At 52.1% G+C, this 137,386-nt stretch overlaps 7 protein-coding genes, 1 long non-coding RNA gene and 1 pseudogene across 25 annotated transcripts; 6 read left to right on the forward strand and 3 right to left on the reverse strand.

Annotated features, from left to right (window-relative positions):
- The first annotated feature begins 7,378 nt into the window (after positions 1-7,378).
- ATP4A (ATPase H+/K+ transporting subunit alpha) lies at positions 7,379-21,284 on the forward strand. The gene is made up of 22 exons (XM_043600788.1): positions 7,379-7,824; positions 8,342-8,482; positions 8,568-8,627; positions 9,047-9,250; positions 10,407-10,520; positions 10,749-11,001; positions 11,247-11,515; positions 12,151-12,349; positions 12,736-12,845; positions 12,926-13,060; positions 13,538-13,730; positions 14,502-14,677; positions 15,852-15,988; positions 16,076-16,226; positions 16,320-16,488; positions 16,580-16,734; positions 17,866-17,989; positions 18,419-18,564; positions 19,866-19,999; positions 20,361-20,462; positions 20,554-20,645; positions 20,881-21,284. The coding sequence occupies exons 2-22, from the start codon at positions 8,354-8,356 to the stop codon at positions 20,907-20,909; spliced, it is 3,081 nt and encodes a 1,026-aa protein (XP_043456723.1). The 5' UTR covers positions 7,379-7,824; positions 8,342-8,353; the 3' UTR covers positions 20,910-21,284.
- A 2,753-nt stretch (positions 21,285-24,037) lies between these two features.
- TMEM147 (transmembrane protein 147) lies at positions 24,038-25,799 on the reverse strand. The gene is made up of 7 exons (XM_043600746.1): positions 25,607-25,799; positions 25,469-25,538; positions 24,965-25,024; positions 24,743-24,879; positions 24,529-24,613; positions 24,321-24,442; positions 24,038-24,237 (listed from the first exon to the last, which is right to left on the reverse strand). Exons 1-7 carry the CDS (start codon positions 25,681-25,683, stop codon positions 24,114-24,116), a joined length of 675 nt encoding a protein of 224 aa, XP_043456681.1. The 5' UTR covers positions 25,684-25,799; the 3' UTR covers positions 24,038-24,113.
- Positions 25,800-25,993: 194 nt separating this feature from the next.
- GAPDHS (glyceraldehyde-3-phosphate dehydrogenase, spermatogenic) lies at positions 25,994-35,930 on the reverse strand. Its single transcript, XM_043600700.1, has 11 exons — positions 35,817-35,930; positions 32,913-33,081; positions 32,096-32,192; positions 31,807-31,913; positions 28,883-28,973; positions 28,673-28,791; positions 28,223-28,304; positions 27,763-27,914; positions 27,437-27,599; positions 26,274-26,371; positions 25,994-26,184 (listed from the first exon to the last, which is right to left on the reverse strand). The coding sequence occupies exons 1-11, from the start codon at positions 35,881-35,883 to the stop codon at positions 26,112-26,114; spliced, it is 1,218 nt and encodes a 405-aa protein (XP_043456635.1). The 5' UTR covers positions 35,884-35,930; the 3' UTR covers positions 25,994-26,111.
- Positions 35,931-40,583: 4,653 nt separating this feature from the next.
- Positions 40,584-45,196, forward strand: SBSN (suprabasin). Of its 4 annotated transcripts, none has more exons than XM_043600573.1 (5): positions 40,584-41,655; positions 41,710-42,711; positions 43,963-44,028; positions 44,127-44,171; positions 45,018-45,196. In XM_043600573.1, the coding sequence occupies exons 1-5, from the start codon at positions 40,633-40,635 to the stop codon at positions 45,039-45,041; spliced, it is 2,160 nt and encodes a 719-aa protein (XP_043456508.1). In that variant the 5' UTR covers positions 40,584-40,632; the 3' UTR covers positions 45,042-45,196. The 4 variants fall into 4 exon arrangements, with proteins under 4 accessions (XP_043456508.1, XP_043456511.1, XP_043456510.1 ...); XM_043600576.1 differs by having other exon boundaries at positions 40,584-41,601; XM_043600575.1 differs by having other exon boundaries at positions 40,584-41,061; positions 41,170-42,711.
- Positions 45,197-52,698: 7,502 nt separating this feature from the next.
- DMKN (dermokine) lies at positions 52,699-67,572 on the forward strand. 14 transcript variants are annotated; one of them, XM_043600663.1, is made up of 22 exons: positions 52,707-53,335; positions 53,593-53,808; positions 53,933-53,992; positions 54,286-54,337; positions 54,579-54,718; positions 55,402-55,458; positions 55,825-55,890; positions 56,159-56,209; positions 57,738-57,785; positions 58,418-58,471; positions 59,440-59,484; positions 59,631-59,678; positions 59,882-59,929; positions 62,349-62,405; positions 62,700-62,747; positions 64,614-64,661; positions 64,778-64,819; positions 65,159-65,227; positions 66,631-66,654; positions 66,763-66,810; positions 67,113-67,149; positions 67,257-67,572. In XM_043600663.1, exons 1-20 carry the CDS (start codon positions 52,958-52,960, stop codon positions 66,808-66,810), a joined length of 1,599 nt encoding a protein of 532 aa, XP_043456598.1. In that variant the 5' UTR covers positions 52,707-52,957; the 3' UTR covers positions 67,113-67,149; positions 67,257-67,572. The 14 variants fall into 14 exon arrangements, 13 of the variants coding, with proteins under 13 accessions (XP_043456607.1, XP_043456608.1, XP_043456604.1 ...); XM_043600666.1 differs by adding an exon at positions 54,518-54,539 and having other exon boundaries at positions 52,710-53,335; positions 54,286-54,336; positions 54,624-54,718; positions 67,113-67,572; XM_043600669.1 differs by lacking the exon at positions 66,631-66,654 and having other exon boundaries at positions 52,703-53,335.
- Positions 67,573-77,802: 10,230 nt separating this feature from the next.
- LOC122495059 (keratinocyte differentiation associated protein) lies at positions 77,803-80,898 on the forward strand. Of its 2 annotated transcripts, XM_043600776.1 has the most exons (6): positions 77,803-77,937; positions 79,327-79,365; positions 79,466-79,507; positions 79,673-79,717; positions 80,406-80,453; positions 80,734-80,898. In XM_043600776.1, the coding sequence occupies exons 1-6, from the start codon at positions 77,851-77,853 to the stop codon at positions 80,770-80,772; spliced, it is 300 nt and encodes a 99-aa protein (XP_043456711.1). In that variant the 5' UTR covers positions 77,803-77,850; the 3' UTR covers positions 80,773-80,898. The 2 variants fall into 2 exon arrangements, with proteins under 2 accessions (XP_043456711.1, XP_043456712.1); XM_043600777.1 differs by lacking the exon at positions 79,466-79,507.
- A 432-nt stretch (positions 80,899-81,330) lies between these two features.
- LOC122495086 lies at positions 81,331-84,164 on the forward strand. Its single transcript, XR_006300337.1, has 2 exons — positions 81,331-81,842; positions 83,855-84,164. It is a non-coding gene; the product is annotated as an uncharacterized LOC122495086 (long non-coding RNA).
- Positions 84,165-108,601: 24,437 nt separating this feature from the next.
- Positions 108,602-111,643, reverse strand: FFAR2 (free fatty acid receptor 2). The gene is made up of 2 exons (XM_043600733.1): positions 111,332-111,643; positions 108,602-110,341 (listed from the first exon to the last, which is right to left on the reverse strand). The coding sequence occupies exon 2, from the start codon at positions 110,332-110,334 to the stop codon at positions 109,345-109,347; it is 990 nt and encodes a 329-aa protein (XP_043456668.1). The 5' UTR covers positions 110,335-110,341; positions 111,332-111,643; the 3' UTR covers positions 108,602-109,344.
- Positions 111,644-117,751: 6,108 nt separating this feature from the next.
- Positions 117,752-120,520, forward strand: LOC122495068 (annotated as a pseudogene).
- Positions 120,521-137,386: the final 16,866 nt, after the last annotated feature.

A 137,386-nucleotide genomic window follows, 5' to 3' on the forward strand; every position in this document is an offset into this window, starting at 1 on the left:
ACTCTGGCTCCTGATTGGCTGGAAGGCCAAGGAGCTCAGCCAAGGAACTTGCTTTGGGCTGATGCCACTGGTTCAGCCCCATCATTTTTTTTCCCTCTTTTCGTGATTGGCTGACAGTGAACAGGGGGTGTGTCCTGGTTAGTTACACCGTCCTGATTATGCTGGCTCCGCCCCATTCCTCTGCTCTTTATGGACTGGCTGACGGTGGTGGACAGAGACGTTCTTACTGTCTTGATTAGGGTGGTCTAGCCTCACTTCTTGATTCCACCTTTGTAGTTGGCTGGAAGTTGGAAGAAACTTTAACCAAAGAAATCCCATTCCCCCACCACCTACGAATTTTGGCTCCGGGATTGGACGATTGGATCAAGAGGCTTGTACCCCTTGTTAACCTTAAGTATAAAACATTACTTTACCAATGCAAATGGTTTTATTCAGGAAAACACAGAGCATTACAATTTGGGACATGCAAACTATGACAAAACCATAGGCAAATCTAGCAAACAAAGGAGAGGACCGTTATTTTATGGAGAAGGAGGAGAAAGTTGGGAGGGGTTGTTTTGAACCAGTCCATTGGAGAAAAGGTGTTTCTCATTGGCTGAGTTGCAGGGGTGGTTGATTTCTTGTAGGAGATGCACTGTGCATCTTTCCCCCCTGGGGCCTGTAGTTGTGATTCTTTCCTGTCGCTGTGGAGGAGTCTCCTGTTGGGGTCTGTAATTGACACTTCCTGTAATTGACCTGGAGTGGTACAGTGAGAGAGCTCCCCCTTCTGGCCTAACATTTTAAACGAAGTTTGCCTTCATTAATTTCCACACCTTCATCCCTGGCTTTTGAGCCCCGTTATGAGCTTTTGTACACTTCTCCACCCAAGAATACCTTTTCTAACTCCACTTTTCTCAAGCGGCCCATCCAGGGGTGGGGAGTGCGGTGCTGGCCTATCCTAGTCACAAAATGCAGCCCTTAAGAACTCAGGGTTTGTATCTATGTGAGCTTTGTCTTCAACTAGCCCATCCATGCATGCCTTCATTCAGCAGAAAGTGAACCATCTGCTGTGTACTGGGCTCTGTGCTGGGCTCTGGGCACACTCAAGAAGGCAAAACACTGCTGAACCCATCCCCCTTCTAGAAGCTCCCTTTTCGGTTGCTTCCTGACCCCCCACTGCCCACCCTTTCCTGGTTCTCCTCATACCTCTCAGACTGTGCTTTTATCTTCTTTAATAGCGTGGCTCCCAGAACAAGTCCAGGCCCTGCCCTCTCCTCCTTGCTCTCCTCCCCACCCTTGCCAGAGGCTCTCACCTCCCTTATCTCCCTTTACCCTTTCTGCCCCACAAGGCCCTCATCACCCTTCCCCATTGCAGCCTCTCCCGGAAGCTCCAAGACCCCTTATTCCTACACAGGCTTTAGCACTTCCCTAAACCTACCTCTTCTTCCGGGTGCCTCACCACCCCCAGGCCAGGTACTTCTGGGCCCAGCCCATGTCTCCATAGGAGGTCTCCTTGAGCCTCCCTCCCCCAGCTGCCCCCTCCTCTCCCCAAGGCCCTTCCCCAGCCTCCTGCCCCGGATTCTCATCCCAGTCTCCCCCCTGAGCGTCCTCCATATGGCAACTGGGGGCATCTCCTTGAAACTCAATCCTCACGTGCTCCTCTTCTGATCAGACCTCAAATGCCTTCAGCTGCTCCTAGACAAAAAATCCCAACTCCTCCTCCTGGTCCACAAGGCCCCACGAGAACCACCCCCTGCCCTCACGTTCTGCTACCCTCCCCTCACTAACCTTATCCAGCCTCTCTGCCTCCCCTCCTTGCTGACCCTCAGTATTACCTTGTTCCCAGATCAAGGCCTTTGTTCTCCTGTTCCTTCTCCTAGATTACTCCTGGCGTCTCCTCATCCTTAGGACCTTAAGGACCTCAGAGACCCCTCTGTGATACCCAGTCTAATTCAGCATCGTCCCCTCTGCCTCTCTCCTTAGTACCCTGTTATTTTGCTTCATATTCTTCTCCCAGTTTGCCAGTAAATACTCATTTGCCTGATTACTTAGTAATGCTGCCCCTCCTGCTGGGGTGTGAGCAGGACCTTGACTGTTTATTTCACTGCAAATCCCAGTGCTTGGCACCTAGTAGGTGCTCAATAAATATCCCATAAATCATCAAGCAGAGTATAGTTTTAACGTGAGGCCTCTCTGTGAAATGGTGTCTGCTGTGATCCTGTGTGTTCACACAGGAAGACTTTCTAGCCAGGCTGCTTGGGTTCGAATCCTGCCTCTGCCACTTCCTAGCTGTGTGACCTTGGGCAAGTCATAGAACCTCTCTGGGCCTCAGTTTCTTCACAGGAAAATAGAGATAAGCACAGTACCTTCCTCATAAGGTTGTTCTGGGGATGAAATGAGCTCACACAAGCGCTTACAGCAGGGCTAGGGCAGTGAGCTCTCAACGAGTGTCACTGTTGCCCTGGGCTTCCTGTCATTGTGTCTGTTTGAGTCTGCCCCTCTGCTTTTTGTTGGGGTAGCGTGTCTTTGGCGGACAAAGAACAGCATCCCAAGGCAGGACCGTGTGTCCACGTTAGTATTTGTGGCTAGGATTGCTGCCACATACATGTCTCTGGGACCCTGAGATTTATTTTATTTCTTTCAACAAAAGTTTATTGAGTGCCTATTTGCTGTTTCCCATCAGTCAAAACAAAACACGGGTGCCTGGGTAGCTCATTGGGTTAAGCAGCTGACTCTTGATTTTGGCTCAGGTTGTGATCTCAGAATTGTGAGATCGAGCCCCGCCCCAGGCTCCACTGGAGCCTGGTTAAGATTCTATCCCTCTCCCTGTACCCACTCCCGCTTGTAGCTCTCTCTCTAAAACAAACAAACAAACAAACAAACAAACAAACAAACGGACAAAAATCCCTGCCCTCATGGAGTTCACATTCTATCAGGGGGATTCAGAAAACACACAAGAAACCCAATAGATAAGAGCAATTACATAGTATGTGAGGAGGTAACTGAGACAGAGGTGCAGGGGGACCACAGGTCATAGTTTTAATTCAGCTAGTCAAGAAGCTCACACTGGGAAGGTAACATTTGTGTTTTTTTGTTTTGTTTTTTTTTTTTAAGTATCTTTTTTTTTTTTAACCTTTATTTTTGAGGCAGAGAGAGACAGAGCATGAACAGGGGAGGGTCAGAGAAAGAGGGAGACACAGAATCTGAAACAGGCTCCAGGCTCTGAGCGGTCAGCACAGAGCCCGACGCGGGGCTCGAACCCACAGACTGTGAGATCATGACCTGAGCCGAAGTCGGACGCTTAACCAACTGAGCCACCCAGGCGCCCCTGGGAAGGTAACATTTGTGCAAAGACCTGATGGAGGGAGAGAGGGAGCCATGTAGGTGTTGGAGGAAGAGCATTCCCAGAGGAGGAAAAGGGCCCATGCTAAGGCAGGAGGCAGGAGGCTGTCTGCTGGGTCTGAGGCACAGCAGGGAGTCAGTGTGGCTGGAGTGGGGGAAGCAGAGGTCTGGGAGGCCACAGGCCAGATCGTTGGCCTTGGGCACCATTGTGTGGACTTTGCTTTCAAGAGTCAGGTGGAGCTACTGAAGGGTTCAGCCAGAAGAGCCCAGACCTCAGGGGTTCATGGGCTCCCTCTGGCTGTGGATGGGGAGCAGACGATGGGAGCAGGGAGACTGGGAGGGAGGCTGCTGTGATGTCCAGGCAGGAAGGAATGGAGATGGAACCAGCATGGGAGCGGAGTAGGGAGACATGGTTGGATTCTGGATGTGATTTTAAGATCCCAGATAAGGACAGCTTGGCAGTTTCCTGAGGATGGTCAACCTTCCCACATCTGGACGAAAGTGGGAGAGGAGTAGAACACGGGAGATGTGGCTGCCAGCTTAGCCAGGCTGGGGCCAGACCATGTCTCTGCCAAACCCATTGTGGCTCCTATACCAGCTTGAAAGGGAGCAAAAAGCAAGGTTCTCTGCCTGCTCTGCCCCTCTCTTCAGTCTTCCAAGGCCTGGAGATGGTGGGGGTGGGGGGGAAGGGTGACCTGCCCATGAGGCGAAGGACATTGCTGAATCCACTATCTTATCTGAGAGACCAAACACAGACCAAACGTCACGGTCACAGTGAGTTCTTTCACTCAGTAAACACTCCCTGGGCTGGGTGATACAGGGCACAAGGCAGTGACTGAGACTTCGTGGATCCTGTTCTCATGAGGCAGGGGGAAATGAGACCGGCCGAGAGTTGCCAGGCTTGTGATGGAGGAATTATGGGCCAGAGGGGTCAGGGCTGGGATGGGGAAGCCCAGAGGCCTGTGGGAGCCCAGGGGAGGTACTTGATCCAGCTGGCAGGTGGTCCAAGGAGGTTCCCTAGAGGAAAGGACATCTGTGCCGGAGCACAAAAGACAAGTAGCTGAATGCGGGGAGGGTGTAGGGGGAGTGTTTCCGGTGGAAGAAGCTTCAGGTGCCAAGATGTTGAAATGACAATTTTGGTAAACAGAGGGGCTGAGTGGGCTGCATCCCAAAGCTTGACAGGGGAAGGCATGTGGGAAGGAGGCGCGGCCAGGGGTCTGAGCCCATCAGGACTTGTAGGGTGCTGAGTCCCTAAGAGTGTGTGTGGTCACGATTCCAGGAGACCCCCTAAAACCCACTCCACATTCACCATCCATTTAAAAGTCTATCCTCTGCCCTCTCTTTCTCAGGGGAAAAAAAAAAAATCACTTCTGACCATTAATTGTTCTTGAAGAAGTCTCCAGTGATCTGTGTGTCTCCGTCTCCAAGAAATCTTGCACCTACTGTGTTCAGTAGATGGTGTCACACTTACAACCTTCTTATGAGACGTCTTTGCCCCCAAGTTGTGCCGGGAGGTGCCCATCAGCCTGAGATAGACTCCACTCCGGGTCCCAACAGCACACCTCCTGCTTTACCCAGATCCTGCCTGTGGGCCGCAGCCTGTGTCCCCCAGAAACAGGGTCAGAGTCGTTTGGATGCACAATGAAAGAATAAATGCACGAGGAAAGACTCCCACAAGACACAGACCTGGAGTGACGCCAGGGGCGGGGGGGCAGTGAAAGTATTTAACTGTGGACATGGCCAGACACTGAACAGTTGGAACGGACAAGGCCATGGGGCTGGGCCAGCAGCCTCTTTAAGTGGCCGGCTGCGGATGTGGTGGGGGCTCAGGCGGTGACTGTGTTTTCATTACCGAGTGCCAGCTGTGCCTGTGACAGCGTTTTGCGTGGAAAATAAAGAGATCATAGAATAGCCCTCTGGTCATTCCCTAAGCCTCTGGATATCCTCCAAATGTCTACCCCGGTCCAGATCACTTAAAGGCTCATAAATGAGGCCCATCCTGCCACGACGCTCTGAGATGGGCGTGTATCACTGCTGTGTTCCTGCTAAAAGCACATGATCTGAATCTAATCATGGGGAACCGTCGGCCAAGCCAAACTGAGGGAAATTCTACAAAATAACGGACTGATACTTTTCTGAAATGGCAAGGTCTGGAAAGACAAGGAAAGAGTAAAGAAATGCCACAGATTGGAGGAGACTGAGGAGACACGGCAACTAAAAATGTCAAGTGTGATCCCGGACCACGAAAAGGACATGAGAGGGAAAATAGGAAATTTACATACGTTCCCTAGATTAGCTCATAATGTCATGTCAGTGTGAACGTCCTGCATCTGACCATTGGACCACGGTCATGTAAGAGAGTGTCCATATTCGTGGGAGACACGTGCCTACATGTCCACGGATAAATGAGCATCCTGTCTCCAAGTTACTCTCAAGTGGTTCAGCTCAAGCTTAAAAAAAAAAATCTATTCTCTCTCACTCTCACTGTCTCTGTGTGTCATCTATCATTCCTCTAGAAACCACCAACTGATAAGATCATTCCATTTAGCTGAAAGGTAGGCAGGTATTCATTTTCTCCCTGTAACGTGTGGGTCTGAAATATTTAAAAATAAAACATTGAAAAGGAACATAGTAAAACTAAGAAATGAAAATAAAGGGACAAATGGAACAGAGACTAGAGGAAGACAGTCCCTGATTATGACAGAGGTCTGCACGTGTCGGGGGTCAGCCATCTGCTGCCAGTGATTGTGCCTTGGGCTCTCCACCTGTGACTTAGGTTGTGGTGGTCCTGAACCATATTTGCCCCAGGCTCTGGATGCTTTCGGAGGTAGGGGGCTGGTGGGCAGGGTGGAAGGGCTAGAGAGAGCAAGGGGAACCAAGGAATTCCCAGTGACTGAGACTTCCTGAGGGCCTGCCCAATACTCCATTTTTGCTAATGAATATTCCACATCCAACAGTGTCTTCGGACCATCTACTGTGTGTCTGAGGACACTGTTCTGGGTGCTGTGTGTATAGCAGCAAACACAACCAAGTCACAGTCTTCCTTCTCGCGTGACAAGATCGACAGCAAATAAATGAGAATAAAATACAGTGTCAGGTTGGGACAAGGGGTGTGAGTAAAGCAGTGTCAAGGGCATGGAGCCTGATCAGGGTGAAATATTGGAAGGACTATCTGAAGAGATGACATTTGAACTGAGACCTGACGGTGAGAAAGAATCATGCAGATTTCTAAAGAAGAGAGCATCAGGCAGAAGGATCTGCAAGTGCAAAGGCCCTGGGGCAGGAATGACCTTGGCCTGTACAAAGTGCAGCAAGAAGGCCAGTGCCTGTTGAGCCGCAGGAGAAACTGAGCCAGGTGAGGTGAGCCAGGGCAAGATCTGTCAGGAATGACTTGAGAGTTTATTATGAGCGAGAAGGGAAACCCCTGGAGAGTTGTAAGCAGAGGAGCGACGTGACACAAAGTGCTTCACATGTGTGGTTCAGAGAGCTGAAGCCCCCAGTGCAAGCAGACTCATTGTAAGGGCACTCAGTGTGGCTTCACCCCACCAGTCTCCTCTCTGGGGGTCCCCTGTAGCAGGAGATGGGATGACCAGCTGGGTGGGTATGGGGAGGAGGTTGGGCTGCTCAACAGCTTAAACTTTCCCAGGTGACCTGCCTCAGGAGAAAAGGACGTCGCCAGAGCAATTATCTTATCAGATATACCCGTGCCTGGCCTGAGATACACGTCCGTGCTGTGAGGCCAAGCATGAGATATCAAGAACCTGCCATTCCAGCAGTCCAGATCCTCACTGCTGCCCATAGGGGTGCCCGCCCGGGGGACCTCAAACCTGGCACCAAAACTAAGATCGAGCCGGGATCCTTGGAGACGTCTTTTCCCCACTCTGTTCCTTGGTTTCCCCACGCGGGCAGGTTGGAGTGGAGATGGGAGCACCTGTAATGGCTACGGCTGGATGTGCGGGGCACCTCCGGGACCCCCTTGAACCTCTCCAGGCCTTGGTTTCCCCTGTGCACAACGGGAATGTTAATGCCGCCCGCACAGGGGTTTGTTGCAGGGACCCCCAAGGTCACATGTGTGCAGGGCCTGGCTCACACTTGCCACCAACTGCTGATGTGAACTGTGGGCTTCTTCACTGGTGGTACCATACGAGAGCCAGGCTCCGGGGTCAGACCTGGGCTGGAATCCTGCCCCTGGTACTTAGTCATCACAGCCTTAGACCAAGTCCTTAACCTCTCTGTGCCTTGGGTTCTTCATCTGTACAATGGCGGCCAGTAAGAGAACATAACTTTATAGGGTGAGGAGCTAATGAAACATTCACACAAAGCACACTGGGCAGAGCCAGAACCAGGAAGTCCTCCCTAAACGACAGCTATTACAGCAACCATTGTGAGCGCGCTCCCCCTCCAGGAGTCAGGCATGGGCAGTGTGGCCTGGAAGAGGACCCTGCAGCCAGCCCACCTGGTTCTGAGTCCTGACCCTTCCACGTCCGAGCTTGCGGACAACAGGCAAGTGACTTAACCATCCCGTGCCTCAGTTTCCCCATCTCTGTGGTAGGGAGAGGAAAGAATAGTACTCGTCTCAAAGGGATGTTGTGAGGTTACATTAGTTAATACAGGAAAGCCCTGAGCCTGGTGCTTGGCACATGATGAACACCGTATGTTTGCTGTTCTTGTTGTTACGATGGACATCCTCAGTGGTCCCCTGATCTCAGTGGCAGGTTGAGATGGGTCTGGGCAGGTTGGGGCAGCTCAGTAGGTAATACCTGAGCTGCTTAGGCCTGGAGGTCACCCCAAGGAGCCCCACAATCAGCTGTAATTGGGGCAGTCTTGCTCCACCTCCTCCCTCCCTGGGTATATCAGGGCCAGTCCAGACCCTAGGCTCTGTCTCGGCAAAGGAGGGTGGCTGCACCAGGCACTATGGGGAAGGCAGTGAGTGGGGCCCGGAGTCAGGGGTCGGGAGGCTGGAGGCTGGAGGCAGGAGTTTCAGTGGGATCTGATGCCTCCCTGCTCCTCTCATCCCCAGGAGAATTACGAGATGTACTCAGTAGAGCTGGGTCCTGGCCCTGGTGGGGACATGGCAGCCAAGATGAGCAAGAAGAAGGCAGGCAGTAAAGGAGGCAAGAGGAAGGAGAAGCTGGAGAACATGAAGAAGGAGATGGAGATTGTGAGCAGGGGCGAGGGGGCTGGGTGGGGGGCAGGAGTGCGGCCGGTGAGAGCTGGACAGTGACTGTCCTGCCCCCACCACGCAGAACGACCACCAGCTGTCAGTCGCGGAGCTGGAACAGAAATACCAGACCAGTGCGACCAAGGTGAGCTGGGCGCAGAGGGAGGGGTGCGCGCAGAGAAGGGGAGAGAGGGAGAGAGAGAGAGAGGAAGAAAAGGGAGAAATGCATTAGAGAGAAAGGGCCAAATAGAGAGAGGGATGGAGTAGGAGAAGCAGATAAAAAGAGGCAGAGAGGCAGAGACAGAGAGAGACAAAGAGGCAGATGAGAGAGAGAAGCAGAGCAGAGACAGCAGGAAGAGAGAACCAGGCAGGAAAATTGAGAGAGACTCGGCGGAGGGCAGGGGGAAGGGGCAGGACAGAGGCAAGGATGACACAGAAACGAAGAGGCACAAGACAGAGGGGAGAAGAGGGGAAAGAGACAGACAGAAGAGCTACCCCCACCAAGGAGCGTGTGGTGAGACGAAAGCCCTTGGAAGCCACTGCAACCACCTGCCCTGTCCCCAGGGCCTGACTGCCAGCCTGGCCGCGGATCTGCTGCTGCGGGATGGGCCCAATGCCCTGCGGCCGCCGCGTGGTACCCCTGAGTATGTCAAGTTCGCCCGGCAGCTGGCCGGTGGTCTGCAGTGCCTCATGTGGGTGGCTGCTGCCATCTGTCTCATTGCCTTTGCCATCCAGGCCAGTGAGGGGGACCTCACCACCGACGACAATGTGAGTAGCAGCTGCTGTGGGGAGACGCGGGACACAGGGAACTGGAGGATAGAGAACATTGAGCATGGACTCAGGACGCGAGGGATACAGGATGGGGACACAGACACGTGGAAATGCAGTTCCAAGACATAGGTCACGGGGGGCAAGAGGAGGGGGAGATGAACGATACTGGGATATGGGGCAGACCCGATGACACAGGTCACAGGGGACACAGAGAATGTATCTCAGATATGGAGGACACGGGTGGGGATACAAAGACGTAGAAATATAATACTTAAGATATGCGACTTGGGAAACAGAAGACACAGGACAGACCAAGGGCACAAGGGACATGGGACTCAGACATGGGACACAGGGCATAGGGACATAGGGGACAGAAGACTCAGGATACAGTGCCTAGAGAGACATGAAGCAGACAAGGAAGCACAGAGACAGAGAATATTGAAATGTGGGACAAGAGGACATTGGATATATGACAGGGGTCAGAACAAGAGACGTGGGAACTTAGGGACGTGTGGCATTGACAGGGATTTGAAAGTCATAGGACATGTGCCACCAGATGGGTACTTAGAGGTACACAGACATGAGGAGATGTTGGACATAGGGACTTGGAATTTGGAACATGATCGTGGAGTTCACAGAATATGAAGCATAAGATCGACAGCATACTAACATGGAAATGGGGACAGGAGGGTGCACTTTGGGGCACAGGGCACATAGAGGTGGCACACAGATTATGAAAACACAGAACACGAAACTTGTAACACAGGGACTATAGGGCATGAGAACATGAGGGGACAGAGGACAGCAGACATGTGGAATGCAGGACTCAAAAGGACGCAGGAAAGGATGCATGGTGACACAGGGCACAAGTCATAGGATATGGGGACATGGGGGATGTAGGGTTCAGGACCCAGAGAATATGGGATATACGTACACGACACTGGGAATACAGGGAAGCTGAATCTGGGACGTGGAGAACACAGGGACAGGGAACACAGGCCACGGGGAACAGTGCATGTGGTGGCTAGTAAAGCAGGGAAAACCACAGGGGTGACCCCAAGAACACCAGGGGACAGGGAGCAGGCGGGCGCCCCCGCGCAGGGATCTTCCGGCCCCTTCTCATCAGCCTGGCCCCCTTCCTGCCTCTACCCAGCTGTACCTGGCACTGGCCCTCATCGCCGTGGTCGTGGTCACCGGCTGCTTTGGCTACTACCAGGAGTTTAAGAGCACCAACATCATTGCCAGCTTCAAGAACCTCGTGCCCCAGGTGGGTCCCCATTCAGTTCCCTGTGTGCACTCGGGCGGGCGCAGGGAGGCTCCTGGCGTCTGTCTGTGTGGGCCTTCCCACCAGGCCCAACCTGCTCCCAGCCTGTAGCCTCCCGCTCCGCCCATAGGTCCTCCACAGCTCCCTCTTTGCATCTCCCCACCTTCCCCTGCACTCAGTGGCCTCCACCCCCACCCCTGCCCACCTCAATCCTGTGCCCCTGCCCCACAGCAAGCAACTGTGATCCGAGATGGGGACAAGTTCCAGATCAATGCAGACCAGCTTGTGGTGGGCGACCTGGTGGAGATGAAAGGCGGGGACCGAGTGCCAGCGGACATCAGGATCCTCCAGGCCCAGGGCTGCAAGGTGGACAACTCCTCGCTGACTGGAGAGTCTGAGCCGCAGACCCGCTCGCCCGAATGTACACACGAGAGCCCCCTGGAGACCCGCAACATCGCCTTCTTCTCCACGATGTGCCTTGAAGGTCTGTGAGGCCCCTGCCCGCCCCCCCGGCTGACCACGCTGCCTCCACACTCCCCACGGCTGCCTCCACTCCCCTTCTTCTGCCATGTATGAAGCCACACTGCCTGCCCACCTCACGTGACCACCCCCTCTTCGGGGCATCCTGCCCCTCTATCTCCCATGACTTCCCCTTCTGCAGTTCACACTGTGTGCACACCCCCATTGCTGCCCACCTGTCCCTGAGGCGCCCTCTTGGCCCCACTGCAGGCACGGCACAGGGCCTGGTGGTGAACACAGGTGACCGCACCATCATTGGGCGCATTGCATCGCTGGCATCGGGAGTAGAAAATGAGAAGACCCCCATCGCGATTGAAATCGAACATTTTGTGGACATCATCGCAGGCCTGGCCATCCTCTTCGGCGCCACATTTTTTGTGGTGGCCATGTGCATTGGCTACACCTTCCTGCGGGCCATGGTCTTCTTCATGGCCATTGTGGTAGCCTACGTGCCCGAGGGGCTGCTGGCCACTGTCACGGTGAGTTGGGGAGACAGAAAAGAGGTGCAGAGAGCTGAGAGGCTCGTCCATCTGTGTGTTCATTCATCCAGGGTTGCCTCCATCGTCTCCCTATTTGTCCTACCACCCCCTCACTTCCCACCCACACACCTTCCCATCAACCATCCTCCCCACCCCCTGTCTCTCCATCTATCCATCCATTCAGCAAACACTCACCAACGCTAGTCTGGGCCATACCCTATACCAAACACTGAGGACTCACAGATGAACAGGACGCATCCTTGACAGGAGGAGGCTGAGGTCCAGTGTGGGCAGCCCTCAACAGTTAGCACCCAGTCCAAGACCAGCCCCAGAGGAGGTTCAGAGGATGTCCGTTTTCTCAGTTTGGTTGTGTTGATAAGAGAACCTACAGAACCTCAGCCTGGGCAGCTTAGAGAGGGGCCTAGTTATGTCTGTCTGGGCAGATTGGGGAGGTGTCCCAAGTGGAAGAAAGCACAGGCCGGAAAAAACAGAGGCAAGAAAAGCATGGGTTTTGCCGAGGAATGCTGTGTACACAGTACTGTGGCTGGGAGGCAGGCTCCCCGTGCTGTGAGAGAAGGGAAGGACTAGAAGCAAGGATGGGGCCCCCTACCTGCGCTTCTCACCCCTTCTCCCAGGTCTGCCTGTCCCTGACAGCCAAGCGACTGGCCAGCAAGAACTGTGTCGTCAAGAACCTGGAAGCAGTGGAGACACTGGGTTCCACATCAGTGATCTGCTCTGACAAGACAGGGACCCTCACTCAGAACCGCATGACTGTGTCCCATCTCTGGTTTGACAACCACATCCACTCGGCTGACACTACGGAAGACCAGTCAGGTGTGGGGGTCGAACGAGACGGGGTTGGGGCAGGATCTGGTAGACGCTAGAGACCTGGAAGGGAGCTCTGAGGTTACCGAAGGGAGTCTGGGGAGGGATCTGCATTAATGGAGTGGGGCTCCATCCCGATCGGGGCAAGGGTCTGTGAAGCTTTAGGTCTGCAAAGGGGCTTGGTATTGGGTCTCCTAGGAAACTCAGTATTGGGTCTGGAGAGAAGGCTCTGTCCTGGGGTATGAGGAGGGGTTTGGGTCCCACCCAGGTCTGGGAGGTGACCCTGTCCTGAATCTAGAGAGAGGGACTCGGTTCTGGTATGGGAGAGCGCTGCTCCGGGTCTGGGGCCCGCGAGGAGTCCCCTCGCGGCCCCAGCCTGGACGCCTGGCCTGCAGGGCAGACGTTTGACCAGTCCTCGGAGACGTGGCGGGCGCTATGCCGCGTGCTAACGCTGTGCAACCGCGCTGCCTTCAAGTCGGGCCAGGACGCGGTGCCGGTGCCCAAGGTGAGAGCATAGGGTACTCCGGGGGATCCCGGGAGCCTGGTGCAGCCAGGCTCGCCCCTGACACCCGCCGCCGCTTCCAGCGCATCGTGATCGGGGACGCGTCCGAGACTGCGCTGCTCAAGTTCTCGGAGCTGACCCTAGGCAACGCCATGGGCTACCGTGAGCGCTTCCCCAAAGTCTGCGAGATCCCCTTCAACTCCACCAACAAGTTCCAGGTGTGCGCCGGGTCCCGCCCAGACCCCCTCCCACAGGGTGGACCCTGCCCATCTCAGGCCCCACCCACACTCGGGGCTGGCCTACCGCAGGGTTTCTCTCTTAGTTCCCTCCCCCTTCCTAGCCAAGCCCCGCCCACAACCACTACACACCCCCCCCCGCCCCCCCCCCCCCAGCCCCTTAGCTGGGGGCTCACCGTCAGCTCTCAGGCCTTCCGTGGGGGTAGCTCGCAGTCCAAATTCCGTCCCAGACCAACTCCGACCCTAATTCTTTCCATTCTCTGCGCTCAGGCTCCTTACTGCGTCCCTAACCCTCAGCCTCTACGAAAGACCTGTCCGGCACTCTAGCCCCTCACCCCCAGCCAAGCTGCACCCTCCAAAGGTTCCTCCGGCTGCGCCCCAGCGCGGTCAACCCCGCCGTTCTCCCAAGTCCCGCCCCCTTGTCCTGGTCCTTAACACCGTCCCCTTCCTTGCCCGAAGCTGTCCATCCACACACTGGAGGACCCGCGGGACCCCCGGCACGTGCTGGTGATGAAGGGCGCCCCTGAGCGCGTGTTGGAACGCTGTAGCTCCATCCTCATCAAGGGCCAGGAGCTGCCGCTGGACGAGCAGTGGCGGGAGGCTTTCCAGACTGCCTACCTTAGCCTGGGAGGCCTGGGTGAACGCGTGCTTGGTGAGACCCCCAGGGCTCGTGAGACCCCCACAGTAGATGGTAAACCAATCTGTGAGGAGGAGCTAGCACAGACCCTGCCCAATCTTCCCTGCCCAACCTTCCCCACCCAGCCCTGACCATGACCTTTCCCATCCCTGGCTCACAGCTGACCTGCCCAAGTACACACATTCATCTTTGACTTTCCCTGTCTCAGTCCTGACCCTTGTCCATCCTCAGTTTCTATCTTGACCCAGCTCCTTCCCACCTGTCTTCCCTGGGAACTTCCCATTCCTGACCTGACATCCCTTGATTTTTCCCACCTCTTGCCCCAACCTTGACCTGCTTTCACATCCACCTGTCAGTGTCCTCCTCCTGACCCTTTGACCTCCAATCCTTGCCTCAACTCAAGACTCCCCAATCCTTGTCCTGACCTCTGATCTCCCTCAACATTTTGTCCCGGTTCCTAAATTTCCCTAACCCCTGCCTCAACCCTGGAAGACACAAACCTGTGGTTCAATCCTGGATCATTTATCCTACTTGTGTGGGACCGCTGGCAAGAAATGCCCCTCTCTAGGCCTCAGTTTCCTTATCTGCAACATAAGCATGCTAACAGTCTCACAGGTGGGTTGTAATAATAGACTCACATCATGTGAATGAAGTATTCAGCCATCTGATGATGGTCAGGCATCTGTAGGTACTTGGTACAAGGGGCCTTGTTATTTTACTCATCACCTGGCTTTGCTGGAGAAGGGCTTCCTGGACCCCTCTCTGACTCCCCTGTTTTCTGGTCAGGATTCTGCCAGCTCTACCTGAGTGAGAAGGACTACCCTCCCGGCTACGCCTTCGATGTGGAGGCCATGAACTTTCCAACCAGTGGCCTGTGCTTTGCGGGACTTGTATCCATGATAGATCCGCCCCGGGCCACCGTCCCTGATGCTGTGCTCAAGTGCCGCACAGCAGGCATCCGGGTATGCAACCAGGAAGGGGAGCAGGCAGGGGTGAGAACAGAAGTTAGCAGTATTTGGGGGTGACAAACAGAGACAGAGAACTACCTGTGACAGAGAACTACCTGAAAGTGGTTTGAACCAAAAAAAGTATATATTGATTCATGAAACTGAAAAGTTCTGGGGAATGAAGCTTCAGGTACAGCTGGATCTAGGGATTCAGTGTCATTAGGAATTTGCCTTTCTCCATGTCTTGGTTCTACTTCTCCCTCTGATGGCTTTATTCTCAAGCAGTCCCTCCATTTTGGTCGACAAAGATGACCACCCCCCAGCAGCTCCAACTGACATCCCACCTGTTTAGCCACCCTACAGAAAAAGAGTGCCTCTTTTGCTGTTGTCCCGGATTGAGTCACATTTTCCTCCCTGAACCAGTCACTGTGGCTAGGGGTGGGATGCCTCGGTTGGCTAGGTCTGGGCTTACTTGCCCATTCTTGGCTAGAGACCTCACTTCAACTCTGGGGGTGGGGGATGGTTCCTGAAAGACAAATCAAGAGTTGGGGAGCCAAGACTGAGCAAGCAACAGCCATGTCCTTCTCATGGTCTCTAAGACCCAGTCCCTAGAAGAGCTTGGCCCTGTTACCTTTCTAAGCTTATTGCTTAGGCACCCCCCTGCCTCACTTCTTTGTTTACCGCTTTCCAGTCGTGCTGGTCTTCCCTCGACTCCTCCAACAGTTCAGGCATGTTCGCACCCCAGGGTCTTTGCATTGCCTGTTCCTGCTGTCACGAACACTCTTCCCTCAGTTCTACATGTGGCCAATTCTCTCACCTCTTTCAGACCTCTGCTCAGATGTCACTTTCTCAATGAGGCTTTCCCTGGACACACTTCAAATTGACACCACTTTTTCCACCCAACATTTGCCATCCCCTTTACCCAGGTTATTTTTTCCCCTCTCCTAATATGCTGTATCATTCATTCCTTTACTTTGTTTGTTTTCTGTCTCCCACACTAGAGTGCCAACTCCACAAGAACAGAGATTTTTGTCTGTCTGCTTTGTCCCTGACATTTTCCAGGCACACAGCAGGTGGTCACGACTGGTTGAATAAGTGAATGAGTGTATCAGTAGATGTCCACCAGGGAGGATGAGGAGAGTGGGCTGATCTGAAGGCAACAAGGGTCTGACGGTCCCCTCCCCAACAGGTGATCATGGTGACAGGTGACCACCCCATCACAGCCAAGGCCATTGCAGCCAGTGTGGGTATCATTTCAGAAGGCAGCGAGACAGTGGAGGACATCGCTGCCCGCCTCCGCGTGCCTCTGGACCAAGTTAATAAGAAGTAAGCCCCTTCTGCCCACCCCCCATGGTTCTCTCCACACCCCAGGCAGACTGAGGCCCTGGTGATGCCCTCCTACCTCCTTCCCAGGGATGCCCGTGCCTGCGTCATCAATGGCATGCAGCTGAAGGACATGGACCCGTCTGAGCTGGTGGAGGCACTGCGTACTCACCCCGAGATGGTGTTTGCTCGCACCAGTCCCCAGCAGAAGCTGGTGATTGTGGAGAGCTGCCAGCGACTGGTACGACTCTGCCGAGGAAGGCGGCCCGTGGGCTGGGCTGGCCCTGGGTTGGCCTCTCACTGACCACCCCTTACCCGCACCCACTCCCTGCAGGGTGCAATCGTGGCTGTGACAGGGGATGGCGTGAACGACTCCCCAGCCCTGAAGAAGGCAGACATCGGCGTGGCCATGGGCATTGCTGGCTCGGATGCTGCCAAAAATGCGGCTGACATGATCCTGCTGGATGATAACTTTGCCTCCATTGTGACGGGCGTGGAGCAGGGTCCGAGCTGGGCTGGAGACTGGGGGAGGCAGTGTGGGCACAGGAGGAACTGGGCAGCGAGGAGTCTGAGATGTCTTCTGTAACCCCACAGGCCGGCTGATCTTTGATAACCTGAAAAAGTCCATCGCCTACACATTGACCAAGAACATTCCAGAGCTGACGCCGTACCTCATTTACATTACTGTCAGTGTGCCCCTGCCCCTCGGCTGCATCACCATCCTCTTCATAGAACTCTGCACTGACATCGTGAGTCTACAGCCCCAACGCTCCCACCCGTGCAGTGCCCACGGACAGACACTCTTGGACACAATGATACAGACGTGTGTACAAAGACAGGCAGATGCGGATATGCAGGCAGGCAGATAGGTAGTCCCAGACAGAACTACAGATGTGGACACACAGGTGGGCACTCAGGCATAGACACGTGGACTCAGACATTAACACACATATCTGGTGAAAGTTGGATCACAGACAGACACCCTTCAACAGCCTTGACAGCTAAACACTGTCAGGCCCCAAGGCAGACAGACAGAAAAAGAACCACAGATACAGGGATGCATGCAGCCAGATGCATGGCCACGTTGACTTATTTATTCAACAGCACTTGCCTAAGTGCCTTCTTTGGGCCAGACACGTGTTAATTAATTTTGTCCTCACAAACGCTCAGTGGGATGGGCTTTATTTATCACCCCCATTTTACTGATGAGCTAACTGAGGCATAGACAGGTCGAGCGGTTTGTCCCAGGTCACACAGCTAGTAAGTGGCACACTGGGATTCGAGCCCAGGTAGTCAGGTGCCCCAGGGACTCTGCTCTTGATCAGTATACTCTGCTGTCATTCTGCAGTGATGGACAGATGGCGTGGGGGATAGGGAGGAGGACACAGGGACACAGAGACAGAAGAGATGCAGAGATAGTGACAAGGAAAGATAGGAACACAGGGATACAAAAGCAGAGACAGTCACAGAGAAAGAGAACAGAGACAGGGACAAAGAAACAGTAAGGGGGAGAGAGAGAGGGGGAGAGAAGGTGGGGGAGGGAGAGAGAGAGAGAGAGAGAGAGAGAGAGAACAAGAACATGCAATAGTGGAGGTAAATCCAGATGTTCTGATGGAGGTGGATATCAGGTCAGATGTGGACAGGGATGTGGACCGGACAAGACAACACACCTTTGTTGGAGGGATGGACCAAACATTGCTTTGTTGGATGGACTGGCTGATCCGTGCTGTCTAGGCAGGTCTGCCTGTGTGGTCACCTGCCTCGTAACCTCAGTCCTATCTCTGTCCGCTGGCAGGAGGTGGGGGGGAGGGGGACCCCAACAGGTAGTGGACAGGGGCTCAGGCAAACCCTTAACCCCAGTTCCCTCTGCTCCTGGCCAGTTCCCATCTGTGTCCCTGGCATATGAGAAGGCAGAGAGTGACATCATGCATCTGCGTCCCCGGAACCCAAAGCGCGACCGATTGGTCAACGAGCCCCTGGCTGCCTACTCCTACTTCCAGATCGGTGAGCGCCCGTGGGGCCAGGGAGCCCGGGGCTCCCTGCGGGGCTGCTCACCTGCCTTGGAGTCTCTAACTGGGGCTCTGGCTTGTTCTAGATCCTGGGGTCTGGATTCGATCCTGGGTCTCTGTTGTTCTCTGAGTCTGTGTCTGCCATGATCCCTCCCTGTGTCCCTTCTCTGTCTCTGGCCCTGCTCTACATGACCCTGTCTCTGGGTGTGTGTCTCTGTCTCTCTCTGTGCCTTGTCTCTTACGTCCCTATTGATCTCTCTTGGGATCCTTGTCTTTGTGTCTCTCCATGTCTGTCACTGTCTGTGTCCCTGTGTTTGTGTCTCTGTTCCTCTCTGTGTCCCTACCTTTCAATGTCCTTGTCTCTCTCCATGTCTCTGTCTGTGTCTCATCCCTTTCTCCCTGTGTCTCTTTGCATCTCCCCCAGGTGCCATCCAATCATTTGCCGGCTTCACTGACTACTTTACGGCCATGGCCCAGGAGGGCTGGTTCCCATTGCTGTGTGTGGGGCTGCGGCCATACTGGGAGAATCACCACCTACAGGATCTGCAGGACAGCTATGGCCAGGAGTGGGTGAGCCCTCGCCCCACCCCATCCCGTGTCGCCCTCATTTCCAGTGCCACCTACCTTGTGGGTGGGCCCACACCCCATCCTCCACGTGTGATTGAGCTCAGGCAGAGCATCCCAGACTCTCTGCCAGTTCTGGGCCCTTTCCCACCACTGTCTTGAGCTCCAAACTCCTGCCGCTGATGGTCACAGCTGCAGATGTCCCCTCCCTGCCCTCCAGTAGCACATCATCTCTGGTGTGGAGCCGGGCCCCTATTCTGTTATTGTCACTGCAGTATCACGTACACAGAGTGTTTGCACGTGTGGCGGGCTTTCATGAAGGTTTGGAGCCCGGAGAGGCTCGATTCGGTTAGCAGGTGTGTTTAGTGTGCCCTGCGGTGTTAGAGGTCAGGATATTCTCCTTAAACATCTGCCATCACGGTTAAGAATGCAGACCTTGGAACCAGACTGCCTGGATTCATGGTTTGCCACAATTCCTCACATGCTGTGTGACACGGGGCAAGTTGTTTTGCCTCTCTGTGCCTCAGTCTTCCCATCTGTAAGTGGAGATAATACTAATATCTACTTCAGGGACTTCACAGCGTGGTCCTCCGGCCGACAGCATCCCCTGGGAGCTTGTCTGAAATGCAAATTCTCAGTCCACACCCCAGGCCTCTGGGGGTGGGGCCTGGGAGTCTGTCATAACCAGCCTTTCTGAGGATTCAGAAATGCTGAAGTGTGAGCACCACCAGTCTCCCTCCTACGCTTACCGGGGGGCATTAAGTGAGATATACATGTGAGACGCGTGGTACCTGAAGCAGAGTTAGCGTTCCTGGCACAACTAGCTGGTATTATAAATAGTTACACTGAAGAAATGGTCTGAAGAGTGGTTGCCCCTTTTAAACGGGGCACGTGCTCTCTTCCCCATAGGCTCTTCTGGCCTACTTCACTCATTTTTGCCATCTGCCTGGGCACTGGAGTCACCGGACTTTGCAAATTCTGCCCTAGGAGCCCGATTCCCTTTTCCCAGGTGCCTTCTTGTGGGTGTCCGGAAGGTTCTACATCCCTCCTTTCATCATGAAAGCAATTGCCTGACCTACCACGTGCCCAGGTGTTGACATCCGGGCTTGCGAGACCAAGATGTCTAGGCCCCACATTCTTTGGTCCTGCAAACCTGGCAGATTCGTATCCGTCCTCTCCCCCACTCCAGCCTCTGACGTAAGGGAAAGAGCAGTCAGGGGTTCACGGTCCCAGGCCCTGACTGCCTGGCTGACTGCAGAGCCTCTCCCTCTGGGCTCAGGATGCTTTTGCTCCCCTCTGGCCCACAGACGTTCGGGCAGCGCCTGTACCAGCAGTACACCTGCTACACCGTGTTCTTCATCAGCATCGAGATGTGCCAGATCGCTGATGTCCTCATCCGCAAGACACGCCGCCTCTCTGCCTTCCAGCAGGGCTTCTTCAGGTGTCCCCAGCCAGCCCCGCCCCTGCCCCGCCCTACCCTCCAAGCCCTGGCTCCAGCTCCCACCAGATCCTGACTAGGGCTCACTGCAGCCAGCAAACGCCAGCACCAATTTGCGCATGTGCGGGTGCCAGGCGCTACCATTCCTTATCTATAGCTGGCTCCCGCCACCTGCCTCTCACCCGGCCCCTCTGCTTTCCTCAGCCAAAGGGGAGATGGGACGGGGCCAGCGTCCACTGTTGGAACATCTCCAGCTGACATCCTTTGACCCTGCAGTGCCCTGCTTTCCGTCTGGTCCCCAGCTCCCCATGGCCTTTGTTCTGAACCCGCCATTCTGAGCCCGTCCCCTCTTGCCCACCCGCAGGAACAGGATCCTGGTGATTGCCATCGTGTTCCAGGTCTGCATCGGCTGCTTCCTGTGCTACTGCCCCGGAATGCCCAACATCTTCAACTTCATGCCCATTCGGTGAGGGGCTGTGAGCTGTGAGTGGAGGGATGGGCACAGGGACACAGACTTGAGGGTAGCCCTCACCTCGCCATCCCGCCTGTGCCTTCAGGTACCAGTGGTGGCTGGTCCCCATGCCCTTTGGCCTCCTCATCTTCGTCTATGACGAGATCCGGAAACTTGGAGTTCGCTGTTGCCCAGGGAGTGAGTGTGGAGACTGGAGGCCAGGGGGTTGGGGGGGCTGGAACATTCTCACAACAGCTGCTCTGGTCTTTGACCTCCAAACCCTTGACCCTCCGTATCAATCAGCAATAATCACGCCTTGGATAAACCTTATTGGCTACGATACCGCCACTGTGCAAAGCTTGACCCTCCGTATCAAACCTCCACTGATCCATACCTCTGAGCACCTCCCTGTTTTCCTTTCTCTCTCTCCCAGGCTGGTGGGATCAGGAGCTCTACTATTAGAGGGACCGCGGCCTTCAAGCCATCCTTGCATCCCCCACAGCAGAGGTGGGGGGCACGGGACCCTTTGGGCAGCCACCGGAACATCAAGCAATCAAGAGCCCTAGCACCACCTGTGTCTGCTCCTGCAGCCCATGGCACCCCAACTTTGCGGGACATCCCCACTCCCCTTCCCCATCCGCGGAGAGCTTGCCCCCGTGGCAGAGCAGTCCTTGGGCCCAGTCCTCTGAGGGGGTGGGGGCTTCAGGAGGGGGTGGGAGCTTGCGGCTCCTGTGAAGGGGGGCCGTCCTTAGCACGCCAGGCTGGCAAGAGGGCTGCCTGGGGCTCTTCTTCCAACACACTTGTGCTGCGTGATAGTAATAAACCAGCTCACATTGACTATGCTTTTATTTTGTGCCGGGCACTGTCCTAAGTGTTTTTCGTGATCCCCTTTGACCTCCCACAAGCGTACAACTCAGCAGCTATTTATTTGTTCAGGTCTGTATCTCCAGTTCTTAGGACACAGCCTAGTGTGTAGTAGGTACTCACTAAACATTCCTGGGGGAAATGAATTCCCATCCCTTTGTCTAGAGTGACAGCATTTACAGGCGAGCTGGACATGACCACAGACAGGCACCCTCAGGAGTGATGCCTTTGCCCCTCCGCTAGCCTAGCCACCACCTCTGGTCTTTCTCCTCAGCCTGCATTCTCATTCTCCCCTCGGCACCTTGACAGAATGTGTCAACATCTTTTCCACCTCAAGCAGCACCGTTCCACACCCGCCTCTCCCTTCACAGGGGTCTCCACTCCGGTTCCACTTGCTCACTCCTCTGCCGCTGCAGTGGGACCGACTCTGGAGGCTAAAGTCACAGGTCTCGTCCTCACATCCCTCTCCCCTGAAAAGTTAACTCTCCAACTGCTCGACACTGCCTTGACATCCGCCCCTCCACCCCGTCCCCTTCCTCACCTCTCTTCCTGGTTCTTTAGTAGGAGTCTCTCTGGCAGGACCCCAGGCTTCTCCTCCTCACCACAGCCCCCACTCCGCTGCCCCCATGGCCTGTTCTATCTGCAGTGGCTTCCACATCTGTCTCTGGTTCTCCCACTCCACATGGCCCAGCGATCCTCCAAACATGTCCCATCAGTGAGCCCTGGACTCCCTGCCCTTCCCTGGCCTAGAATTCTCCATGGTTCCTCCCTGCCCCTGCTGGCTTCCAGCCTCACAAGCCGCCTCGATCTTATTCCAATCAATTCTCATTTCACTGGAAAGCCAGGCCTGCTCTCTGACCTCAAGGCCTTTGCACAGGCTTTGCCACCTCCTTTCTTCCCCTTGCCCCATCCGCTCATCCTTCAGTTCTCAGCTCACATCTCTCTGCCAGGGAACCCATCCTGTCCCCCAGGTTGGGCCCCCCAGCACCGCCCTGATCTAGCCTGTGCTCCCTCCATCTCAGCCCAACCGTTCTGGTCTCCCCGAGCCCCATAAAAGCTGGGATTATCCACAGATAGTTGGCCACCGACAGTGGCCCTGGATCAGAGTCTCTGCTCAGCAAATAGTTGTTGAATAGTCATTTCTGCAACTTTCACTCGTACCCATACATGTCAAAGGCTAGGTGGGGCTTGGGATGGAGGTGTGGGAGAGAGATGCTATCAAAGATCTACCCAGCTGGGCTAGGAGTGCCCATATACTCTGTGACCAATCAGTCACTCCCCACCCCCTCCAAGACACCTGTGGACCGTCTAGACTAGGGACAGTGAAGAGGTGGCAGGGCTAGGTGGTGGTTTCCCCACCTGAGGGTAAATGCTCCCTCTGAACACATCAAGACTCCTAGCACAGCTGTGCTTAGTGCTTTCCTAAGCCCGGGGTTAAGCAACATTATGGCAGGACCTTGACAGCCTGGAGGGAAGAGACTGCCTAGGGGGCACTTACCCTATCCTAGGCCTTGGGAGATCCCTGTGGGAATACCAGCACTGAAGAGCACCTTCCTGGGCGGGCAGGATTTGCATCAAAGTGGAACATAAACATGACATTAAAGCCTTGCTTCTGACACATCCCCTCTGGGATGGGGAGGGAACGGGGCAGGCGGCTGGCCCCTAGAACAGGGAAAGCCTGGGGTGGTGCTGGAGGAAATGGAGAGCACGTGAACTTGACCGGTTGACCTGTGAGCTGGGAGTCTTCTCACCCCCCCACAGTCCTTGAAATGTGCATTCTCCTCCACCACCCCATCCCACATGCTACCCAAGGATATAGCCTTGACACTGATGTGGTATTAGATAGTATGTGACTGAATCCAGTTAAAACCTCTATATATAAACTTTTGGGATTTGGCAGGTGGGTGCAGAGATCCAGTCATCCTGCAGCCACAAGATAAGCCTTGTATGTTTAAGTTCCGTTATTAAACTTGCCACCGACCAACTGGAGTGGCTGCCTCTTTCTTCTCTGCCCTCTGAATAATGAGGCTGGTCTCCGACTACACCTGAGAAGTTCCCAAAGAATTTGTGAAACAAGAGGTAGGGAGGGCAGCATCCAGGACGATGCCCAAGTTGGGCTCAGCTGCTGTGCTAGTTGGCTGCAGTGGTCTCTGTACTCCATACTAAGAAGACTCCAGCCAGGATTTGATCTGAGGGCTACAGAACTGAACCAAAGCACCTCAGAGCTCATAAAAGTCTGCCACCCAAGGGCCAAACCCAGAATTCAGGTGGTTGGACTGTTCAGTATGCAATGGGGAATCCCAGAAGGTTGTAAGCAAGGAGGATGCACTAATAAAACTGGGATTTCAGATACATCCCCTTGGCCTCCATATGAAGGGTGGATTGGAAGGGGAGATTAGGGCTGAGAGTCTAGGAGGTAAGCAGCCAGGGAAGGGCCCAGGCTGTGAGGAAAAGCCTCTGAGAAATATATTCTTCGATTCTAGCTCCCTTCTATCACCTGTTCCCTGCCACTGCTCAAAGATTATCTATTCCAAGCCCCCAGTCTATCCTGGAAAAAGGAAGAGCCGGGGAACTGCTGCAGAACACAGGACAAACCAGTGTTGGCCAGTTTCCTAGCCTACCTGGCTTCAAAGCCAGAACAAGGGCCTCTAGAACCCAGTGAATATGGTATTGGTAGATAGTTCCAAAGAGAGACAGCGAGAGAGAGAGAAAGATGGAGGCAGAAACAACTTTCCAAATACTGTTTACTTCACAGAAACCTGGAGGCAGGGAAAGGGTATGTGAATGTCTGAGACATCAAGCCTAGGAGTGCACGTTGACAACAGCGACATAGAGGGCGAGGGTGCTGAGGGCCAGCAGCCCTGTCACCACTGCTCGGGCCAGCAGTGCTGTCCAGCTGCCCAGGGAACAAAGGTGGACGAAGGTCCTGTAAGGAAACATCACAATGAGGAAAGGAGAATAGATAATCCACCCCCATTTGGACCCAACATCAAACCCCACCCAGCTCACTCCATGACAAAGGCCTTGTAGACGCTAAGGAACATCAGTAGGAGGACTGCTGGCCGAAAAGTGTGGTATAGGTCGTAGCGTGTTATCATCCAGACCTGGGCAGATGCAACGATGTAATGAACCTGCAGGGAGGTGGGAAGTCAGGACCAGGTTTTGGGAAGAGTACAGCCACCAGCAAAAAGGTGTGTGGGAGAACAAGACTTTGTACCAGACTGATGTTGGAGTCGATGCTCATCTGGATGTACTTCCAGTCAAACTCAATGCCCCGGGCTCCAACCCAGAGGGGGATGCAGCTGAGGAAGGCAAAGGGAGGGATTCTCCAGCACCCTCAGCACCCAGAGTCTGAGCCCCCACCCTCCAGCACCTCCTTAGAACCCAGGTATCCTTTCTTAGGAATCTGGGCTCCAGGCTGCTGCACACACCGGGACATAATGAGCTCGGCGGTGGCCCAGCCCAGGGCAGCAACCATGATCTTGTACTCCCCCTTGCCTGCATTCCGGGACATGACAAGGTTTAGGCCTATCAGGTCTGCCACATCCACGCTGGCCTTCATGAACTCCTGTGGGTCAGGTTGAGGCTTGAGTGAGCACAGGTGCCAGGGGGCCCCACTCCTACACTCCTGCCCCCTCCCTTGTCCCACTCACCCCAATGAAGTCATAGATGCCGCCTTCCCAGGTGGGAAAAAAAGTGGCCAGGAACAGCATCTGAGAAAACAGAAAGATCACTGCAAGGTAAGGGGAATAACCCAGGTGGGATATGCAGGAAATTAGCGTGGGTGTGGAGGGTAGAGCTCTGGGGGTTCAGGGACCCTTGTGGAAAGGGAGCAAGAGGCGGGCAAGATGACAGGATCAGGGGAGACAAGGGGGTAGGGCTCTGAAGTTTGGGTTCCGTGGTGGTCACAGGGGATCGGGTTAGGCAAGGAGGTGCCCGAGCTAGCTATAGCTACCCCGGCAGTGTCAGCAGCACAGTGTGGACCTTGGGGTTAGTTCGCGGCTCCTGCAAATACAAAACACTCCACCACACAACTGAGTTTTCTCAATTTTACTAAAGTGCTATACAAAAGTTGTTTGGAGACCTCGCCCCAAGTTCCGCCCCTTCCAGAGCCCATTTTTTCCAGGGTATTCTCAGGGGGGCCCGGGGGCCCTCACCTTGCACAGCTGCACGAATAGGTAGGTGACCCCAGCCTGCACGCACTTCCAGAAGGCGTTGTACTCGGACCTGCAGGAGCGGGCGGTCAGGCTTGGCCCGGTCCCCCGCCCTCCCGCCCGCGGCTGCCCCGCACTCACAGGCCGCTGCACTTGTACGTGATGAAGTAGGGGAAGTAGGCCAGGGCGAAGCAGTTCCCAAAGTGGAACAGGGTCATGGCGCCGGCCGCCGGGGCCCGCGGGGCGCGGGTCTCTTCCTCGGCCGGCCTGGTGCCCGAGCGCGGGGCTGGCGCCCACCTGCCTCCGCCGCGACCCGCGCGGCCTTCTGGGAGCGAGGCCGGGCCGGCGCCGGCGCGCTGACGTCACGGCCCGCGCCCGGCGTCGGGAGCCTGCGCGGCCCCAGTGCGCCGGCGAGGAGCCAGGTGGGGCGGCGAGGTGTGGTCCCCCCGCGGGCACCGGCGGAGCGCGTTTGAGTGCGGGGCGCGCCGTGACCCCGCAGTGACCGGCGCAGAGACACGGGCGCGACAGTGAGCACTCTGCGTTTTTATTTCACAACTGGGCGCCTTCCTTCTTCGGGGGAGGCGGCAACGGGAGGTACGGGTTCCGGCCCCGGAGCCCAGGGGAACAGAAGAGGGGTCGTCTTGCTTCACCCGTCTCGGCTGAACATGTAGAGGAGCAGGTCCACCACCCGGTGACTGTAGCCGTATTCGTTGTCGTACCTGGGGAGGGAGGAGGCGGGTCAGGGGATTCCTCTCGACCACTCCCGCTCTCCCCCCGCCCCCAATCTCTCGGACTCCTTCCCCCTCACCAGGAAATGAGCTTCACGAAGTTGTCGTTGAGCGCGATGCCGGCGTTGGCATCGAAGATGGACGAGTGGGTATTGCTCACAAAGTCCGTGGAGACAACCTGGGCGTTCGAATTTCAAGATAAAGTGTGGGTCGCCGAGCAAGGACCTCCAGGAGCCCAGGCTCCGACTCTTAGGCACATTGGCCATCCCTTCATTTGCAATATCTGGTGGAGCCCTGCTGTGTCCGGGTTCTGGGGACGGTGTGAGGAAGGCATACTGGGGCTTTGCCTGCCGGGGGTGCCCAAAGGACTAAGAAGGCGAACACCCTCATGCTGCACCAGTAAACGTGACTTCCTGGTAACGATGCGGGCATTCAGAGCGGACCGGCACGCAGGCCCTCTCTGAGGGGAGGTGGTCAGGCTGGGTCTGGATGTCTAGGAGCATCTGGTCAACTCAGGCCCTCAGCAGTGCCTGAGGTGGAAGGAGCTACAACACAGAGGCCCCGAGGCCTTGGGCCTTGTGTGGTGTTAAGGCCACAGAGGAAGGTGTTCAGCAGTGGGGGGGATGTGATCTGATTTGCTGAAAACGAGATCCCGGTGGCTGTGTGAGAGTGGACCTATAGGAACTAAAGCACAGAGGCAGCACCAAAGGTGGGTGTACAGAGATGGCATGATGGGAGCAAAGGGATGGTGACATGCTTTCTTCACAGGGAGGCCACCGGGCCATGGCCTGTCCCAAGTAAGCGTTGAAAAATGGGAGCCATTGTCTTGTTCACTAAGCATGTATCGAGCACCTGCTATGTGCCAGGCCCCGGGAAGATGGCTGGGGCCACGGAGGTGAAAAGACAGTCCCAAAGTCCCTGCTTTCTTGTGCATGTGCTAGCAGTGCCAATAGTGACTATGAAATGAAATTTCAGGTAAGGGAAAGGGCCAGAAAGAGATTATCTTATTGAGGACAGAAATTGACGTAGAGACTCGGAGGTGAGGGCAGACTATGTGGCCACCTGGAAGAAGAGCTATCTAGACCACAGGAATAGCAAGTGCAAAGACCCTGAGGCCGGGACAGCAGACCTTCCCAGCCCTGCAGTCCCTGTCTTGATACATTGTGAGCAGCTCCTTGGCAAGTGGACAATCACATTTCCTCCTCATAGGGCTCCTCCCAGGGTCCCCCTCCTCAGCCCCTACCTCATCCTCGGTGTAGGCAAGGATGCCAGCCATGGGCCCCTTGGCTGCTGCTTTTATGGCATCTTTGATGGCCTTGTATGAGGTAGGCTGGGCCAGGCGGCAGGTCAGGTCCACAACAGATACATCTGGGGTTGGCACCCGGAACGCCATTCCTGTCAGCTTCCTGGAGAATCCCACATTAGGGGTGGGAGTCAGAACCCAGGGACTTTTCTGTCCACCCCTCGTTGTCTCTGCTTTCCCCTCAGTGGACACCTCAAAGATTGGGGGCCAGTCCAGTCCTCCTGGGTGCACCCCCTGACTCTGGTTGTAACTTTCTGCCCTCATACCCGCTGAGGGATGGGATGACTTTGCCCACGGCCTTGGCAGCCCCTGTGGAGGCTGGGATGATGTTCTGGTGGGCACCCCGTCCATCTCTCCAGGCCTTCTTTGATGGCCCGTCCACTGTCTTCTGGGTGGCAGTGTAGGAATGAACTGTGGTCTTGGGAGAGGAAGAGGGCTGAGTTGTTGAGGCCTTCTCCTAAACTCCCATGCCTCTTTTTCCCAGGCCTGAGGTTCTAACCCAGGTGTGGAGACTGGTGTGGCCACCACCAGAGACCACAAGAGGGCCATGTGCAGGCCAGGGTCCAGCCTTGTCTGCAAGTTGCACAGTGTTTAAGAGATTTTACCACCTGGCTCCTCCTCCCGAAACCAGTCTCTCCCTTTTACCACCACACACTAAGCAAGTCCCGGGAGGAAGGTGTGGAGTTTCCCTGCCATCCCTCCTGCTCCAGCCCCTCTCCAACTCACCATCAGCCCTTCCACGATCCCAAATCGCTCATGGATGACCTTGGCAAGGGGGGCCAGGCAGTTGGTGGTGCAGGATGCATTGCTGAAACGCCCAGGTGTGCAAGGGCACCGTGAGGTGAGGCCCAGAGCCAGCACTACCCCCCTCACCTCTCAGTTTATGCACACAGGCCTGGTTTTGTGCAAGTCAGGATGGGGATGAGAGAGATCACTGGGGGTGCCTTCAGGCTGAAGGAGGCACCACAAGTGTGGCCGGAGAAGCTCCCCAAGCATGTTCCCCAGGAGCCGTGCAGTTCTAACACTCTCAGGGTAATGTTAATGTGATGGTTGTTAAGGCTTTGGGAAGGGAGATGTGAAAGCACCAGGGGGCTATTGGGAGTAGGGGTGAAGAGGGTGAGGCTGCCACATCCTCTGGGTGCCACCCACACGCTTCAGAATGTTGCTGCCCGTTACCTGACAATTTTCATGGAGCCAGGGTTATAGTTCGTCTCGTTTACCCCCATGACAAACATGGGTGCGTCCGGTGACGGTGCACAGATTATCACACGCGTGGCACCTGCCTCAATGTGGTTCTAGAGAAGGAGCACAGATGTCAGGAGGTGCTTCAAATGTCACCCCCCCCACACCCACCCAACCAGCCCCAGGCACCTGTCCCCCACTTACCGAAGTTTCCTCTAACGACAGGTACACACCCGTGGACTCCACCACAAAGGGGCTCCCAACAGACTTCCAGGGGATATCTCTGGGCTGCTTGCTGTGGAGGGTGGCAGCGCTGGAGTCAGTCTTTTGCTGCGTGGCCTTGCCTTCACAGTCATGGCCTGCACTGTTCAAAAGGCTGACCAGACTCCTTCCTGCCTGGCCTGCAACTGTCTTTTCCCCCCACCCCATACCTAGCTGTCCCAGTGGATTTGATCCTGCTGGTGTTGCCTTTCATCACTAACCCCGCCTTGCGGGCCTCTTTTCTTGACTCTACCCCGCCTGCTATGCCTGGGTCCAAGCTGCCACCTTCCTGACTTAAGCCTCAACGCCCCCAGGGGGGCCATCCCTGACTGCTCCCAGCCAGGTCAGGCCCATTCTACATATGCTGCCCAAAATGTGGGCCCCGGCAGGGTGAGGACTGCCCCGCCGCTTCTGGTCCCCAGCCCTGACAACCTCCCCACAGCCCTCCTAGTCCCTTGTCCTCCACCGAGAGCCCGGTGCGAGAGGCTGGGCAAGTCTCTAAAGACACTCTGCATCCCTGAGAACGGATCCCAGGGGAGAACTGAAGCCTGAGGTGGCCCTGGGGCCTGCAGTGACTAGTGGTTTACATTAGAAAGTAAAGGAGATTCTGTTTGCTGTTTGAGAAGCTCACATTTCCACTTGATAGCCAATGTTTGTATTTGAAACATCAGACACCTAGTGTTTGCTGTCTTCTACTTGGCTTTAGCCAAGCAGCGATAAGTGAATAAACCGTATACTGGTTTTTTCTCTTCACGGGGTTTATCACAACAGTGATATTTTCTTCTGCGGTTATTTGTCAGCATCTGTTTTGTCTTCTAGACCACTCTGTGCCACTGAGCCTGCACCCTGTAGAGGGTTTCAGTGTTGGTGGGGGTTTTTTTGTTAACCATTATACACGCCTGCCACATACCCGTGTTCTGAGTGCTCTACCTTGTTGAACTCCTTTAACCCTGGCGACCTGAGGAGTAGGCACTGTTACTGGCATTTTTCAGAGGAGCCGGCACCTGGGCAGAGGGGAGGAGAGTAGCAGGCAGAGCCGGCTGAGAGGGCAGGCGGGCTGGCCCTGGATGCACTGTGAGAATGGAACAAGCGAACGAACAAGCTGCTTCCCATCTCCCTGGACCGCCACACATGGTTCTCTCCGGTCATCTGTTCTGTCAGGGTGTACTTTTCATCATCTGGCCCAACTAGCTCTTCTCTGCTGCCCCCTTTTTCCTGCCTTCCAAGTTGCGGTGGAGAGGGGAGCACTTCATATTCCTCTGCCGTTGCTGAATTGGCATCTCAGGAGACCCCAGCTCCTTTTCTAGGCTGTCACGGGCCCTGCCCTCCTGCCCAGAGGGCTGTTTTGAGGATTCCATTCATTCTTCAAGGAAGTAGAGTCTATCCAGGGCTAGGGCCTGCGTCTGCGGTGCCAAAGCCGTAATGGCGACACAAAGCAAGAGGGCCCTCCCTGTGAGACGACTGTGGCTTTGTGGGAAAACACCCTTCCCAATGTCCCCCCACACCTGTTAACTTCGGTCGTACTCCCCACTACTGCTGTGGTGGGTATGATCATCATCCCCAGCAGATACCGTAGGAAACAGGCTAGGACATTTCAGTCTCTTGCCCAAGGTCACCCAACTAGGAAGGGGTGAAGCGAGGGTAAAACACACAAACCACATGGCTGGTGCCGAGTGCCCGAAGAACATCCACAGTGCAGTGACAAAAGCGGGCGGACAGGGAAGAGCTGCTGGAGTCACCAAGGAAGGCAGCACCTGAGTGCTGGGCGCACACCGAGGGGACAGACGGGATGGGGAAGGCAGGGAGAGTGCCCCGGGTGGCAGGAGCGCCAGGCTGAGCAAGGAAAGGACACGGGATGTCTGAGCAGTGACTGCTGTGCCGGAATTGTGTTAGGGGTTAAGATTCCAAACTTGGCTCAGGCAGCTTATACTCAGGGGCTCTCCAGTCCCGCCTCCACCCACCGTCCTGCGCATCCTGCTCGCACCCAGCCCTCAGTGCCTCATCACCAGCCCTCCTGCCCCGCGCGCATAGACACCGAGGTGCCGGGAGTGGCTGCGGCTGTCTCAAGCGGCAGCAGGGCCAGTTGTGGCTGCTAATTTACATTAGAAAGATGAAGTATGGTTGCGGTTTCCCCTTTTATAAATTTTTAAATGTTTTGTTATCTTGAAAGTGTTTATATTTGGAAGCATATTAAATATCTAACATTACTGCTTTTGGTTTACAGATTCTAAACATATCTTTCAGTGGCAGGAAGGGTGAACCACGTGAAAGGGGTACTAAGGAGTCAGCATTGCCCAGGTGTAAGAGATACTCGTTTAGGGTCCCAAGAGGTGGATGGCCGGCTTGGCTGGGATGACATGGAAAGGCAGGGGGGAGCTAATAGTCCTGGGGGCCCCACCAGGAGCTGGGATTTTATTCATGGGGGAATGGGAAGCCATTGGAAGATTTAAGTAGGGGAGTCACCGCGTCCAGGTGATGTTTTTAAAAGGCCTCTGTGGCTGCTCTGTAGGAACCAAGTGGAAGCGGTTGGCTAGGTGATGATGCCATTTCCTGGGAAGGGAGATGAGTAGGTTTGGGGGTTGAAGGAGAATCAGAAGTTGAGTGTTAAACATTGAGTTGCTCTGCCTGTGAGAAAACATGTAAATATGTGCTAAATAAAAAGAGTGGGTCACCTTTCTAGATTAGTGTTTTTACACCATTTTAGGGGCCAGGGACTTCTCAGACCCCTCGAGCCCAGTACCCAGAGGCACGTGCACACACAATTTGGGGGGTTCTGGGCCCCACACAAGGGGCTGGAATCTCATCTGGTCATCTCTACAGCTCCTGCGTTAATCTGCTGCAGGCATGCATCACACAGCTTCCCTTACCACTGGAAGACGTTGATCTCCTGGTTGTCTACGACCAGCTGTCCGTTCCTGAATTCCACGTTCCCCTTGTACTGGCCATGGGTGGAGTCATATTTAAACATGTACACCTGTGGGAGACAGGATGGCTCCCAGTCTTGAGTGTCACAGGTGGAGGAGCTGGCATCCCAAGGGTGTCCCCACCCTGGTGAAGGAGCCACACGGCATCTGGGAGCCTTCCATGGAGCTCTCCCGAGCCCCCTCCCCACTCCAGTCCCACCTTTCCCAGGTCTACCGTCGGCCTGCTGCTCACCATATATTCTGGGTCAATGAATGGATCATTCACTGCCACCACCTTAACACCCTTCTCCATGCAGGCGCGTAGCACCAGGCGGCCGATGCGTCCAAATCTGTCCAGGGACAAGGGTTGTGGGGGTTGTCCTCAGAATCCTCGCCAGCAGGCAGAGGAGGGGACGGGAGAAAAGGGGATAACAGGAGGTGCACTCTAGGGTACTGGGTGGGACTCAGTCTGGGGAGAGAAGGCAAAGTGCGGCCACTGTCATCTCTTGCCCAGATGTCCTCTTCAGCCTCTTCACTGCTTCTGCTACCCATTCAGCCCATCCCCCTATCCCTAATCTTGTAGCTGGATGGATCTTGTAGAGCTTAGGTCAAATTATGTCTCATGGCTGGAAAACCTCCATGGCTCTTAGTCAGTAAAACCAAATCTGGACTGCTTACCATGGCCTGCCAGGCCCCTACCAGCTTTCCCCTGCTCCCTGCCTCCTTTTCTCCCTTGCTTCTCCCCACCCAGTGCCAGTGTGCTTCACGCACTGACTTCCTGCCTGTTAGCTCACTGAGCTGCCCCAACCTCAGAACTGGCTACCACTACTCTCTCCAGCCTTACCGTACCCAACTTCCATGCTGTTCATGTCATGCGTCACTGAACTGTCGTGTTCCTGATTCCCACCAGAATGTGAGCCCTCTCAGGGTGCACCCCTGTACTTTCTCCCTGTATTTCTCCAGCCAGGATGGGCAGAATGAGAGCACTATGGGGAGATGCCTCAGGCAGCAACCAGAGGAAAGGCTGGGCCCTAAGCCTTCAGGAGCGGCTAGGGCCAGGCCTGACTCACCCATTGATGCCCACGGTCAGCTTCCGAACCACAGGGACCTTCTTAGGGGCAGGAGGCGGGGCTTCCTCCTTGACTGGCTCAGGTTTAGGCTCTGGCTCAGGCTGGGGCTTGGGCTGTGGCTCTGGCTCTGCCTCAACCTTGGGCTCAGGCGGGGGTGGTGCTCTGGTCACTGTTGAGGAGGGTGGGGACAATGAGTTGCACCACCATAGTGGGAGAGAATGAACCCTTTTTGCCACCCAGAACCTGTTGCTGGTTCCAGGCCCCTAGTGGCCAACCACCTAGCCCACTGTTTCCCCAACCCACCTGATCCACAGAATGATCAGGGGGTAGGCTTGCTTAAAATACCAATGCCTGGGGACGCCTGGGTGGCTCAGTTGGTTGTCAGACGCCTTGGTTTTCAGCTCAGGTCATGATCTCATGGTTTGTAGTTTGAGCTCTGTGTTGCTGTCAGCGCAGAGCCTGCTTGGAATTCTCTCCCTCTCTCTTTCTGCCTCTCCCTCGCTTGTTCACATGCTCTCTCTCTCTCTCTCTCTGAAGATAAACTTAAAAAAAAAAAAAAGATACGCATGCCAGGGCCTCTCCCCTAGAGATTGTAACTCATTATGCATGTATTTTTAACAATCACTTGGAGTGATACTGTCTATGCCTCAGTTTCCTCCTCTGTAAAATGAAAATAATAGTACACTCTTAGAGAGTCACTGTGATTAAATGAGATGATATATGTGATGCTTATGATGGAGTCTAGGAGACAGTCCACATACATTAATATTTCAAAGATTATTTCCCAAACTTGTCTGATAATTGTGCCAACCCCGTGGTCCCCAAGCTGTTCTGATGATAAGAATCCCACGGTCGGCCTCTTCCTAGGGAAATCTGATTGAATAGGTCTACACTGAAGCCAAGGACTCCTGATTCTAAAAGCACTCCAGGTGATTCTTATGCTCAGAGTAGTAGGAAATACAGGTGTATCAAAACACGAAACGAATGGAAACCCACTCCAGCTTCCACCTCTCCAAACGTACATGCTCCCACTCCCATACGGCACTTGAAAACCCCTGTGTTTGGAGGTGTGCTAGCTGCGCTACAGATAAGGGCTTGAGGAGAGGAGGGGAGACGTAGAGGCCGCAGTCAGGGGGCCTGGCCGGCAGAGGGTTTCTAGCTGGGAATCAGGCCTGAATGTCAGCCCCTGCTCAGCCACCTGCGTGGTCTTGAGCAAGTGAATGAGCTCTCTGGCCTGTTTCCTGGTGTTGCATCTGCACCTTCTACCTGGGGGCTGCTGTGAAGACTCAGATCTCCAGGCCCAGTAGGTGCTGACCTCAGCGGAGGGAAGAGGTTGCTACCAAGAGGACTTGTGAGGAAAGGAAGAGAGAAGAGGTTGGAGAGGCCCTGGAGGAGGAAGGTGGGTGTTGCTCTTGGCGCCAGAATCAAAGGCACCTGGGAGGTGGTGGGGCTAGGAGCCGTGGGCCAGCTGGCCTGTGGGTCTCCCTGACCTCTACGGGCCGCCGCAGTCCATGTGGTCTGAGTCTGGACTGTGGGTCTCCAGGGGCAATACCAGTTCATGAAGGTATTAAGAGTTTATTGGTGGCAGTGACCCTGTGGCTTTGGTGACCTAGGATGTTTGCATTCCTGGGGGTTCTGCTTCCGCTATCACGAAAGAGGGAGATTCGTTCATCTGGGCTAAGAGTGGGAATCTGAGACCACTCGGCGGCCTTTCGGGAGAAAACTCGGGTGGCTCTCCTCTCCCACCTGCCCCCAGGCTTTCTCTCTCCTCCCCTCCACTCCAGGGGTGGGGTGCGTGGGCTGGAGGGAAGCTCCTGCACTAGGAAGGAAGAGCCTGAAGGAGCTTCAGTGATGAAGCATCACCTGGTAGGTGAAACAAAGGCAACAGGCGCGTGCTCTCCTAATTAAGATGACGCTCCCATTTCCTGGGTGCTGCCATGGGCTAGGTGCCGTGCTGAGCTCTCGCGGCCACCTGCTCGCTGAATGCTGTGAGGCAGGAGCGATAAATCCGCCTCACAGAGGGGAAACCGAGGCCCGAGGTCACGGGGCGAGCGCTGAGCAGGCGGGAGGTCCGCAGCGGGCAGCAGCGGATCTGCCCCGCGCAGCTCCTCGGGGGTCCCTCCCACCGCCTCCGGCCCTGGCACCCCGGCCGCGGTCAGTACGGAGGCAGCGGAAGCAGCCGGGGGAATGCCGGTTGCCCTGTGGCAAGACCTGGGTTCATCCGGCTGGAGTGTGGGTGCACCTATGGCTGGGTGCGGTAGGGCTGGCTGCCCAGTGGCTCGGAGCTGGGGACTGCGAGTCCCAGCGCTACTATTCTGGTGCTGAGAGACCGAGGGAGGCGGCTCGCGCTCTTCCCTGCCGCTCTGAGTGGGGTCAATAAACAGCCTGGTCTCACCGGGTGTTTGTGAGGTTCCAATGAGCGCACGCCTGTAACGTGCTCGGCGCGGCTCTCGCTGTGCACAGGCCGAGGAGGACAAAGCCCACCAACCCCCAAGCGGCCTTTCCGCGCTGGGCGATAAGAGCGTCCTTCCTACGTGAAACCCAGCTGGCTAAGGTTCTTCAGCAACCTGCGGCGGTTCTCAGAAATGCGCCCTCGTAGACGCGGCTCCGCCCCTGTCCCGGCCCCACCGCGCGCTGGCGGCGCCGCGGCCGATGGGGGCCGCTATCTGGCCCGCCGCCATCGCTGTAGAAACCACTCGGCCAGCTGCGCAGGGGGTAGGGACGGAGGGAAGCGGCTCCGCGGTGGCAGAGTCGCGGGCCAGCGGCGCCGCACCCCGCCTCCTGCCCCCTCCCTCGTGGACACTGGGCGGCGGGCACGCGCGCCGCAGGGGGCTCGGGGCTGCGGGGGCTCCGGCCCGCCCTTTCTTCTCCCGTTCCCCGGGGTCGCCCCGCTGCCTCCCTCACCCGGGCACGGCTGTCGCAGTAGCTGGACAACGGTGACGTTGGTGAGGACGATGTCGCGTTTCGACATGGCCTAAGGTTTCATTGCCTGGTCGCTCCGGGAGCTGCCGGGACGTTACTGCGGTGCGGGGCGCCCAAGCTAGTGGGGTCGGAGCGTCTCGCCGTGACGTCACAGTGCCCTGTGACGTCACAGAGGAGGCGGTGCGAAGCGTGTGACGTCCGCGCGCGTGCACCGCAGCCCCCAGGCCGCCCGCCACTGACGTCTAGAATAGAATCCAACTTTTTACACTGGTCCCCAAAGCCCTGGTCTCTCTCTCTCTCTCTCTCTCTCTCCCTGGGCACACTGGCTGTGTGCTGCTCCTTGACCCTCCTCTGGTTAGTTAGCTGCCTAGCTGCGGTTTGTTTGTTTGTTTTTGCCTGGAAAGCCGTGTCCTTGCTCGGCTGCCTCCTGGTTTCCCTCCGGCGCCACCCTTTAAGAGAGGCCCTCCTGACTCCCATCTGAAGTTCTGTCCTGCCTCAATCACTACCGACCATCGCCCTCACCCCCTCAACCCGCCTATCTCCCAGGAAGCTTTGTCCGACTTCGCTCCCTGAGTTAGATGTTCCAGTGTGCAAAACTCCATCGTTATACTCCCTACATTTTTATTTTTCTCACAGCAAATGTCTCTCCCTAAAAATCATCTTGTTTATTAGTTTTCTTGCCGGGTGTCTCTGCCCCGTAGACTCTTGGAGGGCAGAATGCTTGTCTACCTTTACTTTTCTATCCCACTGACTAGAGGAAGGTTTGGCACCTACAGTGCTCACTCAATAAATACCAGAGTGAATACAGAAATATTGCATCCTCACATTTCTTCTGACTCCCAATCTTGAATTTAAGTGACCTCCAAGTCAGATCCTCTCACAGCATCCCATTCTTCTTGTGGCTTTTCACATAGTTTGTCATGATCTAGTTATTAATTTACTTGCTCAATGTATCCCCTGTCGTTCACCATGGGGCCTCCACCACCTAAAACTGTGCCAGGGCAAAGCAACTTCTGGGACAGATGGACAGATGGCTCCTTTCCTCTAAAGCACTGGGGGTGGGGGCTTGCTTGCACATCTGTGACTCACAGGCAAGGGCCTTCACCTACAGGGCTAGCTGACACACAGCTGTGACCAAGATTTAGGGAGTGTGGGGGTTTGGGTCAAGAGGGAGTCACCATCTCAGAGAGAGGTGTGGAAGCCAGAAGAGGCAGAATGACACCATAACCTCTTCCTTCCCCAAGCCTTCGTGGGAACTCCGTTTGCCAAGCACCTGCCATGGGACAGGGTGAAGGTGAGCTCTCCTGTTTGGATGCTTCAGGGAAGGGGAACTGAAAATAAATTGGGTGTACAGATAGGGAAATTTCAATGACTCAAGACCAAAATACAGGTATTAATTAAAAGGCGGACAAAGTTAACATGTAGATGGGGGCTGTGGAAGATCACCCAAATGAAACCAGGACTGAAGAGGGGCCAGTTTTGTACAACTTTACAATGACAGATGTGGAAAGCTAGATGCAATTAAAAATTTTCTTAGAAAATATAAAGGGGTGGGGCACCTAGGTGGCTCAGTCTGTTGAGTGACCGACCTCAGGTCATGATCTCATGGTTCACAAGTTCGAGCCCTGCGTGGGGCTCTGTGCTGACAGCTCAGAGCCTGGAGCCTGCTTCGGATTCTGTGTCTTCTTCTCTCTCTGCCTCTTCCCTGGTGCACTCGCTCTCTCTCTCTCTCTCTCTCTCTCTCTCTCAAATATAAACATTAAGAAAATATAAAGGATCAACAGTGGTGTAAAAAGAAATGACAAATCTGAGCCGGCCAATAACAAAAGAAGAAACAGAGTTAAGATTTATCCTCCCAAAGGCTGACCCAGATCCAGATGACTTTATGGGCAAGATCTGCTAAAGCAGAGGTGCCTGGGTGGCTCAGTCGGTTAGGTGTCAGACTTCGGCTCAGGTCATGATCTCGTGGTTTGTGAGTTCGAGCCCTATTTCGGGCTCTGTGCTGACAGCTCAGAGCCTGGAGCCTGCTTCAGATTCTGTGTCTCCCTCTCTCTCTCTCTCTGCCCCTCCCCCCACTCACACTGTTTCTCTCTCTTTCTCTCTCTCTCTCAAAAATAAACATTAAAAAAAATAAGAATAATTAAAAAAAGATCTGCCAAAGCCTCAGGAACAAGTGTTCGCCAGCCCATAGGAATGGTTGCAGATCCTAACCAGAGCGGGGAGGCCCTGGGCAGGGCATGTGCTCTCTGAGGCCATGTGTGTGCTCCCACCGCTCCCTCCCGGGGACCTTTTGCTGTGACGCTGGGCCACAGAAACCTCTTTGACTTGCTTTAGAGAAGCAACAGGGCCACATGACCAAAGCCAACAGAGGACAGCAAAGGAAGGACGACTCCAGGCCAGTCTCTTATGGCGCCAGATGCCAAAGTCCTGAATCAAGTAGTGGCAAATGGGAACGGGCCTGAGAAGCACTGGGGCTGCCGGGAGATGGTGGGATGGGCAGAGAGAGGGGTGGAAGGATACGATGGAGTGCATTTCAAAAGGAGAAACCCCACCTCTCAATCTCAGGGCGGATTAGGATTCTGAAGTTCACCACCCGCCCCTCCCCACCCTGCAATCTCCTGGCATGGGAAACTCCCTCATTTAGGCACCGGACAAGGGCAGGAGAGCCACACCTGAGGTTGCCCAGGGATTTGGCTTTGTCCCTGGAGCGTGAAACTGGGAGACAGATTTAATGAGTTCAAGCTTGGAGACGTGGCACGGTTTGTCGCCCTCTACAGGAGTGCCTAGAAATGGCAGAAGCCCCTGGGTCTCTGGGCCTGGGCGTCAGGACCCCGGGTGGCACCATGGGTCCTCCAAGGGGGTTGGGCCTTTGAACAGAGCTGACAACACGTGCAGATTCTCACCACACCTGGGCACCCACGCACATAACTCTGCCACCCCCGCTCACTCACACCCTGTACATTCCTTCCCGTGAGCCTTCCCACCGGGAATCCCACCTCCACCCCCTCTCTGTCTCTCCCTTTGGCATCAAAACCCAAATCTCTTTCACCCCTGCACCTAACTTACCCACACACTGGCTCTCATTTTTCTGGTCTCCGCCTGCCTCTAAACTAGCCCCAGATAACGATGCTGCCACAGACCGACCAGCCACCACCTGCCCTTCCTTCTGGTGACCTTTGTCATGCCCAGGCTAGACTCCCGGCTGTTCCCCTCCAACCCCTGCCACCATGTGAACGCTTGGGGCTTTAGGCTGGGACCGAGGAGGCCCCAGGGGGGAGGAGGGAAGGAAGGATGAGCCCCTGGCCTCCAGCCCAGGTTCTGGCTGACACTCTCTTGCTGCCCCCGGTCTTCGGCCCCTCCCCGTGGCTGCCTCAACCGGCTTTTCAGGAGACACTGCGTCCTGTCCCAACGCATGGCAATCAGTCCTCTGCCCTTGCCCAAGGCCTAGGAAGCAGGAGCCAAGGTTCTGTTATGAGAATGTGTCCTGGCTCCAAAATCTGTAACCCTCCCCAAGGGGCCCTGTGCTGCTCTGGGGACCCAGGCACCCCTCTCTCCAGCGCCCTCTGAGACTCAGGCTCCCTTAGCAAGCATACTATGTGTACTTACATCACATACTTTTGGGGAGTGCTTCTTTTAATCCATCCACTTGTTTAGCCTGGAAATATTAACTGAACCCCAGGCAGTGTTCTAAAAATTGAGGCTGTAGCAGTGACCAACACAAAAGCCCTGTCCTCTGGAAGTTTACAATCTGATAGGTGATGCAGACAATATAAAAGATAATTTTGGGTCATGGTAAATACTTATAAAAATAAAAACAAAAGGATGATATCATCCAATGTAACTGAGAGACAGCCAGAACCTGGGCTGGAGGCCAGGGGCTCATCCTTCCTTCCCTCCTCCCCCTGGGGCCTCCTCGGTCCCAGCCTAAAGCCCCAAGCGTTCACATGGTGGCAGGGGTTGGAGGGGAACAGCCGGGAGTCTAGCCTGGGCATGACAAAGGTCACCAGAAGGAAGGGCAGGTGGTGGCTGGTCAGTCTGTGGGAAGGTTCTTGTTTTGTTTTGTTTCGTTTTTTGTTTTTAGAAGGCTACATTTGAGTCAAGAGCAGAATAAGGAAGAACCCACCATGTGAAGATCTGAGTTGTGCGTTGCAGACAGGGAAGATGGCAAGTGCAAAGGCCATGGAGGCAGGAATAAACCTGGTGTGTCTGAGGACCAGGGAGAAGACCCATGGGGCTGGGACGCGGTAAGTGTAGGGCAGGGGGCATCTACTGGAACAGTAAGAGCAAGGTCTGATGACTCCTTCAACTTCCTAAGAGTGCTCTCCTTCCCTTGACTGCACCTCCCATCGCCCCAGACTCTCACTACTGGGGAAACTGGATCCTTCTGTCCCCCAAGAGGAGTGAAGAGCCAGGCCTGGGTCGTGAGGATGGGGGTGCTGGAAGGTGGGGTTGGGAGAGAGGAGACCTGGATGGTGGGGGAGGAATGAAAAGAGGGGGTGGTTGGAAGGGAGGCCATCTGGGCTTTGGGGTGGAGGGCCTGAAATGGGCAAGAGGCGAAGATGCCACGTGAGTGTTCTCCATTCATGACTCACCCTCTCTGCCTCCTCCTCTTCATTGCTCAACTCAAAGCTCTCTGGGAAATACCTCCCTGACTGGGGACCTCCCTGACTGGGGACCAAGTCAGTGCCTCACAGGGTAATTGAGTCATGAGGGGTGGAGAAGAGGGAGGGAGGTAGAGGATAAATAGCAGCTTTGCTTCTCTGGCTCCTCTCTGCATCCTCCCCACCCTGCCAACAACATGCACCTTGCCAGTTTGTTCAGCTCCTGCTCCCTCCTACTGCTCTGGGGGGCCCTTCCTGGATGGGCGGCCAATGATGATCCCATTGAGAAGGTCATTGAAGGAATCAACCGAGGGCTGAGCAATGCAGAGAGAGAGGTGGGCAAGGCCCTGGAAGGCATCAATAATGGAATCACTCATGCTGGAAGGGAAGTGGAGAAAGTTTTTAATGGACTTAGCCACATGGGGAGCCAAGCTGGCAAGGAGCTGGACAAGGGCGTCCAGGGGCTCAACAACGGCTTGGACAAAGTAGCCCATGGGATCAACAATGGCATCGGACAAGCAGGAAAGGAAGCAGAGAAGTTTGTCCATGGGGTCAACAACGCTGCTGGACAGGTTGGGAAGGAGGCAGACAAAGTGATTCAGGGGGTCCATCATGGGGTCAACCAGGCGGGAAGCGAGGCAGGGAGGTTTGGCCAGGGGGCCCACCATACTGCTGGGCAGGCTGGGAATGAGGCGGGGAGGTTTGGCCAGGGGGTCCATCATGGGGTTAACCAGGCTGGGAAGGAGGCAGAGAAGTTTGGTCAGGGGATCCATCATGGGGTTAACCAGGCTGGGAAGGAGGCAGAGACGTTTGGTCAGGGCATCCATCATGGGGTCAACCAGGCTGGGAAGGAGGCAGAGAAGTTTGGTCAGGGCATCCATCATGGGGTCAACCAGGCTGGGAAGGAGGCAGAGAAGTTTGGTCAGGGCATCCATCATGGGGTCAACCAGGCTGGGAAGGAGGCAGAGAAGTTTGGTCAGGGGATCCATCATGGGGTCAACCAGGCTGGGAAGGAGGCAGAGAAGTTTGGTCAGGGCATCCATCATGGGGTCAACCAGGCTGGGAAAGAGGCAGAGAAGTTTGGTCAGGGCATCCATCATGGGGTTAACCAGGCTGGGAAGGAGGCAGAGAAGTTTGGTCAGGGGATCCATCATGGGGTTAACCAGGCTGGGAAAGAGGCAGAGAAGTTTGGTCAGGGGATCCATCATGGGGTTAGCCAGGCTGGGAAGGAGGCAGAGAAGTTTGGTCAGGGGGTACACCATGGGGTTAGCCAGGCTGGGAAGGAGGCAGAGAAGTTTGGTCAGGGGATCCATCATGGGGTTAACCAGGCTGGGAAGGAGGCAGAGAAGTTTGGTCAGGGGATCCATCATGGGGTTAACCAGGCTGGGAAGGAGGCAGAGAAGTTTGGTCAGGGGATCCATCATGGGGTTAACCAGGCTGGGAAAGAGGCAGAGAAGTTTGGTCAGGGCATCCATCATGGGATTAACCAGGCTGGGAAGGAGGCAGAGAAGTTTGGTCAGGGGATCCATCATGGGGTCAGCCAGGCTGGGAAGGAGGCAGAGAAGTTTGGTCAGGGGATCCATCATGGGGTCAGCCAGGCTGGGAAGGAGGCAGAGAAGTTTGGTCAGGGGATCCATCATGGGGTTAACCAGGCTGGGAAAGAGGCAGAGAAGTTTGGTCAGGGGATCCATCATGGGGTTAACCAGGCTGGGAAGGAGGCAGAGAAGTTTGGTCACGATGTCCATTATGCTGCAGGGCAGGCTGGGGGAGAGGGAGACAAAATAGTCCAAGGGGTCCATCCTGGAGTCAACCAGGCTGGGAAGGAGGTGGAGCAGTTTGGCCAGGGAGTCCACCGTGGGGCTAATGAGGCCTGGAAGGAGGCAGAGAGGTTTGGCCAGGAGGCCAGCTATGCTGCAGGACAGGGTGGGAAAGAGGGAGAGAAAGTGGTCCCAGGGGTCCACCAGGGAGTCAACCAGGCTGGGAAGGAGGTGGAGCACTTTGGCCAGGGCGTTCACCATGCCGTTGAACAGGCCGGAAAGGAGGCAGACAAAGTGGTCCAAGGGGTCCACGATGGGGTCAACCAGGCCGGGAAGGAGGCAGAGAAATTTGGTCAAGGGGTCAACCACGCTGCCGGCCAGGCTGGAAAGGAAGCGGAGAAACTTGGCCAAGGTGTCCACCATGCTGCTGGCCAGGCCGGGAAGGAGGTGGACAGGTTGCAGCAGAATGTTCATAATGGGGTCAACCAAGCCGGCAAGGAGGCCAACAAACTGCTGAATGTAGGTGAACAGGGGTGGGGAACTGGGGAGAAGGGGCTGGGGGGAGGGAAAGTTAAACCCTTGGGACATTTGGGTAGTCCATGTAGCCTGGGTTCGGTGAAAGAAGCTTGGGCAGCTCCATGGCCACGCTCCCTCTCTGGGCTCAGCTGGTCAGATGGATCAAACCACCTCATGGCAAAGCCCTGTATCAGACAGCGTGAAAGGGGCCCAGCCCCACCTTCAGGGAGCTGCCCTCCCAGTTGAGGAGGTGTAAAGAGAGGCACACGAAGCCTCTCCTGGGGAACAGTGGTTACTGAGCCAAGATCTGTGGCAGTGCAAACAGAGTGAGTGTTGAGAAAACCCAGAGCATCAGAGGAAGCATGGGGAATGGCTTCTGGAGACAAGCCCTTTTCTGCTTCATTTTCATAACAAGCCTCTGAGGTAGGCAGGGTGAGGGTGCTGACTCCCTGATTCTCAGATAAGGAAATGGAAGCTCACTGAGGTTTTCAGGGGACTTGCCAAGGTCCTGTGGCTAGCACTCAACAGAACGGGCACCAAGGAGGGGGCATGGGGACCAGAAGGCTGACCCCTGCCTGCCTCAATTCCCCACGCTCCAATCTCCACGAAGAATCTTTAGGACACCATCTTGAGGACTGGCCCAGACCTCGACCTTGAAGCCGACAGCCACATCGGCTGCCAGGCAGGGACCCAGGGGTGGGTGGTGAGGAAGGGACTCTGCAGAAAGTATACGGGGTGGAGGGGTGGGCTCTGGGTCAGACAGCAGTCTTCGTTGGGAGGAGGTCAGGAGGGGGAGGTTTGTTGTGGGATTCAAGGCTGACCACAGCAGCAGAGGCACTGCTGAGTATCTGGGGATAAAATTAGGACAGGGATCAACCCAAGTTAGGGATCAGGTCAGACGGGGTAGAGCCGAGGTTGGGCTGAGGTCACACTAGGATCCGTGTGGGTTCTCTGGGTTCCCTTTCCAGTCAGGGCCTTCTCAGCAACAGGGCATGCGTTCAGTGAAATAAGAGGGAATTGGGGAAGACTAGTCAGGAGGGGGCAGACATCCTTCCAGGCTTTTCTTCTCATCTCACAGAATTCCCACAGCAACATGGGCTCTGGGTTTTCCTTCTGGACAGTGAGGGGGCAGGGGGTTAGCCTATGCCTCCCACCCCGGCCCCTGCTACAGGGCAGCAGGTCAGTGGTGGAAGATGAACTTGGAACCCCTCAAGGGCTGACGGGTTATAATGACAGTCTGGGCTTCATCCACAGGGCACTCATCCAGGCGTTTCCACCGGCCAGCACGGAGGGGGCGCAACCACAACATTAACATCTGGAGTAAGTCTCCCAAGCAGCACGAGGGAGGGGAGGCCCTGCTGGGGGGGGTGGCGGTGGGGCACGTGCTGGTGACCAACCCTCTTGTCCTTGAATTCCAGGCCTCGGTCAACAAGGCCTTCCTCAACTTTCCAGCTCTGTGGCAGGTGAGTGCCCACGTGGCTTCTACATTGTGCTCTTGGCCTCTGGAGACAGTCACATCCCTTCCCACTGCCCGTTCACGGACAATGTCACGGTGGACAGACTCTCAGCCTTGCAGAGGCCATCCATTCAACCTGTTTCCCAGCTCTGGCCTTCCCTTCCTTTGCCTGCTCTGTGTCCCTCGCCCCCTCTTCTGGCTGCTTTCCATTCCCGTGGAGGTGGACATAAGCTGGCAAAACAGACTCACGGGGGGCCAGCGGGGGAGGCACTGCCGAAACCCTCCCCTCTCTGTGCCCAACACTTCTCACCAGCTTTCCTCCCTCAATGCACTGTGAGTCCCTCTGCTGCCCAGCCTCTGCTGCCTTACAGCCATATGCCGGTGGGAGGTGGGGGGAGCCTGCCGCTCTGTCCATCGCCTGGCTGATAGGCACCCCCTCGCCCCCCAGTATAAAGGCTCCCGTGGGACCCTGCTCCCTACTCTGGGCCCAAAGCAAAGTCCTAGCTCTTCTCTTTGCAATTAGTACCTGAGCCGCAAGAGACTGGGGCATAGGATGAGGGTGGGAACAGCCCCAAGGCACACCCTTGTTTATTCCTGGGCCGTGGGGGTGGCAGGGGATCCTCTGAGGCAAAACAGATGAGGCCCCTGGGCTCCCACAGAGGCCCCTGGCACCTCTGCCTGGGAGGGCTGGCTCCCTATTCTTCCTGAATCTAGGAGTCTAGGACATAAGCAAGTCCGAGGTCAGAGAAGCTAGTGTCAATGTCCCTCTCATTTTCTAGGGGGCTGAGGACAGAGGCCTTGGTCCCCTCAGGGCCGCGTTCCCTGCATTCACTCCCTCTCTCCTCTCTTCCAGAGCGTCATCGCCATCATTCCCTAAACTGATGCACTGGCCTTACTCAGCAGACTGACTTTCCTGTTGTCATACTAGCTGACAGGACCTGGAGGAGCTGGGGGTGGGGGGACAGATTTCCTGAGTCTCGCAAGGGGTCTGTACTGGGATTTGTGAATAAATACGACGCGCTTTTACTCTCATCATGGTCCGCCGTGCTCCCCGAGGAGGGGTTGGGGGAGGGGAGGGGGGAGGATTCTCTTTTCTCTTCTTGCTACTTTGCTGAAGGAGCTGGGGGGGGGGGTGGTGGTGACACACAGGGGGGCTGAGCTGGAGAGGTCGTCGTCGGGCTGGTCAGATGCAGGAGGGCATTCAGAGGGAGGAGCCATGCCTCGCTGGCTGGCGTGCAGCATCGCGCATGCTCAGCACTGAGAGCAGGATCCGGGCCGAAAAAGCGGGCAGTGGGGGAGGAAGCACGAGGAAGAGAGTGGCGGGAACCCAGTGCAGCCCCAGGGAGTGGCGTCCTCATTGCGGGGTGTGGCCCGGAAGGAATAACAAGGACAACTTGTATTTATTGTGCATTGCTGGGCTCCCTGCTGGGCGCGTGACTTCACTAGGTAAGAGGTTCTGTTATGGCCCCTTTTACTAGAGAAGCACATGGAGGCTCCCGCAGGTTAAGAAACATGGCCAAGGTCACATAGGAAGTGGAGGAGAAACAAGAGCTACAAAGCATGTTCTGAAAACAGTCTTTTCCTGTTTGGCACCCGTGTGTGTCAGGGGGTGGGGTGGGGGGCATCCGTGCAAAAGAGAGAGGGAGGAGTTGCGTGTGGGAGATGCTTGCACGGGGAGGAGGACCAAAGGCTCAGGTGGCAGGCACACCGATGACAGGAGGGCGGGCCTCTTTACAAGACATGAACGGTGACACGGAAGGCCTGGCTTTCGGATGTGCGGTAGCAGCTACTGCTTACTAAGCACTTACTAGGTTCCAGTACTGTGTGAAGAGCTAGAACCATTTAAGCCTCTCACAACCCAAAGGCAGAAGTCCTCTTGTGATGCCCATTGTGTGGATGAGGAAACGGAGGCTCAGCGGGGCCAGGGCCTTGGCTGTCTATTGATAGAACCTGACCTTTCCAAATTGCCTGGAAAGTCTCCAGAATGCACTGGCCTGGGTGCTGGGACACCTGCACTCCACTTAGGATCAGATGCCTGCAGGCAGCTTCCTTTCCTTCCAGGGGCCAGAATTTCCTTCTATATGAAGGGGGCGGGGCATCTGCAGGGGAGGACTGCAAACATGGCTTCCAGCTCCAAAATTCCATCACTTGTGGGGCCAAAAATTAGAGACAAAAATTGCCCTTGGGGAATTTACAGGCTTCCTGGGGATACAAGGCATATAAACAGAATATGAAAACAAATACAAAGCAATGCCTCGGTGAGAACTAAACGCCACACCAGGAGGGGCGGGGCCTGCATGGTGACCTTCCTGACCCTTCTGGTTAACTGCATTTTTCCGGATTTGCAGAATACCATCATTTTTATCACATAGGGTCCTTCCCTTCCCCGGCGATATTTTGATTTGAAAATATTTCAAATGTAAAGTTGTTTTTTTTTTTTTTTTTTTTGAGTGAGAGAGTGTGAGCTGGGGAGAGCGGCAGAGGGAGAGAGAAAGAGAATGTTAAAAAAAATTTTTTTTTTAATGTTTATTATTTATTTTAGAGAGAGAGACAGAATGTGAGCCAGGAGGGGCAGAGAGAGAGGGAGACACAGAATCCGAAGCAGGTTCCAGGCTCTGAGCTGCCAGCACAGAGCCTGATGCAGGGCTGGAACTCACAAACTGTGAGATCATGACCTGAGCCAAAGTCGGATGCCCAACTGACTGAACCACCCAGGCGCGCGCGCGCGCACACACACGCACAGAGGATCTTAAACAGTCTTCATGCTCAGCTGGGGCCTGATGTGGGGCTTGTTGCCATGACCCTGGGATCATGGCCTGAGGCAAAATCAAGTCTGATGCTCAACCAACTGAGCCACCCAGGTGCCCCCAAGATGAAAGAATTTTATAGTGAATACCTGTGTACGTGCCCGGCCAGCTCCGTTGGTGGAGCATGTGACTCTTGATTTCGGGGTTGTGAGTTCAGGCCCCCCACACCGGGTGTGGAGCCTACTTAGAATAGTTTTAAAAAAGCATAAATTCATTTTACTCTGATTGCTTTCTGACACATCCATCTGTCACATATCTATCCATCTAGCCACACATCAATACGATTTTTTTAAATGTTTATTTTTGAGAGAGCGCAAGTGAGCAGAGGAGGGTCAGAGAGAGAGGGGGACAGAGGACCTGAAGTGGGGTCCGTGCTGACAGCAGAGAGTCCGATGTGAGACTCAAACTCACGAACAGAGAAGCGTGCGTTCATATGACACATCTACTGAGGGTCTACTCCGTGCTGGAGCTCGTTTCATACACACTGGAGGAGTCCCTTCTGGAAAGGGCATATTCAAGGGCATCATTCTTTCCTAATGGCAAAGCTTTCAGTGCTCTTATTTGCATGGGTCCTGAAGGTGCCAGGGATATGGGATAATCATGTGCGTGGGGAGTGTCAATCCCGAGAGGCTTCTGGGAAACAAGGGCTTCTCAGGTTTCGAAGAGGCATGGCTCACCTCGGCCTCGGCCTCGGGGCCTGGCGTGCCGTTCCCTCTGCTGGGAATATTCTCTGTGGCCCTCCCGTCCCCTGCGTTGGCTCCTCCTTACCCTTCAGGTCTCAGCTACCTCGGCCACACAAGCCACCTTTGTTAACGCTCTCTCGTGGCTCACCGATCTCCTCTTCATAGTGCTTGTGTAACCACAGTGTGTAATTACATGTCTACTCGTCTGACGTCCGTTCCCCCCAGACTGACATGTTCGAGAGGAGAGGTGGAGCCCAGGCACCAGTGGCCGGCATCTGGTAGGGGGGAGGCTACTGCCTCGAGCAGACTTGGTTTCCCTCTCGGCCATGGAATAAGTGGGGCCGGAACGAGGCGTCTGAGACGGGCAGGTGGAGGCAGGCTAGGGGGTGAGGAGAGGAGGGGCCGGTTTCTGCAGACGGGGAAGAACAGGGAGGGGAGCTTGGGCGGGACCCTCACAGCCCTCTTTTACTGGGTGCTGACTCCGGCTGTGCCGAGCGCTCACCCACATGATTCATCCCGCGCTCGCAAGCGGCCACGTGAGGCAGGTACCGTGATGGTCCCCCTCCCGGACCGAGGCCACCCAGCTGGTAAGTGGCAGTGGCCCGGCTCCTAGTCAAGAGCGGCTCCTTGCTGGTGGTCGCGGCTCGCCAGGTGGCCTGCTTCCCGGGGACCCTTGGGGAGGAGGAGGGGACTACTTCAAAATAAGTCCTTTTAAAAATTAAGTTTCTTTCTTTTTTTAAATTTCTTTTTCTTTTCTCTTTTTTTTTTTTTAAAGTTTATTTATTTTGAGGGGAAGAGCGTGCAAGCATGGGAGGGGCAGGGAGAGAGAGAGAGAGAGAGAGAGAGAGGGAGAGAGAGAATCCCAAGCAGGCTCCACACTGTCAGCTCAGAGCCCTACCTGGGGCTCAATCCTTGAACCGTGAGATCATGACCTGAGCTGAAATCAAGAGCTAGACGCTTTTTTTTTTTTTGAGAGGGCACAAGTGACTGAGGGGCAGGGGGACTGGAGAGAGAGAGACTCCCACGAGGGCAGAGAGAGAGAGAGGGAGAGAGAGAAGTGGGGCTCACCCAAAGTGGGGCTCGAGCTCACCTGATGTGGGACTTGCACTCACCAACCGTGAGATCGTGATCTGAGCTGAAGTCAGATACTTAACGACCGAGCCACCCAGACACCCCTCTTTTTTTTAGAGAGAGAAAGGGAGAGAGCGTGTGAGCAGAGGAGAGGGGTCGAGGGAGAGAGAGAATGAGAATCTTAAGCAGGCTTCACGCTCAGTGCGGGCCCCAACGTGGGGCTCGATCCCACGACCCTGGGACCATGGCCTGAGAAATTAAGACCCGTGAAATTCATGACATTCATGACCCATGAAATTAAGAGTTGGACACTCAGCCGACTGAGCCACCCGGATGCGCCTAAAATTAAGTGTCTGCTTTGGGCCGTTTCAGGAGGTGCGTGTGTGCCTGTGTATGTGTCTCAAAGTTAAACTGCCAAGAGAATATTCCGACATCAACATGCCCCACGCTAGCAAGAACACATATTGCATTCACCTCACCCTCACGTTCCCGCCTCTTCCAGACACGGAAACCGCTGCACAGGTGGGTGAAGATCACAGCTAATAAGGGGCGGGCTTAGGATTTGCAGCTAGTCTCCAGGATAGGGGCTGTGCACAGGCGAGCCAGTCAGATGCCAGTCTGAGGCCCAGGACACCACAGACACGCCACCCAGACCCAGGGCTTCATCTCCTCTTTCTACTGGAGTCCAGCTTCCGTCCTCCCCCCCCCCCGCAGCCTCCTTCCTGGTCTCTGTCCCCACATCCTGCCCCCTGTCCCCCAGAGGGACCCCGTTAACACCGAGTCAGACCCCAGCCTTCCTCAGTCAAAACCCTCCGCTGTTTCTACCTCATTCAGAGTCAAAGTCCTCACAATGGTCCACGAATCCTCACTATCCGGGCTGGTTCCTCTTTGACTTCAACTCTTCCCACTTCCCCCTTGCTCTAGCCACGATGGTCCTCAAATGGAGCAAGCCGGCTCCTGCCTCAGGGCCTTTGCACTGCTGTCTCTCTGCTTGGGATACTCTAGTCCCAGACATCCTCATGGCTCGCTCTCTCACTTCCTTTGGGTGTCAGCTCATAGGTCCCATCTCTCAGAGCCTTTCCTGAAATGCTCCCTCTGCCTTCTCTAGTCCCTCACCCCACCGTATTCTCCTCCACTGGTGCTCACCACCCGATGTGTTTATTGTCCCACCTCCTCACAACGAATGGGAGCTCCCTGAGGAGACAGATTTAGATGACCTCCTTCCACCCTGAATCCCCCGCGCCTAGAACAGCTGTAACACACAGTAGGTACTCAATAAGGACTTAGTGAATGAATAAAGTAGGGACTTAGAGAGGACCCGCAATCAGAAGGTCCTGGACAAGAGGTCGGGCGTGTCGGATTTGCGGATGTGACGAGGTACCAGAGCAAAGGAGGCTTGGTGACATAGGAGAAAAAGCTGTTTGGAGTCAGACAGACCTGGGTCGAATCCGGACAGCCCCATTTTGCCATGATCCTTTCTCAAATACGCTATTAGGGGTGTGTTTACCAGGCCTGGGCCTCAGTTACCTCACCTGCAAAATGGGAATATTGCCCATCCCCCACGGTGGTGATAAGACGTAAGTGAGATTGTGCACGTGGAGGCACTTGGGTCTCTATTTGCTTCACAACAGGTTCTTTCATCAATATGCCTTCAGACGGTGTCAGGCGGCTTCTCTGGCCCAGCGATGTCTGAAGGTAGTTTTCCCCAGCAGGTAGAACATGGGACTGCATGGGAGAAATTTAGGTGGTTCACGAACATGGCTTTGAATGAGTCTGAACCGCACAGTGAGAGACGTACCCTTTTCTCACTTTTCTCCGAAGCTTCCTGATTATGTTAAAGAGGAAGGCTCAATTTCTGTGCTGGCGTTCCTTGACCTCCCTCATACTTGCTAATCTCCTCTTTTATTTATATATATATTTTTGATGTTTATTTATTTATTTTGAGAGAGAGAGAGAAAGCAGGGGAGGGGCAGAGAGAGAGAGAGAGAGAGAGAGGGGCATCCCAAACAGGCTCCATGCTGTTAGCGCAGAGCCTGATGCAGGGCTGAACCGTGAGATCATGACCCGAGTGGAGACTGAGTTGGGCGCTTAACCGACTGAGCCGCCCTGGTGCCCCGCTAATCTCCTTTCTTAACAAAGGACGATCCGGAGCTGCAGCCAGCTACAATGTAACACCACTGTTCGCTTCTCACCCTGTTTTCTGGTACTGTCTGTCTATGGGTAAGCGATCCTGTCTTTCCTCCTACAGAAGCGACATATAATACACTTAAGAAAGTAAGCTGGCTTAAGGAAAAATATCAGTAATAGAGCTAGGATGGAGGGCGGATACATGCCACTGTGAGGGTGGCGTCCCGGGAGGGAAGCGTGGGAGGGAGTCTCTGAGTCAGGGAGTGTGCCGACTCCAGCCCCACGGTCCTGCCCTTGGAAATGGAAGCAGCAGGCTCAGGGGCCGAGGTGTCCATCAGCGATCCGGAGGCCTCAGATTTACTCCAGCTCCCTGCCCCCCCCCCCCCCCAATGAGGCCCCCGGGGCAAAATCACAGCCAATTCTATCCAGATGAGAATGAAGGTTTTGACAGGCAAGGGGGGAGGTCTGAGACAGATGATGACAGAAAGTGCTGGCAGCAGGGCAGGCCTGGGCTTGGCTCTGGCCCTACCCCACACCCACCCCACACACCCACCGCTCCCCTCTGAGCCCCAGATTCTCGGTCTCTACATGGGGTTACAGTGAGACCAGCTCCCAGGGCTGTGTGAGCCTTGAAGTGCTTAATCCAGCACCGGGCACATAGAAGGCCCTTGACAAACTGAAGTTGCCGTGATGATTATATTGTTATTCCCACTGCCACCATTATGATTATCATTAAACGGAGGTAATGACAACAGGTAGGGCTGCCCGGGACAGACCGGGACCGTGTTTACACGGTGAGAGGATGTTACAAGGTGGGGTGCGGGTGCTGGGGTGGAGAGAGACTGACTGAGAGGCATTGAGAAAGGCGGATGGAAACCGGCCCCTCCTAACTCGGTGATGAGTCCCAGTGATACAAGGCCAGGGACAAGTGGGAGGACCCCGGGCCCTGGGAGCAGAGAGGCGGCCCCGGGTGCTACTAAACCGGGATGAGAGGGCAAGACGCCCAAACTCTGTGTCCTGAGCCCAGATGTGGGGGGGTGGGGGGCCCTCACGCCGACCCCTCCTCCCTCGCAGCCCAGGCCCGGCGGAGACAGGGGTGGGTGGGGCGAGCAGCAGTCCAGGCCTCCCAGGAGGCTGTGAGCTCACACACGTGCCCCCAGTGGGCCAGGTAAACAGGATGGGTGCCTGGGTCACTGCTTCCTCCCACTCATTCCCTGGGGGTGGCTGGCCCGCCCAGCTCCCCTGCTCCGCACCCAGCTTTCTCAGCCAAGAGCAGCCCGAGTGCTGAGACGCCCTGGTGACCGCTCTGGGGCTGGCCACTTCCTTCCCCGGCACCCGGGGTCCCCACTGAGGGTAGTCTCACAGCTCCCAGGCCCTCTGCGGGCTGGAAGGTACGGGAGAAGGTGAGGACAGTCACCTTTAGGTGACAGTATGGGCGGGAAGACAGATGGGAGAGACAAAGGCCACCAAAACCGAGGCAGCAAGGCCAAGGAAGGGCACCTGCCTCTCAACCTGGTGCCCCTGACCCAGGCTGGCTTCCACCTAGTGGGTCCTGCCCCACTGGGTTCCTACGCTGGCCTCCCTGGTTGGGTCCTGCCTGTGGTTCCTCTCTCCTAAGTCCCCTCCATCCCACCACCTCTAGGAGACGCCAACCACCTGTCTCCTCGGATGCCCCCATCCCCACCCTGCGCCCCAAATTCCTAAGGTTGGGAAATCGGAACACTTTTGCACCTGCCTCATCCCATGTCTCCCTCCCTCCCTGATTCTTGGGCTCCCTCTCTGTTTCAACACAGATTCTCGGACTCACAATTACAGCTCATTACCCTATCGGTGGCTGGCCCTGAGTCACGAGGGAGGGACACAGGGCTGCCCAGCCCTGCCACCTTCTCCCAAGCTGCAGTATAAGGAGTAGAGGCAGGGAGGAGGACTCTGGGAAGGCAGGGGAGTCTGGGAAAGGAGAGAGAAGGCTGCACACCTAGAGGGAGGGAGAAGTCCGAAGGAAGAAGAGAACAGAGGAGGCCACGCAGCAGGGAGGAGGAGACAGGGCAGAGAGAAATAAACTCGGGTGGGAAGAAGGCAGGAGGGAGAGAAGGAGCGAGGCGGAGATGAGGTTGCAGGGCTCCCTAGCCTGCCTCCTGCTGGCCCTGTGCCTGGGCAGTGGGGGGGCCGGCCCGTTGCCGAAAGAAGGGGAGGGTGCGGGAGCAGGTGTCGAGGAGGCCGTGGGACACGGGATGGGAGACGCCATTGGAAAGGGGGTGGGAGATGCCATCAGCCAAGGAGTCGAAGAGGCTGCTGGCGAAGGGACCGGAGGGACCGCCGGCTCTGCAAGCAGGGGGGCCACGAACCGTGGCATGGAGGAGGCAGCCCGCGTCCTTGGGAACCCTGGGGGTGAGGCAGGCAGGCAGGCTGAGAACATCATTCGCCGCGGAGGAGATGCGGTTCACAGCTCCTGGCAGGGCGTGTCTGGCGGCAACGGTGCTTGGGTGAGTAGCGGGAAGCTGGGTGTGGAAATGGGAGGCCGTGGGCCCCCGGGTTGAGAGTCTTGGAGTGGGTTGGAAGGGTGACCCATGGGAAGGAAGGTCCCTTACTTGTGGCTGTCTGCGGTGGTTTCCCTCCACGTGATGCGGCCTTCCTCTGCCGCCTTGGGGTCTCCGTCCCCCTGCCTCGGCCTTCGTCCCGCCCTCCCCTGTCACCAGGCGGATGGTCACGCACACTAAGTGTGGGCGCATTGCTCTTGCAGGGAACCGATGGCCAACCTCCATCTGGAGGCCATGGCATCTTTGGCTCCCAGGGTGGCTTTGGAGGCCACAGCCAGGGCAACCCTGGAGGCCCGGGGACTCCTTGGGGCCAGGGATACCCCGGAGGTTCAGATGGCAGCTTCGGAACCCACTCTCAGGGAGGCGCCTGGGGCCAAGGAGCCAATGGAGGATCTTTGAACTTGGGGCCCAACGCTCAGGTACGGTAACCACCCCAGCCCTGATGCGCGCCACCTCCCGCCCTTCGAGCCCACGGTCCCCACGCCTCCCTCATCTGCCGGTCAGTCCCCATCAGTCCCCCGCTCAGCCTGCCCCTCTCCGCAGGGGACCGTGGTCCAGCCCGGGTACGGCTCAGTGAGAGGCAGCAGCAGCTCACACACAGAGGTGAGGGGACAGGTGTGGGCAAAGCAGAGGGTGTTCGGGTGCGTGGGACAGAAAGGAGGCGAATTGAAGAGGAAAGAAAGAAGGATTGGGGCGGGGTGGGGGGAGCGGACTGAGGGACAAGGCAGCTTGGACAGGGAAGAGATGGGCCGGGCCAGGTGACCAGGAGGAGGGGAGAGGAGTGGGACGGGGTGTCGGGAGAAACACGTGGGGAAAGGGGCCAAGCCACAGGAAGCGGGAGAGCCCGGCCGCGAGGGCAGGGGCTCTGACTGAGGTCTGGAAACTCTCCCCTGCAGTGCACCAACCCCCCGCCATCTGGCTCAGGCGGAAGCTCTGGCAACTCCGGGGTAAGGGGACAGGCGACTGGGTGGCTGGGGGCATTTTTCACAGCGGACGATGGAGTCTCTGCTCCCCTGAGACCGTGCAGGGAATGTGCCCGAGCAAGAGGGGGAGGGCGAGGGGGAGGGGAGCAAATGATCCTGATGTTCTCGACTCTGGTTCTCACTCTGGTCTCTTCCTGCCCCTCAGGGAAGCGGTGGCAGCGGCGGTGGCAGCAGCGGTGGCAGCAGCAGTGGCAGCGGCGGTGGCAGCAGCGGTGGCAGCAGCGGTGGCAGCAGTGGCAGTGGCGGTGGCAGCAGCGGTGGCAGTGGCAGCGGCGGTGGCAGCAGCGGTGGCAGCGGTGGTGGCAGCAGCGGTGGCAATGGTGGCAGCAATTATGGGCCCAGCTGGGTGAGTCCTGCTCCCCCTTGAAGGCAGAGGTGCAGCCCGGACCCCGGCGGTCCCTGCGGAGGAGACAGCCTTCAAGGTCTTCCCGAACGCTGGTGTCGCTGTGGCCCCGTCCTGGGCCCCTCGGCCCCTGCACCCCACCTTCCCAGCCCCAGCAGGCAGGGTTCCTTACACACACCCCCTGGGTCCCCACAAGGGGTGCCCTGCCTGCTGCCAGCTCACGGGGCTCCCGTGTCTTCCGCTCCACGCGGGTGGGGTGCTCTCCCTCCCGTCTCACCCACTGCTGTGCCAGTGTCCACTGGGCAGATCTGACAAGAGACGGGGGGGGGGCAGACGGAAAGAGAGGGGTGGACACGGGAAAACAGGACACCTGCTTGGGAAGCTCCCCGGGGAACAGGGGCAAGCCTGTCGCACACATGGAGAGAGGACATTTGTGGAGCTGTGGTGTAGATGACACTGATACATACGGGACACGTGGGGCCCCTACAAAAGGGGTGAGGGGCCAGGAGGGGACCACGGGCTCAGCGTGGGCTCTCCCACGGAGGGGTCTGCCGTGGGGAGCACCATCGGCTTCCTTAGATATCTGGGAAAGGTGTCAGGCCACAAGAGGGAGGTGACTAGGACGAGCCAGGCCACGTAAACTGCTGTAATTTACTGCTCCTTGTACTACCTGCTTCCCCATCTAGGACCGTCCCTTAGAAAATTCTAGGAATTTTGATCAAAGCAGCTACTCAGGCTCCCAGGTAATTACGGATCTAGGGGTCCCTTCCCCTTTCCAGGTTCCAGGAGAGGGGGGGAGGAGGAGAGTCAGGAGGACAGACGGAGCCCCTGGGTGCCAGGGTCAAGGCTCTTCACTTCTGGCCTGTGGGGTGGGGGAGGGAAGAGGAGACAAGAGCTCGGAATCCCCCAACTGGCCCACATTTCCAAATACACTTGGCCACACGGACCTTTGTGCTCCGAATAACTTCCCTCGGTGACTGGCTAGCTGAAGACCGGAAGAGATGGAGGTTGGGGACAGGGGAGTAAGGAGAATCATAACACCCTGGAAACGATCTGGTTCTGGCTGAGTGCTTCGGAGACCCCGCATGGACTCTTGCTTTCCCTCGTAGGGACACAGTTCTGGCTCTTCCTCGGGTAGCAGTGGCGGTGGAAGCGGTGGTGGAAATAAACCCGAGGTGAGTGTCCGCTGCGCGCACACCTGCACAGATCTCCCTCCTTTCCCCGGATGGGAGGGAAAACAGGGGGTGCCGAGGCCCCTCGCATGACGGGAGAGTTGGGAGAGCGACGGCCAGAGCTGAGAGGGGGTGCGCTGCTGGGGGCGGGTGTGGGCTAGCCTTGGGGGTAACAGGCTGCAGTTTGGGGGCTGGGATTGGTTTCCAGGTGGCAACAGAGAGAAAGCCTTCTCTCTCTCTCTCTCTCTCTCTCTCCCTCTCTCTCTCTCAGTGTGACAACCCAGGGAATGAAGTCCGCGTGTCTGGAGGATCTGGGGGTCAGGTAAGAGCCAAACTTGGGACTGTGCCCACCCCTGCTCAGCCCCAACTCCGTCTGTGGGGAAGAAACCGAATCTCCAAAATAATAATGAATGGCAAATCCCCACGTGGTGTGCCTCACTTTATACCATGGATGGGGCGGTGAAAAATCACACAGACACCAGTCCTTTTAGAAACGTCATCATTTCAAATGACCTACACCCACCTGGCCAACAAACGGAGTCCCGTGACCTCTTTGACAGCGTTGGAAACCGTGTGTCGAAAGCGTGCGCTTCCCTCCTGGTTATTCTGGAAATCTGGGCTTTCTGTCAGCACCTGCAGCACTGACAAGAGGAAGTGTTACGCTAAGGTCCCCACCAATCACCTACGGTTCTGAGTCAGCAGGCCTGGGGTGGGGCTGAGATTCTGGTTTCTATCAGGTTCTGGGCAAAGCAGATGGGGCTCGACTGTGGCTGGTGTGAGCGCGGCCGACCATCGGGGAGAAGGCTCCCTGAATAACAGGCTCTTCGGATATTAGAGATACTGACCTCGATGGGTAGACAGGCGTCAGAAAAGCTCCCAGCCTGTAATTCTGTCTCTAGTTTTTTATGTAGCAAAGTCTTAAATATGTAGTCAAACATATCAGTCTTTTCTTCTATGGTTTCTGCTCTTGAGAACACAAAGGCTTTTCTTTTCTTCTAGAACTACTTCTATAATTTCATTGTTTCTATTTAACTCTTTAATCCATCTGGACTTGACTTTGCTGTATACAATCTAGTCCAGTTCCTCAGATCAGCTGGACTTAACCCACACTTTGGATCAGAGCTGTGTGCTCTCTTATGAGGGGAAAATCAGATAAAAACAGAAGGGAGGGAACCAGTGAGATGTAACTGTTCCCCTTACACCCCCCGAATACCAAACTGGTGTTCCCAGCTGTGTGCACTGAATTATTTCTGCCACCGATGTAAAAATGCTGCTTGTAAATACCTTCATATTTTGGGAGAGCTTCTGCGGGGGTTGTACTTTTTTTTTTTTTAAGTCGATTTATTTATTTTGAGGGAGAAAGTGTGAGTGGGGGAGGGGAGAGAGACGCAGAGCATAGGTGGGGGAAGGGCAGAGAGAGAGGGAGACAACAGAATCTGAAGCGGGCTCCGGGCTCTGAGCTGTCAGCACAGGGCCCGATGAGGGGCTCGAACCCGTGAACCATGAGATCATGGCCTGAACTGAAGTCGGATGCTTAACCGACTGAGCCACCCAGGCGCCTAGGGAGCTCTACTTGGTTAAACGGGCTCATCTGTGCTGGGCACTGCTTTCTTTATGGCACATGAATATCTACCAGTACAGGTCCTCCCTTGCTGCCTGTCTTTTCCAGTGTTTTCTCACCTATTCTTAGACACTTACTCTCCCAGATGAATTCCAAGAATATTTTGACATGTTCCAAAAGAGAATCCCATGAGCGTTTATAGAAGAATTGTATTAAATCGGCACCAACATTTGCAGGGATGGACCCAAGATCTAAAACAATGACCTGTGTTTCGTGTCTCATCCTTCAGGGCTTCCAAGGAGGACAGGGAGGGCCCGGCAGCTCTGGTGACATCAGGGTAAGGAGATGACAGGCCTTGAGAGTAGAGACTGGTGGCAGGAGAATGGGATGGTGGTCACCTCTGCAGTAGTGATACCAACAGGGCAGATAGTCTCACGTCGCAGCCCCGTCTTGGCCTTGGCCCTGGGAATTCATCTCAGTCCCGAGGAGTGGGGGTCTGGAGGCACCTACCTCTCAGGAGGAGACAAGCCAGGCTACTTCCGGGCCTCCTCGGCTAGTGTCACCCTTCTGACCAAAGCAAAACATCAGCCCAGACTGGGCCCTGCAGTTTGAATCACTTTAGTCCAACGGTCTGGCTGGCTTCCACCTCAAAACCAGAGGATAATTCAGATACTTTGATGGCAAGGACCCTTCCTGGTGGATTTTGGGCAGTTTGCAGACATGAACAGAAAGAGGTGGTTATGTCACCTGTAAGTATCGTAAGTGTGCAATAGCCCGGTCGACAAGAAGTTGAGGCAAGATTTTCCAGGGAAGACGGAGCTGCCCGGGGAGAAGAGCCTCTCTGGGGGTCCCGGGAAATCTCCAGTCCCCTGATTCAGGAGACCCTTGCCCACATTCTGGTCTCCTGCCCTCTCGTCCCGCATCTTCCCTGCTTCCCCACCGACTCTTCTCCATTTTCTGTCTCCCCAGGAAATAAGCAAAGAAGGCAGTCACCTCGTTGGGGGCTCCCAAGGCAATTATCAGGTGAGCAGGGACAGCTTTCCGAGAAGGGATGGTGGGGGGTGGGGACAGAGTGCTAAGGGACCGAGAAAAGAAATAGAAGCATCTGTGTCTTCTCGCTGCTACTCTGAGTCTGTGGCCGGTAACTGTCAGGAGACCAGACGGGGGTCTGCGATCCCTGTCTCCTCCATTCATTCATTCTCTCCTTCCTTTGAATGGCCGTCAGAGCCACGTTATCACTGTGAGGGGAAGCATAGCCGGAAGTAACAGAGGGGTCAAGGGGCTGTATTTGGGAACCATACTTAAGAAGGCAGTGTTGACAAGTGGAAAGGCAGTGAATTTTGAGGTAGTAGTTGGGGGTTCAAATGACAGCTGTATCACCTGTCATCTGTGCATCTTCAGACCGGTCAGTTGACCTCTCTGAGCCTGGGCCTCCTCTTGGGTCAAATGGGGCCAGCAAAGAGAGCAACCTTGCTCACCCCCGCCCCCCCCCCCCCCCCACCGCCTGAGTTATTGCAGAACTTTCTGCAACCCCTAAGGTGGTTCAGAATCTGGACCCTGGAGGCCAACAAGGAGACAGATCCTGAGGCAAGCTGCCGACGGCTCTGACTTTAGTTTCCTTATCTGTACAGTGGAGACATCTCCAGGCAGGAACGCGGCAGGTTAAGGCACCGTGCTAGGCGCCTGGTGGATCACACGTCACATACCAGCAGTGTTTTGGGGGCAGGCTCTGCGGGGGTGTGTGGGGGGGTGGCGGGCAGAGTCAGAGTATGAATATGATTCAAGGGACTGGGCAGGGTTATTCTAGGAAGTGGCAAATAGTCCAGGAAGGGGGGCTTCCTAGCTGCTGTGTGAAAAAGAAGAGAAGGTGGCTTTACAGAGAGTACACAGAGCTTGAGCCAAGGCAGAGGTGGTGAGCCAGGAGCAGGTGGCCAGGTGGCACGCGTGACCGGAGGCACAGGCTTTGAAAATCAGTCCCCCTTCCTACCCAGTGGCAAGGGTCCGGTGGTGAAGCTGTCAGTGGGATCAATACCTTGGTGAGTGGAGGCGTCACCCCACCTTGGGTCCGGACCGTGGTGTCAGGCAACCCACGGGTCCCCTCCTGAGCCCCAGAGCGCCTGCCCCTGCCTCTGACTCACAAGCCGGCTTCCCACTCTCATCCCATTTCTCCCCGATGCCTTAGAACTCTCAGACATCTCCTGGGCTCTTCAACTTCGACACTTTCTGGAAGGTGAGTTCGGCCAGGTGGCTCTGCTCACTCTGTTGGCAAGGCAAACCCCTGTCCCTCTGCCCCGCAGGCTGAAATCCTCTTTCCATAACCAAACGCCCTGTCAGTGGTGGACCTTGACCTCTCCTGCCCCGAGGCCCTGAGCCAATTGCATTATGACCCAATTTGCCATTTTCCTTTTTTTTTTTTTTTTTCCCCCTCTGCAGAATTTTAAATCCAAGCTCGGTTTCATTAACTGGGATGCCATAAACAAGGTAAGGGCTGGAAGGCTATGCCATTCCGATCCCCAGGGGAGAGGGGACTGGAGAAGAGGTGTGGGGACCTGGGGAGATGATGGTGGCCACTAAGGGAGCGTTTTGTCCAGTGCTTAAAAAGAGGGACAGGAATGACGAGGAAGGACAGGGGGTGGGCTGGGAGTCGGGGATGAGGGAGTGCCTCTTTTGGGTCTCAAGCAGAGGGAAGCTTGAGCTTCTCTGAAGCTCAGTTTCCCCTTCGAGACCTGGAAGGTTAAGGGGAGCGAGAAGAGGCCTAGTCCTCGGGAAACCGGAGAGGCCGCAGAGGCCGGGTAGGCGGCGAACTGCACCTTAGTCGGGAGGACAGGGAGGGAGGACCGCCGGCTGAGAGAGGAGGGAGTGTGTACCAGGTGCCTGCTAGGGGCCAGGCGTGCTGGGCTCCGGGCCCGCGTGATCTTAGGAGGCGCTTGGGGCCCTGAACCCCCTTCTGCTTCCTCCCTGCCCACGCCTTCCACGTTCAGGGGACCCCCTGGCAGGTTGATTTGACACCCGAATAGTAGAGGCAGATAAACAACCCACACAAATACCAAAGGCAGAATTTGCAAATGACGGTCGAGCCGGCGTGCTTTGATCCACTTTTTTTTTTTTAATTAAATGTTTATTGAGAGAGAGAGAGAGAGAGAGAGAGCGAGCTCTCGCGTGCGCACCCGTGAGAGCGTGAGCGGGGCAAGAGCAGAGAGAGAGGGAGAGGGAGAATCCCAAGCAGGCTCCACACTCAGCATGGAGCCCAACGTGGGGCTGGATCTCACCAACCATGAGATCATGACCTGAGCCAAAATCAAGAGTCGGACGCTTAGCCGACTGAGCCACCCAGGTGCCCGGTGATCTATTCTTTTTTTTTTTTTTAAAGCATTATGAACTAGTTGCCAAAGTTTAAAAACTGAGAGATTTTACAAAATGACTTGGAATTCCGGCTTCTCTTGAAAAATGTGGCAACGCGGGGCCCCTCTTTCCTCGAGCTCTCAGAGACAAGAGCTGAGTGGCCACTGCTTCTTGTGGGGGGGGGGGGGTGGGAGAGGCTTGTTCTCCAGGAGCCACAGGCCCCCTGCCTGTCACAGTCTCCGAGTTCCTGACCTGTAACACAACAGAAACAAGGCGAGGGCCCCTAACCTCTAAAACTGGCAGGGAAACCGAGGTGGCGGTGGGTGGCGGTAGGCAGGGAGGCGAGGACAGAGCCCCGCCCTCAGCAAGGCCAAGTCTGCCCCCTGGGGAATAAGGTGGGACAGTGAAAGATACAAGGAGGCAGAAGGTCCCAGCGGCAGCGCGGTTCTGGTTTGGATGAACCGCAGGAGCAAACGGACTGTTTCTGTTTTATAGAGAAACAGCCCCCCCACCCCCAACCCCCAAGCCCTCTCACGGGGAACTTAGGCCCAGAGGCACATGCTCATACTTCCCCGGGTCCTGGAAGGCAGTCGACATTCTTGCACATCTAGGGGGCCAGTAAAAGGAGAGCGCTCACAGTTAGGCAGGATCCATCTGGGGCGGCTTCCCCAGGAGCAGGTCTAGGAAGAAGGGCAGGACAGAGATGGGCAGAGAAGAGAACAGAGAGCCCATCTCCTTCACAAGGAGGGCCAGACTGACCAGTGACGACAAGGAGAATATACGTAACAGTTCTTGGCACGTAGGAGGTTTTCAAGCCCAACTGGAATATCCAGATTTGACTGGATGACAGCCGTGGGCAAAAAGATCCCTGCGGATTTCAGCAGCGGAGGCCCGATCCACCCCTGACTTGGCCCACTACGGCCTGATTCCTATTCCCTGAGCTCCCTCTTAGAACTTATTTCTCTGCCCAGGACCAGAGGAGCTTTCGCACCCCGTGACCTCCAGACAAGGAGCTACCAGATGGATGGGAGCCCCCCTCCCATCCCTTCTTAAAACATCGCTATCCCACCGTTAATCTCAACCCTTACCCTCAAAATAAACCTTAGCTGCCCCACACTCCTGGTCTCTGCTCCTTTCTTACGTCTCCACTGTTGTTCCCCAGGGTGCGGGAGGGGGGTGTCTGGAAGGATCAAAGTGCAGCTCTCAGCTTTGGGAAATGGGCTGGAGGCGGAAGGGAAGGTAAAAAGGCGGGAAGTTCTGGGGACAGGTCCTGGTCCTGAGGTCCTGAGTTCTGGCAGAGGCTGGGGGAACAGGGATGGTCAAGAGCATGCCGTATGCGCCTGGGGAGGGGAGCTGATTAGTGGCGCCCGAGAGCTAGCCTTTCTCTCCCTCTGCTTCCAAAAGCCATTTTCTGGTGTCCCTGAAGACACCCGGCTTCCCTCAAACCTTAGTCACGATGAAATTCTGAAGACCGAGCAGCGGTGGTAGCGGGAACAGGGGCCTAGGTGAGCAGGGGGCCGGGCTCCGTGCTAACCTGCACCCCGCCTTTCCTCTACAGGGCCAAGTCCCGTCCCCCAGCACGCGGGCCCTCCTCTACTTCAGCCGGCTCTGGGAGGTAGGAGACCTCTCACTTTTCAAAGAACTGGGGATCCTGGTCATCTGTCCCCGTCGCCACCTCCCTCCAGCTCCAGCCCACTGTCACAAAATTCACCCTCTTTTCACTTTTGAGATAGTAATCTCACCCGAATACCAGAAGCGCCAACACCCTCAGACTCCCCTGTGCTTATTTTCATCTAACCCCCGAACCACACCCAGGCTCCGAAACCCATTCCTGCACGTCAGCCCCCAACTTCCCACCAAGCTGCAGCACTCCCGGCTGAGGCCCACTCACCTCTTCTCCTCCCTCCAGGATTTCAAACACAACACCCCTTTCCTGAACTGGAAAGCAATTATCGAGGTAAGGGTGGCAGAACCTTTGGGGTCGGGTGCTCAGCTCTGGGGACGCGGGATCTAGGCCCTGGGCAGTGACGTGTAGACTCGGCCCCTGTTGTTCACCCTCCCTGCTGACGGAGGGTGCCTCCCTCCCTTCCCACTCTCCTCCCTTTCTGCAACGCTGAGTGGGGGTGGGTTGGGAGGGAGAAGCTGTGAGTCACGGAGAAGGAGTAGGGTGGGCGGTCCTCCCGCCGATAAAAGCTGAGGCCCAGGGCTGGGGCCTCCACAGGCCCAGGAACATGAAGCCAGCCACTGTCTCTGCTCTGCTGCTTTTCCTGCTGGGTGTGGCCTGGCTCAGGGGGAGCCACAGCTGGGTGGGTACTGCAGGGTGAGCAGGTGGCGGGGACACGAGGTGGGGAAGAGGCAGGGGCCTGGAGCTGGGGTCAACTCTCTTCACTGGAAAGGGGGCTTTAGGGAGGAAAGCTGAAAGAAAACAGGGGGCACAGGGGGAGAAGGTCAGGTCATGGTCAAGTGCAAGCAGGTGCAGTGGGTCTGAATATCTGGGTTCTGGGAAGGATGGGCAGGACCTCTGGGTCCTGCAGGAGGCCATACCTTGATTCTGTATGGCCGAGAGCCTTTGGGCACTGAGGCAAAGGTGCACTCACTCATGCATGTGGGCCAGGCAAGTGAGGCTGGGCAGACGGGGCCATGAGAGGGGGGAGGTCAAAGCCCTTCGGCTGTGTACAGCCATGCGCTCAGGGATGGCCAGTGTGCCATGCCATTTGATGGAAATCTGAATTTTATTTTAATTTATTTCTTTTTTTTTTTTTTTATTTTAGAGAGAGAGAGTGAGAGCAGGGCAGAGGAAGAGAGAGAGCATGAGCAGGGCAGAGGAGCAGAGAGAGAGAGAGAGAGAGATCCTTAGGCTCCATGCTCAACACAGAGCCCAACGAGGGGCTCAATCCCACGACCCTGGGATCATGACCTGAGCCACAATCAGGGGTCTGACACTCAACTGACTGAGCCACCCAGGCGTCCCGGAAATCTGATTGCTAGTTGTTCGCAATTAATCTAGTTTAAAAATGCAGACCAAGCAAAAACTTTCTGGAGGCCTGTGGTTAAGCGGTTTGTGACCTCAATGTTGGGGCTAAGAGTGGGGCGAAAAATCAAGGGGAGTCAGGTGAGAGGAGGAACATCCTAACCCTGTGTGGGGGCAGGTGAGAGTGAGGGCTCCAGGTGGAGAAGGGATGGTCGCAGAAACCGATCTCCTCTCCTCCCGCTGAGAATTGTCCTCTCGCCTTGACTGTGGAGGGGAGACGGCCGCGCACCTGTGTCTCACCTGGCTTCACGGGCTTCCTTGTGTTTCTCCCCTTTCTCTCTGGCCCAGAGCTAATCTAATCACCCCGCTTTGCCTCTATGTGCTGAGGGTAAGAGCCCGTCCTTCCAGGAGCCCTGTGGGAACAGCGTTTGTGAACAGGGATTGCGGGCCCAAGGAAGGAGCAGGGCTTGGTGTTGGCAGAACGTGGGCTGGGCTGAGGCGCGCGCCTGCCCCAAGGAAGCCTGTGGGGGCACCGCTCGTTTGCCATCAGCCCTGCTCAGTCCCGGGCCAGTCTGCCTCAGCCCCAGCTGCACGGTGGGGGTGGTGCTGCCTCGCTCCCCCACACTCAGTGTGGAAACCTGTCCTGTATCTATCGGGGCCATCAGTTTCCTCCGGGCTCCCTGCCTTCTCTGTAGGTAGCGCTGATCACGGACCACGGACAGGGGTGCGGTGGGGTGGGCGGGGGTGGGTGCTCTGGCACGAGGGCCGAGCCTGGGCAGCAGGCTCGACTCTGGCAGGGCCGGAAAGACCGTGGACGAGGACACCCTGACTGTGGCTCCCTCTCCCTTCCAGGGCGCCGATGCGTCATCGCTCCAGAAGAGGTCGGGCGGCGCCGGTCCGGTGAGTCGGCCCTTTTACCTGCCTTCGACGGCCCTTGGTCCCTCTCGGTCTTGTTCTCAGCACTGGCCAATCTGAAACCCTCTCTCCTTCACACCCCCATTCTGTCATTTTCTCAGTCTGGCACGGGATGGCAAGAGGTGGCGGCCGTAACTTCTAAGGTAAGACATCCGTCACTGGACCGCCGGGTTCAGGCCTCACTTATTTCCTTGGTGTCCTGCCCTCCTCTCCTAAGCGGCACTTGAGGAGCTGGGAGAGGTACCGGGAAGGAGGAGGCAGGGCCATTCGGGAGACGACCGCAAAGTGAGGTGAGGCTGCGGGCTCTGGCTGGCCCGAGGAGATTCTATAGAAAAGAACGCATGACACAAGGAGGCAGGGGCTCGGGGACGGCTCTGGCCCAGGCAGGGAGGTGGGGTGTTTATTCCACAGCAAAATGCCCTCCCCCCTCTCTCGCCCCCCGCCCCCGCCCTCCTCCCCACTCTCTGGTTTTCTTTCCACAGCACAACTATTACCAGCAGGCACACCCTACTCCTTCTGGTGGGCAGTACTCAGCCAAGACCCCCTCTAAGGTAAGGCTTCTCACTGGGGTGGCTGCCAGGTTTAGCTGAGGCCGATTCCTGTTTGTTTGGAAAGTCTTGTCTGCGAGGAGACTCGGGCTCCCTGAGAGCACTTTGGAAGCCATGGGTGGGAAGAACACGGAATCTTCCACGGAACATTCGGTGTTCTTCACACGCACCCCCTCGGAAAAGGTTACAAGGTAGCAGTGGCTGCATTGCAGGCGGAGCAGAAAACTGGGAATGAATATCCTCTCAAAGAGGGATATAAAAGTCACATGACACACAGGAAAAGGAGCAGCCTTTGCTTTTTTTTTTTAACGTTTGTTTATTTTTGAGAGAGAGATAGAGTGTGAGCGGGGGAGGGGCAGAGAGGGAGGGAGACACAGAATCCAAAGCAGGCTCCGGGCTCCGAGCTGTCAGCACAGAGCCCGACGCGGGGCTCGAACCCACAGACCGTGAGATCATGACCTGAGCCGAAGTCGGATGCTTAGTTGACTGAGCCTCCCAGGCGCCCCAGCAGCCTTTGCTTTTAGTGTCTGTTTCCTCCACCTCTTTAACTGCTGATTTCGTGGAAGGTCGGGGGAGAGGGAGGCACACCAGCACTTGGGCGGGTTGGGGGCGGGGGGCTTGCCCAGAAACCTTTGGCTGGTGGGAAAATTAATGCTTCATTCCACAAAACAAGTAATAGGAAACAAACAAACACACAAACAAACCCTGAGAAGGGGCCCCTGGGTGGCTCAGTCTGTTAAGCGTCTGACTTCGTTTCAGCTCAGGTCATGATCTCAGTTTGTGAGTTCGAGCCCCACCTCGGGCTCTGTGCTGACAGTGTGGAGCCTACTTGGGATTCTCTGGCGCACTCTCTCTCTCAAAATAGATAAATAAACTTAAAAAAATAACGAAAAACAACCCTGAGAATTTTGTTTCATTCAGTTACAAGGAAAGCCATCTTACAGACTCAGTAAATGAATGTGCTAAGTACTAATTAGGCTGGTGAGAAAAAACAGGCCCTATTCCCCTCCATCTCTCAGAACGAGGAAGCCCCTGCCCTCAGGGCCAGGACTTCTACTGAGAGATCAGAAGTCACCTACTGACTGGAAGCAGGTGACAGAGCAGCCAGCGCTGCCCGTGGGTGCCCACTCGCCAATTTCTACCCGCCCAGCGGCAGGGGGCACCCACCTTTCAGTCTGCCTGGCCAGCGTGTGCTCATCTTGGGTCAGATGTGCTCAGGCTGATGAGTCCGCTTTGAAAAAAAAGTCCGTGGGCTGAACGTCCACAGTCAGACCCAAGGACCTTTGCCAAGATCTTGGTCTGAGCCCTCCCCTGCCCTGGGGTCCCTCCTGAGCCCTGAGGACGAGGCCGAGGACACGGAGGGCCCTGTGGCGCCCCCATCATCTCCTCTGATCTTCTCTTTACAGGGGGTAGTCACGCCTTCTTCCTCGGTGAGTACCAGGGCGGGGAAAACGTGGCTCTTGAGACAAAGGGTCTGAGGCCAGAGGGTGTGCAGGAGACAGGGTGACGTCCACTCAGACGTTCTCCTTGTCCCGCAGGCTTCCCGGGTGCAGCCCGGCCTGCTGCGGTGGGTGAAGTTCTGGTAGGTGAGTATCCGAGCGAGCCGCACAAGCCACGGTCACCCCGGGGGTGCACTGAGGTCCCGGCATCTGCTTTGTTTTGCGTGGAAGCTCCACGGGCACTGAGGAGGAGCCCCTCGTGTGGCCTGTGGAGGAAGACTCATAAGGAAACGACAGAGGACACTCGGGAGCACCCTCTGAGTGCCGAGTGCGGGCCTGACAGGAGGAGAGGTTGAGGAAGGGTCTGGGGTGACGGGTGCGGAGGAAGTGAGTCGCCAGGGCGGAGGTGGTACGAGACGACCTGGGCAGAACCACAAAATCTGTTTCAGGGAGGAGCAAGAGCGAGGGGACCCGCAGGCGAGACAGGTGGGACGCCGCGAGATTTCGGGAGCACCGAGACTGGATGAAGGGACACCTGGTTTCAGCAGATTCCGGAGTAGCCACGGGCTACCGTTTGCTCTTTTCTTTTTTAGAAGATTATTTCCAGTCATGACCGAGGCCCCGAAAAAACGTCAGTCTTCGAGGAGCCCGACCGGGCCGCGTCCCTAGCTCTCCCCTCCCTGTGTCAGGCTTGGTCTAGGTGCTGACACCTGTTTTTTCCAGGTTGGGGACCAAGTCTGTCTGTCCCTTGTATCTTGCAACCGCACTGTGGGGTCTCCGTGACCGGCAACTTCGTCAGATAAACCCGCCACTTTTGTGACCTGAAGTCGGTGTGACAGTTCTTCAGAAGAGGCTTCTTCTCCTCCTGAGTTTCTTTATGGAAATAAAACCTGAATCTTGTTTCCCTAAGATTTCTCACACTGTGTTCTTTAATGTTGTGCTGGTGGCCGGGACCAGGGAGGATGGAAGTGATTTAGGGGTAGATAACGTGGCTTCCCGCCGACAGTGGCATACCAAATGGGGGGGTGGGGTGGGGCTACTGACAAGCAGTAGCTAGCCGATACCACTGTGCCTCAGTTTCTCCGTCTGTAAAAAATCATCTTTGCCCAGTCTGCGTCCGAATGCTGTGCCCCTGAAGGTGAGGAACTCACAGGTGTTTTGCTAGCCTGAAAAGGCAACACAGAAGCGAGTCACATCAGGAGGTCGGGGTAAAGAGCTTTTCAGGAGAGGAGGCCAGTCCCAGAGGGTCAGGAAGGGGGCGAGAATAGGGGCCAAGGGCCTAGCAGAGCATATGCCTCGTAAACACAAGGCCTTGTCTGCCTTGTAAGCACACTGAGGTGTGGATGAGGTCGTGTGCTTAGGAAGTTGTGGGCAGGAGGCTCATACCCAGTGCTTTAGCTCTGTGTCTCTGGGAGGCAGAGGGGGTGGTGGAAACTTCTACTGCGTTAACGTACCAAGGAAACAGGCAGAGGTCCTTGGTGCAGGCGGAGGCCAGGCTGATCACAAGCCTACGAGCTCTGCAGACACGGCCGGAGAGTCTGTACTCAGAGTCTCTGAGCCAAAGTCTCATCCAGGCTGTAGAATGTGCCCCAATTAGGGAGTCCCCACCAATCATCTCCCACATTCCTGGCACAGGCGAGGCCTCGAATAGTTGATGAATAAATAAAAGAAACCTGGCCCCAAATGGACCTGGGGAACCTGTCTTGATCAAAGCCATCAGGCTGAGAGAAAGACGAGGACTATTCCTATTTTCACGTTTGTCCTGATTTGGGGGCTACTGCTTTATACAGACATACCTCATCTGATCGCGCTTGGGGGCTATTACATTTTTTACCACTTGAAGGTTCGTGGCAACCCCACCTCAAGCGAGTCTATTGGCGCCATTTTTTTCCGATAGCATTTGCTCACTTTGTGTCTCTGCATTACATTTTGGTAATGCTCGAAATATTTCAAACTTCTTCATTATTCTTATTATATTTGTTTCGGTGGTCTGTGATCGCTATGTTTGACGTTACTGCTGTAATATTGTGGGGCAGGTACCATTGGCGTCACCCCATAAGACGGCAAACTTAAGCCGTAAATGTCGTGCGTGTACCCCACTGACGGCCGTTCCCCTGTCTCTCTCCCCTCCTTGGGCCTCTCTCTTCCCTGAGACACAACAATATTGGAATTAGGCCAATTAATAACCCCACACGGGCCCCTGAGTGTCCGAGTGAAAGGAAGAGTCTCTCTCACTTGAAATCGAAAGCTGGAAATGATTCAGCCTAGCGAGGAAGGTAAAAGCCAAGACAGGCTCTTACGCCAGGTGGCCATTTGTGAACGCGAGACAAACGTTCTTGAAGGAAACAAAAAGTGCTACTTTAGTGACGATGTGAACCAGAAAGCAGACAGCCTTGTTGCTGATGTGGAGAAAGCCGGAGTGGTCTGGGCGGAAGATCAAACCAGCCACGGCATTCCCTTAAGCCAAAGCCTCATTCAGAGCCTTCTCTTCAATTCTCTTCAATTCTGTGAAGGCTGAGAGAGGAGGGGAAGATGCGGAATAGTTTGGAGCTGGCAGGGGTTGGCGCACGAGCTTTAAGGAAAGAAACCTTGACACACAAGTGCAAGGTGAAGCAGCACGTGCTGATGTAGAAGCTGCAGCACATTCTCCAGAAGGTCTAGCTAAGATCATTCATGAACCTGGGTACACTTAACACATTTTCAGTGTAGGTGAAACAGCCTTCTCTCGGAAGGAGATGCCGTCTAGGGCTTCCTGAGCTGGAGAGAGGTCAATGCCTGGCTTGAAAGCTTCAAAGGACAGGCTGACTCTCTTACTGGGGGCGAACGCAGCTGGCGACTTGAAGTCGAAGCCACTGCGCATTGACCATTCTGAAAATCCTGGGGCCCTTGAGAATTCTCCTCCATCTACTCTGCCTGTGCTCCGTAGAGGGAACAAGGCAGGATGGCAGCATGTCTGTTTACGACATGGTTTACTGAATACTTTAGGCCCAGTGCTGAGACCTACCGCTCAGAAAAAAAAAAAAAAAAAGATTCCTTTCAAAGTATTACTGCTCACTGACAATTCACCTGGTCACCCAGGAGCTCTGATGGGATGTGTAATGAGATTCATGAGGTTTTCATGTCTGCCAACACAATATCCCTTCTGCAGCCCATGGATCAAGGAGTAATTCTGACTTTCGAGTAATATTATTTAAGAAATACATTTTGTAAGACTATAGTTGCCATAGGTCGTGGATCCTCTGATGGATCTGGGCAAAATACATTGAGAACCTTTTGGAAGAGATTCACCATTCCAGATGCCATTAAGAACATTCGTGATTTGGGGTGCCTGGGTGGCTCAGTTGGTTAAGTGTCCGACTTCAACTCAGGTCATGATCTCACAGTCCGTGGGTTTGAGCCCCGATCGGGCTCTGTGCTGACAGCTCAGAACCTGGAGCCTGCTTCTGATTCTGTGTCTCCCTCCCTCTCTCTCTCTGCCCCTCCCCCACTCGCATGCGCGCACGCGCGCGCGCACGCGCGCTCTCTCTCTCTCTCTCTCTCTCTCAAAAATAAATAAACATTAAAAGAAAGACTTTTTTAAAATGCTAGTTCCTCGAGGGGTGCCTGGGTGGCTCCATCGGTTGAGCGTCCGACTTCAGCTCAGGCCATGATCTCACAGTCTGTGAGTTCGAGCCCCATGTCAGGCTCTGTGCTGACAGCTCAGAGACTGGAGCCTGCTTCAGTTTCTGTGTCTCCCTCTCTCTCTGACCCTCCCCTGTTCATGCTCTGTCTCTCTCTGTCTCAAAAATAAATAAACATAAAAAAAATTTTTTTTAAGAACATTGGTGATTCAAGGGAAGAGGTCAAAATAGCAACATGAACAGGATTTTCGACTTCCAACCATCGTGGATGACTTTGAGGGGCTCAAGATTCCAGTGGAGGAGGTAATAGTGGATGTGGTGGAAACAGCAAGGAGTGGAGGCTGGAGACAGGACCCCGTTGCTGCAATGCCATGACCACACCGAAGGGATGAGGAGGTGCTTCTTAGGAATAAGCAAAGACAGCAGATTCTTGGGGCACCTGGGTGGCTCGGTCAGTTAAGCGTCCGACTCTTGATCTCGCGGTTTGTGGGATTGAGCCCCCGGTCGGGCTCTGTTCTTATAGTTCAGAGCCTGCTTGGGATTCTCTCTCCCCCTCTGCACGCTCTCTCTCAAAATAAATAAATAAACTCATAAAAAAAAAGAAAGAAAGAAAGCAGTTTCTTGAGATGAAGTCTACTCTTGGTGAAGATGCTGTGAAGATGGTTGAAATGACAACAAAGGATTTAGAATATTCCATACTTAGCTGATAAAGCAGCGGCAGGGTTTGAGAAGACGGCCTCCAATTCTGAAAGAAGTCCTACTGTGGGTAAAATGCTAGCAAACAGCATCACGTGCTACAGAGAAATCGTTCATGAAAGGAAGGATCAATGAATGCAGAAAACTTCAGTGTTGTCTTAAGAAATTGCCACAAAAGGGGCGCCTGGGTGGCTCAGTCAGTTAGGCATCCGACTTCGGCTCAGGTCATGATCTCGCGGTCCGTGAGTTCGAGCCCCGCATCGGGCTCTGTGCTGACAGCTCAGAGCCTGGAGCCTGTTTTGGATTCTGTGTCTCCCTCTCTCTCTGCCCCTCCCCCATTCATGCGGTCTCTCCCTGTCTCAAAAATAAATAAACGTTAAAAAAAAAAAAGAAATTGCCACAATCATCCCAACCTTCAGCAACCACCCCCGTGGACATGGAGGCGACACCCTCCACCAGCAAAAAGATTATACCTTGTCGAAAGCTCAGATGATGGTTAGCATTTTTTAACAATAAAGTATTTTTAAAAGGTTTTTAAAAACATTTTTAATTTATTTTTGAGAGAGAGATAGAGAGCGAGTGGGGGAGGGGGAGAGAGAGAGAGGAAGAGAGAATCTGAAGCAGATTTAGGCTCTGAGCTGTTTTTAGCCCAGAGCCCGAGGCGGGGCTTGAACTCACAAACTGTGAGATCATAACCTGAGCTGAGGTCGGATGCTTAACTGACTGGGCCACCCAGGAGCCCCAGCATAAAGTTTGTTTTTTTTTTTTTAATTAAGACATGTACATTGTTTTTTAAAGGCATAATGCTATTGCACACCTAATAGACTATAGTATAGTGTAAACATAATGTTTACGTGCACCGGGAAACCAAACAATTCCTCGGACTCACTTTATCGCACTGTTTGCTTTAGTGCCTGATCTGGAACCCAACCTGCAATGTCTCCAAGGTGTGGATTTCAGCTCCGTAGGGAGGGACTTGCAGTACCTCGTGGAAGCCACAGGGAGGCGAACCCAGCTCTCCCAGCGCAGTCGCTCAATTCGGCTGACCGACAGGTGGCTTCCTGGAGTGAGGGTGATGGATGGAAAGAGCTGGAACTCCGGTCTCCTGGAGCCAGCCCCTGAGGGATTGAGGGAGAAGCCGAGGTGGTCAACATGGTTCTAGACTCTCGGGGTGTTCCCGGTCCAAGGCTTGCTGAGAACAGCCCTTTAAAGGGTCAGGGCGCCTGGGTGGCTCAGTCAGTTAAGCGTCCAACTCTTGATTTTAGCTCAGGTCATGATCTCACGGTTCGTGGGATTGAGCCAAACGCCGGGCTCTGTGTGGACAGTGTGGAACCTGCTTGGGATTCTCTGTGTCCCTCTTTCTCTCCCCCTCCCCTGCGCTCTCTCTCAAAATAAATAAACTTAAAAAAAAAAAGCATTCAAAGTGCCACTGGAAGGAGGCAAAGGCCCTCTAACGTAAAGGACTCTCTAAGGGGTGCGTGGGTGGCTCAGTCGGTTAAACGTATCTAATAAAAGGAGAGACCTTTCTCCTTCCTGGGTCTTTGCAGTAGCTCCGTTTTAAAATTAAAAAAAAAAAATGTTTATTAAAAAAATTTTTTTAATGTTTTATTAAAAAAAATTTTTTTTAAACGTTTATTTATTTTTGAGACGGAGAGAGACACAGCATGAACGGGGAAGGGGCAGAGAGAGAGGGACACACAGAATCGGAAGCAGGCTCCAGGCTCTGAGCCATCAGCCCAGAGCCCGACGCGGGGCTCGAACTCGCAGACCGCGAGATCGTGACCTGAGCCGAAGTCGGACGCTCAACCGACTGAGCCACCCAGGCGCCCCAATGTTTTATTTATTTTTGAGAAAGATACACACAGTGAGAGCAGGGGAGGGGCAGAGAGAGAGGGAGACACAGAATCCGAAGCAGGCTCCAGGCTCTGTGCTGTCAGCATAGAGCTGGACGCGGGGCTTAAACTCACGAACCGAACCGAGAGATCATGACCTGAGCCAAAGTCAGATGCTTAACCAACTGAGCCACCCAGGCTCCCCAAATGTTTATTTATTTTTGAGAGAGAGAGACAGAGACAGAGACAGAGCACATGCGGGGGAGGAACGGAGAGAGAGGAGACACAGAATCTGAAGCAGGCTCCAGGCTCCAAGGCATCAGCACAGAGCCTGACGAGGGGCTCGAACTCACGAACCGTGACATCATGGCCTGAGCCAAAGTCAGACGCTTAACTGACTGAGCCACCCAGGCGCCCCTGAAAGTAACTTCTTGACATAGCCCTTGACTTTCATTTTTTTCCCCTAAAACCCATTCTCCCATGACAACCAGGAAGGATCCAGGCTCAGAATCCTCTACAAGTTTTTTTCAGTAGCCTTAGAATGAAATCCCAACTCCTCACCATGGCTCGGGGTGATCTGGCTCTGGCCTCCCTCTCCCCTGTCAACCCGGACCGGCTGCGAGAAGCTGGCGGGGAATACCTGTCCCTGGAGCTCAAGATCCTCGGAAGACTGGAGCCTTAACTGCTTTTGGTCTACATTCAAATGCCCTCCCGTAGCCAGCTGAACCAAGGACACCTACCCCAAGCGTTATCACATCACCCCTGTTGTATTTTCCTCCAGGAACTTGTCACTCTCTGAAGTTATCTTGTTTCCTAATTTTTTTTTTTTTTTAGATTATGATCTGTCCACAGATCATGATGCGTTCCACAGGACAGGTATCTATCTATCTTATCCATCTTGAATTCCCAGCGCTGAGGCCCAAAGTGGCTGCTCAGTAAGTATTCGCCAACTACAGAATGGAAGGAGGGATCAGAATTAAGTGGGATCAATCCAGGAAGTCTTCCTGGGAGAAGCTTAATAAGCAAAGGGTACATAGGGACAAAAGGTGGGCGGCAAAGGAAGAAACCAGACCTGCTGGGCAACGTGGCTGCTTCGTTGGGTGTGATAGTAACATTGGTAGAGGCACAGGAGAGGAAGGGACAGGGATGTCCTGAATTCTGCCTCCCATTACCCCACACCCCGACCCCCTTTCTCTTCAAAGATTCTAGGCTTTTCACCTGGGTGTTCACCAAGGTCCCAAGGGCCCAGTGTGCATCCCTTCAAATCCCGTATTCCCTCTCGGAACCCAGGAGGCTGGCTCCCAGCCCCTAGGTGTGTCTGTAATGTAGCAATCAGGGCTGGGTCTCGCCTCCTACCCACACTCAAGTTCTGGCAGATTCGGGGTGGGGTGGGGGAAGGCCTGTGGGAAAACAGGGGTTTACTGGTATTCTCAGAGAAGGAGCTAGAAGCTCAGCTAGACTTGGAGATGGGTTGACACACAGCCCATGTGACTGACTCTGCCTGACGCCATTAACCCTACGTGATGCATCCAAAGCGACGCTGAAATCCGGCGACTCTCCTGCCGCCCGTTACCCAAACCGCCAGGACGGTGAGGATCCCCTGTCCCTCCCTTCTCCCACTTGCCCAACCGTCGGACACTGGGCACTCGCGGGGAACACAAACCCACTGAGGCAGTATAGGGACACTAGATTCTAAAGCTAGCGCTTACAGCATAAATCACGTTAAGGTCAACATTGTCCTTGAAGATCCAGCAGGAAGGTACCAGATGGAAGCAAAGCAGCCCAGCCAGCCAGGATTGTTTTGGCTGTGCACACTGTGCTCGGAGGCATGACACAAAAGTACCTGACTGTAAACACGGAACTGTAAAGCCACAACTAGAACTAACGGATGGTCTGTAAATACACGCTTGGGGTCGCCTGGGGGGCTCAGTCGGTTGAGCGTCTGACTTTGGCTCGGGTCATGATCTCGTGGTTCGTGAGTGTGAGCCCCACCTCAGGCTCTGTGCTGACGGCCTGTCAGTGCAGAGCCCACTTAGGATCCTCTGTCCCCCTCTCTCCACCCCTCCCCCCACTTGTACTCTCCCCAGTATTAGTCAATATTAGAAAAAAAAAAAGGCACACTTGGTAAGGCAAAGTCTCCTACTACAAGAGGCACCTGGAGTCTGAGGGCAGTCGTAGGTTCATTTTGGGGCATATGCTTGTTGAGGGTCATTAATCTCTTTTTTAAATTTTTTATATATATATTTTAATGTTTATTTGTTTATGAGAGAGAGAGAGAGAGCGCATTAACAGGGGAGGGGCAGAGAGAGGGAGACGAAGAATCCGAAGCAGGCTCCAGGCTCTGAGCTGTCAGCACAGAGCCCGAGCAGGGTTTGAACTCACGGACCACGAGATCATGACCTGAGCCGAAGTCAGACGCTTAACTGACTGAGCCACCGAGGCTCCCCAAGGGCCATTCATCTCTTAATTTTCTGTCTCCATTTTGTCAACGGTGTTGACAGGTTAACTCACTGAAATTAATGCACGTATGCTTGGAGCTGCTCTCTATGGCTGTGCCGGCTGCATGCCGCGAAAGGACACCTGGGGCACTGACGGGGGTTACGTGCAACCTGCCCCCCAACTTTCTAAACGGGTCTAATACATGCCAGGTGCCACGTGGGCTGGCCGGGGCCCCCTGTAGGACACTACTCCACAGTCCAGCAAAGGGGCAGTACGGGGCAGGCCCTGGAATCCCGGGGTTCTCATGCTGGCCTCGCCAGGCACCGGCCGTGTGACCGGGGCTAAGTTACTTATCCTCTACGTGCTGCGGTGCCCCTGCCTGTAGAATGTGGATAATTATAGTACCTGCCTCACAGAATCACCGTGCTGTTTCAACGAGCTCATTCATTTGGAGCACTTAGCACCACCGGGCCTGCCTTCCCACAAGACATCCGCACGTTGGCTAACATTATTAGCAGCATTAGCATGAGGTGGGGAGGAGAACATCGGCAAGCCAACTTGTTACAAAAGAAGTCTAGAGCCAAACGGGTGATGTGTTTGGATCCTCTGCTGCTTTGGATCTGCGGGGCCGAAGCGTTCCTCCATTAGCTGGGCCTAACCGGGGGTGGGTTACACGGTATCAGTTCCCCTTTGTGCGCCCTTCATTCCCTCCGCCCCTGGAGTTCGTTCACCCTATGCTGACCCGTTGGTGGCTAATAAGCTCCTTCAGTCACTGTTAATTAATTAGTAAGAATTCATTACACATAAAAACCTGTGTCCTCCAGAAAACCTTTTGGGAGGTGCTCCACCCACCCCAGTCACTTTCTCACTTGTCCCCTCCAGCAGCCACTGCCACTTGGTCACCCGTGCTCAGTGAGCGTTCCTCAAGCTCTGTCTCTTCAGGTGGCTCTGCAAAGGGGGATGTGCTATTATAAAAACAGAGGAGGGGCATGTGGGTGGCTCAGTCCGTTGGGCATCCTGACTTTGGCTCAGGTTACGATCTCACGGTCTGTGAGTTCGAGCCCCGCGTCAGGCTCCGTGCTGATAGCTGGGAGCCTGGAGCCTGCTTCGGATTCTGTGTCTCCCTCTCTCGCTGCCCCCTCCCCCTCTCACACTCTGTCTCCCTCTCCCTCTCAAAAATAATCAAACATTAAAAGAAACAACAAACAGAGGAGGCTTTTTGAGGCTACAGAGGGGCCAAGATTGGGGTGTGGGGGGGCAGCATGGGAACTGAACCGAAGCGCCAGCTTCTGGGGTTCCTAAAGATCGTTTGTGAGTACCATCTAGCCCCTCTACCCCAGGTCTGCCATCCATGCGCACACTGCACCAGGTTAGGGTGAAGAGGCTTGCTCTTAAATAAGGTCTTGCTACGGTCAGGCTATGTCCCGACACCTCCCCATTACACCAGGAACTGGCTGGGCCACCTGAACCTCACAGTAGAGAAGATGGCTTGATTAGGATATTTTGTCACTTAGAGGCGATGCAGCTGCCGAGCTGGGGAGCGGGGCAGGGGGGTGGGGTGAGCCCACTGAAATGGAGAAGGCACTCAAAGTTCAGGATCTAGCTCTTATCTCCGAGTGGGTATCTTTAAGACCTGCTTTGTGTTTTTGTGTTTTCTTTCCCCCTGTGTTCTCTATTCCTTGTTTTCTTAGCTCAAGACAGTCATGTCTCTGAAGACCCGAGAATTCGAGATGGGCAGCTGGATGACGGATAAAGGAGGAAAGCGTACTTGCTGGAAGGATGCCTGATCCCTAACATAGCCAATCTAACAGGTGCTGGCTCCGCCCGCACTCTGTGGAAGGCACGGCGGAGGGCCGTCTAAGGGTGATTGAGATAGAGTTCTCGGAACTCACGACCTGAGAGAGAAACAGATGAATTGCCGTGGCAATCCCAAGAAGGGAAGGGTATGGGGAGGGTTGGGGAGGGCAGTGAGGGATGATGGGAAAAATCGGGGAAGCTTCACCCAAGATGGAGGTCAGGTTCTGAGAAGTAGAGACGACAGAAGGGCATTTTAGGATAAGCAAGAGCTTGGCAAGATGGTTGGAGGACAAAGAAGGGCAGATGTGGCAGGGGGTCCAGTCTGGCCAGAACGTGGGGTCATAGGCAAAGTTGGAGAGGCAGGTTGAGGCCAGAGCGCGAAAGGCCTTCGGTGCCATCTGAGGGGTTTCTACAGAATTGGGTAGGGTGGGAAAAAGCCTGAATTATAAGAGCAGAATGAAGGATGTGAGGGAAAGAGACAAAGGCAAAAGGAGAGGCTGCTTGGGTGACACTGCCAATCCCTTGGAGGGACAGGTTCAACCTGTCTCCATCCCAGCTCCCTTTGCATGAAGCACCCCATTGCCATCTCACCTTCCTAGTGCCTGGGGCAGAGTGTCAATTGAGAAATCCAAGATAAGTGGGGAACAGTCTACACCTCCCGCTCCCAGAGCCCCGGGGGCGGGCGACGGGATCTGGGGGTGAGTCAGTGGGGTGGGGACCCCATTTCTGCTCATATCCACCTTCCCGGGAATATAAAGGGCAAGCGGTGAGGCCCCGCCTCAGAGCACCCCAAACCTGACACCATGAAGGTCCCAGTCCTTCCTGCTGTGGTTCTTCTCTCGCTTGTGGCGCTCCACTCTGCTCAGGGTGCCTCCCTGGGTACTTCCGAGGTGAGCGCAGTGCCCGGATTCTCTTGTTCTTACCTATTACCTCCCTCAGTCCTCGATTTCTTTACCTGTACGCTCTACTGGACGCGTGGCTCTCATGTTGGACGCGATCTTTGCTTTGAATGCAAAGCAGGGGCTCTGAGGAAGGGAAGACAGGAGGAAGGGAGACAAAGTATCCCCAGGAAGACATGTAGATGGATGTGCTTTATTTCTGGAAGGGGTGGGGAGAGGATGGGCGGAGGCTGGACAACTGAATCCTGGGAGGAGACAGGGGCTGATGTTGGTCGTCTGGGCTCAGCCTCACCTGCGTTCTGTTGGTCTCCCAGGGAATGTCTTCCGGGAAACTGGAAGCTTCCTCCTGTCTCTGGAGCCCAGGCCATAGCAAGGATCCCTAGGCTGCAGTCTCCAGCCAGGAGGAACTGGAGGCCCCTCTCTCCCCATCTTCTCCCAAGGTTGGGGGAGAGTGTGCTGAATTTAAAAGTCTAAGATGGGGTCACGGGCACAACTGCTTGGGACCCAAGCAAGTGAAGTCGGTGAGCAGACAGGCTGGCGGGGCCCCAGGGGAGGTGGAGGGAACCCACCCAGTGGAAAAAGGGACAGTCCATCTGGCTGTGGCTAAGCAGGAAACTGCACCTGGTGTGGCCAGAGCTTTAAAATTTTCAGGGGGAAACCGGGAATTTGATTTGGGTATTCTTACTAATTAAAAATGTTTTATCCAAATTAAAAAACAAAAACAAAACAGGCCAACCTCCTGTAAGAGCTAAACATTTGGGTCTAGCCTGTAGGGTACCCATTTGTGGCCTCTGTCACGGGAAGGAAGAAGTAAGGGACAATGAAGCCGGACAACTAAAGCAGGGCCAGTGGCAAGATGGGATGCTCTGAGGTCTGGGGGAGTGTCTGCATGGGGAAGGGAAATGGTGACTCCGACTTTGGTGGCAATAAAGTCACCAAGCAAACCAACCTCCATCAGTTAGAGGCAGGCAGGGCACCTGGGCGGCCTGGCTCCTACCTGTGTGCTAACCTCCCCCACCTGGCTCTACGGGCCGAGCAGAGGTGTCTCAAGACCAGCCCAAGTCAACTGCACGGCAACACTAGCTCGGTCTTCCTGGGAGGAGTCCTCTCTTCTCCACCCTTTGCACCTGCTGCCTGCCACGGGTGTAGGCCTGGGCTTTAGCTCCTCGCCCACGCCACTCTCCAATCCCTTCTCGCCGCCTTGCTCATCTGTCCACCATCTGTCTTACTGGAACAGAACAGGTTATCCGAGCCCCACGGAGGAGAGCGGGCTGTCGGCTCGGGGACCCGCCTGTGGAGGAGGGCAGGGCTGGCAGAGAGGGTTTGGGGACGAGGACTTGCCCTTACGTGATCAGTAGGCTTTTCCCCTTCACTTTCCAGGAAGAAACCACCATCGGTGATTATGCGGCAGGCCCTGAGGTAAACATCCTGCTTCCCCCCTCCCCGCCCCCAGCGTGAGTCTGTGCCCTCCTCCTCACGCTCCTTAGCCACCCTCACAATGCCCCGTCTCTCTGCCTAGAACTTTAACGCTCAGTTCTTGAACATCGACAAGTTGCGTGCTGTAAGTACCATTCTCCAGTGCTGCCCCCCAATACCCACAGCATAAAGATCAATGCCTTGGTAGAGGGCTTGTAAAGCCACCGTGGACCCCTCACCTTTCTTAGGGGGCCAGGGGCTGAGCTCTGTCCTCCCCTGAAACTGATCCTCTTCTGGTCTGTCTCCACAGGCTTTTAAGCCCGATGAATTCCTGAACTGGCATGCCCTCTTTGAGGTAAGAGCGTGGGCACCCCTTCCTCTCCGTGACCGTTCACAGGCTTTCTAGGGTGGGGTCGACACGTTCTAGTACCAGCCCTTTTGGGTCTTTCCTGAGTTCCAGGAGGGAGCAATTGCCCTGCTTGAATGTTGCCCGTCGGGAGAAAGTTTCTTCGGGAGGCTGACATGGGCACGCTTCTTTTCCGCACGAGGCGGGGGGGGAGCAGGGCCATAAAGACATTTCCAGAGAGGGCAGAACTTAATCAGCCAAGAGTTTCTTTGAACCCACATACCATCCACGAGGAAACTGAGGTCCTAAGTTGGGGGGCCTTGCCCACACTTAGAAGGCAAAGTCCGCGACAGGGTGGGCTTTAGAGGTTGTGTCATGAGACTCTGCTCACACTTGCTATGTGCCCCCCCCCCCCCCCCCCGGATACCTGGTCTCTGAGCCTCAGCTTCCTCACCTGTGATGAGGGCGTGACAGTGCCTCCCTCAAAAGGTAGCTGTGCAGCCCAAATGAACGCACGCCTGCAGAGCAGTCAGTATAAGGCAGACGCGGAACAAGGGCTCAGGGAATAGCAGCTCTTCCTAGAATTATAGAACGAGAACACCATGGCCACTACAGACAGCTCGTTCACTGAGCGTTCACGGATCCACGTTCCCCTGACCTGTAACACATCAGTCTCGTTCTTTCTTTTCTCTCTTAGTCTATCAAAAGGAAACTTCCTTTCCTCAACTGGGATGCCTTTCCAAAGGTAAGAGGTGGTGGGCAGTAGGAGGATAGAAGTCGGTGGTGAGGGAAGCAGCAGACGATCTGGGAAAAAGGGCGGACAGGTAACGAGATAAACCTTTCTGTCACTAAAGCTGAGGGAAATCTCAGCTACTGTCTTTAGAGAATAAGACCTGAGATCAGGGTGGAGATTTCCTTCCATCGCTGCCCCCCCCCCCCCGCCCTGCCCCGTCCTGGGCTTCAGGGGGACTCCAGCTCCCCGCACCCGAGGGTCCCCAGTCTGACCATACCCTCTCCCCCTCCAGCTGAAGGGTTTGAGGAGTGCAACTCCCGACGCCCAGTGACTGTTCCCCTCAAGACCCAGCACTGCTGACACCCACTGGAGGAGGGGCTAAGTGTGGGATCTGATCACCATCTTGTAATCACTCTCTCCGGGCTCAGCGACACCAATAAAATGTTTTCCAACCTGACAGCTCCTGTATGTGCATCTGTCCTTATCCCACTGGGCTCTAGGAGGGAATCAGGGTGAAGTAGACTCCAAGACTGGGAGGCAGAAGTCTTGAATTCTGAGAGGGTAGCAGGCAGTGATGAAGGAGGAGGTGGGAAGGGCTTATCAGGATGGCAAGAGACACCGTGTGTCCTAGCTCCTCAGGACTGGCTGACATACTTGAGGAGCATGAGGCTGCCGGTCGCTTGCTAAGATCCCCAGAATCTTAGCAAGGAATCAAACCTGCTTCCGGAACCACTGGTGCCCTCCCCCAACTGCCTTCTGAGAACCTGATTCCTTTGGCGGTGGCAACTTGGTATAACAGAGACATCTGGACGCCAAGGCTCAGGACACAGCGGAAATCATACGAGCTCATCTAAGATCCTTCTTTTTTTTTTTTTTCTTTTTTAAGAATTAGGTAGGTAGGTTATAACCTATAAATAAAGAAAACTAGTGATGTGACCCTGTGCCTTTCTAAATCTCCACTTCTTTATCTGTGGAACAAGTGTGGACATAAACAAGGATGATAATAACTACCCTGTGGCGTTGTTATGAAAGTCAAAAGAGATAAGGTGTGTATGTAAAGCCCCTTGCACAGGGCTGGGCATACAGTAGGTACTCAACAGTGACGTCTTCCTTCCATTTCCGTAAAGAGCTGCCGCAATGACCCAGAATCATTATTTACTCACTCCCCAATCATCCATCCAACCACTGACTGCAAAGGTCTTGAAACACGGAATGGCTTCCATTTCAGTTCTGCATACGTATTCTGCACGGAATCTCTGTCTGCTCTGTGTCCTTAAGATGTTGAATTAGTTGGGATTAATTCTGGTTTCTCTTGAAAACAGAAAATCAGAGAGCAATGGACTTGTGATGGGCTTAAGTCAAGGTTTAACAGCCGCCCTCTTTACAGGACATGGTCTCCAGGTCAGTAAAATTGCCTTTTGGCCTATACAAGCTACTGAGCTTGCAAACTGTGGCCTGTAGCCTACTTGTGGAAGTGGACTACAAAGGGAAATTAAATGTGGGGGGAAGCTAAAACTTCCTTTTTCCCTCCGCAATTCTCTGGCTGGCCTAAGAACCAAACTGACGGAAGACAGATGAACAGGAGAAAAGCATACAAAGCTATTTGGTGTATTTTTACACATATACAGGAGGCTTCGGAAGGAAAATGAAGACTCAAAGGAGCCATTAGGCCCAAAAGCTCATGTACCTTTTTGCACGAAGAATGACAAGTTGTGGGGATGTGACCAGACAAAGGGGCTTGGACTACGGGTAATATGCTGTGGGATAGTGATTAGGAAATAAATGGGGGAACCGAATGGAAGGTAAGGGTTATTTTAGTAGCTTTGTTTATACAGACTGGAGTTGACTCCAGGTCTCTGCTGATAAGAACGTTCTTCTCTTCCTGGTACGGGCAGGGCACCTTTCTCAAGGACAATTTTATGACCTGCTTTTAGGTAGAAAGGGCAAGAGAGTCCTTCCTGCATCTGTTTCTCAATCGCCTTCAGCTTAAACAGCAGTGTTATTTCAGGGGGTGGCACGTTCTGAACCCCATCACTTGGTTCCTGTTTACAAAGGGCTTCCAGACAAGACAAATAAGACATGTGAATGTTGCTTCTATCCTTCCTGTTGGCTAACGAACAATAATAGACACACACATAAATGAGATGCAACTTATAAATGGGATCATCAACAGAAAAGAAAAAAAAATGGAGGCTGCTCAAATGCCACAATCCTTTGAAATATTTAGCAAAGACTGAATGCTCGGAATTCGGGTGACAGGAACGAGTAGAGGAGGGAGGGGGGGAGGTCCTTAAGATGCTTGTACTGAGTGGCTGGGTTTTAGGGGAGGCCAAGAGTCATCACACACAAGTCGAGAGCGTTTTTGAGCTAAAGCAGTTCTCCAGGTGTAGACCTGGGATGGGCAGCATCAGCATTACCTGGGAACTTTTGAGAAACGCAAACCTTGGGCCCACCCCGTATCTGTTAGGTCAGAAACTGGGGGGAGGGCACAGCGATCTGTGTTTTATCAAGCCCTCTAGATGATTCTGATGCACTGTAGCTTCAGGACCACTGAGAAAAGGAAAGCCAGAGAATGATTAATGTCAAATCAGCACATCTCCTTAGAGGGAGAGACCATCCTGTGGTAGGGGAGGGGCACCTGGAGGGGGGTGGTGACACTATTCGTGTTTTTATTTTTTCCTTAAATATGCTGTAGGGGAGGAGAAATACCTTTTCATTCTACCCTTCTAGGTCTTGGCTAGGTCTCTGTAACAAAAGACGGATTAACAAGAGAAAGGCATGCACATTTATTTAATATAAATTTTACATGACACAGGAGTCTTCATAAGGAAATGAAGGCCTGAAGAAGTAGTTAACGCTGTTTTTGTGCCGGGTTTGATGAAGAGTGGAGTCATGGAAAAAACGCGATAGGATGAAGGGGTATAAAGTCAGCGTGGCAAACGAGGAAAACTTAGCAAGGCGTGTTCATTCAGATTCCTCTTGTGGGGGACTCCATCTTGGAGATAAAGATGATCCTTTCCTCAGGGTATAGGGAAGGTACTTGTCACGTGAGGGGTCTGCTTCAGGGGAAGGTCAGAGAGTCCTTCCTGCATCTATTTTCTCAAATTATTTCAGCTTGAAATGTTCAATATGCCAAGGCACCATATTTTGGGGTAACATGGCCTGAGGTCTGTCAATATGCATTTTATACGCACTTACGTATACAGTATTTCACAGTAAGATGCTACTAAAACAAGAGATTATCTTTGAGTAACTTGTGACTGCTAAGGGAATACAGAGTAAAGTGATAATTTAATTCTAAGAGGACTGGAATCCTAAGGGAAAAAAAAGAAGTGTATACATGTTTGTGTAGACGATCGATGGATGTATTCTAGATCAAATGAAACTGACAAAAATATACCACCCCTGGCCAGGTGATTCAGAGGATTCAAAGAATGGAAGACAAGACCCCCTACTTTCTATGGAATGTGTAGGATGAGGAAGAAGCCAGGACATAGTCTCACTTCACTGTATACGTCATCCAAACAAGAGCATCTTGGGTAGAAACCCACTAAACGCGATGCAGAGACATATGTTGAGATATGCAACAATTTCTAAGATAGAGTAAAAGGAAAAAAGAAAGCAACAGAGAAGTGTGAGTAGTATGTTCATAAAAGACAGTACAAATACATGTTCCAACATGCATAAAATATCTCTAGAATAAAACTCAAGAAGTAACAGCGATCACCTCTGGGGACTGATGTACTTTCACTCTGAGTCCTTCTGGATTTTATGAAAAAACAAAAAACCAAAACCAAAACCAAACCCATTTTTAACTCTGTGCACTCTTAAGCATATTTAAAATAATATGTTAAAGGGGAGCCTGGGTGGCTCAGTCGGTTGAGTGTCCGACTTCGGCTCAGGTCATGATCTCACGATCCGTGAGTTCGAGCCCCGTGTCGGGCTCTGTGCTGACAGCTCAGAGCCTGGAGCCCGTTTTGGATTCTGTGTTCTCCCTCTCTCTCTGCCCCTCCCCTGTTCATGCTCTGTCTCTCTCTGTCTCAAAAATAAATAAACGTTAAAAAAATTTCTAAAAAAAAAAAAAATAATAATATGTTAAAGAACTAAAACTCTCTAAGAACCTTTTGCATTTTCAGGAAACAGGGCCTGGCGCGCCTGGGTGGCTCAGTAGGTTAAGCGTCCGACTTCAGCTCAGGTTATGATTTCATGGTTCATGGGATTGAGCCTGCTGTGATAGCAATGACAACGCGGAGCCTGCTTAGGATTCTGTCTCCTTCTCTCTCTGCACCTCCCCCAGGCTCTCCCTCTCCCTCTCTCAAAAATAAACATTAAAAAAAAATAGCATTCAGGTAACAGGGCCCAGCCCATGAACTAGCCCAGACTGTGCACTTCTTACTGAATCAATGAAATCAATTTCCCATACCTCTTTGTTACTCAGTGTGGTCCTTGGACCGGCAGCACCAGCATCACCTGGCTTGTGAGACATTCAGAATCTCAGCCCACCTCACAGCTGATGAATCAGAATATGCATTTTAACAAGACCACCCCCCCTCCGCCTCATGGTTCATATGCACAGTAAAGTTTGAGAAGCACTGCCTGATGCATCAGGTTAAGTGCTGTGTAGAAATGTCTTCAAGGAGCTTATGATCTGGCTGAAGATAAAGGAAGTACACATATAGAAAGTGTTGGAAACCGCTAGAAAAGCATGTTTAAATTCAGCAAAAGGGAGAAATTCCTTTTGAGTCAGGGTAAAAAAAACTAGGGGAAGTTACGTTTCAGCTGGGCATTCACAATGGGACTAAAAAACTACAATTTGATTTCACCCATAGGTAGAATTTAAGAAACAAATGATCATAGGGGGGAGAAAAAGAGAGAGGCAAACCAAGAAACAGACTCTTAGCTATGGAGCACAAACTGACGGTTGCCAGAGGGGAGGTGGGTTGGATGGGCGATGGGGATTCAGAAGTGCACTTGTGGGGCATCTATGGGGCTCAGTGGGTTCAGCGTCCGACTTCAGCTCAGGTCATGACCTCTCAGTTTGTGAGTTCGAGCCCCACATCTGCTGTCAGCAGAGAGCCCGCTTCAGATCCTCTGTCCCTCTCTCTGTCTGCCCCTTCCCTGTCTACACTCCATGCTCAGCATAGAGTCCAACGTGGGGCTCGATCCCACGACCCTGGGATCATGACCTGAGCCGAAATCAAGAGTTGGACACTCAACCACCTGAGCCACCCAGGCACCCCTTAAATATTTGATTATGAACTATTTCAAACATTCATCAAAATATGAGAAACCACACTAACAAAAATAAATAAACATTAAAAAAATTTTAAAAACAGAAGTGCACTTGTGATAAGTACTGGGTGACGTATGTAAGTGATGAATCATTAAATTGTACACCTGCAACTAATATAATACTGTAGTGTTAACTAACTGGATTTTAAAAACTTAAAAAATAAAAAATATAAACAACAACAACAACAATAAATTCTGTAGCTACCTTTAGAGGCTGCCAGGGACCAAATCATTATTTTGAGAACCGATAAATAAAGGGAATAGATGAAGCGTTTATTCTGTCTTGTATAAATGTACCTCAGGGCAAACCAACAATTTTTCTTATACAAAGATTTGCAGCTAATAAATGCAAATGGGATAATGGAATTATAATGTTACCGTTTTTGCAAAACTTAATAGAGGATTGAGGCTGATGTCAATGACTGCTAAAACCCACCAGGTGAAAGTCTGACGGGGCACTCTAAAGGGGTGAGGTCAGGCTGACAACCTGTGAACCGGTGGATTGATCCTACAAGACTATGGTAAAGGAGGCCGGCCCCTGCAGATCTGATAGAAGGGGCAGATCACCACTGGGAAGTTCTTGCCAAAAGTCACCCCCCAAATCTGACGAAACCTCTGGAATCTAGATCTAACTACCAGTCTGCAGGGGGAAAAAAGGTACAGAGGAACCTAGTAAAGTGTTCCATGGAGAAGAAATTAGCCAACCCCCTTCCCCCTGCCGCTTGCATTTCCCATGGGAAATTCCAAAGGCCTAGTAATAACTCAGTTTCTTCAGTTAAAAAAAAAAGAGGGGGGAAAGAGGGAGGGAACTTAAAGATAAAAACAAATTTGGGGCGCCTGGTTGGCTCAGTCGGTTAAGCGACTGACTTCGGCTCAGGTCATGATCTCGCAGTTTGTGAGTTCGAGCCCCGTGTTGGGCTCTGTGCTGACAGCTCAGAGCCTGGACCCTTCTTCAGATTCTGTCTCCCCCTCTCCCCTGCTTACACTCTGTTTCTCTGTCTCTCAAAAATAAATAAGCGTTAGAAAAAAAAAAGATAACAGATTTAAGGAGCACATCTGTAAATGCAATGTATAGATCTTACTGGTATCCTGATTTGAACAAATCAACCAAAAAAAAAAAAAAAGATCTATGAGATGATAAAAACTTAACAGTGACAGATTGATACTGAGAAATTATTCATCTCTTTCAAACATGAAATGGTATTGTAGTTATGTTTTTTATTATTATTTTTGAGAGAGAGAGAGAGAGAGAGAATGTGAGCAGGGGAGGAGTAGAGAGAGACAAAGACACAGAATCTGAAGCAGGCTCCAGGCTCTGAGCTGTCAGCACAGAGCCTGATGTGGGGCTCCAACTCACAAACCGTGAGATCATGACCTGAGCCGAAGTTGGGCGCTAAACTGACTGAGCCACCCAGGCGCCCCTGTAGTTATGTTTTTTAAGAAGCATCTTTCCCTTAGAGATACATAATGATGAATTTACAGGTGACATGATAAACTGCTTGGGATCTAATCTAGTGGGGCGAGGATGTTGGGGTGCATGTAGGAAACAAGGTCGGTAAACCTGGAGCTGAGTGGTGACTACATGAAGGTTCATTATACTAGCTTTTCTAACTTTTGTACATTCTGAAATTTTCCATGATAAAAGTTTTAAAAAGCATACGTTCATTCTTTTGGAGCCAGGGAGAGGACAGAGGATGGTCCCCCCAGCGGGCAGAGCATACGCCCAGACCCAGCAGTGCCGGATCCTAGACGGGACGTTGTAATTCAACTTGGCTGCAGTGTAGGTGTTGAAGACTAGAAATGCAGGTTGGGCCAGACGATGGAGGGCACCGATGCAAGGCTGGGAGATCTCCACTCCACCCTGTGGTCAGCGAAGGTGGTCACAGCCACAGCCACAACTGTGACAGCCACCCTTATTCGGTTCTTATCACAAGCCAGGCTTTATGCCAAGTGCTTTGCATATATTATCTCAGTTGAGCCACATAACAACGCTATTAGGTTGGCATCATTTCCCCATCTTACAAATGAAGAAACTGAATCTCAGAGAGATAATTTGTTTAGGCTCACACAGCCAGTACCCGGCAGAGCCAGGATTAAACCCGCACACACCTATGATATTACCCCCGCTTTAACTGTGGTAGTTCTAACTTCATTTGCTTTATATGCTGGGGTTCCAAAAAAGATGTTGCTGGACAAGAATAATACGGGCACCTACTAGGAGTTCAGAAACAATACAGATTGGCCCAGTTTTATTCACAATAGGGAACGGCAGCTGTTATTATTCTGCTATACAACTCCAGCCCGATCGCGACCCAGACAGATTCCTGTTTGGAGAACGGATACTCACAACTGCATTCATTTGCTTTCTTCTAACAGGTGAAGAAACGGAAGCTCAGAAGAGTGAGTTGCCTTTCCCATGGGCAGCCCGGGAAGTAACAGCAGAGCCGGCTTTCCCACCCAGTTGTTAAGACTCCAAAGAACTTTTAACCATTTGAATTTCCTGTCTCCGTAAAAGAGAAAAAGCCCCCAGGTATCGACGCCCGCCACATGTAAGACACTGTGTTGAGTGCTTCCCATTCATGTTCTTCTTTAATTCTTACGACTTTATGCAGTACTGTTATCATGTCCATTTTACAGAAAGGAAAGTAAAACTCAAAGGAGCAAAGCATGGTTGGGTTTAACTTGCTGTTACTGAAGCTTCTCATCAAAGTCCTGAATGACAAAGCCAACACTGAGGTCCAAAGTTGTGGATGTGTGCGTGAAAGTCTTGTGTGTGTCATGATTTTCACAGTAACAGCGTTTGCAGGAGCTCAAAGGTGGAAACTACCTAACCGTCCGTCAAGAAGAGAATGGAAAAAACGAAAATGTGGTATATCCACCCAGTGGAACGGTAGGTATCTGGCAGTAAAAATCAGATAGAGCTACAGGTCTCAAGCAGGCTCAGTCTGAAAAACATAATGTTAAGTGAAAAAAAAAAAAACAAGTCATAAAATGATACCCACGGTGCGAAGCCATTTACGTAAAGCTTAAAAAACATGTTTGTGGGTATATCCATTTGCAGTAAAAGTGCAAAAAAAAAAAAAAAATAGATGGGAAGGATCTTCATTAACCTGAGGATGGTGTTACCTCGGGGGAGGGAAGAAAATAGGATCAAGGAAGGTACAACCAGGGCTCTATCTCTGTCTGTAATGTTTTAGTTCTTTCCATCTTTTTAAATATTTTACTCTTCAGGCAATCTCTACATCCAACGTAGGGCTCAAACTCACAACCCTGAGATCAAGAGTCACATGCTCTACCAACCAGCCAGCCGGGTGCCCTATAAGGTTTTAGTTCTTAAAACAAATCTGAAGCAGATAGGTTATGCAACATGTTAAAATGGATAAAGCTAAGGGAATGTGTATACCAGGCTTTGTTAGTATGGTTTGTCATATTTTGATGAATGTTTGAAATAGTTCATAATCAAATATTTAAGGGGTGCCTGGGTGGCTCAGGTGGTTGAGTGTCCAACTCTTGATTTCGGCTCAGGTCATGATCTCAGGATCGTGGGATCGAGCCCTGCGTTGAACTCCATTCTAAGCATGGAGCCTGCTTAAGATTCTGTCTCTCTCTCTCTCTCTCCCTCTCCTTCAGCCCCTCTCCCCCACTCACGCACACACACTATCTCTCAAATAAACAGATAAATAAAATAAAATAAAATAAAATAAAATAAAATAAAATAAAATGTAAAAAAAAAGGGGGGGTGCCTGAGTGGCTCATCAGTTAAGCATCCAACTTTTTAAATTTTTTTTAACGTTTATTTATTTCTGAGACAGAGACAGAGCATGAGTGGGGGAGGGGCAGAGAGAGAGGGAGACACAGAATCAGAAGCAGGCTCCAAGCTGTCAGCACAGAGCCCGACGCGGGGCTCGAACTCACAAACCGTGAGATCATGACCTGAGCCGAAGTCGGCCGCTCAACCGACTGAGCCACCCAGGTGCCCCAAGCACCTAACTCTTGATTTTGGCTCCGTTGATGAGATTGAGCCCCACGTGGGGCTCTGTCCTGACGACACAGATTCCCTCCCTCCCTCTCTCTCTGCCCCTCCCCCTGCCCAATAAATGAACATTAAAAAAAATATTTTACAACTGCAACAGTAAAGCCACCTTATTTCCACCTGCCCAAAGCCATTTCAGCCATGCGGGAATTCTGTGGCTCACCAGCACTCCTCAGGCTACCTCCTTGGCGCAGTCCCTCCTGAGAGCCTGGCACACTTCATTACAAACCTCCACAACGATGCACTGAGGGGGTGGCCCCAGAACTTTGACAGATAAAAAAATGTCCTTAGATGCTCCTGAGAAGTGAACACAACAGAACACCCTTGACCATCCTCCCATTGAGACCTCCCGCCGCATTTCCTGCTGCCCAACAGATGAACCTACTAGAACATTCCTGAATGCCCCTCCCCCAAACCAGTGACAACCCCAACAAAAGAGAAGCCCTCAGTCCTCTCGCACTGACAGACCCCTCACGCTCCTCATGTAAACCTGAGTCTCCCTTCCACCTGGTGACCTGAGCTAATGGTCCTCAGTGCCCTCTACCGCAGCTGATGGCTTTCACATCTACCCTCTTACCAGCCCCTCCATCACCTATGGGATACCTAGTCACTTCCCAGGAGTTCTGAAAGCCCCTTTGTAGAATGTTAAATCTAACTGAATGTTAAATCAGATCGGGCCACCTTTCCACTTTCGACCCTCCAATGGTTTCCCGTGATTTCAAAACAAAACCCGATAGACTTTACCATGATACTCATCTCCTACCTCCCCCCACTCCCTTGCTTACTTTGGTGTAGCCGTTCGGTCTCCCTGGAGCTCTTCGAATAGGCCAAGCTTGCTCACTGTGCCTGCACGACTCAATCTTTCCTTGCCCTGATGGCTCACTTCCCTCAGTCCTCGCTGAGGTCTTCCCAGCCTGACCCACCCTACCTAAAGCATCACTTGCCCTTTTGGTCTTTTTTTTGGCGATAGCATCTGTCATTACTAAGGACGTCTTCCACAACGTGTTCTATTTCTATTAGAGTTGCACTCTCCAATGCAGTAGCGACAGGCCACATGTGGCTACAGAGCCCCTGAAATGTGATTAACCATAACTGAGATACGGGCCGCACAGCTCATACACATACGCGGAAAACACATACACTGCATTGTAGACATTAGAAAAAAAAAAAGAATAGAAGTACCTCACTAATATTTTTTATATTACTTACTGAAGCAATATTTTGGATATATTGCATTGAATAAAATACATTAAAATTAATTTCACCTGTTTCTTCTTACTTTTTCAAAATTTGGCTACCGGGGAAAAAATTTGCCTATGCCTACATCTGGGCATGGGCAACCAAGCCTCCTTGGAGACTGCCAAACAATAACTTCCTTCACCTGTTCTTGCTGACAGGCGCCCCCCCCCCCCCCAAGGTTCCACACGATCCACAATCCTGGCCCTACCGTAATGGCTCAAACACCTCCCACAGCAAGAACCTCCCTTCCCTGCATTCCTGACAGGATGTGTGGTCACAGTGTCCCCGTGACACACTGGGTCAGAGACCCTCCCCTACCATGGCACACCTCATTCCACATCACTCATTCCTAATGTAGCAGCAGGGATCAATGTCCCTCCAGCGGTGCTGACCTGATGAAAAGATCTTGCAGGGCCTCCAACGATCGGATTCCCAACCCCCTTACAACTTGTTCTCAGGACAGCCCTCCTCGCTAATTCCTAACAGAACATCTGGGGTTGGGGTTCCCCCCCCCCCCCACCATGGGAGTAGGAGACAGGAAGACTAACTTTAGACTCCTTATATTATCTCCAAATGAGATTATTTGGAGAAGCAGCCTGACCAGATTGAGAAATCGAGGTCTCACTCACGTACAACTACAAAACTATGTCCCATTACCAGGCCACCTTGTTATTTCTTAGAACTAAAACCGTCTTCACGATCATACTGCCCGACGTAGACTTTTGCAGAATTCGTTCAAGGTAAATCTAAAACGTGGCACAATGTAACAAAGTTTCCTTTGGCATTGCTTCCTTTGTCGATATACTCCAAAGAAGCACCCCCACAAAGTCTTTCCTGATCTCAGAGAATCCCTGAGGTCCGGCGCCCTCCCCGCAAAGATCCTGCTCAGGGGTTCAACCCCCGCTTAAGGCCCAAACTTAGAGTTCTTAAACCCGCAGCGGAGAAGTCAACCTCCGGTCTCACCTCAGCTGTAGACACCAACGCGACCTCCTCCTCCGTTCCCCCTGCTGAAAGGCTTGAGCCTCGAGCTTTGCTTCGCGATCTGCGCTTCTTGTCAGCGGGGACATCTCCGTGCCCCCCGCCCGTGCACTTCCGGGTTGGTGCTAACCTGCGCATGCTCCGAGGCTGGCGTCCCTTCTTCGGCGCTTTCCTACTCATTTCCGGGTAGGACGGCTGCTGGCCTGGCAGCTCGTCCCTAGTCTCGAGTCACACCTGTTTGGGTTCTGCATCTGTGCAGGAAGGCATCTTCCTGCACACTCGAGGGCTGCCTCCCCTCCCACTCGAGGGCTGCCTCCCCTCTTTCTCACAATACAGGTCCTGGAGGGCCCGTGCGCACCGAGAGGTACAGAAAAGGAGGGAAAGCTGAGACGCCATTTGGGGGGACACTGGGGATCCGTCCTGAAGTGGGAGCCTGCCAGCCCCTAAACTTTGAGGCAGGACAGAGCTCCTCATGACCTAGAAGGCAGAGAGGAGGGATGGAGGAGGAGTACAAAAAATGTTTTCTCTCTTTTAAAATCCCTTACGGGTTTTTGGGGCACCTGGGCGGCCTAGTCCGTTAAGCATCGGACTCGATCTCGGCTCGGGTCACGATCTCATCGTTCGTGGGTTCAAGTCCCGCGTCTGGCCCAGCACTGATAGTGCAGAGCCTGCTTGGGATCCTCCTTCTCTGCCTCTCTCTCTGTCCCTCCTCTGCTCATACGCTCTCTCTCAAAACAAAACAAAAAACCTGAAACCAAAAAACCAAAAAACAACTTAAAAAAAATCTGTTAAAATCCCTTACATGTTGAGATGATAATACTTTAAACATGTTAGATTAAATATACATTCATGTTAATTCCATCTGTTTCTTTTCTCTTTTAATGTGGTTATTAGAAAATTGGAAATAGCTTACATTATGTTTTCAGTGGACAGTGCTGGGTGGATGGGACGCCTTGCAAAGCTCCGAGCCCAGTGACTGGCACCTAATAAAATATCTGATAAATTCTCTGAACGTGTTTTTTGCAGATTGGTTTCCTGTGAGAAAGCTTTCCAGTGGTTATCGAGGATGCAGCCCTGAATAAAATAGAACTGCCCTGTGGCACTCAGCTCGAACTGGGGAGACACACATTAGGTAAGTGAATATAGAAAGAAGGCACTTTCAGACCAGGGGAAGTAAGTGCTGTGAAAGAAAGAAAACATGGGCAATGGAATAGCAAGGATTGTCATTGTCTCTAGGCTTCTTTGTGCTGGTAGCATTTGAGCCTGAGGCCTGAATGACTAACAGGGGGAGCTGGCCCTGGAAGGCCTGGGGCAGAAGCTCCAGGCAGTGGGAACAGACTGTGCAAAAGTCCTCTAGCAGGAATGAGGCTTCTATAATTGAGAAATGGAGGAGAGCTCTTGTTCTCACGAAAAAAGGTAGTAGGAAACGAGCCTGCAGAGGTGGAAATGTGGTGTCCCATAGGTCACAAGGGCCTAGTGGCACTGATACTTGAAATAGGACAGGAAGCTTTTGCAGCCCTCTCCACCCACTTCTTGCAGAGAATCAAGCCCAAACACTCCCAAGGCATCCATTACATGCAATGAATTAGGTCATCTATCTTATTAGAAAATGGTATTAGATAGTATCATCCTTAGGAAAATTGAGAAAACAACCCCACGTACCATTCTCCGCACGGCTTATTTCTCTCCCAGGACCCTGAGAAAGACTGCACGAGAGGTTATTTATGTAGGCAGAGATTTGAAAAAGACCATGTCGACCTCAGTGTAGAGAGTAAATGGGATAGGGGTCAAGAGGAAGGAAGGGCAGCATGGAGATCAGTGCGAAGTCCTTCGCAACGGCCCAGTTGAGAGTTTGATGGGGTTCTGGGGTGATGGGGGGGTTTGGAGCTGATGGCTGAGAAAGAATTCTGGAAGAAGTCTTTGGTGCAAAAGTGATTTTATTAAAGCGCGGGGACAGGACCCGTGGGCAGGAAGAGCTGCAGTGCGGTTGTGCAGAGTGACTGCTTATAATCTGTGGGGTTGGGGGAGGTAAAGGCAAGAGAAAGTTTCTTAAACGGATTTTCCTGTGCTAAAGAGGATTTACAGATTACTGGAGGCCTAGGTATTGTCAAGCTAAGGTGGTTTTTTCCCTCTAGCAAGGCTTTCTTAAGATAGTAGGGAGTTCCTGGAGTTGAGGCAATTGATGAGATTACTGTAAACTCGGAGACCCTATCAGTTTAACCATTTGTTTTCTGTCCTTTTCTTTGTTCTTGGGCGGCCAGAAGGGCCCGAGGAATATCACACACATCCCACCTTGGGGGGGGCGGGGTGGTTTGCGGCTATCAGCTTGCCTTAGGCTCCCTTGTCCAGTTGGCCTCGGCTTCCACCTGGGCTGAGGTAGCTGGACAGGGAGAAGCGAGCTCCTGTCTTCCAGAAGCTAGAACCAAGCGAAACTAGACAGGGGGAGGGAAAGGAAAGAAAGGAAGGAGTCAGGATAACTACTGAGTGTTCGGTTCGAGTGGCTGGGTGGATGCCAACGTCGTGTGTGATAGGTGCAATGAAACCCCTTATGTCAAGGGGTTTTAAAATGGAGCCGGGAGGCCATTAAGATGTGCCTTATGCCTGTCCTCACCTGTGAAACGGTGAGCATTTGAACTGGGCCAAACAACAAATATTCCAAGGACTCAGCCAGAACACCTGCAACAGTAAGAGACTTTGCTTCGTGACAGCCTTAGCAACCAATTATATGCAGTGAAGATTAGTTTTTTGTTACCAACACCATCAAAATTCTTTGTAAACAATGTGTGTAAGCATTCCCTCTCGTCTGTAGAAACCCTTGACTTTCGTTCCCAGAGGAGGGATGGAATCTGTGCTCCCTGAATTGCAAGTAAGTACTTTCGTTTTATTTTTAGCTCTGCCTCTTTTCTGGGTGGACACATGTATGGTGATTTGGATTCCAGTCCCAATTCTGCTGGGTGACCCTGGACAAATAAGTGGCTTCAGTTTCCTCATCTGTAAAATTGGGGTTGCCTTGGAGATTTGATGACCTCATGCATGAAGAGCATGGGTCTGGCCCACGGTAAGCACTTAAATTGCTATTATCGTCGTCGTGATCATTCCTGTGTGACTAGCATACGGAGTAGGTAGAAACATGGGGTCTGAAACCAGTCAGACCTGAGCTGAGTCCCTGCATTGTTATGTGACCTTGATAAGGTCAGTTTACATCCCTGAGCCTCAGGTTCCTTTTCTGTAAAGGGGCTGAATGACAATGCCCTCCTTCTAGACCTGGTTGTGAGAATTCAGTGAAGTCATGAATGCGAAGTCCTTAGGACATAGTCATTTAGCCTAGGACATAGTAATTGCTCAGTAAACAGGGCCTAAATGCTAGACTAACTTGAGTTTTCTTTTCTGTGGCTGTTTGGGGAGCAGAATTATTACTGAAAATAAGACTTTATATTTTTGTTATAAAATCATACATAGCCATTGAAAAAATGTAAACAGTACAGAATTGTTTAGTAGCAGAATGCAAGTTGACTTACTTCCCTTTCCCCTAATTCCTTAAGTAATCACTGTTGACTGTTGCATAGCTTTCAGAATTATACACACACACACACACACACACACACACACACGCCTGTGTGCATGCGTGGACATGCTCTTCTTGAGGAGGCCGTATACGAGAACGGCTGAGAGTTCAGATTCCAGAGTCACACAGGCCCAGGTTCTAGTCCTACCCCTGCCACTTAGTTACTGTGAGGTGGCTGGCAAGTTCTTTAATGATCACTCTTGAGTCTCAGTTTCCCTTTTTATAAGGGGAAAAGTCATGGCGGTGCCGGTGATGAGCATAAGGCAGGCTGAAGGCAAAATATAAGCTAGCACCCCCGCCCCACTCCGGTCAAGTGGGATGTTTGTGACATTCCTTAGGCACTTCTGGCTGCCCAGGGACAAAGGAAAGGAAAGAAAGCAAATGGTTAATTGATAGAGAACACAGTCCTGCAGGACCCGAGTCTCCATCAGTTTGTAAATATCTTAGTAAATTACAAGAAAAAGGCAATCTTATCAACTGCCTAATCTCCAGAAACCTGTAGACTCAGTTTCCCGAAACCCCAACGTCACCCCTTCATAGTGATATGAGGAACAAAGGCAAGAAGGAAATGGCAGAAAATTAAATTTCCTCATAACCTGCTGCCCATTGACAAATACTTGAGGCAAATTCAGAGTAGAACATTTCTCCAGGAACCCCCTGCCGTCATAATGTTAATGCCTTACTAGAGGGAAAAGAACCTTAGCTTGACAACAGCAAGGCCTCAAGTCTCTTAGGAGTCCTCTTTAGCATATCAAAGTCCTTCTGGAGGCCTCCCATTTGACTTTACCTTCCCAACTTTATAGTATATTTCTGCCCGTGGGTCCTGTCCCCGTGCTTTAATAAAATCACATTTTTGTACCAAAGACATCTTCAAGAATTCTTTCTTGGCCTTCCGCTCTGGACCATCCCCACAAAAGCCTCCCCATCGCCCCCAAAAAACCTCATCACCGGTGTGCTTTGGTGAGTAGCTGAATAGCGTGTGCTGAAAGATCAGTGCCGTCTGCGTGTGTGAAGGTCTCCGAACACTTAGCTGCTTTGCTACGTGCAGGCATGCTTTATTTGTGTGTTGTTTTTTTGCACTTTGAAGATAACTGCGTTTATTTTTACTAATTGAAGGTTTGTGGCAACCCTGTGTCGAGCAAGTCCATCGGCGCCATTTTTCCAACAGCACGTGCAGACTTTGTGTCTCTGTGTCACATTTTGGTATTTCTTGCAATATTTCAAACGTTTTCTTTATTATTATATTTGTTATGGTGACCCGTGATCGGTGATGATGACTCACTAAAAGCTCAGATGACGGTTAGCGTTTTTTAGCAACACAGTAGGTTTTAATGAAGATATGTACATTGCTTTTTTTTTTTTTTAAGACATAATGCTATTGCACACTTAATAAACTTACAGTATTCCTTTAAATAGACTGGGAAGCCAAAAAATTCATTTGACGTCCTTTATTGCGGTGGTCTGGAACTCAAGCAAAAGCATCTCTGAGGTATACCTGTATATTTATTTTAAAGATCCTAGATAATGCCGTTTGCTGTGCACTCTCCTGCAACTGCTTTTGTAGCTTAATAAGGTGCCTTGCACCTCTTTCCACACCAAGACTTGATTAGTCACAGGCTTAGCAACTCCTCGTCCCTAAACTTCTGCTTTTGAGAGATGCCTGCCTGCCTGCCTGCCTGTGAGTCATTAGCAAGGCCACAGCCTCTGTGGTGCCAGGGCTCTCCCGGGCTCTGGAGGTAGGTAGTAACCTTATGCACCCAGGAGATGGCAGGCACTTTCCAAAAGAGGACGACATCTAGCACAGGGGAAGTGAGGGGTTCTTTACAGCCTCTTACCTCTGTGCCCTGTGCCTTTGGGACATGGTGTGGCCTTCTGAGGTTGTGTCGTGTTTCCCTCAAGGGGCCCTTGTACCTGCTTTCACTTTTCCCTGGGGTCCTCAGGCAGAGTTCAGATTCTTCAGAGTCCAAGCCAGTCTCGATCTGATCTCAAGATCTTGATGTCATTGTGTTATGAGACCTGCTGTCTGGAGTATTTTCTAACTGGCTTTGTGATTATGTTATAGATTTTCATTCCTTTTTTTTTTTTTTTAATGTTTGTTTATTTTTGAGACAGACAGTGCATGAGCAGGAGAAGGCAGAGAGAGAGGGAGACAGAGAATCTGAAACAGGCTTCAGGCTCTGAGATGTCGGCACAGAGCCTGGCACAGGGCTCAAACTTGGGAATGGCGAGATGATGACCTGAGCCAAAGTTGGACGGTCAACCGACTGAGCCACCCAGGCTCCCCACTTTTTATTTTATTTTATTTTATTTTATTTTATTTTATTTTATTTTAATTATTTTATTTTAATTATTTTATTTTATTTTATTTTATTTAAACTTTATTTTAATTTTATGAGAGTCTGCTGGTTATGGTAGATGGTTATTTCCATCCCACTCTTTCCCCACCATACCTATACTGCTCTTTAATTCTGGGACTTCTTCCCTCTCCTTCTGCAATATAAGCACACTCCCGGTACCAACCTCTTCTCTATGCTCTAGGAATTTGGAGAGTCCCACTTTTCTTTTCTTCTGCTCTAATGCTGTCACAAAACTCAGACATCCTTTTTGCTCAGAAGCCCTTGAATTACTTACCCATGTGTGTACCTGTTCCCTTCTTTATGAGGGAACTGGTTCTGGTCTTTGAGGACCATTTCCTTGAGAGAAGACAGGCCTTAAGAGTTCCACTTGCAGAGGAAATTATGGAAAGGGCCAGACGAATGGCAGTGGGCACAAGGTGAAAGGTCAGGAACAAGGTTGGTGATTTCTTTGGCGTAGGATAGTTCTTGGCAAGGGTCATAACTATATTAGGGCCAGTGATAATCCTTTTTCTATCTGGCTTGGGCTATGGTCAAGATCAAGTGAGATAACATTCTGAAACCACCTTATAACATGTAAAGCACTTTATATAACCTGTTAGCTATCATTAGTTAGCAAAATGACTTACATCCCACACATGCTGTGGCAGGAAGGGCGCTGGATGGGGAACCAGGAGCCATGGGTCTGCTACCAACTTTTTGATAGAGAGTAGCAAGATTCCTTCTTTGGCAAATTGATTCAGTCATTTGTTGAACCACCTACCTGTGTCAGTGGTTCTGGGGATGCATAGGTGAATGAAATAGACAAGTTCTCCTAGAACTTACATTCAAGAGGGGAGACAGACAACAAACAAGTAAACAAATAATAGTAAAGAAGTACCTGAGGCTAATGATGGTGGATTGAGCACATACAGCCCCTTTGGCTCCCTCCTGAAATCACACTACAAAGACAGTAAGGGGATCTTTTAGAAAGGCTCTAAAGCCATAAGGGCAGGGAGAACAATAGAGGATGTAATGCCAACAAAGGTTTGGAAGCTGGAAAGCAGATGAATGAGTGGTAACTGGAAATGTAGTAGACTCGTGGAAGTTGAATCCTAAGCCACTAGTGGGAAAATCCAGGACTCGACCACGTTTTTACTGCACAGTCCGCATAAAGCTCATGAATGAATAGCAGCAGGTACCTCTGGAAATGAAGGTGAAAGCACACTAATGTCAGGGAGACTGGTTGAAAATTTATGAAAAAAAATCTCCAGATTTCCTCCTCAGTTCTCTGATATGAGGTAACTGCCCCTCACCCAGGAAAAGACCTACAGTTTATTCTCTGGAGAGGATAATACAGAGGATCTTTGGAACCTGGGACACCAGACATACTTGGAAGAGGTACCAGCATGTCAAAAGGAGATTAAAGGAATGATGGATGCCCTCTTCTCTATTTGGCTTCTAACTGACTGATAGTCCAACTTTCATCCTCCAGGAAGGAGATTAGAAGGCTCGTTTGTTTTTCTGGGAAATTTGATCAGCCCAAGAAGAAAAACCCTAAGTTGACATTGGAAGTTCCCCAACTGGATGACCCAGCAGAATCATCCTACAGTGAAGCCTAATTCATGTGCTCACAACTTCCATTCGTTATTTAGTATCTGTGGAAGGCAGCCTCCAAGATGGCCCCAGTGATCTCACCCTGTGGTATTCACTCTTGGGTAATTCTCTCTCCCTTTGAGAATGGGCTGAGTAGAAAATGGCAGAAGATCATGTTGATGATTAGGTTAATAAGAAGGCTGCTTTCTGTCTTGTCTTCTCTTGCTTTCTTGCTTGTTTTCTATGGTGGAAGCCAGCTGCTCTGTGGAGAGGCCCACATGGTAAGGAACTGAGGGAGACCTCCAGCCCACAGCCAGTGAGGAACAGAGGCCCTCAGTTTCACAGCCCTTAAGGAACCAAATCCCATCAACAACTACATTGGTACTTTGACTGTTTTCGAACATCATAAGTAGAGGGAAGAGTACAATAGAACCTAATTTATCCATCACCCAGATTCAACAGTTTTTGAGATTTTACCATAGTGGCTTCTTCCATTCTTCTTCTTTTCTCTTTTCCTTTCCTTTCCTTTCCTTTCCTTTCCTTTCCTTTCCTTTCCTTTCCTTTCCTTTCTTTTCCTTCCCTTCCCTCCCCTCCTCTCCCCTTCTCTTCCCTCCCCTTCCCTTTTTTCTGTGTGTGTTTTTAGTAGGCTTCACACCTAGTGCAGAGCCCAATGCAGGGTATGGACTCACAACCCTGAGATCAAGACCTGAGCTGAGGTCAATAGTCGGACCTTGCTTAATTGACTGAGCCACCTAGGTGCTCCTTTCTTTTCTGTTTTTATTTGTTTGTTTGTTTGTTTATTTATTTATTTATTTATTTTACATTTATTTATTTTTGAGAAACAGAGTGAGACACAGCGTGAGCAGGGGAGGGGCAGAGAGAGAAGGAGACACAGAATCGGAAGCAGGCTCCAGGCTCTGAGCAAGAGGTCAGCACACAGCCTGATGCGGGGCTCGAACCCACGTACTGTGAGATCATGACCTGAGCTGAAGTCGGACGCTCAACCGACTGAGCCACCCAGGCGCCCCTCTTTTCTGTTTTTAAAGCACACCCTGGAATCATGTCATATTAACTTTTTGTACTTTTCATATACCTCAAAAAATTTAGTTCCTTTCTTTCCCTTTAAGATAAGCAAGAATTACCAGATAGCTGATGAAAACTTGTAAGATAAAGGAATAGAGACCCATGCCAACTAGGCACCTTAGAGCAGGGAGACGAAAATTCCTCAAAAAGATCAGAGTGGATATTACAACCATGAAACAAGATCAAGAATAAAAGAGAATGCTTGGAAGTGAAAACGGATAGCAAAAAGGAAAGATTAAATAGAAGGACTGGAAGATAAACTTGAAGAAATCTCACTGAGGGTAGAGCAAAAAAGTGGAGAGATGGTAAATAGGAGAGAAGGGAAGATTAGTGGGCCAGTCTAGGAGGTCCAGTATGCCCCAAATAATAGGAGTGCCATGAAGAGAGAAGAGAGAAAATGAAGGCAAGGAAATAATCACAAAATGTGTTAAGAGAAATTCCCCAAACGGAAGGATATTATTTTGCAGATGAAAAGAGCCCATTGAGTGCCTGCACAAAAGGATGAAATTTTAAAACACTTGTGAGAAGCATAAGGCCCTAGAGGTTTCCAGTGAGGCAAAGGCCACAAACAAGGGATCAAGGAATTGGGAATTTTCAATAAGACCAGAAGCTAGAAGGCAGTATCGTGATGCCTTGAAAATTCTGAACAAAAATTATTTCCAATCTAGAATTCCCACGTCATCCTTACCAATGAAGCACAAAGGTAGAGTAATTTCTGACGTGCAGAGTCCCAAAACGTTTACTTCCTTTAAAAAATTTTTTTTTAAATGTTTTATTTATTTTTGAGAGGGACAGAGCACGAGCGGGGGCAGGGCAGCAAGAGAGGGAGACACAGAATCCGAAGCAGGGCTCCAGGCTCCGAGCTGTCAGCACTGAGCCCGACACAGGGCTCAAACTCATAAATCGTGAGATCATGACCCGAGCCAAAGTTGGACGCTTAACCAACTGAGCCACCCAGGCTCTCCTCAAAACATTTACTTTCTTTTTTTTTTTTTTTTACTTTTATTTATTTATTTATTTATTTTTCAACGTTTATTTATTTTTTTTGGGACAGAGAGAGACAGAGCATGAATGGGGGAGGGGCAGAGAGAGAGGGAGACACAGAATCGGAAACAGGCTCCAGGCTCTGAGCCATCAGCCCAGAGCCTGACGCGGGGCTCGAACTCACGGAGTGCGAGATCGTGACCTGGCTGAAGTCGGCCGCTTAACTGACTGCGCCACCCAGGCGCCCAAAAACATTTACTTTCTAAGAAGCTGTTAGAGGACATAAACCGAGGAAGAGAAACTAGAGCAGAGAAGCAAAAAGCCTCTCAAGAGCATCCAGGGGCCGGCTGTACACCTGGCAAAAATTGCCACCCATCCAGACGGGAGCAGGTCAGAAAGTTCTGGGAGAGATTTCTTCAAGAAAATGAAATCCATATCTTGCTAATACCACCGAAGTTCTCGGAAGGAGAGAAAGAAGACCATTGGCAAAGAGTTTGGGTATATAGAAAAGCAAGCAAATGAAAAATAAGGCAATTATTAATTCTACAGGATGGGAAAACGTGTTCAGAGTAGAAGAATAATGATCGCGTACTATAGAACTCCACTATTTACATAGTCACAGTAATGTGAGCGTTGAGTATTGTAACACAGTTATGATGTAATTGGGATACTGAGTAGGGAGGTGTGTGTGTGTTCATGTATTGGAGAGAGTTAAATCTTCATCTGCCATCGGGGGAAGTTAACAGATCAAACCTGATGTTAAAAAAAGAAGTATAGTAAAGTAAGCAAGTTCCTTTAAGATGTGAGGGATTTGTGATTAGTTGAAAGGAGGTGAAAGCCATGGCCTCCAGGAAGAGGTAAATGTCCTGGGTGGGGCGAAAGGTGAGGGATGCTGTTTTTTTGCAGCAAACCATTTGACTCATTAAAGCATGTGCCTGTGTATCTTTCAAAAAACTAAGAAGTAAGACAACAATAGATGCGATCAGGTCGTGCCCAGTGCAGTAAAGTCAGTAACTCGGGGTAATGCGAGTGAGCGTATGAGAGGGAGGCAGGCACTTCTGGAGCGGGTCGAGGAAAAAGTCCTGTGAGCAAATGTCAGCCTGTCTGTGACTTCAATTTCATTTGTCTTGTTCCACCTCTGGTTCCTTTCTTTCCGCAGCACCTTGCCAATATCTCCCTCCCTCCCCAACTTTCTGTACCCCAAAGCTGCCTGCAGCATGAATCACGTTTCTGCCCACCTTTCTCTTCTGCAATGAGGTGTCAGGTTGAGAGAATGAAGAGCGTGTGCGGCTCCTTTTGAGAGGGAGTCTGGGGTCAGAAAACCATTCTGATGAGGGTTGGCACATGGCACTTTAAAAAGCTCTGGGCCTCAGCTCTTCTTGTTAAGTAGGTGGAAGGTATCTGCTGTGCTTCTTATCCTAAACCTTCGAGAACGCCTATGATCTGACCCTTTCTTGATCTTCTAGCCACCACTGAGCTCCAGTCACCCTGGCCTTTTCTTTATTAAAAAAAAATTTTTTTTAACGTTTTATTTATTTTTGAGACAGAGAGAGACAGAGCATGAACGGGAGAGGGGCAGAGAGAGAGGGAGACACAGAATCGGAAGCATGCTGCAGGCTCTGAGCCATCAGCCCAGAGCCCGACGCGGGGCTCGAACTCATCATGACCTGAGCCGAAGTCGGCCGCTTAACCGACTGAGCCACCCAGGCACCCCAACCCTGGCCTTTTTCTTTTGTGCAAGTTTGGCTTGTTCAAGCCTTGCACCTGCTTTGAACCCTTTGCTTGGAAGGTTCCCCCTCTGTTGCCTTCTCCCCGTTTCCCCTGCCAATTCTTGGTATGCATGATTCCTTCTTTCCATTCTGGTTGCAACTCAAATGTCTCTCTCTTTTTTTAACTTAACTTAATTTTATTTTATTTTGAGAGAGCATGCATGCTAGTGTGCGAGTGGGGTAGAGGCAGAGGGAGAGAGTGAGAGAGGGAGAAAGAGAATGAATCTTAAGCAGACTCCATACCCAGCATGGAGCTTGATGTGGGGCTCGATCTCATAAACCGTGAGCCATGACCTGAACCAAAATCAAGAGTCAGACACTTAACCAGCTGAGCCACTCAGGTGTCCCTCAGATGTCACTTTCAAGAGGCCTTTCCAAGCCACTCATTCAAAAGTAGCCACCTAGTCCCCTGACTCTGTCTTAGTGTCTTCACAGATCTTAGCACTGCCCCCAAGTATCTGTTTATTGGTTTTCCTGTCTGCTCTCCCACTGGAATATGAGCTGCATGAGGTCAGGGATCTCATCCTCATTCACTGCTGTGTTTTTAGCACCTGGAACAGGGCCCGAGCACATAGTAAGCCTCGGTAAACGCTTGTGGATCAACAAATGCCTACACCCACGGAAAGCCGAATGATGTAATGTCTGCTGTGGCACTTTAGAGACTCTAGACTACTGTACCTGCATATCGGCTTTTTCAAACATCTAGATTTGAAAGTAGTATATTTACTTTCCTAACACCGTCTCCTTGAGGCTGATTGTAGTTCGGCCTGCCAGATGCCAGGGGAGAGTGGCTGGAGAGAAGGAGCCTGAGACTATACCAGGGCTTGGGTAAGCTGCTGGTGGACGGCTCACCGTGGCCCCCGGCCCCTCCCCCCCCCCCCCCTTCACCGGACCTCCCATCTCCTATCTCTGCAGACCTTCAAATTTTTGCCAAGTGGGTTACTGGGCAGGCACCGCGGCGGACTTAGAGATCTTTGGCCCAATTTCCTGGTTGCATGTGCAATTTGTAGATGAGAAATGTCCTCATTTCCTGTGACTAGAGAAAAATAATGAAAAAAAATGGGGCAGAAGTACTTAACCACAGGAGGTAGAGAAAGCTGATAAAAAGGAGAACTGACAACAACCTGGAGCCAAGGGGCAGGCGAATTGAAGGCAGTTGTGGCATCTTGGCTGTGTTTTCCTTCAGACCCTCCCAGCCGCGCTCCCCTGCTCCCTTGGACCACGGTGATCACCACAAAATCCTACAGCTCTGGCTCTGGTCAGATGAGAATTTCTGAGGAAGGGGCACAACGGCGTCTTTTCCAGAAAGAGGAAGTGAAATAGTTGATGCCAGGTTCCCTTTTCCTGCTGGTCGGGCCCCCTGGTCAGGCTGAGCCAGCTCCCTCCACCCTGGTTTCCTGGTAGCGGCTCTAGGCTGCTGTCTGTGTTATTCATTAACCGGGCACTAATATTTCTGTTTACCCATCTGTCATCCTACAGGGGACTCGGGAGTCTCACAATCTAACTAGCCACCCGGATCCTCTTGGATCGGGCCCAGCCAGCCACATTCAGCTAGTGTTTATTATTGAGAAGTCCCTGTGCCAGAGCCCTGTACTATATGTAGCCAGGGAGAGAGATTGTTTTCTCAAATAGGACGTGATCTGTCTGCCAGTTGAGCATATGTGCCGGGAGGTATATCCAGTGATGTGCTTGCAAGAACTGCTCATTGACATCACTTGCCAGACCCGCGTTCGGCATCTCCATGTTGGTAGAAATCGGCCCAACGGAAGTTGGCAAGTGCTACAAATCAGGGCTTCACCGTCCTCCACCCTGCTCTTACCCACTCCACTGCCAACAAATCCCCCAACCTAGTTGTTTTAAACATTTTCTAGCACACATGAGGCGCACGCATTTGTCAGGTGGATGCATGATAACTTATGGGGGCCTCCTCCTGGCTATTTGGTCCTTGGACAGTTCTAATGGTAGAAGGCACAGCCCCCACTTTCAGGGAGCTACCAGTCGGGTGAAAACCCCGCATGCTCGCTGTAGTATGTTACGGTTCTTAGATCTGTCCTGTGCGTTATCTCCTTGTTCCTAACAACCATCTCCCTTCAGTGGTAGGCACAGATATCAGAGTGATTGTCTTAAAATGGAAATCGGGCCATTCTGCCTTTTTGCTTAGAACCTTTGAATGGTCTCCAAAGCTCTTAGAATAAATTCAGACTATTTGTGGCCTAAAAGATTGGCGTGGTCTTGTCCCTGCTGACCTCCTCGGCTTCATCTTGTATGGCTCTCTCCCCAGGTCGCTGTATGCCAGCCCAGTGGTTCTCAAAAAGTGGTCACTGACCACCAGCGTCAGTATCACCTGGGACTGTTCGAGGTAGATTCTTGGGTCCCATCCCAGACCTACTGATTCTGCAACTGTGGGGAGGGAGGACAGTAATCTGTGCTTTAGCAAACTCTCCATGCTTACGTTTGCAGAGCATTGCTCTAGCCCCACACTGGCCCTCTTTCAGCCTTTGAGAAGCTAAGGTTTTCTCCCTCCTCCCTCCCTTTGCATCAGCAGTTCCTATTTCTAGAATGTTCTTCCCATGGGCCTTTGTATGGCAACTCCTTCTCATCATTCAGTTCTCAGCTGAATATCACTGACTCAGGAGAATCTTCGAAACTCCCTTAACCTCTCATTGTACTTTCCCCCACGTTTCTATTTTAGTCCAGTTGTAAAAACCAGTTGCACATTTTGAAATTTCCTTGCTTATGTGTTTACTTGCTTATTGACTGTTTTTCCCCACTGGAATGGAAGCCCCGAGAGGTCAGGTACCTTGTCTCTTATACACTCTGCATCTCCAGCCCTTGGAAAAGTAGTATCTGGCTTCTAGTAGGTAACCCATACATATTTGTTGGACAAATGAGCTATTAATTTCCCAGGGAAGAAATGTGCTATATATCATATGACTTCATGCAGATCAAAGACGTGTTAGTGAGCAGCAAAAGGTTCACCATGAAAATCTCAGACCAGAGATTTTCTTGCGCTTCTGTGATTGGCAAGCGCAGCCATGTGTCTGAAACCCTGGGAATCTCTGAGCAGGAAAGGGTTTGACACTTAACTGGTTCAGCTCTTACCAGGTGTGTCTGTTTCCTCAATATTCCAGGATAGGTATTTTCTGTTTTCCACTTCAGTATTTCCGGAACTGGGGGGTGACTACCTTGTTGAGTTAGCTCAGTTCCATTAAAAAATTTTTTTTTTAAGTGTTTATTTTTGAGAGAGAGAGAGAGAGCACAAGCATATGAATGAGGAAAGAGCAGAGAGAGAGGAAGACACAGAATCCAAAGCAGGCTCCAGGCTCTGAGCTGTCAGCACAGAGCCTGACATGGGGCTTGAACTTAATGAACTGTGAGATCATAACCTGAGCCGAAGTCAGATGCTTAACCAACTGAGCCACCCAGGCATCCCTAGCTCAGTTCCATTTTAAACAGCCCTGACTGTTTGAGATGCAGCTCCCTGCTTCTTCTGCCTGTGATACTTGTTCTTCCCCCGTGAGCTACACAGAATGTGTCTTCCATGAGCTGGACCTCACCTTGGTTCAGCCACATATCCAACATTCTCTTACTTGCTTCTCTTGAGTCAACGAAAAAGCAGGTGCTTTGGAGAAAGGCAGACCTGGATTTAAACTCTCTTTCACTTGTTGACCTTCGAAAATTCCCTCCATCATCTTAGGCTACTTCTCTGGAATAGTGGCTGGCATTTATTCAGTCATCACCGTCATAGGGTTTCAACTCTCCAAAACATTTTGGTTAATTCTTCTGGGCTTGATTCCCTGAGTTAGTGTCTTTTTTTTTTTTTTTTAAAGATTTTATTTTTAAGTAATCTGTATACCCAACATGGGGCTCAAACTCACGACCCCAAGATCAAGAGTCTCATGCTCTACTGACTGAGCCAGCCAGGCACTCCTGAGCTAATGTCTTAAAAAAATAATGTGTAGCTCAGGTGCTGAACATGCTACTGATTAAGACCTCAGTGAAATGGGATTAGTCTTGGCTTGTTTAGACTCTATTTCTTTTAATGCCTCCCCAAATCAAATAAGCTTTTTCGGAAGGTGTAATACATCCCAGATGTACAGTCAGCAGAAAAAATCCCAGATTTTTTTTCTCACACATTACTGATAATCATCCTATATGGTTACCTAATATACGATTTCCATCATTTCTAATTTTTACCTACCTTATTTCTTTTAAGTTGGGGCATATTGGTGTTTCGTTTTGTTTGGTCTCTTAGAGCTAGGTGATACTGTAAAATTTCTCAGCAACTTTATATACACAGTCTCACTGGAATTTCAGAATAACCCTGGGAGGCATACATCATCCTCACGATTATGGTTTGGAAAGGGAGGCTAGAGGTCAGGACTTGCCCAAGGACAGCTTAGAAACGACCGTGAAGCTGGGGCTTTTACAGCAGTCCAGTGGTGTTTGAGGAAGGAAAACAGAAATGGAGCTCACTTGGGTGGGAATTAGAAGGGAAGTCTTTCTGGAGAAAGTGAATTTTGAGTGGGGTTTTATAACTGGGAAAAGTAAGCAATCAGAAGATGAGGGAGTATGGAGTTGTGGCGAGAGGGACTTACAAATAGGAAGGGTCTCTCTGAAGAATATTTTCTTGGACAGATTGGGCCCCTGAGTGAGGCCAGGGATTCCTTTCCCGAGCTGCCTAGAGTAATCACTGGGGGGCTTTTAAAGGCTCATCCGCTGCCCCACCCTCAAAGAGTCAGGAGCTTGGCATGGGGTGGGGGACTGGGGGGGCGTGTACTATTTTTGTACCTCTTCGTACAGTTCTGATGTAGAGCCTCTGGTGCCGACCGCCAGGCTGGGGCTGGGATCAGTTAACCAGAGACAGTGGGCCAGGGCTCCTTCTTGGGGAGAGATGAGTTAGGAAGGTGGGATTGGGCAGGGAGAGAGGATACAAAGTAGGTAATGGAATGATAGGATAGGAGTTGCTGGAGGAGAACTCGTGACACTAGGAAAACTCTGCAGGCTTCTAAGCCGGAGGGTTATGCGTTTTAGGCCCCTGAGATGCAGCTGACAACATGAAGTCAGGATTCACCTCACATCCTCTTTCTAGGTCCCGTCTCCATTCACCAAATCTAAAACGGGATCCCACCAGCCCCGACAGTCACTCTACTCATTACATCCTGACCTTCAGCCATTTCTGTGGTTTCCCATGCATCCCCTTCCCCCCGTGCTGCTGACTGCGCTTCTTCATCGCATTTTTGCCCACCCCAGCCTTGCAGAAAAGTACAAAAACTGTGGACACTCGCTGCAGAGTTTTACCGTCTTTATTTTCAGTCTGCCAGGCCAGGTTGTCTGCTCCTGGGCTCGCCGGTGTTGACCTCTGACTGATGGGTGCCAGGCTGCGTCCTGACCCGTGTGGGGTGCCACGGACGGGGAAGACAAGACCCAGACCTCCGGCAGGTTTGACGCAGGGAGACAAGATACACACACGAAGGCGACTGGAGCATACTTACAAAGCAGCAAGTGGAAGCGATAGATACAGTGCAAACCTAGATCATCAGAGGCCGGAGTCTCCAGTCCTCCCTCTTAATCCCCACCCCCCCTTGGCTTATAACCTTCCTGAGTCTTCTTTGACCTCATTTGGTATTCTCATCCACCTCTTTCCCGTTGGCTTCTTTCCGGTATCCACAGCTAGACCGGCGTCTAGGTGTTGTTCAAAGCTTATAGCAAGATTGCTTGAAGGACTCCGCTTGAGCCCGGTCATCCCCAGCTGCCGGCTACGTCACAGGGACTGGATTTGTATTAGCTACGTTGCTTCCGAAACCCTGGTCTGATGGTGCTTCTGTGCCTAACCATTTCTTCTTTTTGTCACAGAGCTGTGCTCCTTTGGGCTGGAAACTTCAGTCAGGAGGGGACACCAAGCTGCTGAGAGAGGTTTTCACAGCCCCAGTAGTGGATCGGGGCTGAGGATTCCTGACCCGTGCTCCCACTCTCCCAGCCTGCTCAATTCTTAGGTAACCCAGAGTGCCTCCAAAGGTCCAGGATCCCCCTAGTCTGTAGTGAAGTCGGAACTCGGTGCTCCCTCGGCTTGACTCACACCCCTGTCCCCACTCGCCCCCTCCGCTGTCTCTCTGCCTTTGCGTCCCAACAGGGAGGAGCCCTGATGTCGCAGTATCTGCAGCCCTTTTCCAAAGGCTCTGCGCACAGCCGATGAAGAGAAGTAGAAGAGCAGGGGGTCCAGACTGGCATTGAGAGAACTGAACACCACGGCTTCGACCCGCCACGGGGGGCTTTTCTTCGTGTAATACCCCACCAGGTGGGATATGTTGTAAGGCCCGAAGCACACCAGGAAATTAAGGAGGGTCACAACAGCCAGCCCCACAGCTCTGCGCCGCCTCTGGGCCCCCACGTGGGGCTGGGTGAGCATGATCCACACGAAGCGCCAGTAGCAGAAGATGGTGATCACCATGGGGACGAAGAAGAGGAAGAGGCACAGCTCCAGCCGCACCGGAAGCACCACGTTCAGCTGCGTTTCGGTGAAGTTCTCATAGCAAGTGATTCCATTCGTGTTTGCGGTCTGCTGGGTTGAGTTCAAGTACTGACCGATGATCACGATGGTGCAGTGACCAAAGGACATGACCCAGGCGACCACGGCAGCAATCACTCCGTACACAGGCTTGCGGGACAGCTTGTACTGCACGGGGAAAGCCACTCCCAGGTAGCGCTCGATGCTGATGCCCGCCAGGAGCCACGTGCTGCAGTAGATGCTGCTGTAGAAGCCGAAACCCGTGAGGGCGCAGAGCAGCTCGGGCAGATACCAGCGGAAGTTATAGGCGGCCTCAACCATCTTGAAGGGCAGCAGCAGCAGCAGCAGGAGGTCCGCCAGCGTCAGGCTGAGCAGGAGGATGTGGACGGGCGCAGGGTGAGGCTGGCGGACCCGCCCCACGAAGGCCCGCAGGGCCAGGAGGTTGGCAGGGAGACCGGTGAGGAAGATGACGATGTAGGCCGTGAGGATGATGGAGCTGCGCCAGTTTGTCATGGTTGCTCTGGAAGAGGACGGAAAAAGGCAGGGTCAGGAGGTGCCACCACAGCCCAGGGACCCTCGCCTGGTTCAGGCCGCGGACGTCCTCCCTGCCGCACTCTGCCTCCCAGGCCAGACCTTTCTGTTGCCACCACTGCTTTGCTTACACCACCTGCCAGAACAGCCCAGAGCAATTATTGACTTTGCCTGGGGCGGGATATTAAGCAGGAGTTATTACGTTCGCCATCATGTGTCTCTGGGGGGGGACCAACCCTTGGCTTTCTCCTCTCCTCACAGATACAGGAAGTTACTGTTATCAGTTCGTAACTTTCCTTGGGTCCCTTAGTCAGAGACCTGCGGAGGGAAAGGCATCTCACAAAGGCATCTCACGGGGAGAGAGCTGTGAGCCGTCTGTCAGGAGCACCCATGCCAGGAAAACAAACCCAGGCCTTGAGACCCAGTGCCGGCTTGCCACAGGACCCTGCCACACGCCCAGGAAGCAGGTGCCCGGCCCCCAGCCCATCTCCCTACCTCATTTTCCTCTCCTTTTGCAGAACACAGATTCTGCTCCACCTTTTCCTCTCCTGACCTATACCGGACTCTGGGACTGCATTGGAAAAGGGAAGCTAGTGATATGTAGGGAGGGACAGAGGGGAGGAAGGGTGAGCCAGTACTGTCTTTTGGGGCTTGCCCCCTAAAAGACTCTAGAGAACGTTTAGGAAAGCCCACAGGTAGCAACTGGCTTCAGAGCCCGGTGTTTTGACTATAAACAGAAGAACTCTTAACGGGGTCAACTCAGTTTCCATTTGGCTTATAACCCTCGCTGCCCATATGCAGCCCAGCCCCTCCATCCTCCCTCTCTGGGCTTGATGTCCCGGCCTGTTTCCTTGATCCCACCTACACTGGCTCCTGTCTCCAGTTCCTCACAGACTTGCGTCAGCCCCCCAGCATCTCCCCCTCCAATCCAGATCCTGGCATCACTGCCCATAGCACAAGCACTGGGTTAGCTGCTTGCCTTGTCTGCAGTCCAGATAGGTGGCTTCTTGGGATTAGTCCTGAAGGAAAGTCTGAAAGCTTCTGGGAAAGAGGAACAGGGCTTTAGCCACTGCTACTGCCCATTTCACACAGGAAAAAAAAATTGTAAGGAACCTGCTGGTAGAAAGCTTTTATACTAGCATGAGTCATGTGACTGGAGAGGGGAAGGTCAGTAATTGAGCACTGTCTCCTCTCAGACCTGAAGGATGGGCACCCGCCGCCAGCATCTTCGTTCCCTGCCCCCCCAGAGACCCTCACTCTGCCTGCCAAACCCACATTCTCTGTCCCTAGGTCCTGAATTCTTTTTTCAATCCCAGGCATTTTTCCTATTTCTCAAGTCAGATGATCTTATCTTCTCTTTTCTAGGCAATTTCTTCTGTGATTCTTCTCATTTTCAGAAAAGAAGTTTCCTACGTTCTTTCATTCTTCAATTTTTTTCCCCCTGTATGGTCTCCTGTCCTCTGCCCACAACAGGTCTCTTTTGCCCTCTTGATTGAGACAGATTGGTTTCGCCTAGCCTGCGTCTTATTCTGGTGGAAATAGTGTGGGATTTAGAGTCATGCAGATGTGGGCTCAAACCCAAGTCCCTCCACTGTGACCTTGGGGCAGGTAAATTTCTTTTTTTTTTAATAATTAATTTGTTTTTTAATTTACATCCGAGTTAGTTAGCATATAGTGCAACAATGATTTCAGGAGTAGATTCCTTAGCGCCCCTTACCCATTTAGCCCATCCCTCCTCCCTCAACCCCTCCAGCAATGCTGTTTGTTCTCTGTATTTAAGAGTCTGTTATGTTTTGTCTCCCTCCCTGTTTTTATATTATTTTTGCTTCCCTTCCCTGATGTTCATCTGTTTTGTATCTTAAAGTCCTCATATGAGTGAAGTCATACGACATTTGTCTTTCTGACTAATTTCGCTTAGCACAATACCCTCTAGTTCCATCCACGTAGTTGCAAATGCAAGATTTCATTCTTTTGGATTGCCAAGTAGTACTCCATTGTGTGTATATGTATACACACACACACACACACACACCCCACATCTTCTTTATCCATTCATGCATCGATGGACAGTTGGGCTCTTTCCATACTTTGGCTATTGTTGATAGTGCTGCTGTAAACATCAGGGTGCCGGTGGGGCAGATAAATTTCTGAACTTTAACTTCCTTTTCAGTCAAGTGTGGATGGGAATACTTCCATCTCAGGATTTCTGTAAGGCGTGGATGAGCTTATAAAGCAGATGGGCCAGTGCTTAGCACTTAGTGGGTACCCATGAGTGGAAGCCTGCTGGCAGCGTCCGAGCGACTGAGCCACTTGGTAAAATATCCGGAGGCTGAGGCCACCGACATGCCGTCTGACTTGGGGGAGTGTCAGGGATTCAGGAGGCCTGATGTCCCTTTTACAGGGAAGCTGTGCCCAGGCTCGGTGTCTTTCCCCCCACGTGTTCCCTCTCCCTGTGGGCTGCTCCTGACCTCTGCGCCACCCTTGTCCGTTCCTCATCCCCTACCCCCCTGTCTGTGTAGCCCCTCTAGAAGCTCTTCAAAGCCCTGTCCAGATACACACACGGAGGAAACCAAGCCAGAACTTATTTTCCTCTTGAGGTAGGGAAGGGGCCTCTGTTTTGCCATCTGTGCTTGCTCCCAAATTTATTTGTATCATTTTGCTTTTATGATTTTCTATAAATATTCATGAGGATCTGGATTTAATGGCAAAGCAGAGACTTCCTGAACACAGATGTTGAGTAGGACTGCCGCTTTACCTTGGCCCGTCCGTCCCCTGCCTGTGCCTGTTCTCATGTCACTGCACCCTGTCACCTGTGTTGGCGAGGCCCCACTGAATCCCCTCCTCCATGTTTGGGGTAGTTATGAAGGTAACAAAATAAAGGAAACTTGGGGCTCATGACTCACAACACCCACCTATGTCACATGAAAAGGAAATGCAACCTCTGAGGCCGAATTCAAGGACTGTGCTTTCACAAAAACCATGTCTTTCACAATCTCTCCCAAGTTCAGCTTTCTTTCATCATTATTACAGCCCAGCTTTTCAGAATAGGAAGTTGGGCCCGTTATCTAAAATTTATGTATAATCACTTTCTCTACTTCCTTATTCCTCAATCAGTGCCCTCCCCCATCCCCTCGAATCTGGGTTATACCTCTGTTGTTCCATAGGACCTGCTCATCCTACGATTGGCAGTGACCTCCATGCAACTAAATTCAGTGGACATTTTCTTCCTATTTTATTAGCCTTCCACACAGTTTCCATAGCCTTCTTGAAACATTCTCTTTCCATGAATTCTCATATATTATGCTCTTCTGGTTTCCCTGACTTTGCTCAGGTCACTTCTTAGTTTCCTTCACCGGCCCACCATTCCCTGATGGTCCTCTAAATGTTCGAGTCCCTTAAGACTTGGCCTCAGGCGCTCTCTCGTCCTGGTCCTGTGTAGCTCTTCGGCCTGTTGCATGCATTTCTGTAGTGTCGGTTATCATCTTCACAAAAGCCAGTTTTGAATCTCTATCCAGGGCTTCTGTGAGCCTTCACATCCACATGTCCAAATGCCTGAGAGACACTGTCATTCAAATGTCTCCCAGGCATCTCAAATTGAGTGTGTCCAGAGCTGACCTTCCCCAACAAGTTAGGCCTTCTTCCAGCATTCTCCCTGTTGGGGCATGGGATCTCTTCCCATTCCATCCCCTGAGCCATAATCTTGGAGTCCGTCTCAACACCGTCTTCTTCCTTATCCCCTGAATGCAGTCCCACACTTCTCAGAGCCCATTGAAGGCGTCCGTCTCTCTCCGTCTCCATCGTCCCATGTCAGCGTAAGCCGGAGTCTATTACCAGGAGGTTGGCAGGGGCCATGACCAGCTCCTTCCCAGCCACTCACATCCTGACAGTCAGTTCTCCATACTGTAGTTAGTGGGATATTTTAAAAATATCAAGCCACTTATATCACCCTCTTGTTTAAAATCCTTTCTGAGGTTTCTTATTGCCTTGAGGATAAACATCAAAACTCTTTAAAACAAATTTCTTTAATGTTTGTTTGTTTTTGAGAGAGAGAAAGAGACAAAGCACAAATGGGGAAGGGCAGAGAGAGAGAGAGAAAGACACAGAATCCTAAGCAGCCTCCAGGCTCTGAGCTGTCAGCACAGAGCCTGACCCGGGGCTCAAACTCACGAACCGCAAGATCATGACCTAAGCTGAAGTCTGGCACTCAGCCAGCTGAGCCACTTAGGCGCCCCAACGTCAAAACTCTTAACAAGGCCTATAAGGCCTGCTCGGCATGGCCCTTGCCAACTTCCAGCCTAAACTCATATGTCTCTTCTCTCTCCTTGCTGTCTCTGCAAGACCATCTCTCGCTTCCATAAACGTGCCACCTTCCCTCTGCCGGGGGCTCATGACCCAGCCTTTGCCTGCAGCGCTCTATTTCTTATGACCCAGTCCTCCTCCCCAGTCAGTCCCCAGCCTTCTTTCAGATGCCCGCTTCCTTCTTAAGAAAGCCCTCCCTGACCTCCTAGGTGCAGTTAGATTCTCTTAGTACATGTTCTCGGAGCACTGTTGCTGAATAGTATTCTGTTTCATGGATATTTCATATTTTATTTATCCATTGACCTGTTGCTAGACATTTGAGTATTTTTTTGTTTTTCAGTGTTTGGCTAGTGTGAATAAAGCTGCTATATGTACATTGTTGTTTAGATCTTGGTGCAAATATGTACTTTCAGTTCTCTTGGGCAGATACCTAGAAGTATATTGGCTAGGCTATATGGTCAACTTCTTGTTCAACTTCTTAAGAAACTGCCAGTTTTCCAAAGTGGCTGTACCATTGTTATTCCTGCCAGCAATGTATGGGCATTCCAGCTGTTCCACAGCATCACCAGCCCCTTGATAGGTGTTAGTCTTAAGTTTTAGGCATTCTGATTGCAGGCCCTGGTATCTCGTTGTGTTTTTAATTCGCTTTTCCCTGATGACTGTTGACGTTGTGCCTCTTTTTTATGTTCCGGGTACTGGTCATCTGTTAGATTATGGGTATTATATTTTTTCCCACTGTATGCCTTGTGTTTCCATTTTCTTAATGGTCTCTTGAAGAACAAAACAATTTTGAATTTTGGCAAAGTCTAGCTTATTTTGTTTTCCCCTTATGTTTTGTGCTCTCATGTTCTAAGAAATCCTTACCTACCTATCCAGCCCCACATCCTGTTGAATTTCCTCGGTATCTTTACTGAGAACGAATTGATTGTATCTGAGGGGGTCTGTTTCTTAAACCTCTCTTCTGTTCTAGCAATCCTTAACGTCTTTCCTTTTACCATCTCCCACCGTCTCGATGACTGTAGTTTTATAAGAAGCCTTGGAATCAGGAAGTGTAAGTCCTCTAACTTCATGTTGTTTTCTAAGATGGCTTGGGCTCTTCCAGGTCATTTGCGTTTCCAGAGAAATCAGTTTCTACAAAAAAAGCCTGCTGGAGTTCTGACTGGGACTGTGTTGAAGGCATAGATCAATTTGGAACTGTCAACATTGGAATCACACTGGGCCTGCCAATCGAGGAAACATGACATATCTCCATTTCTTTAGGTGTCGAATTTCTCTCAGCAGTGTTTCTGCGTATTCAGCAGAGAGGTTTTACGCGTCATTTCTTGCATTGATTCTTAGCTATTTTTGGTGCTCTTACAAGTTGAATTTTTAAGACTTTATTTTGTAATTATTTGTTGCCGTCGTAGCATCTTTTACAATTCCTTCACAGCACATGTGTATCTCAGTTTGTTATAATACGTTTATCATGTGAGGATTTGCTTAGTGTCCATCTCCCTTGTGAAACTATCCGTGAAGGCAGGGGACATGGCTGTTTTTCTCACCATTGTATCCCCAGGGTCTGGCATAGAGCCTGGCACATATTGGACACTTGATAATTATTTCTTGGATGATGTGTGGATGGATAAGCGGAAGAATTGGAATGGAGAGAAATCCATTTTCACAAGCTCTGAGTTACTTGTTTGCAGTTGCCTCATTTTAGCTTCTTCTGGGACCGTCATAAGAAATCCCAGCTGGGAATCACTTGCGAGCTCTTTTGCAGATTAAGGCACTCCCGTTACTTTTGCGGGAAGGTGCCTGGATCTTTCCTCATCACCAGTATTGATAATTCAAGCTAATGTGTCTTTATGACATAGATCCTGCTTAGCAAATACGAGGGAGGTATGGGTATAAAATATTCAAAAGGGAAGGGGAAGGCACTAACGGTAAATGAAGAGCTGTTGTTTCATTCATTCGTTCAACGAAAATGTGCCTGCTCTCTAGGATGTGGTGGGATCTGTGCCAAGCGCAGGGTCAAAAAGATAAACACGGTCTCACACTCCCGGAGGGTGGTTACATGCTAGAGCATAGAGATTGTGAGCATATGTGCCACGGGAGTCTTTATGCAGAGAGAGACACTGTGAAGGAAGTGAAACGGGGCGATGGCAGTGGTCACCACGTGGCAGGGACTTCCTTGGCCAGAGGCTTCGGGGAGGCCATCTCTGCAGTTACTGTTAGCCGACACCTGAGAGGTTGAGCCGGATTCTGGGGCTGGCCACTGTGAGACTCCGGCAGAGGAGGGGTCTGGGCGGGGGAGCTGGCAGATGGTGCAGGAAGGCAGAAAGCGTGTGTGTGTGTGTGTGTGTGTGTGTGTGCGCGTGCGCGCGCGCGCGCATGTACGCGCACGTTCATGGGCAGTGGAGGAGGGAGGCAGAGAGGTTGGTGTGACTGGAGCATGGTAAGCTAGAGCCGTGACCGTGGATGACCAGACGGGTGTTAGTAAGGACTTGGGATTCCATCCGTAAGCAGTAGGAAGTCACTTGTGGGCCGTAAGAGGAGAGTGACGTGATGAGATGTAGGATGTGTGCGCTGCTGTGTGAGGAATGATCTGCATGGTCTCCAGAGGGATGACGTCGGAAGTGGAGAGAGAATAGAAGCGGTCGGGGCCACCCAGGGGAGGACCGGTGATGGCAGGCATTCAGGAGAATGTGGCAGTGCAGGCAGAGATCAGTGGATTTGGGGTCTGCAACTTTAGATAAAATCACACTGTGGGAAGAGCTACAGGACACCAGAGAGAAATGGAGCTCTCCGGGGGAGTGAGAAAGAAGATGATTCTAGACCGGTAGATCCAAGTAGACTTTGAGATCTCATTGCTGTCCTGTGCTGGCACATTTCGCCCCCCCCATTGGTTTGCGTAGTGCCCTTCCCCACTTGCACCCTCTTTTAAATATCTTTTTTTTTGATGTTTATTTATTTATTTTGAGAGAGAGAGAGAGCACGCACGCGCGTGAGTGGGGGAGGGGCAGAGAGAGGGAGGGAGAGAGAATCCCAAGCAGGCTCCTCACTGTCAGCACAGAACCTGACGTGAGGCTCAAACTCATGTACCATGAGATCATGACCTGAACTGAGATCAAGAGTCAGATGTTTGACTGACTCAGCCGCCCAGGTGCCCCTGTCATCTTTTAGATGCTGCTTGTCCGGCCTTTCCCGTGATTCAAGTCAAGAGCAGAGTCCTCCACCCTGCGCCGGCACGGAGCCCCCTGCAGCTGCCGTTGCCGCCGCGCCCCGGGAAGGCACCGAGCCCCCCCGACGCCCCTCGCTGGCACGGCTGCCTGTGGAGCCGACGTGCGGCAGGAGGCAGCCGCTCTGGCGGCCCTCGCGGGCTCGGTGTTCCTGGCCCAGTTGATGATCTTCCTGATTAGCGTCGTCAGTTCCATCTTCCGTGGGCATCTGGGCAAAGTCGAGCTGGATGCTGTTACTCTTGCGGTATCGGTGGTGAATGTTATTGGGATTTCAGTTGGAACTGGCTTGGCCTCCGCTTGTGACAGGCTGATGTCTCAGTCCTTCAGAGGCAAGAACCTAAAACGCGTGGGGAATCACACTCCAAAGAGGAATCCTTATCTTGATGCTGTGTTGCTTTCCTTGCTGGGCCATCTTCATCAATACGGACCGTATCCTCCTGCTCTTAAAACAAGAACCCGAAGTCTCCAGGATAGCCCAGATTTATGTGATGATTTTCATTCGTGCTCTTCCTACAGCGTTCCTGTTTCAGCTGCAGACAAGATATTTACAAAGTCAGGGCATCATCATGCCTCAGGTGATCACTGGGATTGCAGCAAATGTGATCAGTGTGGGCATGAATGCCCTCCTGCTCTATGCCCTGGACCTTGGAGTGGTAGGATCTGCCTGGGCAGACAGCACTTCCCAGTTCCTCCTGTGTGCTCTCCTCCTGTACATGTGGTGGGAAAAAATCCACATCAATACCTGGAGAGGGTGGACTTGGGACTGTTTCCAAGAATGGGGCTCCTACATCCAGCTGGCTGTCCCCAGTATGTTCATGGTGTGCACTGAATAGTGGACCTTTGAGATCGGAACTTTCTTGCAGGACTGATTAGCGTGACAGAGCTCGGGGCCCAGGCCATCATTTACGAACTGGCCTCTGTAGCCTACAGGGTGCCCCTTGGCTTTGGTGTGGTGGCCAGTGTCCGAGTGGGCAAGGCTCTGGGGGCAGGGAATGCCGAGCAGGCTCGGGACTCTAGCATCACCGTTCTCCTGTGTGCGGGTGTCTGTACTCTCGTCGTGGGCATTTTACTTTCGGCGATGAAGGATGTGATTGCCTATATATTTACCAGAGACAGAGCTATTATTTTACCTTGTGAGCCAAGTGATGCCTATTTTTGCTCCCTTTCATCTATTTGATGCCCTTGCAGGCACCTGTGGTGGAATCCTATGAGGTATAGGAAAACAGAAGATTGGTGCTATCGTGAACGCCATCGGTTATCATGTGTTTGGTTTTCCCATCGGAGTATCTCTGGTGTTTGCCGCAAAACTTGGGATAATAGGTCTCTGGTCTGGATTGATAGTCTGTGTCTTCTTTCAAGCCCTTTTCTGTCTGGTGCTCGTCTGGAGGACAAACTGGAAGAGAGTCGCAGAGCAGGCACAGGTTCGAGCTGGGGTGAAAGGGATCAAAGAGACCACGCCACACCAACAGATCTGCCTGTGTTGGAAAAAGAAGTCACCGATGGAGCGATTTTACCTGATATCATATTGGGGCGCCTGGGTGGCGCAGTCGGGTAAGCGTCCGACTTCAGCTCAGGTCACGATCTCGCGGTCCGTGAGTTCGAGCCCCGTGTCGGGCTCTGGGCTGATGGCTCGGAGCCTGGAGCCTGTTTCCGATTCTGTGTCTCCCTCTCTCTCTGCCCCTCCCCCGTTCATGCTCTGTCTCTCTCTGTCCCCAAAAAAATAAATAAACGTTGAAAATTCACTTAAAAAAAAAAATTACCTGATATCATATCGTCAGATCAGAGAGCCAGACCCAGCTAAGGGTAATAGAAGAAAACAACCGGTATGCGGTGGCCACCGTTGGGGATGTTTTGACAGTGAAGCAACTGATTTTCTTTTTTTTTTTTTTTTTTTTAAATTTTTTTTTTCAACGTTTTTTATTTATTTTTGGGACAGAGAGAGACAGAGCATGAATGGGGGAGGGGCAGAGAGAGAGGGAGACACAGAATCGGAAACAGGCTCCAGGCTCCGAGCCATCAGCCCAGAGCCCGACGTGGGGCTCGAACTCACGGACCGCGAGATGGTGACCTGAGCTGAAGTCGGACGCTTACCCGACTGCGCCACCCAGGCGCCCCAAAGCAACTGATTTTCTATCGTGGAATGGCTCTAGCTGTTGATGTCGCTGCTCTTTTAGCAGGAAGTTTAATAAGAGTTTTTCAGTGAGCGTGGCTAAAACAGAAGAATTAGCAGCAGCCCACACACTAGACACGATAATTCTTGTGATACATGAAGCCTGGGAGGTGACCCTGTCATGCGCACAGTGGTTTCTCTCCCGATTGTGAATGGAAAGGATATCAGTGATGTTTTCTTAGTTATGCTGAGAATCTGCACTATCCTGTTGGAGATCACGAAAGGAGTTGTAATTCTAAGTTTCTCCCAAACATTAACTCTACCATGGGTTTTAAGTCTGTAGATTTGATTTTCCCTGCCCTAAGTGTTCTGTACTCTTACACTGAATGTCTTCCTTCTTTTGGGAGAGTTCATTGCCTTCTAAACTTGATTGCTGATCCAGTTTTGTTCGTATTTCTCTGTTAACGTATTTAATCTTGTCGGTGAGTGTGTATTAAGTGCCTGTTCTGGTGCTGTCTCTGGTATTGCCATATAAACTTTTATAAAATAAACACCTTAAAATTGAAAATGTGTGCCTATGAGGGAGTGCCTGGGTGGCTCAGTTGGTTAAGCGTCCGACTTCGGCTCAGGTCGTGATCTATGGGTCATGAGTTCAAGACCCACGTCGGCCTCTGTGCTGACAGCTGGGAGCCCGGAGCCTGCTTCAGATTCTGTGTTTCCCCCTCTCTCTGTCCCTCCCCCACTTATGATCTGCCTCTCTCTCAAAGTAAATTTTAAAAAAGTTAAAAAAGAAAAGCAGTGTCCTCCAGTTCTGCAGCCTTGCCCCCCACATCCCCAGTGCCGGTGTTCCACTGAAGGGGAGGAACAAGAAGGTGCAGCCCAGAACTAGCATCTCAGGAGTATTCTTCAGTCCTGCCCCTTTTGGATTCCTTAGGATTCCATCGTGGGTTTTGCCACCCACTGCTGGTAACCATACCCTGACCTCCCTCTGCAGAGACCTCTCCTTCCTTTACTCGGTCCACCTGCTTGCTATTAATCAGACTCCAGGCCTCTGGCCAATAATACCAGCTGTGGTGGCTGAATAACGGTCCCCCTAAAAGATATGCGTGTCTTAATCCCTGGAACCTATGAATGTCACCTTACATGGGGAGAAAGAACTTTGCGGGTATGACGAAGAATCTTATGGTGGGGAGGTTATCCTGCATAATCTGTGTGGTCCTCAAAGGTCATCAGGGATACTCTTTTTTTTAATGTTTATTTATTTTTTTAGAGAGAGACAGAGAGAGAGCGAGCGCACGAGCAGGGGAGGGGCAGAGAGAGAGAGGGAGACACAGAATCGGAAGCAGGCTCCAGGCTCCACGCTGTCAGCACAGAGCCTGACGCAGGGCTCAAACTCATGAACCACGGATCATGACCTGAGCCGAAGTCAGACATTTAATCAACTAAGCCACTCAGGCTCCCCGATCACAGATATTCTTATGAGAAGGAGGCAGAGGGAGATTTCAGACAGACAGAAGAGGGGAAGATGACAGGATCACCAAGGCAGAGACTGGAGTGATGAGACCACAAGCCAAGGAATGCCAGTGCCACCAGGTGATGGAAGAGGCAGGGAATAGGTTTTCCTTAGACCACCATACTGGTTTTGGATTTCTGACCTCCAGAACTATCAGAGACTAAATTTCTGTGGTGTTAAGCCACGGTGTTTGTGACAATTTGTTATAACAGACACAGGAAATGAGTACACCAGCCCCAGCATTTACTGCCCATTCTGATACTGTGTGTCAGGCACTATGCCAAGAGCTTGGTAAAGATGAACTCATTAATCCTGAAAACGTTCTGTGAAACAGACTCATAAACAGAGTAAACTGGTGGTTGCTAGAGAGGAGAGGAAGTATGGGGACAGGCGAAATAGGTTGAAGGGGATTAAGAGGTACAGCATCCAGTTATAAAATAAACAAGCCATGGGGGTGAAAAGTACAGCATAGGGAATATAGGCAATAAAAAAATTCTATGAGTTTGGCACACTCATCCCCATTTTATAGATGAGAAAACTGAGGTATGGGGGTGGGGGTTAAAAAATTTGCCTAAAGTCAGACAGCTGGTAAATGGAAGAGCTGAACTCTGAGCTTGGGAGCCGGACAGTCTGGCTCAGGAGTCCATGGTCTTCACTGCTGGACTCTGCTCCCCCTGTGCTAGGAGGATCCAGGTTAGAACCATCTCTCCCAGCAGCCTGTAGAAGTCGTAGAAATCCCACACAGGAGGGTACAAGGGCATAGGCAAGGGTATAAGATCATGTCATCTGCTTCCCTTAAAGTGTCTGCATGGTCACCAGGCTTCCTACCATTGGGCCTTCACTCTTTCCCTGAACCCATGACGGAATGACCTTGCACCCTAGTTCCCTGGGATCCCTTCCACGTGTTCTGGTTCATGCTCTAACCCCAGATCCCAGGGGCTGTCATGTTTAACCCCTCCCTCCCTACCTGTATTTAACCACTTTGGATACACAGAGAATAGGGGGGAAATATCATCTACTGTTGCTCTCTATGGAATTCACTGGCATTTAGTATTTATGAGCATGCATGTTTATAAGGATCTGGATTTGATAGTGAAACAGGACTAAGAACTTGGGAGGAGACTATTCCTTTATTTATAGAATCTTGAAGAGGCCGTCCAACCTTTCTCCCCCACCCCACTTCTCTGTCTGTTGTCCCTGTAAAACTGACCTTCAGACCAAGAACAGGACTAATAATCTCCCCACCCTCGGTCCCCTTGGCCACACGCAGCTTCCAGCCCAGACCTCCAGGTAGCTTTCAGCGGCTTAGGCCTCCTTTGAAACAGCAGAAGGCAGCTGGCTGTTAGCTTGGACTGCCTTTCAGTGTTGACCATGAGCCAAGGAGGAAGGGCAGAGAGCCTTTAGCGGTGGAAGTGTTACAAGTTTCCTCAGTGAAGCTGTGATGTGTTGCAGTCAGGTGCTGGCCGATCCTGCAGAAGTCAAGCCAGCTCAGGGTGAAACCGGTGCTCTGTTCCTTTTCCAGCCCAGCCTTTCCTCTGCTTTCCTCCCCTTTACCTGCTTCTGTCCCGTATGCACCTTGTCCCCCCACCCCCTGGCCCCACCAGGTGTGGCATCATGGGAACTGCCAGGGTTTCTGTCCAGTTTGCAGAATCTTAGGAAACTCAGATTTCACCAGAGAATCTCAAGAGGCATGGGGGAAAGTGTCAGAAATTCCTGGGTGGGGAAAACGGTAGTACATGTGGTTTGAAAATTGTAGTTTTCCAGAAGGGAAAGCCCTGATTTTCTTAACACAGACTATAGAAAGTACAGTTTGTGTTTATCAGAAACGGAAATTGGTTAAAAATAGATTGAGAAACAGCAGTGCAGTTGACGTAATACTTTACTACCAGCTCTCCGAAAAGTTTATATGAACTAAAATCTACATGTTGAGTCACACCTCCCCCCCCCCCCCCCCCCCCCCCCCCCCCCCCCCCCCCCCCCCCCCCCCCCCCCCCCCCCCCGCCAGCTCCTTCATGGCCAGAGGAATTCAGATCCCTCAGTGAGCAGTGAGGCTTTTGTGAAGAGAGGTAGGGCGAGGAGCACACAGACCGGGGCTTCGTGTTCAGGGCTTCCCTCTTTCCCCCCTGGGCCCTTGCTCTGCCGGAATAGGAAGCCACGGCGAATCAGCACCTAAGACTCCCCTGTGTCCTTGCCGCGGACAAAGCTAAAACCCTTAGATCTCTAATGGACCTGGAAACCCAAACCACAGAGGCTTAAACACATACATTTTCTCCTTCTCCTGTCGCATGAAGGAAACGGGTGCATGAAGGCCACGAGGCTGGTGCAGCTTCTCAGACGCGGTCCTCAACAACCCGGGCTTTAGCTTGCTGCTTCACCATCCCTAGATTTGACTTTTTGCTTCATGACCTTAAGAAAAGCATCTACATTTTGAGCAAATAGGAGGTGGAGAGTATAAGGAGTAAAGGACACGTGAGCTGAATGACTGAGTGACTTTATTCTGTAAAACACGTCGACAGCAAGACTGAGCAGAAGCCATGGAGAGTCCCCGTATCCCCGACACATGCACAGCCTCCCCCACTATCCACATCCCCGACCTGTGTTCCATTTGTTACAATGATGAACCTACGTTGACATATCATCATCGCCCAAATCTATCCCTTTTTGTAACCAAGAAAATGATAGCTTCTCTAGAAGCCCTCCTTAGCAGACTTCTTACTTCTCATTGGCTAGCGCTGTATCTCATGACAACCCCTGGCTGCAAGGGTTTCTGGGAAAGTGAATATTAACTGGGCCTTTTCCCGATCTGACAAAACTGGGTAAAGAGGAAGGGGAGAATGTCAAAATTATAGAAATCTTGAATAGGACATAATAGGGAGGAAAAATACTTCTAAGACTAAAATATCTGTGATGACATACAGAGGCATATGATTTTACAGATTCAATGCAATCTCTATCAAGATACCAATAGTCTTTTTCACAGAACTAGAACAAATGATCCTAAAATCTGTATGGAACCACAAAAGACCCCGAAGAGCCAAAGCAACCTTGAGAAAGAACAAAGCTGGAGGTGCCACGATCCCATATTTCACAATATACTACAAAGCTATACTAATCAAAACAGCATGACACTGCCACAAAAATAGACACATAGATCGGTGGAACAGGATAGAGTGTCCAGAAATATATCTATACTTATATGGTCAATCCCCCTACAGCAGAGGAGGCAAAAGTATACAGTGAGTAAAAGATAGTTTCTTCAACAAGAGGTGCTGGGAAAACTGGACAGCTACATGCAAAAGAATGAAACTGGACCACTTTTGTACAGCATACACAAAAATAAACTCAAAATGGATTAAAGATCTCAATGTGAGACCTGGAACCATAAAAATCCTAAAGTAAAACCTAGGCAGTAATCTCTTGGACATCACTCTTAGCAACATATTTATGGCTATGTCTCTTCAGGTGAGGGAGAGAAAAGCAAAAATAAACTATTAGAATATTAGAACTACACCAAAATAAAAAGCTTTTGCACAACAAAGGAAACCATCAACAAAACAAAAAGACAACTTACTGCATGGGTGAAGATATTTGCAAATGATGTATTTGATAAAAGATTAATATCCACGATACATAAAGAACTTAGACAACTCACCATCAACCAACCAACCAACCAACCAACCAACCAACAATCTAATTAAAAAATGGGCAGATACCTGAATAGACACTTTTCCAAAGAAGGCATATAGAAGACCAACAGGTACATAAAAAGATGCTCAATATCACTAATCATCAGGGAGATTCAAAACAAAACCACAATGAGATATCACTTCACACCAGTTAGAACGGCTGGTGTTAAAAAGACAAGGAAGTGTTGCGGGAGGATGTGGAGAAAAAGGATCCCCCGTGCACGTTGGTGGGAGTGCACGTTGGTGCCACCACTGTGGAAAACTGTGGAGATTCCTCAAGAAATTATAAATAGAAATATCCTATGATCTAGTATTTCCACTACTGGGTATTTACCCGAAGAAAATGAAAACACTAGTTCAAACAGATATATGCATCCCCTGTGTTTACTGAAGCATCATTTATAATAGCCAAGATAGGGAAGCAACCCAAGTATCCAATGATAGATGAATGGATAAAGACGTGGTATACATGTGCAATGAAATGTTACTCAGGCATAGAAAAGAATGGACCTAGAGGGTGTTATGCTAAGTGAAATAAGTCAGACAGAGAAAAGGAAATGCCACATGATGTCACTTATACGTAGAATCTAAAACAACCAACCAAACAGAAACAGACTCGTGCAGAGGACAAACGGGTTGCCAGAGGGGAGTGAGGTGTGGGGGTGGGTTGGTGAAATAGATAAAAAGATTAAGAGGTACAAACTTCCCCTCATAAACAAGTCATGGAGGTGAAAAGTACAGCACAGGGAATACAGTTAATAATATCATAAAAATGTTGTGCAGTGATGGGTGGTAACTACCCTTACCGTGGGGAGCATTGAGTAGCGTTTAGTTATCAAGTCGCTATGTTGTACACCTGCGACTAATATAACACTGTATGCCAACTATATCTCAATAGTAAATATTTTTCAAAAGCTCCAAAAAAAGGTGTGGGAGTTGAGAAAGGACTTTTATAAATTGCTTTTATGGAAGTGTAATTTATATACAATAAAGCCTACTAATCTTAGAGATGCAACTGATAACCGTCAACTTATGTATGTGTTTGTATAACTATCACGTAGGTCAAGATACAGAACATTTTCAATGTCCTATAAGACCCCGTTGTGCCCCTGCTCAGAGAGCAAGCCTCCCGCCTCTGGGATAACCACCACTCCAATTTCTACCGCTAAGAGAGGGACGTTAACCGTCATAAATCTTGGAAGGAAAACACGATAGATACAGAGGAACAAAAGGGAGGGAGAAGAAGGCCAAACTAATGGCTGCTTTTGTAATATTACTGCTCTCCTTTGCCTCTTAAATTGTTCTGATTCCATTTTGAAAACCTTCCTCTTAAAATGTCATCCAAAACTGAACACAGAATTTTTAGTTTGTGTGAAGTTGATATAAGCTGAAACTCCAGTCAGTTGGGACTGGATTCTACTGTGTGTAATAGAATAACTCTAAGTAATAGCTGTGTAAATAGGACAGAATTATATTCCTCTGTCATATAAAAGCAGCCTGGAGATTTGTAGTCCAGGGCACCCAGGATTGTCTTTGACAGCCTCAGGAAGACTTCAAAAAGACCCATTCTCTTCCAGCTGTCTGCCCTACCAATCCTAGAGTAGTAGCCTTTGTCTTCACGGTCCATAATGGAAGCTGAAGCCCCAGCCATCACATCTGTGTTCCTGGAAGCAGAATAAGAGGACAGGAAGAAGGAACATTCACTTGTTCGCAATTTCTTAGACTTCTTAGAAGTTCCACACAACACTTCTGCTAATAACTCACTGGCAAGCACTTAGTCTAATGACCACACCTGACCGTAAAGAAGGCTGGGAAGCAGCCTTTCAGCTGGGTTGAGTGCACTGGTAAAAATCAGACTTTTTTACTAAATGAAGAAACCAGTAATCTTTTCCAAATTGGAGTTGTACAGCTTTTGCAGATGAGCCCTCTCTCCCCCAATTCTGCAGCCTTTGCATCACGTCCCCAAAGGCCTGACAGATGCCTAAAGAAGAGCACATCTCCGCTTACGCCATCCCGTCGGGCCTTGTTCTCAGGGAAGACCTCAGCACATGGGAAAGAATGTACCACGCAGAGAATTGCCATCAGCCACACTACTGTCTCGTTCCACGGTCCCTGGGGTTGGATCAGTATAATGCAGACCAGTTGCAGAGGTCAGTTTTGTCCTGGGAGCACAAAATCAGATGCGGGCATTCTATTAGCATCCCAGGCAGCTATCTGTGGGCAAGTCTTACATTATCTATATTTGCATTTGCTTTGACACAAGTACCATTCATCTCCCAGTGAAAGAACTCAGCCACAGCACCGGGAGACAGGAGCCGGGAGCCCAGCTGCCCACGTGGCGGACAGAGAGAGACCAGTTGGCCGGGAAAGCTGCCCTGCCATATCCTTCCATGTCAGTCCAGCCAAGATCCGTGGGCCACAGAGCATGCTGCTCTGGAAACAGAGGCAAGACCAGGCAAAGGCAAAGCTTTCCTTTGTCAGAGGCATCTGAGCTGGGCCAGGAGGCAAGGCCTCAGCTGCCTTGAAAGGGTGGAAGCGGCAGGTCCGGCAGCATTCGGCCAGGGATGTGAATGAAGTTGCCAGACTCATCATAGATGAAGAGAATTGTGGAATCAGGTGAGGCTCTCTGAGAAAGTCCTGCTTGAGTTAAAAAAAAAAAAAAAAATTAGGATAAGTCACCTCCCTGATTTTGGGTTCCCTTTCCTCACACTTAACCGACTGAACTTGAACCATTTGCCTTGTTTGTTTGTTTGTTTATAATTGAAGTATTGTTGACACACAGCGTTACATTAGTTTTGGGTGTAGAGCATAGTGATCGGACAAGTCTAGATGTTCTGCTGTGCTCACCACAGATGCAGCTACCTTCTGTCACCACACAGCGCTGTTACAAGCCCACTGACTGTATTCTCTCTGCCGCACCTTTCATCCCCATGACTTACTCATCCCGCGTCCGGAAGCCTGTATCTCCCACTCCCTTTCACCCATTTTGCCCGTCCCCCCCCCCCCCTTCCCTCTGGCAGCCATCAGTTTGTTCTCCGGATTCATGGATCCGCTTCTGCTTTTTGTTTATTAGTCTCCCATTTGCTTTTTTGAAACATCCGTTGGTGCCTCCTCTCCCACTCCCTAGTAGAACCATTAGTGGAGTTCCTTGATGGGGTAAAGATTCTACTTGTCCGATTCCCCATCCTGTGTCTCAGGAGGGACTGACTCTTTACTCTCCCTGATGCCTCTCTTCGACGCGTCAGACTTTCCACTTCTACTCTTGCTGGATAAGACGTGTTCTTGCAGGATTTTGAAGTTTCAGAAGTGCCCTCCCGCCACGTGAAGTCGGGAGCTAACGGGCACAACTATCTGTGAGTTGCACCTGCGCCCCGTTCTGTCTTTCTCCCCCAGAGGCCTCTCGGGCTCCCCTGAGAAGGGCGAACTCGGGAAGAGAGGGTGTGGGTGACTCTTGCCTCAGTGGGACCGTTCTGCACAGTGGCCTTTGGCAGCATAGGGTTACAGCCTGTGCGGAGAGCGTCTCTCGTCCAGAGGCCCCGGCCGAGATCTCTCGGCCGGGCCTGCAGGCTCAGAGAGGTTTGGCCAGCCGCACATGCCTGCCGCCGTAGCTGAGGGCTTGGGTCAGCCCTGCTCAACCCCAGGAAGTGAGGTGGGAAAGGCAGGTTCCCAGAGCCCCGAAGGAAGGAGTTCTGTGTCAGGACCGCTGTGCTCAGGTCCAGTGCAATTTCCAGCCTGCACCGTGATGGTGCAGAAAGTGCTTTCTCCAGAAAGTGATGGAGCACTTGTAACTGGCAGTGACATTAGAGCGGCTTACCTTGTATCTGCTCATTTCTTTGTTTACTTAAACTCACAAACCCTGGTCCTTTCAATATTACTATGAACCGTTGACCTGCATTTCTTGCCTCTGGTTGCCACACACCAGTGTGTCTCAACACTTTTTTGAGAACCGCTGAGTTAGAGGACCGGATGGGCCAAGACGCTCCTGGCCCGGCTAGGGACGGACCAACCCACCTGGGGCTCCTGTGTGGCCTGGCCCCTGTGTAAGCATCTGCCCGCGTTCACCTCCAGACCCCGTTTGCTTTTCTGCCCTGCTGACGCTCATCACACTGGTCCCAAGAGAGGCACCCTCCACGGAGTCCTCCAGCAATCTCGGTGCTTCTGTGGCGTGTGCTCCAGCACCCCCCTCCTCTCCCCAGACGCAAACAGTGGGGTAGCTCCCACGGTGCCCCCCCACCCCCCCAGGAAGGTGTTGGGGCTTCGGGCGGAGGGCGCAGGCCTGCAAACACCTCCATGACTCTTCTCTCCTGGGCCGCAGAGCCCTCCCATCCAAGGCGTCAGGTGTCAGAGGGGAAGAGCCCTCGCGGGGCCCTGCTGAGGCAGTGGGGCCCTCTTTGCTTCTCTCCACATCTCTGCCCCTGCGAATCTGATCGATCTCTCCAAATCTACGTTCTGACTGTTCTCCCAGGCCCCTTTTTACATCCAGGATCCACGCAGCCCATACTTTCTCTTTTGGAGGCCTCTTTCAGGTCGCCAGCTGACCTTTTCCTCCTGGTCTTTCTTCACCTCCCTTCCTCTCCGCCCCCACCCTGGACAATATCAAGTTTGTCAAGTTCCTGTTCCCTTCCTGGCACGGTCCAGCCAGAGCAGTTTCCTCTCTGGTTTTGCATCACTCGGCATTCCCTGGTCAGCAGAGCACATTTTGTAGAAATTGGGAACCGCTGGTTTTCAGGTCCAAGGGCCCCCAGCCTGCCCAGAAAAGTGTTCCGCGGCCACGTGGCCTCACAGAGCCCACCGCTGTTTGGGGGAATCCAGCTCCGCTCTTGCTCCCACACATGTTCTCTGCCACCTCCTCTCGTCTCTCCAGTCATCTCCCTCTGAACTTTGCGGGCCCAGGACAGCCCTAGGCTCCTCGGAAAATCCCCAAAGTCTCTTGGATTAGGCAAGTGAGGGCAGGGTGACGACCAGGTCATGCATCCCATCTCCCCACGAACGGACGGGGATAGAGGAGCAAACAAGACAGACACGGCCCTTGCCTTCGTGGACTTTACCTGGTAGTGGGGGCAAGGAGGACAGAAGAGTACATCCATAAACATCAAAGGTATTTATTGTCATGGCACTTTCCTTGAAGGAGATAAAACAGGATGATGTAATAGAATTACCTGGGATGAGAGGGAGGTGCTGGGAGTGGCAAGGAAGTGTTCCCTGAAGGAGTGGCATTGAGGAGAGGCCTGAAGGAGCTCTCCAGGTGAAGAGCCAGAGGAAGAGCACTCTGGGCAGACAAGACAGTTTGTGCAAAGGCCCAGGGGCAGCGCAGAGCACGGTGTGGTGGAGGAACTGAAAGGAGGCCAGCATGGCTGGGGCAGGACAAGCCCATCGTGCAGGGGTGTGTAGTCCCAACGGGCAGAGTCAGACTTTATGTTCAAAGTAATAGGAAACCATGGAAGGGTTTGGGGCAGAGAAGTGAAATCTGATTTATGTTTTTGAAGACCCCCTCTGGTTACCTGTTGGGGTGCAAGAGTGTCTTGCTCCTGTCTGTCAAAGCTTCACTCTTCCCCTGGCTTTCGGGGAGATCGGGGAGGCCTCCTGATGCAGGAGCCTCTGTAGGGACCTCACATCTCTCTCTTACCCCTCCGTTCTCTCTGTGCAGGCTTCACTGTCCTCCCACACGGGCCCACTTTCCAGATAGTAGGAGCAGAAGGGAAGAGACTGCTCGCTGTGTCTCTTGCCTCACTTCCTTTGCATCATTTTACTTTTAGAATTTTTTTAATGTGTATTTATTTATTTTGAGAGAGAGTGGGGGGGAGGGGCAGAGAGAGAGGGAGAGAGAATCCTAAGCAGACCCTGCACTGTCAGCACAGAGCCAGATGTGGGGCTTGACCCCGTGAACCATGGGATCGTGACCTGAGCTGAAATCAAGAGTCAGATGCTTAACTGACTGAGCCACCCAGATGCCCACTTTTAGAGTTTTCTATAGCTATTCATGACTTTTCTAGATTTGTGGGAATGACACAAACTTCCCCTGCAAGAAAGCGTTGGGAAGGGAAAGTGCTATTTTTCCCCCTGAGTCTTTTTTCTTTAATTTTTTTAAATGTTTATTTATTTATTTTGAGAGAGAGAGAACACATGAGCAGGGGAGGGGCAGAGAGAGATGGAGAGAGAGAGAGAGAGAGAGAGAGAGAGAGAGAGAGAGAGAGAATCCCAAGCAGGCTCCACACTGTCCGTGCAGAGCCTGATGCGGGGCTTGAACTCATGAAGTGTGAGATCATGACCTGAGCCAGAGTCAAGAGTCGGATGTTCAGCTGACTGAGCCACAACCAGATGCCCCTCCCTGAGTTGTCTTGCCTTCATTCCTGCCCGCCCTGGCCCACGCAGAGCAGGCCACAGCCTCTGAATGTTACCGAGGAATCTCAATTCTGGAGCAGAAGTCAAGTATCAGGCCACAGTGGTTCCCATGATCCTCAGATCCCTGCTGGTACCTCCTTGCTGTCTGTGGTTGTGTGTATGTGTGTGTGTGTCGGGGGGGGGGGGAGGGTTGAGTGGGGATGGGGGGCTTCCTAGACCATTCCTCTCCAGGTGTTAAGCCTGGATAAGCAGGAAGAGGAGGGAGAGTTTCTGGTGTGGGAGGAACCAAGTGGGGCAAAGCTGAGTTTCCCTGCTTTCCACCCACTGGCCTCACTTCCTTCCTCTGTCCCAGCCATCCGTCTGATACCGTGTGGCTGACCTGCCCCCTCAGTCTCTCTGAAGAGCAAAGGTTTTGGTTGGGGGCTGTTTGGGGAGACAGGGTGCGGGATGGGATGGAGTAAGTACTTTGAAAAAGCGTATTTCATACACTTTTGCATTTGAAAGACAAAATCAGAAACAGTTGTTTTCGTGATACCAGTGAAAGTCAGCTTTGGGGTTATTTTTACTAAGGGCTGAGGGGTTAGGGTTAGGGTTAGGGTTAGGGTACAGGATGGGCATCTCACGCCCAACTCGCAGCAGGGGTCGTCTCCACGATTCATTCAGGCTAATTCCAGGTTCCTCTCCCTGGTGCCATCCCAGCCTAGCACCCCCTGGTGACCGTCACCAGCCACAGCCCACGTGTGCCAGTGTGTAACATTGGGCAGGGTTACCTTATCCAGGCCTCAGTTTCTTCATTTGCAGAATGGGGATAATGATATATTGACCTTTTAGGGATGTCGTGAGGATTGGAAGGGCTGTGTATGTGTATGCATGCACATGCGTGTGTGCACGTGTGTAAACGTATGCGTGTATGAGCACGTTTGGCACGTGGCAAGCACTTGTAAGTGTTGGCTGCTGTTACTATCATTATTTTATTTTTGGTTAGGGTTAGGCTAAATGATATGTGAGAAAAATGTCAATTTTTTAAAAGAGTTTTTTAAAATATTTATTTATTTATTTTTGAAAGAGAGAGAGAGAGAGAGAGAGAGAGAGCAAGTAGGGGAGGTGCAGAGAGAGAGGAAGGCAGAATCCCCAGCAGGCTCCACACTTTGAGCACAGAGCCCAACGCAGGGCTAGAACTCACGAACTGCAAGATCGTGACCTGAGCCGAAACCAAGAGTTAGATGTTTCACTGACTGAGCCACCCAGGTGTGCCCTGAAAAATGTTGATTTTTTCTTTTAATTAAAAAAAAATTTTTTTTAACGTTTATTTTTGAGACAGAGAGACAGAGCATGAACGGGGGAGGGGCAGAGAGAGAGGGAGACACAGAATCCGAAGCAGGCTCCAGGCTCTGAGCCGTCAGCCCAGAGCCCGACGCGGGGCTCGAACTCACGGACCGCGAGATCGTGACCTGAGCTGAAGTCGGACGTTTAACCTACTGAGCCACCCAGGTGCCCCAATCTTTTAAAAATCCCGTAAATGGGGCGCCTGGGTGGCGCAGTCGGTTAAGCGTCCGACTTCAGCCAGGTCACGATCTCGCGGTCCGGGAGTTCGAGCCCCGCGTCGGGCTCTGGGCTGACAGCTCAGAGCCTGGAGCCTGTTTCCGATTCTGTGTCTCCCTCTCTCTCTGCCCCTCCCCCGTTCATGCTCTGTCTCTCTCTGTCCCAAAAATAAACGTTGAAAAAAAAAATTTAAAAATCCCGTAAGTAAGTCCTACTGCAGGACGGTTGTGATAGTGCTCTTTGGTAACTAAAGTGAACGTTAGCCTGGTCCCAGCCTTCTGTCCTCTGCCCCGTGTCTCACAAGCTCCTCCCGACTTGCTTTGACCTCATCTTGCTGCTTCCCTCTTCACTGGGTTTCCTATCGTGTGCCTCTTGGCAAAGCAGCTCCTTAGGTCTCTGCTGAGGTCTCCACCTCGCCCTCTCATCCTTTCTTCTTCTCTACCTGAAGAAGTCTCCTCGTAAGGATTCCAGAGTCTCATAACCTCTCTCCGCCTCCAGGAGGGGAAGATGCCCATTACATCCCAGATCAGTGGTCCTCAAAGTGTGGCCCCTATGCCAGCAGGATCAGCGTCACCTGGGAACTTGTTAGAAATGCACGTTCTTGACCACCTACCCCAGACCTGCTCTGTCAGAGACTGTGGGGATGGGATCCTGTGATCTGTGTTTTAACCAGTCCGTCAGGAGATTTTGGTGCATGCCAGGGTTTGAGAGCTGCTGTCACATAGGAGGAGTGGGTCCAGTGGCCGTTTTGGGGTTGTTCAAGTTCACAGTTCTGTTCTGGACAGCTGGTGTTCACATGGAACTGTAAGGCTCCATTGTGGAGACAGGGACCACAGGCAGAAGGGGAGCCGGCTGACCACTCTGAATGCCTTCTGGCCTCGTCCCCTCCAGAACCTCCCAAAAGGGGATGTCAGCCAGGCAGCTGGGAAGGCAGCCTGGATTCCCACGAGGGCTGTGTCCTGATCAGCTGCATGGCTCTGGGGAGTCACGTCACCTCTCTGGGCTTTGTTGTGAGTCGTGGCCCTCCGTGAATAGAGCAGGATTGTTTGGGGGAAGAAACGAGGTCACTTAGGTGAAGACACTTTGCAGAACTGCAGCTATTTCTCTACTGTAAATTGTCACCAGACAACTAAACTCTTTATGGGAGCGATTCTCAACTTTTTTCCAGTGGCCACACATGGGACTGATTATGCTGACATGCTAAACAGACTCCCCAAAACATTCCAGCCGTGACTGCTGCCAATCCCTCTCTTGCCCATGAGAGAGAATGTCGACAGCATGTGAGTCAGAAGTTCCAGCGGGCAGTATTGTGGCCGTGACCTGATCTGTTCCGGCCGCCCCGCCCCCATTCCAGCCCAGTTCAGCATGCTGCTGTCTCTCTACCCCTGCACTCTCTCTGTGATCTCTCCCTTCCCTGTCTGTCTGTGCCCTGGAGGGGAAGCTCTCGCCCTGTCCCCAGCAGTGTGGCGCTGTCCTGATTCCTTCCGTCCCATGCCACCCACAGTCCTTTCCCAGAGCACATTCAGCCACCTGGGGACCTTGCCTTATTCTGATTTTTTGTTGGGCAGGGGACTGACAGCCTCCAAAAGGAAGCCTTCAGGCTCCTTAATGAAGGGGCAGGATTGGAGCTGCCTCGGCCTCCTCTGGTTCTGCTCCGGGGTCAGGCTGTCACCAAGATGGGCCGTGTCAACAGCAGAGAATCAATGACTGATCACTTCCTTCCTCCTCACAGGTTCCTTGCATGGCAACTCCACCTACAGAAGGCCCCTCTCCTCCTTATTACGGTAGTCTGTCTTCACTGTGCTTTACCCAGATGGGAAAGTCTTTATTTACCCTTTGTTCATCAATAGTTCCTGGTGCACAGGTCACAGACTTGGTTTTACATTGTTCCAGTAAGAACTCGTTTGCTTAATAATTAGACATACTTGCGGGTTAAACAAACAACTATTTTTTTATTTGCTACCTCTCACCACTGCTTGGCCCAGAAACAGGGAGGAGGAAGCCACACTTAACTTGTCAAAATGACATTGTTAGCTGCCTCAGGTCTTTTATTAGTTTGGTCACAGAGTAATCAGTCTGAAGTACCGTGTTGTTTCCGGGGAGCCCAAATGCCCGGCCCGAGGGGGCATACCAGTGTTCCTCAACTCAAGTGCCTTCCGGAAGATGCCCTTCGTGAGAGCCGGTAACTTCTCTGTCTTGTTCACTGTCGTGTTTTCTGCAGCTTGAGCAAGGCCTGCCCTGGAGTAGGTACCCCATCGATGCAGTTGAGTGAAGGAATGAATGACGGACAAGTGAGGGTGCAGGCCCGTGTCTGTCTCCCTGGACAAGCCTTCCTGGGGCCCTGCAATGAGAGCCTTTTGGGAGAGCTGGCATAGCGGTTTAGGGCATAGGAAACATTTAGAGCAGGAAGTACTCGATAATGTTTCCTGTCCCCCCCCTACCCCACCACCACCCCGGAAATGCAGGTAGAGTCCCAAGATCCTGGCATTTAGTCCTTCGGCGTTCTTGCACCACACCCAGCTGCTGTTGGACAAAATTCTCACAGAGAAATGGAGGCCGTCACATTCGTTTGTTGCGGCCCTAGGAGCACAGGGCAGCCCAGTTGTAGGGGCAAGATGCGGGCTGGCACAGCAGCCCATCTCCCGCAGGGACAGCCCCGCTCCCACGTGCCACATGCCACAAAGCCAGAACCGACGAAGGCGCGGACCGCTGGCCACAGCCTGACCGTGTCGAGTAGTGGCAGTTGCCACTGCAGGAGGCCGTGGGTGGAGCAGGGCAGGGCCTCGTTCTTCCCGGGAGGTCACACGTGGCCAGGACGTTGTTAGAGGGACCGATGGCACGGACAAGATGTAGACGAAGAGGACGGTCGGCCTTCTCGGTGCAGACAGCAGACAGCCCTCTCGCTAGTTGAGGCAGAAAGGAACCTTCTTTTTCAAGGACAGGAGGCGGCTCTTGGAATCCCCCGGGCAGCCGGAGAAGCAGACGTGGAGGTCATGCCGGATTACGCCCTCGGAGCTGCCCGTGTGTGCCGCCACCCTCCCCGGAACGGCTGCGTGCACACCACACCCGCACCTTCACCCCACAGCTTGGCAGCGCCGTGCCCTCCTGTGCGTGTGAGTAGGCCACGTGCCTGTGCCCTAGATGTGAGAAGGCTCCTGCAGAGCAAGTTTCCGCTTCTACCTCGGGCGGGCACGGACCCCCAGGAAGGGCGTTCGGTGGTGTTAGATGGCCAGAAAGAGGGATATAAACCCCTGACGGAAAAGATGTTGTCGGGAATCTTCCTAGAGCCGAGTCTTCCCAGCCTCAACCACGCGGTTTCTGTTCTCTGTTCTCTCAAAGCCCTTGTGAGAGCCTCCCCCAGGGAGCGAGCCGGGACTTTCCTCCCAGCTGCTGTCCCTGAGTCCCACACACCAGATACTGACTTTTGAGGAAGCTGGTGGAAACGAAGGAGCGCTGGAACCAGGGGACCAACATAGATTCTGGTCCAGGCGTGGCCACTGACCGGCCGTGTATCTCTGAGGAAGGCATTTAGCCTCTCCGGACTCTCTTAGGGTCCTTGCTTCTGAAGAGGGCATAAGAAACCAGCTTCACTGTCTTATAACTCGTGTGATGATACGTGTGGAAGCACTTTTGTAAATGCAGACCACACTTCTCCTGATTTAAGGGATTGTCAACTAGGCGTCTGACTTATTGGAACAGAGAAGGCAGTCACCGGCATGCCCAGAGCTATGTCCCATCCCCAGCCCGGGGGCCCTGACTCATCTTTGCATGTCAGAATGCAAACGAATTGGTGAAATTGTACAGGTAGCCTTGAATCTGTTCTGAGTTGTTTTTAAAATATCATACAAGATATAATTCGGAAGCACCTATTCTTTATTGTTAACGACAAATCGTGTATCAACTGTTTGTCCTAATGTCTTGCTTCTAGGGGACAGAACGTTGTCCCAGCTGATGAAGCAAAAAAGAGAATTTATTTGCTATGTAATTAAAGAGTCTGGGGCAAAGTGGCCAGATCCAGGTGCGTAAATGAAGCTATCGTCATCTGTCTCCATGTCTCAGTTCTGGATTCCTACACCAGCTTCTTTCTCAGGCAGGCCCTCTCCGGCCTGAGAGTGCTGGCGAAGATGGCTCCCACAAGCTTCAGGATTACATTTTACCAGCCTAACCACCCCGTGGAAACAGTATGCTTCTTTCCAAATCATTCTAGATTTGACACTCTAGAAGAGACTAGAAATGACTGACTCTGGACGGACTGATCTGGACACGGACCTGTCTGGGTAATGTGTCCTCCCCTTGCGGTTGGGTCGGGGCTGGCCTTTTGCCT

The sequence above is a fragment of the Prionailurus bengalensis genome, chromosome E2 (genome assembly GCF_016509475.1).
Source record: "Prionailurus bengalensis isolate Pbe53 chromosome E2, Fcat_Pben_1.1_paternal_pri, whole genome shotgun sequence".
In the NCBI taxonomy this organism is placed as follows: domain Eukaryota; kingdom Metazoa; phylum Chordata; class Mammalia; order Carnivora; family Felidae; genus Prionailurus; species Prionailurus bengalensis.

Excerpts from the sequence above, each read along its gene's own strand:
- ATP4A (XM_043600788.1), top strand. The coding sequence starts at position 8,354 with ATGTACTCAGTAGAGCTGGGTCCTGGCCCTGGTGGGGACATGGCAGCC. Across the intron at positions 13,731-14,501 it reads CCTGGGTGAACGCGTGCTTG|GATTCTGCCAGCTCTACCTG; the intron begins GTGAGACCCCCA and ends TTTTCTGGTCAG. Across the intron at positions 16,489-16,579 it reads TGTGACGGGCGTGGAGCAGG|GCCGGCTGATCTTTGATAAC; the intron begins GTCCGAGCTGGG and ends GTAACCCCACAG.
- TMEM147 (XM_043600746.1), bottom strand. The coding sequence starts at position 25,683 with ATGACCCTGTTCCACTTTGGGAACTGCTTCGCCCTGGCCTACTTCCCC. Across the intron at positions 25,539-25,606 it reads ACGTACAAGTGCAGCGGCCT|GTCCGAGTACAACGCCTTCT; the intron begins GTGAGTGCGGGG and ends CCGCTCCTGCAG. Across the intron at positions 24,238-24,320 it reads TACAAGGCCTTTGTCATGGA|GACCTTCGTCCACCTTTGTT; the intron begins GTGAGCTGGGTG and ends GTTTCCTTACAG.
- GAPDHS (XM_043600700.1), bottom strand. The coding sequence starts at position 35,883 with ATGTCGAAACGCGACATCGTCCTCACCAACGTCACCGTTGTCCAGCTA. Across the intron at positions 27,915-28,222 it reads GGATCGTGGAAGGGCTGATG|ACCACAGTTCATTCCTACAC; the intron begins GTGAGTTGGAGA and ends TCCTCTCCCAAG. Across the intron at positions 26,185-26,273 it reads TTCGTGAAGCTCATTTCCTG|GTACGACAACGAATACGGCT; the intron begins GTGAGGGGGAAG and ends CTCCCTCCCCAG.
- SBSN (XM_043600572.1), top strand. The coding sequence starts at position 40,633 with ATGCACCTTGCCAGTTTGTTCAGCTCCTGCTCCCTCCTACTGCTCTGG. Across the intron at positions 44,029-44,126 it reads CCACAACATTAACATCTGGA|GCCTCGGTCAACAAGGCCTT; the intron begins GTAAGTCTCCCA and ends CTTGAATTCCAG. Across the intron at positions 44,172-45,017 it reads ACTTTCCAGCTCTGTGGCAG|AGCGTCATCGCCATCATTCC; the intron begins GTGAGTGCCCAC and ends CCTCTCTTCCAG.
- DMKN (XM_043600664.1), top strand. The coding sequence starts at position 52,958 with ATGAGGTTGCAGGGCTCCCTAGCCTGCCTCCTGCTGGCCCTGTGCCTG. Across the intron at positions 53,336-53,592 it reads CTGGCGGCAACGGTGCTTGG|GGAACCGATGGCCAACCTCC; the intron begins GTGAGTAGCGGG and ends TTGCTCTTGCAG. Across the intron at positions 66,655-66,762 it reads TAGTCACGCCTTCTTCCTCG|GCTTCCCGGGTGCAGCCCGG; the intron begins GTGAGTACCAGG and ends CTTGTCCCGCAG.
- LOC122495059 (XM_043600776.1), top strand. The coding sequence starts at position 77,851 with ATGAAGGTCCCAGTCCTTCCTGCTGTGGTTCTTCTCTCGCTTGTGGCG. Across the intron at positions 79,508-79,672 it reads ACATCGACAAGTTGCGTGCT|GCTTTTAAGCCCGATGAATT; the intron begins GTAAGTACCATT and ends CTGTCTCCACAG. Across the intron at positions 80,454-80,733 it reads ACTGGGATGCCTTTCCAAAG|CTGAAGGGTTTGAGGAGTGC; the intron begins GTAAGAGGTGGT and ends CTCCCCCTCCAG.
- FFAR2 (XM_043600733.1), bottom strand. The coding sequence starts at position 110,334 with ATGACAAACTGGCGCAGCTCCATCATCCTCACGGCCTACATCGTCATC.